We start from the raw sequence: 137,500 nt of genomic DNA on the forward strand, positions 1-137,500 counted from the left end.
ACATCCGGGACAATTAGTGGTGATGGCAGTAAGAGAACGCAACAGAACGCTGTCATCAATTTTGACTTCAATCCGCATGATTGGTAATCCTTCCGCTGACCCACTGTGGCCCGCGTCGGCCGGGTGGCTGGGTTCGAACCCTTAGAAAAAAAAAAAAATATCCGAACACCCAAAAAAAAAGAAAATGACAAGCGATAATTCCCGTAAACTTGTATCGTTCTAATTTGAACGCTGGTGATCAACGCTCGCGGGAGCTGTGCGTTCAACTCCCGACCCCTTGATGAAAAGAACCAGTTTGAGAAAAAAAGAAAAAGAAATTAATAAATATATTACCGTGAAGATATTTTTTTTTTGAGGTGAGTGGGTTAAGGCATTTATGGCTAGCATTACTGAGATTGGTTGGCTGGTCGTTGATAGATGATCTGATGGCTTATTCCCCTGTCCTGGGTTCGAACCCCGTTTTGCTGGAAGCCTCTATAGCCCTACGTAGAAGCCTACATGGGCCTATATAAGCCTATAGGTTGTCTGGGTTTGTGGGTTTGAACCCCTGCCGAAGTAGAGAGGCCTTCGTCTTACCGAGATGGTGGTTGTACAGGTGGGTGTTGTGAAGGGGTTGTGGTTGTGGAAGGGAGATGGTGTGTTATGAGCTGGGAGATGTAGTGGGGGTTCTCCAGTGTTGGGCCCCCAGGGGGATCAACACCCAGGCCAGCACACCAGGAAGCCGCTCTGCGAATTATCATAATTATCATTATCAACAACATTTTTATGATTACTAGTATTATTATTATTATTATTATTATCAATATTATTATTATTATTATTATTATTATTATTATTATTATTATTATTATTATTATTATTATTATTATTATTATTATTATTATCATTATTATTATTATTATTATTATTATTATTATTATTCTGATTAGAAAGAATACTTCCCACGTATTCCCTGCGTGTCGTAGAGGGCGACTAAAAGGGAAGGGAGCGGGGGGCTGGAAATCCTCCCCTCTCGTTTCTTTTTTTTTTTTTTTTTTTTAAATTTTCCAAAAGAAGGAACAGAGAAGAGGTCCAGGTGAGGATATTCCCTCAAAGGCCCAGTCCTCTGTTCTTAACGCTACCTCGCTATCGCGGGAAATAGCGAATAGTATGAAAAAAAAAAATTATTATTATTATTATCATTATAATATCATTTTTATTATTGCCATTATCATTATCATTATTATTATCATCATCATTATCATTTTCATTATTGTTATCATTATTTTCATTGTTAATGCTATTATCATTATCATTATTATTATCATTATTATTATTAGTAGTAGTATCATCATTATTATCATTATCATTATTATTCTCATTACTATGTTCGGTCAATTAACAACATACCACTGGAAATAGATAAAAATATATGAGATAATAAGATCATCCATTTTGATATATTCTCATGAGGAGATGAAAATGACATATCTTAAGATTGATATAATTTGCATATGAGGTAAGAGACGATCACTCTCCTCCTTCTTCCCTTATCAGACTAAATGATAACTGATATCAGAGTGAGTGACGTAGGTCCAGATGGCTCTGCCTGAGGCAGGGGTCCACCAGGGTCACCCCCCCTCCCCTTCCATTTTTATATATATATATATATATATATATATATATATATATATATATATATATATATATATATATATATATATATATATATATATGTAAATATATATATATATGCTCCATACTTTAAGATCAAGGACAGATACCCAGTTTCTTAATGATTATATCTTTGTGTATATATGCAAATTATTGAAAGGATAATGAGTATATAATGTAGATGTAGTTATCGATCATTTAGCGCTGTCCTCACAACATATATACATAACGACTCACACCTGCTGACATAGGTATCACTACTGGAATAATGATAATGATGATAATGATAATAATGATAATAATATTAATGATAATAATGATAATAATAATGATATAATAATGATAATAATAATAATAATAATAATAATAATAATAATAATAATAATAATAATAATAATAATGATGATGATAACGATGATAATGATAATAATGATAATAATAATCATAATGATAATGATATGATGATACTGAAAATTATATTGCGTATGATTATCTACAGGGACAGTAGTACGAGGGGGTGTGGGGGAGTTCTACATTCGTGGTAATCCATTTCCTGAACATTATCTACCGTCATACAACATTTATATGTTGCCACATACACTACTCCCTCTGGTTATTCCATTCATCCATCATTCTTATAACATTTATTTTTTCCATATCTTTCTATCGGGTTTCTTGCTTGGCATCGTGTTTTATCCTCTGATTGCTTTATTCCTACATCTTTCCATGACCCTCATCTTTCCATGACCCTCATCTTTCCATGACCCTCATCTTTCCATGACCCTCATCTTTCCATGATCCTCTTCATCGTTTGCGTCTTCATTTTCAGTTTCCAAAAACTTCGAGTTGTGATCAGATCACTGCTCACTTTTCTCTTTTCCATATTGGGCAAATCTAAGGCCTCCAGCCTTCCCCTGTAACTCATCTCTAATTCCGGCATCCATCTTTGTCGCCCTCCTCTGGACCTTCTCTATCAGCTCTTTGTGCTTCTTTACCTGCGGTGACCCAACCTGAGAAGCATAGTCTAGTTTGGGTCTTACGTACGATGTGACCAGCTGGCTGAATATTGCCTTATCCATGTACTTAAATGCAGTTCTAATATTTACCAGCAGACAGTTGGTCTCCTTAACTATTCTCCTGATGTGGGACTCTGGCCACAGGTTAGAGACGAGGTCGACTCCCAAGTCCCTCTTTCACACTCACACACACACACACACACACACACACACACACACACACACACACACACACACACACACACACACACACACAGGTTCCTGAAATTTATTTCCTGCTGGATTGATGATTATATAGGGCCATCTTTCACAATGACCCAGCCTCATTACTTTACATACACTGAGGTTAGACTTCATCAACCACGTATCAAGCCAACTTTGGTGTTTGACTTGGTCCCCTTGTGAGGCGATGCATTCCTTGCATTCCCTCTTGTCTTCTCACTTCCCTCATGCAGACATATTCAGGTGTGTCTGTATGTCTGTGGACAAGAATGTAGTGTTAGTAGTAATAATAGTAGTAGTAGTAGTAGTAGTAGTAGTAGCGGTAGTAGTAGTAGTAGTAAAAATGATAGTGATTATGATAGTAATTATCATAATGATGATGATAAGAGTAATAACAATTTTGGGGCATCATATCATATGTCTCCCTTGACCATAATTCCATGAATATTTCTTATGAATTATATTCTCAATGTTTTTCGTCAGGGCCACCAGCTGTGTGTGTGTGTGTGTGTGTGTGTGTCACTACAGTGCTATGCCTTCATCTTTCCCATTCACCAGCTGTTTTTGCCTACAACAGCTGGCTCCTGTGCGATCCTATGTTCGCATGTCCTTATCACCGACGCCCAGGGCACGTACACCACCTGGAGACGTACCCCTCACCACCACACCACCACCAGGACACGTACCCTACCCCACCACACCACCACCACTAGGACACGGACCCTACCATCACACCACCGCCACCAGGACACGTACCCCACCCCACCATACCACCGCCACCAGGACACGTACCCCACCCCACCACACCACCACTAGGACACGGACCCTACCATCACACCACCACCACCAGGACACGTACCCTACCACCATACCACCACCACCAGGACGTACGTACCAGGGCAGCAGTACCTGGACCTGGTTGGTTGGGTAGCAGCAGGTAGCGCCGCTAAGAACCAATACAACAACAAGAAGGGAGTCGAACTAGTAATCAGGAGATTCGTCATCAAAGCCAGGCGGGGGCTTTCATCCCCCCCCCACACCCCCACACCCCCACACACACCCCCACAGACACACACACACACACAATCCCCCGTCCAATACGCCGGGGCCCGCTAGAGAGATCGGCAGGAGGCGGGGGAGGGAGGGGGGGGGGGTGAGGAGGGGGGGTGGAGAAAATAGGGGGGAGTGGGAGGGGGGAGTGGGAGGGGGAGGGAGGGGAAGGGAAGGTGAGGCAAGATGGTGACAGATGGCTAGCGGGAGGGAGAGGAGAGGGAGGGAGAGGTGGAGGTATAAAGATGGACGGGACAGGAGGCTTTGCCTGTCCACACGAGCGACAGGTAGACAGGTTTGGGGGTGTGGGGGGGCTGGGGGGGTGATGGATGGTTGAAATAAAAAGGATCGTCATTTGGCAACAGTGGGAGAAAAATGAAAAGGGATCAACATCTGGCAACAGTGGGAGGAGGAGGAGGAGGAGGGACAAAAAAAAAAAAGAAAATAAAGAGATCATCATCTGGCAACAGTGGAAGGAAATGAGGGGACCGCTATCTGGCAACACTGCAAGAAAATACTGAATTTGTAGGAATTGGAAATTAATGAATATAAAAAAAAATGTTGAAATTACTCTATGTTTGGGAGACATGGGACGTGTAAAATGAATATATGGTAATACAGGATGGTCTGTACTTAAGAAAGTAAAAAAGAAAAAATGTTGATTTAGGAATGAATATGAAATTTTTTAAAATACTTAAGAGTGATAATGACTTAAGAACAAGAATGAAGGTGACGATGATATATATTCATTCATGAATGATAATGAGTAACGCCCTTATAAGTTCACATCTATCTATCTGATACGGTGAATCAAGTGGTACATTAGACGAAGAGTAAATATACTTTTGGTGTGTGCGAAAATGAATAGATATGCAAATCATATAGACAGGCTAATTAATCATCATATTCTCATAAGATATATGTACATCTAACATGAGCCAGCGAACGTGGTATGTCTGCTTCAACACTATCACTCACTTTCATCTTCACTATGGCCGGAGAACACCATTACAATCATCTTCACTATGGCCGGAGAACACCATTACAATCATCTTCACTATGGACGGAGAACACCACTACAATCATCTTCACTATCGACGGAGAACACCATTACAATCATCTTCACTATGGACAGAGAACACCATTACAATCATCTTCACTATGGCCGGAGAACACCATTACAATCATCTTTACTATGGACAGAGAACACCATTACAATCATCTTCACTATGGACGGAGAACACCATTACAATCATCTTCACTATGGACAGAGAACACCATTACAATCATCTTCACTACTTCCTTGAGATAGTTAAATCCGCCTACCGCAATAATATACCCTTGCGTGGTGTCCATAGTTCCACGTCGCAAATTCTCTATCGCGTTATTTCATAACGGAGACATACTGTATTCTTAGCGGCGTAAGAGCAAAACGAAGTATAGAAAACGGATAGCGGGGGAAGACCTGTATATGACTCCCAAATACGACCATTTCAGAAAGATCTTACATGGAAACATATACTTTGATGAGTATATTCAGGATATCTGAAATTCTGAACCATGTACTTTTATAAGTATCTGAATTTCAAACCTTCGATACACCAATACAATTGCTGTATTCTTTGCAGAACTATACTACATCAATATTGCTGTTTGAATACAATGATACATTAATGTCACTGTTGAAATACGTCGATATATCAATGTCTCTCTCAGATTACAGTGTTACAGCAAGGACGATGTTTGCATAAAATCATACAACAATATCTCCAGTTGGAATACAATAATACATCAACGTGGCTGCTAGGATACATTAATGCATAAATGTCGCTTTCAGAATACTTTATTACATCAATATCGCCATCAGAATATAATGACACATAAATACAGCAAATGGAATACAATAATACACCAATACCACTATCATAATACAATATGACATCAATACCGTTGACACAATACAATTATAATTCAACAACTGAAAATAATTTTCCTGTACGATATCATTACAGCAGACATATCTATAGCTCTTTGAATACAGCGTGTAGTGGTACAGCTTCGTCTTTCTGTATGTAGTGTATTCTATGTTACAGTAATGTTGCTGTATCAAAAGTAGGGTGGGTCTCGTAAGCTGGGTGGGTCTCGGGAACTGGGTGGGTCTCGTAAGCTGGGTGGGTTTCGGGAACTGGGTGGGTCTCGTAAGCTGGGTGGGTCTCGTGAGCTGGGTGGGTCTCGTAAGCTGGGTGGGTCTCGTTAGCTGGGTGGGTCTCGTTAGCTGGGTGGGTCTCGTGAGCTGGGTGGGTCTCGTAAGCTGGGTGGGTCTCGTAAGCTGGGTGGGTTTTGAAATCTGGGTGGGTGGGTGGGTGGGTGGGTCTCGTGGACATATATGCTACCCATGGATAATGACCACGTTGAGATTTTGGAGAGAGAGAGAGAGAGAGAGAGAGAGAGAGAGAGAGAGAGAGAGAGAGAGAGAGAGAGAGAGAGAGAGAGAGAGAGCACCTATAAAGGTGGTAATACGAGAGGTTGGTAATAACAAGAGCGATGGAGGAGGATGGTGAGGGAGGGAGGGGCAGCCCATGGAGGTGTCCCTGGGGGGAGGTGTGGGGGACGCTGAAGAGGAGAGAGAAGGGGGTTGGGGGGGGAGAGGGGGAGGGTGGGGGGTTAAGATGGCCTCCATGATCGCCATTTGGGTGTCCGGAGTTCCTGTAGGGAAAGAGATGATCTTCCTTCGATTCCTTGTGGGAGTTCCTGGACGGAAACGCCTCTGGCGGAGGCTATGTTCCTCTGTCGCCCCGGCCCCCGCGCTCTGGTCTCCCTGGCCAGGGCTGGAGCAGCACGCAACACTTGGCTAAGTCTATTGTCCCCAGTCGTAGGTTAGGTCCTCAGACATGCCATAGCATCGAAGGTCGTCCTTAGCCTGTGTGGGTCCATCGGTCCTGCTTTTGTCCATCCCCCTTTCCTCCTTTACCCCCCCTTTTTTTCCCTTTTCCCCCCCCAACCCCCTTCCCTTTTATCCCAGGTCCCTCACTCCTGACCCTCTCGGCAGGTCCGACCTGGGTAGCAAGTCGTGGCGACCACACAGGTCCAACACGTCCCTGACGAAGGTGTGTGTGTGTATATATACTGGCGGATCCGACACCTCCATCATCTCCTTTCGCCTCCCGCTTGATCTAAGCATGTCTCATGTCTTATGCCGTAGCCATCCCTGTGTCTACCTCGCAGTCATATGTCTGCCTCGCAGTCATATGTCTGCCTCGTAGTCATATGTCTGCCTCGTAGTCATATGTCTTTGGTCCACAGAGGGAGGAGAGGAGGAGGGGGGAAGGGAGCCCCGCTCTCTCTGGGGTACGTAACCCCGCTCGGGACAGCAGAGCGAGGTGCGACAGGCGGTAGCTGTTTGATGCCATTAACGACGTGTCTAGATTTACATACGTGTGCTCCCTAATCCTGGACGCGGCTGGGTTGTGGTGGCGGGCGTGAGGGAGGGGTGGAAGGGCGTCCAGATACTTGAACACGGACGCCTCCGCCCTGCGGTCTCTTGGTGGGGAGCGGAGCGAACGCAGCGTGAATCGCCCTTTTCACAGTGGAGAGGGGCCCAGCCCTGCTGCCTCCCCGCACCCTTTTTAGCCATCATGCTCCACTCCTTGTCTCTCCTGCCGCCATTTTTAGATAAAGAACCACCGAGCGGAGGCCTTATAGGGAGGGACGGCCACCCTCGCTGTTAATTTTCCCTCCCACAATGCCTCCACTGTTCCCTCAACCCCTCCACCACCACCACCCACTCCCACACCCGACCCTTCTTCCCTCCCCTTCCCGCCACACCACTGCAAGCGGCCTGACTGACTCAGTGCCTCTGCAGTGGTGATCACAGGACTTATTTACCACTTAGACGTAGTTCCCCCCTTCCTCCCCGCACCCCACACACGTTAACACACACACACACACACACACACACACACACACACTTTACCCACGATGCCGTACCGTGTGGATGGATGCCCCTCGCTCACCAGACGTGCCTCCCAGCGTGGCCTGCCACACGGGGGAGTAATTAGTCTGGAGGAGGGTAAGTTCAGCCGGGCGAGGACGCCAGGAGAGGACCACAGACGAGACGCCGAGAGGCGCTCAGGATGTGACGAGGGTCCTTCCTTGGCCCCTCCACGGCTTCCCCTTCCCCCACGGTGGAGGGGGTGAGGAAGGGTGAGGAGGAGGAGGAGGAGGAGGAGGAGGAGGAGGAGGAGGGAGAGGAGGGTGAAGTTGTTTAAACGAGAGGAGACGAGTGTCTCTCTTGCGAGGGGGGAGGAGGAGGAGGGGGTGTGACGATGGTGTTAGAGGGAGGGATTGACACAGTAATGGGAGGGAGGGGGGCGGACGACACTGGTGCCGTGGGAAGGAGGTGACACTGTTGTCGGGAAAGGGGGCAACGCTGGTGTCATGGGATGGGGCGACACTGATGTCAGGGGAAGGGAGAGACATTGGTGTCGGGTGGGGGAAAGGGGGAACTACTGGTGTCATAGTGAGGGGTAAACAGTGATGTTGTGGGAAGGGGAGAGGCACTGGTGTCAGGAGACGGGGGAGGCGCTGGTGTCGGGGAGGGGTGGCTGGTGTCAGGGGATGGGGGAGTGGGAAGAAGGCGCTGGTGTCTTGGGCAGGGGGAAGGAAGGAGGGGAGGGGGCGCACCACCACCATCTGTGTACCAGGACCAAAGTCTCGATCCGGAACCCACCAGTCAAAGACCAGAGGATGCACAGAACTCCCATGAGGTGGAGGCGGGCGGGGGAAAACCTATATTATCAATGGTTCTGAGGCAGCTCTGTGGCCCCGGGCAGAGCGGAGGTTTACCCCAGTCGGGGACGTCGGAGTCCAGGGAGGCTCTGGAGGTAGCCCAAGGTCCTCCTTCAGGAAGCCCGAGGCTCACACGAGTCGATGTTGATATTTGGAGTGACAGCGTCAGTCATGGCGCGAGGTGCCAGGCAGGCGGCCGGAGGGAGGTGGTGTGTGTGGCCTGGCTCGCGAGGGGGGTCCACAGGGGAAGGGTTCATGTGGGGGAGGTTCACAGGGGGAGGTTTACATGGGAGATTCATATGGGGAGGTTCACATGAGAGGCTCACTTGGGTCTACAGAGGGAGGTTTGTATGGGGGAGGTTCACAAGGGGAGGTTCATTTGGGGAGGCTCACAAGTAGGTTTATATGGGGAGGTTCACAGGGAGGTTCAAAATGAGAGGTTCACACAGGGGAGGTTCATATGGGAGGGGTTCACAGGGCGAGGCTCACAGGGAAAGTTCATAAGGGGGTGGTTCACAGGGGGTAGGTTTACATGGGGGGTTCACAAGGGGAGGTTCACAAGGGATGTTCTCAGGGGAGGCTCAGAAACCGGTTCCACTTCTGTCAGAAACCATTACACATACCTACCTGGTCTCTAGACAACAATGTACATACCACTTGACCACTAGAAACCATCACACATACAGAACAACTGGTTTTCAGAGAACATTACAATCGTGTTCTCTAGAAACCATTACACGTGCCAGTAATATCTAGAAACCATTGCGCATATTTAGTGTCTAGTGCTTCACTTAACCATCCAGATTATCTTTAATATAATCTTTAATCTTCAGATTAATATAATCATTAATCTTCAGACGAATATAATCTTTGATCTTCAGATGAATATGATCTTTAATCTTCAGATTAACATAGTCTTTAACATTCAGATTAATATAATCTTTAACATTCAGATTAATATAATCTTTAACATTCAGATTAATATAATCTTTAATCTTCAGATGAATATAATCTTTAACAATCAGATTAATATAATCTTTAATCTTCAGATGAATATAGTCTTTAACCTTCAGATTAATATAATCTTTAACATTCAGATTAATATAATCTTTAACATTCAGATGAATATAGGCTTTAACATTCAGATCAATATAATCTTTAATCTTCAGATGAATATAGGCTTTAACATTCAGATTAATATAATCTTTAACATTCAGATTAATATAATCTTTAACATTCAGATTAATATAATGCATATTTATCATTCATTTATCACATATTTGTTATTCATTTATTACGTATTCATTACATATTTATTACATATTTGTTTTATATTCATTATTCATTTATTACATATATCTTCCTCTCGTCTGACGTGAACTTTATTCAGTGCACGACACGTTCGTTAACGTCATCGTAAGTCGGTCAGCGTATCGTCCCAGGCGTCGCTAGGTGACCGACGTACTGTCCCAGGCGTCGCTAGGTGACCGACGTACCGTCCCAGGCGTCGCTAGGTGACCGACGTACCGTCCCAGGCGTCGGAAAGTGGCCCGACGTACCGTCCCAGGCGTCGCAAAGTGGCCCGACGTACCGCCCCAGGCGTCGCGAGGTGACCGACGTACCGTCCCAGGCGTCGCAAAGTGGCCCGACGTACCGTCCCAGGTGTCGCAAGGTGACCGACGTACGGCCCCAGGCGTCGCAAGGTGACCGACGTACCGTCCCAGGCGTCGCAAGGTGACCGACGTACCGTCCCAGGCGTCGCAAGGTGACCGACGTACCGTCCCAGGCGTCGCAAGGTGACCGACGTACCGTCCCAGGCGTCGCTAGGTGACCGACGTACCGTCCCAGGCGTCGCAAGGTGGCCCGACGTACCGTCCCAGGCGTCGCTAGGTGACCGACGTACCGTCCCAGGCGTCGCAAGGCGGCCCGACGTACCGTCCCAGGCGTCGCTAGGTGACCGACGCACCGTCCTAGGCGTCGCAAGGTGGCCCGACGTACCGCCATAGGCGTCGCAAAGTGGCCCGACGTACCGTCCCAGGCGTCGCAAGGTGACCGACGTACCGTCCCAGGCGTCGCAAGGTGGCCCGACGTACCGTCCCAGGCGTCGCTAGGTGACCGACGTACCGTCCCAGGCGTCGCAAGGCGGCCCGACGTACCGTCCCAGGCGTCGCTAGGTGACCGACGTACCGTCCTAGGCGTCGCAAGGTGGCCCGACGTACCGCCATAGGCGTCGCAAAGTGGCCCGACGTACCGTCCCAGGCGTCGCAAGGTGACCGACGTACCGTCCTAGGCGTTGCAAGGTGACCGACGTACCGTCCTAGGCGTCGCAAGGTGACCGACGTACCGTCCTAGGCATCGCAAGGTGGCCCGACGTGCCGCCATAGGCGTCGCAAGGTGGCCCGACGTACCGTCCCAGGCGTCGCAAGGTGGCCCGACGTACCGCCATAGGCGTCGCAAAGTGGCCCGACGTACCGTCCCAGGCGTCGCAAGGTGACCGACGTACCGTCCTAGGCGTCGCAAGGTGGCCCGACGTACCGCCATAGGCGTCGCAAGGTGGCCCAACGTACCGTCCCAGGCGTCGCAAGGTGGCCCGACGTACCGCCATAGGCGTCGCAAAGTGGCCCGACGTACCGTCCCAGGCGTCGCAAGGTGGCCCGACGTACCGTCCTAGGCGTCGCAAAGTGGCCCGACGTACCTATTGACGTAACACGTCCCATGCAATAATTTTTCACTTTTACGATAAATGTCACGTCATTTTTTTTTTCGTTTGTGATAATTTGCCAATAATAATTTGCCACAGTTGTAATAATTCGCAGATGTTATAATAATAATTCATCTCGTAATCGTTTGCGTGTGTTGTAATAATCCGTCCATTCGTAATAATTTGTCATTGATGTAACAACTTGTTACTTGCCGTAATTCATTATAATAATTCGTCAGATTTGTGATAATCGGTCAGTAATTTGACAGTTTGTTGTGACTTGTTAGTAATTTTGCCGGTGTTGTGATGACCACCAGAATAATAACTAACACAATAACAGAGATAAATGAAAGAAGAAGTGAATTGGAACACATTCCATAGTTGACTCCAATGTTGTGTTAGTATGGTGAAGAACTTTGAAGTGTGTGTGTGTGTGTGTGTGTGTGTGTGTGTGTGTGTGTGTGTGTGTGTGTGTTGAAGGGTTGTGACCTACAAGGGTTGTAATGATGGCGGAACCATCTTACAACCTCCAGAATTGCAGATCTTTTGTTCTGTCTCGCTTACTGAAACATAACTCCCCGGGTCAGACACATTAACATATCTCCTCTACAAACATCCAACACATATTCCATTTTCTATATTTACATTCCATTCTTAGTCATTTCTCTCTGGACGATTTCATAATGACTTTTTTTTTTTCCCCTTCGTCTTTTTCCATTGTCCCTCGGAGCTATGGAGGCCTAGCGGAAGCTTCGCCTTAAGAAAGGCATAGACGTCGAATAGCGAAGCTTTGATGAAGAAAAAAAAAAATTACAAAAAATATCGATGAATGTTTACCTTAGCTTTGTGGGTAATCGTCAAAGGCTTTCACAGGGAGGGAGGGAGGGAGGAGCCGGCCCGCTCCTCCATGTAATCAAAGAACGAGATGTTGCACAATATATTCGCTGCAACTTTGGGAGGATTTCATTCCGTCCGAAACACAATTACTTCATTATCTAACTTGTTTTATTATTTATTTATCAATTAATTGTCCTTTTAGATATTTGATTTTCATCTGGTTTGAGGAAGGCGTTTCGCTGGGATATAGAAATGACGATGTGGTTGACTTACAATGCAATACTCATTCTTTAAGTGAAGGGGGTGAGTGAAGTTAACTGATAAAGTGCTACTCATTCCTTAAGTGACGATGACGTATACTTATAAAGTGCCACCCGTTCTTCAAGTGTTGATGAGGTTTACTTATAGAAGGCAAGAGAGTGTAAGAAGCTGGGGGAATATCATACTAGAGAGAGCAAAGAGTTCTAGAGTACACAACACACACACACACACACACACACACACACACACACACACACACACACACACCCTTAATCGCTGCTTCCCGCATCAGCAAGGTAGCACCAGGAAACAGACAAATAATGGCCCATCCACACATATACACATATATATATATGCATAGACGCCCATACACGAACATATACATACATATACATATACATGTTAACATATACACGTATACATACATAAATATACATACATATACATACATATACACATGTATATATTCATACTTGCTTGCTTTCATCCATTCCTGGCGCTACCTCGCCTCACAGGAGGCACCATCGCTACCCACACCTTCAGCGTTAGCTTGGCGCTGTTAAGAACAGAGGACTGAGCCTTAGAGGGTATACCCTCACTTGGCCCCCGTCTCTGTTCCTTCTTTTGGAAAATTTTAAACTGGAGGGGAGGATTTCCAGCCCCCCGCTCCCTCCCCTTTTAGTCGCCTTCTACGACACGCAGGGAATACGTGGGAAGTATTCTTTCTCCCTTATCCCCAGGGATAATATATATATATATATATATATATATATATATATATATATATATATATATATATATATATATATATATATATATAGATAGATAGATAGATAGATAGATAGATAGAGAGAGAGAGAGAGAGATAAATAGATGCATGACAAATAGATAGACACCTGGCGCTGAACTAGGAGAGTTAAAGGTGGATTTCCATATGTGTGTAGTCTTTCACTATTAAGGAAATACGATATATACAAGCTAGGGGTCAGGGGGGAGGGCGGTTCTAAGACCCACCATGATGAATAATACCCATGATGAATGATACTCATTCACTCTCCCCCGGGCATGAGTAAGACGATCCCCAGTGTACTCACGTGTGACTCATTCCACCAAGCAACTGAATATAAAGATTATGAATAAAGTGATTCACATTCATCAGGTCATGAAGCGTGAGTACCTGTGGGTGATGCCATATTCATCATTCATTGCCTCTGACATCATCATTCATCATCATCATCATCATTATCATCATCATTCTGTGAGTGGATAAAGATGGTGCCATGACTGGACCATCTATGTGGATGAATGAAGCATCATCACACGTGAGGAAGGAAGTTCCCTTCATTCATTCATTCATTCATTCATTCAGTTATATAATAAAGTTATTTCCAGGTGTGTGGGGGGATGTGGGTGTGTGTGTGTGTGTTTGTGTATGTCAACATATCCACCGATGCCTCGATCCGGGGAGGGGAGGGGAGGGAGGGGGGGTGATTCGCCCCCCCTCTCTCTCTCTATCCTCTCTCTCTCTCTCTCTCTCTCTCTCTCTCTCTCTCTCTCTCTCTCTCTCTCTCTCTCTCTCTCTCTCTCTCTCACTGCTGCTGCTGCCTATAATCACATTTACACACCCCCTGCTGGCTGGCTGGCTGCCTCCCCCTCCCTTCCCTTCCTCCCCCCAACCACCTCACCGACCCACCGACCCACCGACCCCTCTGGTATGTACCCCACCTCCTCCTCCTCCTCCCGCCTGTGTGCGCCCGCCCCCAGCGGGAGGTCTGGGCGGGAGGGGGCGGTATTCACCTGGTCATTACGCCATTAGCGGGCGACAGGTGCGACTGACGGGTCGAGTGTCCCAGCCTGACTCGGCCGCACCTCAATTAAATCTGGAAATTGCTTGATTAGTGTTGGAAAGACTCGGGTAATGAAACTCAGGCTGGCTGAGGGAGGGTAGGTGGTGGAGGGAGGGTAGGTGGTGGAGGGAGGGTAGGTGGTGGAGGGAGGGTAGGTGGTGTGGTGGTGAGGGAGGGTAGGTGGTGGAGGGAGGGTAGGTGGTAGTGGTGGTGTTGATGGTGATGGTAAGGGAGGGTAGGTGGTAATGGTGGTGTTGATGATGGTGAGGGAAGGTGGGTGGTGTGGTGGTGTTGGAGGGTAGGTGGTGTTGGAGGGTTGGTGGTGGTGGTGTTGGAGGGTAGGTGGTGTTGGAGGGTTGGTGGTGGTGGTGTTGGGGTGGGTGATGTGGTGTTTGAGGGTGGATGGGTGACTGGTGTTGGAGGGAGGGTGGTGGTGGGTGGTGTTGGAGGGTGGATGGGTGGTGTTGTTAGCGGGTGGGTGAGTGTTGTTGTTGGAGGTTGGGTGGGTGTTGTTGTTGGAGGGTGGGTGGTTAATATTGTTGAAGGATGGGGGGGAGGGGGTAGTATTGTTGTTGAAAGTTAGTTGCTGCGTTGTTGGAGAGTGGGTGGGGCGTTGATGGAGTCTAGCGTGTTGGTGGAGAGAACGGATGTGTGTGTGTGTGTGTGTGTGTGTGTGTGTGTGTGTGTGTGTGTGTGTGTGTGTGTGTGTGTGTGTAGACTGGAGAGGTATGTTGGAGCAAGTGAGGGAGAGGGAGGCTTGTTGAAGTGTGGGAGGGAGGATAGTGTGTTGGAGACTCCCTGGAACGGTGATGTTATGGAGAACAGGGAGAAAATGAGGTTACAATGTTGGAGACTGAGGTGGAGAACTGTGGTGGAGGGTGAAAGGTACCTTGGGATGGTAGAATGTTGGAGAAAGAAGAAGAAGCTTTATTGATGGAGAGTGAGGGAGGGTGTTGTGAAAAGTTGATGGTGTTGGAGGAGGTGAAAGACGCCATCACCCCTATCACCTCCACCATCACCACCCATCACCCCTCTCCCCAACACCACCCTCATCTCCCTCCACCACCACCACCATCACCCCTTCCCCGTCACCATCACCACCACCATCACCGCCACCATCTCCCCCCCGTCACCACCACCACCACTAACCCCCAGGTCTCTCCCACAGGGTTCAGCTCGGACTCACTCCTGGGGAAACCCGGGGACCCCAGCTCCCTGGGTCTCTCTCGCAAGAAGAAGAAGAAGAGAAGACACAGGTAAGTCTCTCTGGGGTTCCTCTCGTCTTCCCTCCCCCCAGATCTCTGGGGGGCGGCACCTACACTTGACACTATCCATCTTCTCTGGGGATCCACCTGAGGCGTAGCTGGCGTCATGGTAGCAACAAATGTATATAGAAACACAAGACATCAACATCACAGAACCCTTGCTGAAAACATTATATACATTGATTTATATATATACATATTTTTTTTTTCATACGTATTCGCCATTTCCCGCGTCAGTGAGGTAGCGTCAAGAAGAGAGGACTGAGCCTTTGAGGAAAATCCTCACTCAAAGGTTCAGATCGCTGTTCTTAACATTTTACCAAACCTAACTTTTCAACGCGGAGGTATATTGGGCGATCAGCCTTGCGGTAGCGCTCCCGCCTATTGCACAGGGGTCCCGGGTTCGATCCTGGCTGTTGAAGGTTTGTATGTTCTATGAAGGTGCGCGTTCATATGAGCTTTGTTCGTATATATATATATATATATATACTTTACCTTCTGCCCCAGGAGTGCCCTTCTCTCGAGACCCCGCAGTTCTCGGGATATAAGCCACGTCCATCGGATGGAACCCCAGATCATACAGTGTTGTGCTGTGTGGATGTGAGGAACAAGGGTTTAGTACCATCAGTGTGTATACTGAATCTCGGACATGAAGGGATTCGTCATGTGTTACATCAGTGTTGGTGATATTGATGATATGAGTAGCGTCCCGAAAGCAGAAGAGAAAGTGTAACACGCATATGTCTGGGGAGTGTAGTTCCAGATGGGTGTATATCTCGTAATGTTGGTGTTTTAGACTGAGTTGGAAGGGCAGTTGTTTAAACGATTGTTAGGTAATTTCGGCAATTGTCAATTGGAGAAGTTATCTGCTGGTAAATATTCTTAAGATGTAAGATAAAGATAATTTTTCTATTTTCACTAAGGGGTTGGAAGTTGGCCATGTAGAGGTTTGGATAGGAAAGGTGTGATACTGAAGCAAATAACTGAATGCTAAGTATATTGAGGTAGGATTGTATTTACCTGTACGTTAACCTCATTATGGAAGTGTTCAACAATTGTGGTTGTTCAGTGGTTGTTGATTGTTCTGAGTGCTCTGTTTTGTGCAGTTGTCAGCTTTGTTACATTCGCCCCCTACCCCACCCTGTGACTCACTTCCGCTTCCATGGTTCCATCCGCTGCCAGATCCACTCCCAGATAACTAAAACACTTCTCTTCCTCCAGTCTTTTCTCCATTCAAACTCACCTCCCAATTGACTTGTCCCTCAACCCTACTGTACCTAATAACCTTGTTCTTAATCACATCTACTCGCAACTTTCTTTTTTCGCACACTTTACCAAACTCATTCACCAACTTTTGCTGTTTCTCACTCGAATCATTAACTAGAGCTGTATGATCGGCGAACAACAACTGACTCACTTCCCAAGCTCTCTCATCTTCAACAGACTGCATACTTACCCCTCTTTCCAAAACTCCTGTACTCATCCACCTAACCACCCCATCCACAAACATATTAAACATCCATAGAGACATCACACACCTCTGCCGCAGATCGAAATTCACTGGGAACCAATCACTCTCCCTTCCTCCTACTCGTACACACGCCTTACATCCTCGGTAAAAACTTTTGACTGCTTCTAGCAACTTGCCTCACACACCATATATTCTAATAATACCTTCCATCAACCCTATCATATGCATTTTCCAGATACATAAATGCCACATACAAATCCATCTGTTTTTCTAGGTATTTCTCACATACATTTTTCAAAGCAAACACCTGATCCACACATCCTCTACCACTTCTGAAACCACACTGCTCTTCCCCAGTCTGATGCTCTGTACATGCCTTCACCCTCATAATCAATACCCTCTCGTATAATTTCCCAGGAATACTCAGCAAACTTATACCTCTGTAATTTGGATACTCACTTTTATCCCCTTTGCCTTTGTACAATGGCACTATGCATGCATTCCGCCAATCTTCAGGTACTTATCATGATCTATACATACACTGAATATCCTTACCAACCAAAAAACAACACAGTCACTCCCTTTCCTAAGAAATTTACCAGCAATACCATCCAAACCCGCCGCCTTGCCAGATTTCATCTTCCGCAAAGCTTTCACTACCTCTTCTCTGTTTACCAAACGATTATGTACAATGTAATCATCTATGAATATCTGCGGTAGAGATTTTTGAGATCTCGTGTGTGTGTGTGTGTGTGTGTGTGTGTGTGTGTGTGTGTGTGTGACGACCTTGACACCTCTTCACCCACGACTTCGATAACGACCCCCCTCCCCCGTTACGACCCCCTTTGATCTCTACTTACGTTACGACCCCACCTTTCCGATCTCCCGGCACGACCCCCTGTGACGACTCTGTGGAAGACGACCCCGTAACGTACAGCAGACATCAATGACGACTCTTTGGTGTGTGACGCTCCGCTCCGTCACGTCACGAAGTGCAGCTCCTCCAGCGTCACAATACAGAGTTCTTCTAGTGTTGCGTTACATATCAAAACTCTGCCACTGTTATGTTACAAAAGGAGAGCTCACCCAGCGGTGTGTGACATAGTAGAACTAACTCAAGCGTCGTGTTACAAAGTCTAGAATTCTCCCGGCGTTACTTTACCGAATAGAACTCTACCAGCGTCGCGTTACAGAATAGAACTCTCCCAGTGCTACATTACATTGCAGAACTTTCTCAGCGTTATGTAACAAAATATAGCTGTACCGGCATTATGTTACGGAGTAGAACTCTACGAGGGTTAGGTTACAGAGTAGAACTCTACCAGCGTTATGTTACAGAGTAGAACTCTACCAGCGTTATGTTACAGAGTAGAACTCTAGCAGCGTTATGTTACAGAGTAGAATTCTACCAGCGTTATGTCACAGAGTAGAACTCTACCAGCCATATGTTACAGAGTAGAACTCGTTTAGCGTCGCGTTACAGAACAGAATTCTCACAACTTTACGTTACAGCACACACTAAGGAGTGTTCAGTACACTACCATGATTTTCAGAGGCGCTTAAGGGCGTTCAATACACTACCATGAATTTCAGAGTCGCTTAAGGGCGTTCAATACACTACCATGAATTTCAGAGGCGCTTAAGGGCGTTCAATACACTATCATGAATTTCAGAGGCGCTTACGGGCGTTCAGTACACAGCCACAATCATCAGAGGCGTTCAACTGAACACTTTGAACCCCGAGACTCCTTAAAAAGCGATTTTTAAAAACGCCTTAAATACAACACGTAATGGCTGAAGTATATAAGAATTTATTCATCATTTGCAATCTATTTCCAGACCCGTTGGCTGCTGCACAGACAGACAGAGAGAGACAGACACAGAAATGAAAAAAAAAAAACGCATTTATCTTTAACAAACATGAATCATTCCCCACAAAAAACGCAGTAAAAAACCTCTCACAAATGCACCGACGAAATATATATATATATATATATATATATATATATATATATATATATATATATATATATATATATATATATATATATATATATATATATATATTCGCCATATACATCATGTACGCCCATGTACGCGGTTAGTTTTTTTAAATATTAAAGTAAGTTCATAATGTGTCGAGGGCTGAGCCATTTACTGGGGGAAAAAAAGGTTGAAAATTACCATAGAAATACTGTTAAACCTTTTTTGTTCCCTCACTCTCCCGCTCTGAACATTACCCCGTTTGGCGGCAAATTATCCCTACCAGTGGAATGGTCACACGTGCAGTTTGCGGTAACCAATAATTGCAGTTACAATAATTGTATATATATGTATGTATGTATGTATATATATATATATATATATATATATATATATATATATATATATATATATATATATATATATATATGTATATATAGCTACGTCTCTTCGTTGTATATCAACTGACTGTTATATTTCTCTCTTGTGTCTCCACCGATGATGTGATTATGACGCGAAAGTGTACTTGGGAACTTATCGTGTTTCATTTTCCCCGTAGACTCAAGGGAATATATATATACATATATATATATATATATATATATATATATATATATATATATATATATATGCTCACACTGTGCGCTGTTTGGGAAGGAAAGGCTTGATGGAGACAAGGTGGCTTATGGTCAGAGGTGGATATGATGAAGAATTAGGAGGTGGCTGGCAATGGTTCCAGGGAAGGGGAGAAGACACTTCTCTGGAAAGTCAGTAAAGGGCCAGTTTGAGGTCCTGGAGTTCCAGGATTGAGATAGATGACTTGGACGGGTTGCGTGTCCACTCCAGCGGCCTGGAAATAGGTTAGCTAGGCGCAATGGTCAAGGGTCGTAACGTCGTGCTTAAGGGTCGTACCGTCGTGCACCACAGTAGTCGTACCATCGTACCCATGAACCGTACCGTCGTGTACCACAACAGTCTCACAGAAGTTTCGAAAGTCATCGAACGGATAAGAAAGATTCGAACCCTGACACGAAAATGTATTTCGTGGTGCAGCGGTTTCATGAACCACACGGTGAACGATCAAGACTACTCACTTGATCAATCCACAAATCAACTCAGGAGAAAAATAAGTTTACTATAAGATAGCCAAATATATATATATATATATATATATATATATATATATATATATATATATATATATATATATATATATATATATATATATATATATTTTTTTTTTTTTTAACTATTCGCCATTTCCCGCGTTAGCAAGGTAGCGTTAAGAACAGAGGACTGGGCCTTTGTGGAATATCCTCACCTGGCCCCCCTCTGTTCCTTCTTTTGGAAAATTAAAAAAAAAAAACGAGAGGGGAGGATTTCCAGCCTCCCGCTCCCTCCCCTTTTAGTCGCCTTCTACGACACGTAGGGAATACGTGGGAAGTACTCTTAATCCCCTATCCCCAACGCTCGTTGTATGTTTTGGACAATCGCATGTTTACCAAATGGCGTCCTAGCTTCGTCTCTTCGATGTATATCAACTGACTGTTATATTTCTCTCTTGTGTCTCCCCTGATGATGTGATTATAACACGAAAGTGCACTTGGGAACTTTTCGTGTTTCATTTTCCACGTGGACTCATAGGAATATCTTGATCACGTGCAAAATTGTGATCCTTTCCAATATATATATATATATATATATATATATATATATATATATATATATATATATATATATATATATATATATATTTATATATATATATATATATATATATATATATATATATATATATATATATATATATATATATATATATATATATATATATATATTCTGGAGAGGATCACAATTTTGCGTGAGATCAAGTATATTCCTATAAGTCCACTGGGAAATTAGAAATACAATAAGTTCCCATGTGCACCTTCGTGTAATAATTACATCATCAGGGGAGACACAAAAGAGAAAAATAACAGTCAGTTGATATACAACGAAGAGACGAAGCTAGGACGCCATTTGGTAAACATATGATTGTCCAAAACAGACGACACGCGTATCATAAACTTATTATGTGAACAAGAAGGTGCATTGTTTACAAATTTTATCAACAATAAAGTTATCCAATTTGTATAGACCTTCACTAATATGAAGATTATAATTCGTTGTGTATGTAATGATAGAAGATTCAATGATATTTCTTGTGGTACTGGAGTTGGAGTTAATTACTCCAGTCAATACAATGATCATAGTTTTTAACGTGATTAAACAAGGCATTTGATTCTTGTCCTGTGTTTATACTATATTTATGTTGCTTAAGTCTAACAGAAAGATCTGTACCAGTCTGCCCAACATGAAACTTATCACAATTTCTACATTGCACTTTATAGATGCACCCAGGAGAATTTTCTGGTGAGTTCCTGATTAAGCTATTCTTTATAGTATTATTGTTGCTGAAGGCAACATTTACATTAAAGGATTTAAGCAACATAGGAAGTAAAGTAAAATGAAAATTTACAAACATTTCTCCCCTTACTTAACAATCTAGTACCTTCCATCAAATTTACTGTAGAAAATGAAAATAATGGTATGTTACCATTTTTAGATTGCACGATCCATAGGCAAGGAAACAAGTTCAAGTTTAGTATATACAGAAAACCTACCAGTGTATGTTCATATATCCATTATTACTCATCTCAACATGACAGAGTTAAATTATCATCATTTCAGTCTATGTTCCTTAGGTCATTACTATTTGCAGTCCAGAGTGTATTGATGATGAGTTTGAGAAGATATATTCTATTGGATCTAAGTTAAAGTACCGTAGATCTTTCATTGATAAATCCCTTAAGTTAGTAAAGAAATCATTTTATAGAGTTGAGCCCAAACCTCCCATTGACACCAAGAATCTTTTAGTTCTCTCTTTTAATAATAATTTCACTTTGCTTCCCATATTGCTTAAATAGTTTAATGTAAATGTTGCCTTTAGCAACAATAATACTATATAGAATATCTTAATCAGGAATTCACCAGAAAATTCTCTTAGATGCATCTATAAAGTGCCTTGTGGAAACCGTGATAAACTTTATGTTGGTCAGACTGGTAAGGATCTTTCTGTTAGACTTAAGCAACATAAATATAGTATAAGAACAGGACAAGAATCAAATGCCTTGTTTAATCATGTTAAAAACTATGATCATTGTATTGTCTGGAGTAACGCAATCTCAGTTATTAACTCTGACTCTATTACCAAGAGAAATATCATTGAATCTTCTATTAGTGAATACACAAAGAATTATAATAATAATATCAGTGATGGTCTATACAAGTTAGATAAGTTTATTGTTGATAAGATTTGTAAATGATAAGTTTATGAACGCTCGTTGTATGTTTTGGACAATCACATGTTTACCACATGGCGTCCTAGCTTCGTCTCTTCGATGTATATCAACTGACTGTTATATTTCTCTCTTGTGTCTCCCCTGATGATGTGATTATTACACGAAAGTGCACTTGGGAACTTTTCGTGTTTCATTTTCCACGTGGACTCATAGGAATATCTTGATCACGTGCAAAATTGTGATCCTTTCCAATATATGTATATATATATATATATATATATATATATATATATATATATATATATATATATATATATATATATATATATATATATATATATATATATATATATATATATATATATATATATATTCTGGAGAGGATCACAATTTTGCGTGAGCTCAAGTATATTCCTATAAGTCCACTGGGAAATTAAAAATACAATAAGTTCCCATGTGCACCTTCGTGTAATAATTACATCATCAGGGGAGACACAAAAGAGAAAAATAACAGTCAGTTGATATACAACGAAGAGACGAAGCTAGGACGCCATTTGGTAAACATATGATTGTCCAAAACAGACGACACGCGTATCATAAACTTATTATGTGAACAAGAAGGTGCATTGTTTACAAATTTTATCAACAATAAAGTTATCCAATTTGTATAGACCTTCACTAATATGAAGATTATAATTCTTTGTGTATGTAATGATAGAAGATTCAATGATATTTCTTGTGGTACTGGAGTTGGAGTTAATTACTCCAGTCAATACAATAATCATAGTTTTTAACGTGATTAAACAAGGCATTTGATTCTTGTCCTGTGTTTATACTATATTTATGTTGCTTAAGTCTAACAGAAAGATCTGTACCAGTCTGCCCAACATGAAACTTATCACAATTTCTACATTGCACTTTATAGATGCATCCAGGAGAATTTTCTGGTGAGTTCCTGATTAAGCTATTTTTTATAGTATTATTGTTGCTGAAGGCAACATTTACATTAAAGGATTTAAGCAACATAGGAAGTAAAGTAAAATGAAAATTTACAAACATTTCTCCCCTTACTTAACAATTTAGTACCTTCCATCAAATTTACTGTAGAAAATGAAAATAATGGTATGTTACCATTTTTAGATTGCACGATCCATAGGCAAGGAAACAAGTTTAAGTTTAGTATATACAGAAAACCTACCAGTGTATGTTCATATATCCATTATTACTCATCTCAACATGACAGAGTTAAATTATCATCATTTCAGTCTATGTTCCTTAGGTCATTACTATTTGCAGTCCAGAGTATATTGATGATGAGTTTGAGAAGATATATTCTATTGGATCTAAGTTAAAGTACTGTAGATCTTTCATTGATAAATCCCTTAAGTTAGCAAAGAAATCATTTTATAGAGTTGAGCCCAATCCTCCCATTGACACCCAGAATCTTTTAGTTCTCCCCTTTTAATAATGATTTTAATTTACTTCCCATGTTGCTTAAATCCTTTAATGTAAATGTTACCTTCAGCAACAATAATACTATAAAGAATATCTTAATCAGAAACTCACCAGAAAATTCTCCTGGATGCATCTATAAAGTGCCATGTAGAAATTGTGATAAGTTTTATATTGGGCAGACTGGTAAGCATCTTTCTGTTAGACTTAAGCAAAATAGATATAGTATAAGAACAGGACAAGAATCAAATGCTCCGTTTAATCACGTTAAAAACTATGATCATTGTAATGACTAGAGTAATGCCATCTCAGTTATTAACTCAACTCCAGTACAACGAAAAATAATTGAATCTTCTATTATCAAATACACAAAGAATTATAATCTTGGTATTAGTGAACGTCTATACAAATTGGATAACTTTATTGTTGTTAAGATCTGTAAACAATGCACGTTCTTGTCTACATAATAAGTTTATGATACGCTCGTTGTCCTTCTTGGACAATCACATGTTTAAAAAATGGCGTCCTAGCTACGTCTCTTCGTTGTATATCAACTAACTGTTATATTTCTCTCTTGTGTCGCCCCTGATGATGTGATTATCATACGAAAGTGCACTCGGGAACTTATCGTGTTTCATTTTCCCCGCGGACTCATAGGAATATGTATGTATGTATGTATTCATTTATTTATTCATTATAATTTGTCGCTGTTTCCCGCGTTAGCGAGGTAGCGCAAGGAAACAGACAAAAAAGTGGTCCAACCCATCTACATACACATAAACATAGATATACATGAACGCCCACACACGCACATGTACATACCTAAACATTTCAACGTATATATACATATACATACACTGACATATACATATATACTCATGTACGTATTCATCCTTGCTGCCTTTATCCATCTTGTTGCCACCCCACCACAAATGAAATAGCTACTCCCCCTCACTCCCACGACGTAGCGCCAGGAAAACAGACAAAAAAAGGCCATATTCGTTCAACACTCAGTCTCTAGTTGTCGTGTATAATGCACCGAAACCACAAGTAGGATTCTCGAAGCTATAGGATTGGACACTTATCTTCGTCTTCAACACCATGTTTCAAGCGATTGAATTCCCTTTCCGATCTCTCCTATATTACTATCTCTCAACCTGACAGTTGATGTCCCCTATCTAATATTACTGATAAGACTTCAGTAAAGCAGTCTAGTGAAGATATGATAAGATCTCGCCCCCGCATGTAGGAACTACTATATTAAATCTAACAATAATTTACGATATGATTCTTGACCACGGAGCTCAGTTTGATCCAAGACACGAATGGATTTAGTGTCATTTCGTGTGAGAGTTTAGTGTCATTTCGTGTGAGAGTTTAGTGTCATTTCGTGTGAGAGTTTAGTGTCATTTCGCGTGAGAGTTTAGTGTCATTTCGTGTGAGAGTTTAGTGTCATTTCGTGTGAGAGTTTAGTGTCATTTCGTGTGAGAGTTTAGTGTCATTTCGTGTGAGAGTTTAGTGTCATTTCGTGTGAGAGTTTAGTGTCATTTCGTGTGAGAGTTTAGTGTCATTTCGTGTGAGAGTTTAGTGTCATTTCGTGTGAGAGTTTAGTGTCATTTCGTGTGAGAGATTAGCGTATATGTTATCTTTTTATTTATCTCTTATCTGTTATCTTTTGGCCATCACTTGTCCCGCTGGGTATCTCAGATCACCTGCGCCTGGTTGGCTGGAGGCGTTTTGTCTTCAAAGGTTTACTGGCAGGTCCATGGGAGAGGAGGGTGGGAGTGAGGGGTGTGAAGGGAGGGATGATGATGATGGACTCCTGCGGCGCCCGTGGGAGGCCTCGCCTCCTGTATTATCACCTTCGAAAGGATAGCTATCAGACGTTCCCCCGGCCGCCCACCCTCCCCCTCCACCATGTGTCAACTCCTGACCCCTTGGTGTGTGTTTATCTATCATTAGAGTATCGGATCTCTCTCTCTCTCTCTCTCTCTCTCTCTCTCTCTCTCTCTCTCTCTCTCTCTCTCTCTCTCTCTCTCTCTCTCTCTCTCTCTCACATATATATACGAGTGACCTTCCCACTTTAGCAAAGTAGCGCCGGAGAATCACTCTCTGAATCTTTGTGTCGAGAGGAAAAAATAAATCATAAAAATATTCTTGTGGAAAATCTATTACAATATCTCTTATCTCCATCACCGTAAAGGTTATATCTATCTCCCTCTCCCTCCCTCCTCTCCCTCCTCTCCAACAATCTCTCCCTCCCCTCCTGCCCTTGGGGGAGCAACCCTACCCACCCCTTCAACACCCTCGCCCCTGCCCCTCTCTCTCCCCATACTCCTCCCCATCCTTGGGGTTGTTGATGCTGCCTCTTCCTCCTCCTCCTCTCGGGGGGCGCGGCCCCTTCCTCCTTCCCTCCCTCCTCCTAGTCTTCCACCACCACCCCCACATCCCTCTCTTCCCTCCTCCTCCTCCCCGCGCCCGTGGCGAGGTACGCCCGCCTCCCTCCTCCTCCTCCTCCTGCCACACAAGAGGTAGCGAGAGCATGGGTGCTGGCGGACCATCTTATTACCAGCCTCAATATGCGCAATATCGGTAAAAGCTCGACTCTGTCAGCCGGCGGCGACTCAGGACCCGACGTCAATTTGACTAAAAGTGGCATTCATGAATATTGGAGGAGGAGGAGGAGGAGGAGGTAGAGGAGGCGGAGGGAGGGAGGGAGCCAGCCTGCCTGCCTGCGTCGGCCCTATGTTCCCTCCTGCTGTTACTACCTGCTCTTACCTGCTGCTGCTCCTACCTGCTTCTACCTCCTACTGCTTGTTGCTTCCACCTGCTACCTCCTGCTGCTGCCTGGAGCTGCCTCCTGCTACCTGCTGCTGCCTGGTGCTCCCTCCTGTTACTACCTGCTACCTGCTGTTACTACCTGCTCTTACCTGCTCCTCCTACCTGCTACCTGCTGCTTGCTGCTACTACTTCCTCTACTGCTGTCGTGGCCCTACCACTCCTGTTCCCGTTGCTCGTGAATGCTTTCATTACTGTTGCTCTCCACCCGCTCCTGTTCCTGCTGCTACTTGCCCTCCCACTGCTCCTGTTCCTGCTGCTACTTGTCCTCCCACTGCTCCTGCTCCTGCTGGTTAGCCTGCCGCTCCTGCTGCGTCTTTTCTGTACCTTGGTCGGCCGCTGGCGTAAGGGGGGCACAGGGCGCGGTAGGTCCCCTCTCTTACTGCCCCACTCTGTCGTCTGTCCCTCCCTCCCGCTCCTTTCATTGCCCATCTCTTATTTCCTCCCTCCTCTTCCACCTCCTTCTAGTCCTCCTTCTCCTCCTTCCTTCTTCTCCTTCCTCCTTCTGCCTCTCATCCTCCTCCTCTTCCTTCCTTCTTCTCCTTCCTCCTCTTCCTCCTCTCCCCTTCCTCCTTCTCCTTCCCTCTTCTCCTTCCTCCTCTTCCTCTTCTCCTCCTCCTTCCTTCACCTCCTCCTTCCTTCTTCCTCTCCTCCGGCATGTCCTCGTCACTCCCTCTACCTCCATACAACCGTCAACACCCAGGGCCACTCACCACTCACTTTGCTTACCCATGAACCAACCCTTACAACACCTGACTCCCTGACCAGCAGTCCACACACCTGACTCCCTGACCAGCAGTCCACACACCTGGCTCCCTGACCAACAGTCCACACACCTGACTCTCTGACCAGCAGCCCACACACCTGACTCCCTGATCAACAGTCCACACACCTGACTCAATGACCAACAGTCCACACACTTGACTCCCTGACCAACAGTCCACACACCTGACTCCCTGACCAGCAGTCCACACACCTGACTCCCTGACCAACAGTCCACACACCTGACTCCCTGACCAGCAGCCCACACACCTGACTCCCTGACCAGCAATCCACACACCTGACTCACTGACCAGCAGACGCTCACACTGATTCACAAACAGCTGATCTTGACATTTCTGTATCCAGACATATGTACGTCTCGAAAATCATCTCTGACCTCTGACTATTTGACCCCCTGACCCCTGTACAGCTGCTCACTGGTCTAGCTGACCCCGTACCTCTGCATACCTGTTCACTGCCCAGCTGAACCCTGATCACTGTTCACCAGTGACCCTTGTACAGATGGGAGAGGTCAGCAATGACCCTTGTACAGATGGGAGAGGTCAGCAATGACCCTTGTACAGATGGGAGAGGTCAGCAATGACCCTTGTTCAGATGGGAGAGGTCAGCAATGACACTTGTACAGATGGGAGAGGTCAGCAATGACCCTTGTACAGATGGGAGAGGTCAGCAATGACCCTTGTACAGATGGGAGAGGTCAGCAATGACCCTTGTACAGATGGGAGAGGTCAGCAATGACCCTTGTACAGATGGGAGAGGTCAGCAATGACCCTTGTACAGATGGGAGAGGTCAGCAATGACACTTGAACAGATGGGAGAGGTCAGCAATGACCCAGTGGAATATTCCCATTGTCTGATAATATTTGCGGGGGAAGAAGGTGGAGGAGGAGGGGAGGGTGGTGATATTTGTAGTCTGTATCTGGGAGTGGATTTGGCTGCGGAAGTGAGTCATAGGGTGGGGGAGGGGGCGAAAGTTCTGGGAGTGTTGAAAAATGTGTGGAAGGCGAGAACGTTACCTTGGAAAGCAAAAATGGATATGTTGGAAGGAATAGTGGTTCCAACAATGTTATATCGTTGGGAGGCGTGGGCTATAGATAGAGTTGTGCGGAGGAGGGTGGATGTGCTGGACATGAGGTGTTTGAGGACAATATGTTGTGTGAGGTGGTTTGATCGAGTAAGTAATGAAAGGATAAGAGAGATGTGTGGTAATAAAAAGAGTGTGGTTGAGAGAACAGATGAGGGTGTTTTGAAATGGTTTCGTCGCATGGAGAGAATGATTGAGGAAATATTGACAAAGAGGATATATGTGTCAGAGGTGGAGGGAACGAGAAGTGGAAGACCAAATTGGAGGTGGAAAGATGGAGTGAATAAGATATTGAGTGATCGGGGCCCGAACATGCAGGAGGGTGAAAGGCGTGCAAGGAATAGAGTGAATTGGAACGAAGTGGTATACCGGGGTCGACGTGCTGTCAATGGATTGAACTAGGGCATGTGAAGCGTCTGGGGTAAACCATTGAAAGTTTTGTGGGGCCTGGATATGGAAAGGGAGCTGTGGTTTCGGTGTATTATACATGACAGCTAGAGACTGAGTGTGAACGAATATGGCCTTTGTTGTCTTTTCTAGCGCTACCTCGCGCACATGCGGGGGGAGGGGGTTGTCATTTCATGTGTGGCGGGGTGGCGACGGGAATGAATAAGGGCAGACAGTATGAATTACGTACATGTGTATATATGTATATGTCTGCGTGTGTATATGTATGTATACGCTGAGATGTATAGGTATGTATATGTGCGAGTCTGGACGTGTATGTATATACATGTGTATGTGGGTGGGTTGGGCCATTCTTTCGTCTGTTTCCTTGCGCTACCTCGCTAACGCGGGAGACAGCGACAAAGTATGATAAATGAATTATAGATAACGGGATGGGGGGAGGTGTGTACAGTGTTAGGCCTCATCCCTTCAACATTTTCTACTATCATACAACTCTTTTAAAACGTCTGTATGTTGTCCATATTTACGACATCCGCCATTCCTATGTTATAGAAATGACTTCTTTATAACCTTTCTCAACAAGTTTGTTTCTGAAGTTCATGTTATGTTCTCTGGTTGTTCTATCCTCATATTATGTTCTCTGGTTGTTCTATCCTCATGTTATGTTCTCTGGTTGTTCTATCCTCATGTTATGTTCTCTGGTTGTTCTATCCTCATGTTATGTTCTCTGGTTGTTCTATCCTCATGTTATGTTCTCTGGTTGTTCTATCCTCATATTATGTTCTCTGGTTGTTCTATCCTCATGTTATGTTCTCTGGTTGTTCTATCCTCATGTTATGTTCTCTGGTTGTTCTATCCTCATGTTATGTTCTCTGGTTGTTCTATCCTCATGTTATGTTCTCTGGTTGTTCTATCCTCATGTTATGTTCACTGGTTGTTCTATCCTCATGTTATGTTCTCTGGTTGTTCTATCCTCATGTTATGTTCTCTGGTTGTTCTATCCTCACATTTCTCGAAGAACCGTTCATTGCCAGCGTCGTCATGCTGTATCAAAACCTTGAGGGCTGTGATCAGGTCGTCCCTTCTTTTCTCTCTTCCAGGATAGGCAAATTTAAGGCCGCCAACCTTTCTCCTTCAATAACTTCCCTTGATAATCCGGCATCCATCTTTGTCGCCCTCCTCTGGACCTTCTCTATCAGCTCTTTGTGCTTCTTTACCTGCGGTGACCCAACCTGAGAAGCATAGTCTAGTTTTGTTCTTATGTACGATGTGAACAGCTGGTTGTGTGTGTGTGTGTGTGTGTGTGTGTGGGTGTGTGTGTGTGTGTGTGTGTGTGTGCCACATTTACCCCCTCCGCCAGCGTCTCCCTCCACCGGCGTCACCCTCCAACGGCGTCACCCTCCAACAGCGTCACCCTCCAACAGCGTCACCCTCCACAAGCGTCACCCTCCAACAGCGTCACCCTCCAACAGCGTCACCCTCCAACAGCGTCACCCTCCAACAGCGTCACCCTCCAACAGCGTCACCCTCCAACAGCGTCACCCTCCAACAGCGTCACCCTCCAACAGCGTCACCCTCCACAAGCGTCACCCTCCAACAGCGTCACCCTCCAACAGCGTCACCCTCCAACAGCGTCACCCTCCACCCGTTACCCTCCATCAGCGTCACCCTCCACCCAGCGCGTCACAACGCACCTTCCACAAGGCTTAGTCCTGCGACCTACGCGCATCTACACGACCTGGACACGACCTGGTACGACCTGGGCACGACCTGGACACGACCTGGTACGACCTGGGCACGACCTGGAGACGACCTGGAGACGACTCACCTGAAAAAGGCTCAAATAACACAGTAACGCATGATGTATAACAATATAACAAATAACACAGTAACACATGATGTATAACAATATAACAAATAACACAGTAACACATGATGTATAACAATATAACGATATTAACAACAGTGTGAACGCAAGACACTTAGAGATAGAGTGAGAAAATCAGATCCCGGACGTAATTGGGTCTCACGACCCATTTGAACACCTCAGTGTCTCACGACCCATTTGAACACCTCAGTGTCTCACGACCCATTTGAACATCTCGGTGTCTCACGCCCCATTTGAACACCTCGTTGAACATCACGTTGCCCCGCAGGGCGAGGAGGTGCGTCACGTCCCCAGCAGGTCCTCACTGTACGGCACGTCCTGGGGATGCGACAGCTGAGGAGGGGGCGCGGGGGGCTGCGGCTGGGGTCCCCAGGCCACACGATGATGAGGCTCCCAACACCTGACGGGGTCTCACATCACCAGACGATGCCCCCGACGCCACCAGACGGTGCCCCCGACGCCACCAGACGGTGCCCCCGACGCCACCAGACGGTGCCCCCGACGCCACCAGACGGTGCCCACGACGCCACCAGACGATGCCCACGACGCCACCAGACGGTGCCCCGCACACACACACCCGTACGAACCCCAGACACACCTGACGGGGCCCACAAACCACCTGAAGAACCCTTCACACACACACACACACACACACACACACACACACACACACACACACACACACACACACACATACACACACACACACACACATATATGACCGTGTCTTTACATCACCGGACGCCCACCGCCGCCCCTCCCGACGCCCCGCCGCCCCCCAAACACCTGTCTGGGACACCTCCCTCCTTTACAACCACCAGACAGAGGCCCTCCCCGTCGTCACCCGGCGTGACAGATCGTCAAGAGACGTCTCCTCCATCACGGGAGGAAGTATTCATCGCAGTGATCTGGGCGGACGCACGCTGACGCGGGTGCGACAGCCAAGCTGTCTGTCTCCCTCACAAGGGGCAGGAGGAGGTGGAGAGGGAATGGGGGCCCTGGGGGCGCCTGCCCGGAGGACCCAGAACACACACGACACGAGACGACACGAGACGTACCCACACCGCCCTCCTCATCTCAGATCAAAACCCCGGGAAGACCTTTGAATCGAAACCCAGGGACACGTCCAACATCCCTCTGGGTCCCCCACCTGACAGCTGTATCCCTCACCTCCTGTGAAGGATCGAGAGAAGGATCGGCTCAAAGCAAAAGGAGAAGCAAAGGCGCTGTTTTCCACCTAGGGATATAGAGAAATTAAGAGTGTCCCTAAAACCCCATAATCTGGGGTCTACGGGCCAGGGCAGTGGAGACACACCCCCTTACAGACAGACAGACTGACTCATGGAAGGTGACAAGTGAGGCAGACATACATCACTAAGGGGGGATCTTGAGACATACGGTGAGACATAGACGATGCGAGACACAGATGGAAGTGTGTGGCACAGAGACGCGGGATATGAGAAGAGAGAGAGAGAGAGAGAGAGAGAGAGAGAGAGAGAGAGAGAGAGAGAGAGAGAGAGAGAGAGAGAGAGAGGGTGGCGCTTAATGAGACGTTGAGAAACATTCGATAGAGGAGGCGAGATGAGGAACAGCAAAATGATAGTAAGGAGAACGACGAATAAGAACCAGGAATTTACTCTCTGGCTGATTTCGTCAGCGCCTCCGTCAGGAGAAGAGTCGTTCATGGTTCTCCCGACGAAAACTAGATGCGGGTTGTGAGTTCTTCGCTATTGTGAGTTCCCCGCTCTGGTCATCCCTGAGGTAGAGGGTCGTGCTAGTGACGGGGGAGGTCGTAAATGTTGCGTCACATCGATAGTGACGGGGAAGGTCGTAAACGTTGCGTCACATGCTAGTGACGGGGAAGGTCGTAAATGTTGCGTCACATCGGTAGTGACGGGAGGGGTCGTAAATGTTGCGTCACATCGGTAGTGACGGGGAAGGTCGTAAATGTTGCGTCACATCGGTAGTGACGGGGAAGGTCGTAAATGTTGCGTCACATCGGTAGTGACGGGGAGGTCGTAAATGTTGCGTCACATCGGTAGTGACGGGGAAGGTCGTACATGTTGCGTCACATCGGTAGTGACGAGGAAGGTCGTACATGTTGCGTCACATCGGTAGTGACGGGGAGGTCGTAAATGTTGCGTCACATCGGTAGTGACGGGGAAGGTCGTAAATGTTGCGTCACCTCGGTTGTGACGGGGAAGGTCGTAAATGTTGCGTCACCTCGGTAGTGACGGGGGAGGTCGTAAATGTTGCGTCACCTCGGTAGTGACGGGGAAGGTCGTAAATGGTGCGTCACATCGCTAGTGACGGGGAAGGTCGTAAATATTGCGTCACATCGGTAGTGACGGAGAAGGTCGTAAATGTTGCGTCACATCGTTAGTGACGGGAAGGAAGGTCGTAAATGTTGCGTCACATCGGTAGTGACGGGAAGGAAGGTCGTAAATGTTGCGTCACATCGGTAGCAGGAACATACCGAGATGCCATGGAAGGAGAAGGAGGAGGGACAGAGCAGGTAAGGTTTGGCCCAGGGAGCGAGTATGTGGGAGTACCCGGGAGTACAGGAGAGTACATGAGAGTACCTGGGAGTACAGGAGAGTACATGAGAGTACCTGGTAGTACAGGAGAGTACATGAGAGTATCTGGGAGTACAGGAGAGTACATGAGAGTGCCTGGGAGTACAGGAGAGTACATGAGAGTACCTGGGAGTACAGGAGAGTACATGAGAGTACCTGGGAGTACAGGAGAGTACATGAGAGTACCTGGTAGTACAGGAGAGTACATGAGAGTACCTGGGAGTACAGGAGAGTACATGAGAGTATCTGGGAGTACTCGAGAGTACAGGAGAGTATATAGGAGTACCTGGGAGTACCTGGGAGTACAGGAGAGTACATGAGAGTACCGGAGAGTACCTGGGAGTACCTGGGAGTACATAGGAGTACCTGGGAGGAGAGCAAGAGTACCTTAAATCCAAATAGATACGAGAGATAAAGGATAGTACAGCAGGAGGACCAGGAGACCCGTGTGAGACAAGACTCACAGATAACAGATAAACGTACTCGATAAGGACACACACACACACACACACACACACACACACAGAGGGGTGATGATCAGCGAGGCCTTGCGGGACACAGGGGCCCCGACTTCCATTGTCCAACTTTTAGTAACAATTACGAGGTACAAGAGGCGGGCGTGGGGGGGTTAATAAGTCGCCCAACTCAGACTGGGGCCTTTCATCAGGCGCCTTGCCACGGTGATCAAGCCAGACCTGCAATTATGGCGCTGTTTCCCCTCCCACCCACCCTCCCCACCTCACCAACCCCCAACCACCAGCCACCACCTCCCCAACACACACAGAGGTTGGGGGGGAGGAGGTTGTGGTGGTGGTGGGGATAGGCAAGGAGGCAGGCCACGTCAGGTTGGAGCAAGCTGGGTCAAGCTGGAGGTTAAAGGCCATCTGGAGAAACGGCGTTATCTGCCATTGTGATCTTAATTCCTGGTAAACACAGGATGAGGGGGAGAGGGAGGGGGTAAAGTAGACAGCACTCCTTCACCCACCGCTCCCTCTGGCTCAATAGCCAGTCGAGAAAGATGAATAGAGACATCATATAGTGTAAACAAAGTATACTATTATGGTAGTTTTGTAGGGAAGTGTGAACTGGGGAAAGTCCCCTACATGTTCTATAGTGATTATCTCAGTGGCTGAACTCTGGAACTGAGAAAATCATTAGTTTATGAAAGATCCTTTTTTTTTCCTTTTCCTTCTATAACCAGGATAATTTACTGATAACAGACATGGCTGAAGCGTTTGTCTCGCCCTAATCTAAATGTAATGCTTTCCACACTACATCTTATGGCAGCTTATTCCCATGTTCTATATTACATCTTGTGACAACTCATTCCCATGTTCTATACTACATCTTATGGCAGCTTATTCCCATGTTCTATACTACATCTTGTGACAACTTATTCCCATGTTCTATACTACATCTTATGGCAGCTTATTCCCATGTTCTATACTACATCTTGTGGCAACTTATTCCCATGTTCTATACTACATCTTGAGGCAACTTATTCCCATATTCTATACTACATCTTGTGGCAACTTATTCCCATATTCTATACTACATCTTGTGGCAACTTATTCCCATGTTCTATACTACATCTTGTGGCAACTTATTCCCATCGTCTATACAACATCTTGTGGCAACTTATTCCCATGTTCTACAAATCTACAACTGAAAGAGATGAACAAAGTCGCCTCACAATGCTGTAACATCTCCTGACGTGTGTGTGTTCACACTATCATCTCCAGTTGTTCAGTTTTTTGTCTTTACGAAGAAAGTCGTACGTTGCGATGCCCTATGTTGAAAACCTCAGCCATGTCGCATCTCGGAGTCTGAGCATCATGTAGAGAGAACGATTTAAGGTCTTTGTCCATAAGGCTGAGTGACGGAATTACATTTATTGCTCTTCTTTGAACTCTTCTGGGTTTTTCTTTCTTCATTCCTGATCACAATCTGGTGACCAGAAGCGAACAGCTTGATGCGCATGAGGTCCAACTTATGGTGTTACGAAGTGTGAACTGTTCGAATCTTTCGTTCGAATTTCCAGCTGAGAAATCTTTCATCCTTGTGGTTTTACTCTTTCTAATTTGATATTGCTTCATATCGTAGGTTATTGTTGATAGATGCTCCAAAGCCTCGGCAAAATACATTAACTTTGCATCTCATTATCTCTAAGTCCATTTGTCATGTCTCTCTGGCTAATCTATCTGTTTGTATATCTCACTTGCAATCTATCTACAGTCGTTCTCTGAGTGAGTAATGTTTTCTAATTCCTGTGCCACTGACAACATTATGACGTCCTACTGTCTAAGGTTGTCTCCAGGTTAATAAATGGAGAAGTAGGTGTGGTCCCAGGACTGATCCCTGTGCTACCCCGCTTGTCACAGGCACGTAGTCAACCGCTTCACCATCACGACACCGCTCGTTGTATGCCCGTGTGTGTGTGTGTGTGTGTGTGTGTGTGTGAGGGACGAGCCAGCCAAGCTACCCACATGTACACACACGATTTCCCATTTGGTCAGAGTCTTATGGACGGTCTTGTGTGTTGTGCTTTGTGCAAGACTTTTGGGAAGTCTTTGTGTATATAGGATGTGCGTTAATGTTGGTGTCCCCTCATCATATATATATATATATATATATGTATATATATATATATATATATATATATATATATATATATATATATATATATATATATATATACCCTGGCCTGAGCCAGGTACCCATTTCATCAACCAAATCCTAAGGGAGGATTAACAGCTGGGTTGACTGTGGACAGACTGCCGCATCCAAGATTTCGAACCTATACACTCGACCCTGAGCAGCCCGTGACGTAGTCACGGGCAGGAACGCTAACCACTACACCACGCTAACCACTACCCCAACTGTTTCTGTTGGATTTGTTGAAGAAGAAAAAAAATAATTCTATTTTGAAAGTCTCTATTATAACGAATTATCCCTTTGTGATCTTCCGGGTAATTTGTGACAATTTTGTGTCTAATGATTTTGACAAGACTCTACCTACTAACAGTGTAATTTTGATATGACGGTAGTTCAAAATGCATTTTTATTCTTATCTCAATTTTCTTTTCTTTTTCAAATTCATGTTACATTAGCAAGTTTCTCATCTTTGGCCACATTCTCTTCCTATAACGAATCTATGATGATTTTGAGTGATAGAGAATGGTATTTACCTATTTACATCTTTCCATATCGAACGAAAAACATGGTTAGGTTAGGTTAGGTTAGGCTAGGTTAGATTAGGTTAGATTGTATGATTTATCTCTCTAGATAGTGTCTAGTATCCAGTATCTAGTTTGGCTAAATTTCTAATTATCCGGGATTTTGAAATGTTTGAGGAACTTCCAATCGTAAAACTGAATCAAAATGGAACTTAGGAAAGGAAACCCATTTCTTAGGAAAGGAAACCCATTTCTAAGGAAAGGAAACCCATTTCTTAGGAAAGGAAACCCATTTCTTAGGAAAGGAAACCCATTTCTTAGGAAAGGAAACCCATTTCTTTCCTGGTGTCGGATAAGATACCATTTATATGAGTGATGAAACTATAGTATTTTTCTATTTTCCTCGCGTCTTACCAATCAAAATATTTAGTTTATTTCTATATATTGTCAGGGATTTTATACCTAAAGTCATTTTTCCGTGACCTGACTGTCATTTTGAAATCTCTTTGTGGTCTTCGTCATGAGCGTGTTGTTAGCCACTTGGTCTGGTTTCCCTACATCTATTTCTTTCATGGTTTGTGAAGTGATTTATTTCTGTAATTATCTGAGTGGTTATATCCCTCCCATGACTCGGTTTTGACCTCTGTGTGACCCTGTCTTTCTCAAGGGGGAAGTCCTTACTTATTTTGAAAGGGAGGTTTTGAGGTTTGCTGGGGGGGGGGGGGGTTACGTCGAGGTCAGGTCACGGACAGGTCAAGTCAAGGACAGGTCAAGTCAAGGACAGGTCAGGTTACCGACAGTTCTGATTGTGGACTGGTCAGGTCACGGACAAATCAGGTCACGAACAGATCAGGTCAAATCAGGTTACACCAACAGGAATTCTAATTCGTAATCAGTATCACTTACGAATACGTCGCAATTACAGCTACGACACGAATGGTTACTGTCGTATGTCTCACAGTGTGGGTCACGTCATGTGGGAGGGGCGGGGGGGGGGGGGGGGGGGGGCGTGTCGGAGTGACGCATTCTGAGTGTGTTGGTGGAGTGTGTGTGTGATGTTGGGGGGGGGGGAAGTGCGTGGGCTTCGCTCTGTGTGTGTGTGTGTGTGTGTGTGTGTGTGTGTGTGTGTGTGTGTTGTATTCTTTGTAATCAAGTTAGTGTGAGCGAGTGAGTCAGGTGAGAGTCAGGACTTAGGGGGGCACAGAGTCAGGTCGGAGTCAGGTATAGAGTCAGGTCGGAGTCAGGTCGGAGTCAGGTATAGAGTCAGGCAGGCGGACATGACTCGGGGCCGCGTCAATGCAGGTGATGTTTGATGAAGCAGCTCGTCAACTTAATGAAAATATTGATTACTGATTTGCCGTATTACCTCAAGGAGCTGAGAGAGAGAGAGAGAGAGAGAGAGAGAGAGAGAGAGAGAGAGAGAGAGAGAGAGAGAGAGAGAGAGAGAGAGAGAGAGAGAGAGAGAGAGAGGGGGGGGGGGGGGGGGAGGGAAGTGGTTTAGGTATGTTTTGAGAGTAAAGTCAGGGGTTGGAGAGAGGACAAGAGCAAAGGAAAGAGTAGCACTACTCCTGAAACAGGAGTGGTGGGAGTATGTGATAAAATGTAAGAAAGTGAACTCTTGATTGAAATGGGTAAAACTGAAAGTGGATGGAGAGAGATGGATGATTATTGGTGCCTATGCACCTGGGCAGGAGAAGAAAGATCATGAGAGGCAAGTGTTTTGAGAGCAGCTGAGTGAGTGTGTTAGCAGTTCTGATGCACGAGATCGGGTTATAGTGATGGGTGATTTGAATGTAAAGGTGAGTAATGTGGCAGTTGAAGGAATAATTGGTATACATGGGGTGTTCAGTGTTGTAAATGGAAATGGTGAAGAGCTTGTAGATTTATGTGCTGAAAAAGGACTGGTGATTGGGAATACCTGGTTTAAAAAGCGAGATATACATAAGTATACATATGTAAGTAGGAGAGATGGCCAGAGAGCGTTATTGGATTACGTGTTTAATTGATAGGCGCGTGAAAGGGAGACTTCTGGATGTTAATGTGCTGAGAGGTGCAACTGGAGGGATGTCTGATCATTATCTTGTGGAGGCTAAGGTGAAGACTTGTAGAGGTTTTCAGAAAGAAGAGAGAATGTTGGGGTGAAGAGAGTGGTGAGAGTAAGTGAGCTTGGGAAGGAGACTTGTGTGAGGAAATACCAGGAGTGTATGAGTGCAGAATGGAAAAAGGTGAGAGCAAAAGACATAAGGGGAGTGGGGGAGGAATGGGATGTATTTAGGGAAGTAGTGATGGCTTGCGCAAAAGATGCTTGTGCCATGAGAAGCATGGAAGGTGGGCAGATTAGAAAGGGTAGTGAGTGGTGGCATGAAGAAGTAATATTATTAGTGAGAAGTAAGATTATTAGTGAAAGAGAAGCGAGAGGCATTTGGATGATTTTTGCAGTGAAATAGTGCTAATGACTGGGAGATGTATAAAAGAATGAGGCAGGAGGTCAAGAGAAAGGTGCAAGAGGTGAAAAAGAGGGCAAATGAGAATTGGGGTGAGAGAATATCATCAAATTTTAGGGAGAGTAAAAAGATGTTTTGGAAGGAGGTAAATAAAGTGCTTAAGACAAGAGAACAAATGGGAACATTTGTGAACGGGGCTAATGGGTAGGTAATAACAAGAAGGGTGATGTGAGAAGGAGATGGAGTGAGTATTTTGAAGATTTGTTGAATGTGTTAGATGATAGAGTGGCAGATATAGGGTGTTTAGGTCGAGGTGGTGTGCAAAGTGAGAGGGTCAGGGAGAATGATTTGGTAAACAGAGAAGAGGTAGTGAAAGCTTTGCGGAAGATGAAAGCCGGAAAGCCGGCGGGTTTGGATGGTATTGCAGTGGAATTTATTAAAAAAGTGGGTGACTGTATTGTTGACTGGTTGGTGAGGATATTCATTGTATGTTGGCTCATGGTGAAGTGCCTGAGGACTGGCGGAATGCGTGCATAGTGCCTTTGAACAAAGGCAAATGTGATAAAGGTGAGTGTTCAAATTACAGAAGTATATGTTTGTTGAATATTCCTGGGAAATTGTATGGGAGGGTATTGATAAAGAGGGTGAAGGCATGCACAGAACATCAGACTGGTGAAGAGCAGTGTGGTTTCAGAAGTAGTAGAGGATGTGTGGATCAGGTGTTTGCCTTGAAGAATGTGCGTGAGAAATACTTAGAAAAGCAAATGGATTTGTATGTAGCAGTTATGGTTCTGGAGAAGGCATATGATAAGAGTTGATAGAGATGCTCTGTGGAAGGTATTAAGAATATATGGTCTGGGAGGCAAGTTGCTAGAAGCAGTGAAAAGCTTTTATCGAGGATGTAAGGCATGTGTACGAGTAGGAAGAGAGGAAAGTGATTGGTTCTCAGTGAATGTAGGTTTGCGGCAGGGGTGCGTGATGTCTCCATGGTTGTTTATGGATTGGGTTGTTAGAGAGGTGAATGCAAGAGTTTGGAGAGAGGGGCAAGTATGCAGTCTGTTGTGGATGAGAGGGATTGGGAAGTGAGTCAGTTGTTCGCTGATGATACAGCGCTGGTGGCTGATTCGGGTGGGAAACTGCAGAAGCTGGTGACTGAGTTTGGTAAAGTGTGTGAAAGAAAAAAGCTGAGAGTAAATGTGAATAAGAGCAAGGTTATTAGGCGCAGTAGGATTGTGGGACAAATCAATGGGAAGGTAAGTTTGAATTGAGAAAAACTGGAGGAAGTGAAGTGTTTTAGATATCCGGGAGTGGATTTGGCAGCGGATGGAACCATGAAAGCGGAAGTGAGTCACAAGGTGGGGGAGGGGGCTAAAGTTCTGCGAGTGTTGAAAAATGTGTGGAAGGCGAGAACATTATCTGAGAAAGCAAAAATGGGTATGTTTGAAGGAATAGTGGTTCCAACAATGTTATATGGTTGCGAGGCGTGGGATATAGATAGGGTTGTGTGGAGGAGGGTGAATGTGTTGGAAATGAGATGTTTGAGGACAATATGTGGTGTGAGGTGGTTTGAACGAGTAAGTAATGAAAGGGTAAGAGAGATGTGTGGTAATAAAAAGTGTGTGGTTGAGAGAGCAGAAGAGGGTTATTGAAATGGTTTGGTCACATGGAGAGAATGAGTGAGGAAAGATTGACAAAGAGGATATATGTGTCAGAGGTGGAGGGAGCGAGAAGTAGGAGACCAAATTGGAGGTGGAAAGATGGAATGAAAAAGATTTTGAGCGATCGGGGCCTGAACATACAGGAGGATGAAAGGCGTGCAAGGAATAGAGTGAATTGGAACGATGTGGTATACCGGGGTGGACGTGCCGTCAGTGGATTGAACCAGGGCATGTGAAGCTTCTGGGGTAAACCATGGAAAGTTTTGTGGGGCCTGGATGTGGAAAGGGAGCTGTGATTTCGGTGCATTATACTTGACAGCTAGAGACTGAGTGTGAACGAATGTGGCCTTTGTTGTCTTTTCCTAGCTCTACCTCGCGCGCATGCGGGGGAGGTGGTTGTCATTTCATGTGCAGCCGGGTGGCGACGGGAACAAATAGAGGCAGCAAGTATGAATTATGTACATGTGTATATATGTATAAGTCTGTGTATGTATATATATGTATACGTTGAAATGTATAGGTATGTATATGTGCGTGTCTGGACGCGTATGTATATACATGTGTATGTGGATGGGTTGGGCCATTCTTTCGTCTGTTTCCTTGCGCTACCTCGCTAACGCGGGAGACAGCTACAAAGTATAATAAGAAAAATGATATATATATATATATATATATATATATATATATATATATATATATATATATATATATATTATTATCATTATCATTTCTATAATCGTTACTACTATAGTTAACCGCTGTCTCCCGCGTCAGCGAGGTAGCGCAAGGAAACAGACGAAGAATTGCCCAACCCACCCACATACACATATACACATATACATACCTATACATTTCAACGTATACATACCTATACATACACAGACACATACATATATACATATGTACATTTCACTGCCAGTCACTGCTGTGTCGTTAGAACAGTGACCTGGGAGCCAGTGATGACCCCCTCGTTAGCCAGGACCAACCAGGGAAGAGAGGCCAATTACGTCGTTTGCTCGTTATAACGTAGTTTACTGTACCGGTAGCAAACAAGGGGAACTACCTTGATGACAATGACTGAACTACCTTAATGGATGAACCATAATGGCTGAACTACCTTAATGACTGAACTACCTTAATGAACGAACTGCCCTCATGGCTGAACTACCTTAATGGCTGAATTATTAATGGCTGAATTACCTTAACGACTGAACTACCTTAATGACTGAACTACCTTAACTGTTGAATTACCTTAATGACTGAACAGCCTTAATGACTGAACTACATTAATGGATGAACCATAATGGCTGAACTACCTTAATGGCTGAATTACCTTAATGACTGAACTACCTTAATGACTGAACTACCTTAACTGTTGAATTACCTTAATGACTGAACAGCCTTAATGACTGAACTACCTTAATGACTGAACTACCTTAACTGTTGAATTACCTTAATGACTGAACTGCCTTAATGACTGAACTACCTTAACTGTTGAATTACCTTAATGACTGAACTGCCTTAATGACTGAACTACCCAAACTGTTGAATTACCTTAATGACTGAACAGCCCTGAAGGATGGGTGATTGTCTTGATAATGATGACTGTTGATAGGCCCCTTATCTCTCCTATCCTCTATCCAACTTGGGCTAGAACAGTCGTCCCTTTTCCTTATCCTCTATCCCACAGGGAGAGAGGATGAACTGCTTTCCTATCCTTTAGCGAAGCAGTGGTGGCCGGTGACCATAAGGCTCAGTTCCTTCGTTCAAAGTGTTCAGTGATCGCCTCTATGGTGTAGTCAACAATTCTGAGTGTGTCAGAAACGATCGTCTTTGGCGTCAAATTTATCGCACTTTCGGCGACGTTTGACGCTAAGGTGTCATATCAAGGTGTCATACGTGGTCGCCCTTGGTGTCAAATGTGTCAGAAATGATGATGAAGTCCAGATCAAAGTGTCAGAATGCATCGTTCGTCCTAACACGCCATCTACGTGTCTCTAGCAATCGCGAGGTGAGGTGTCACAATGTATCGTTCCCCCCCTTCCCCCTTTGAACACAGGCAAACAGCAAACACAGCGTGTGCCAGTCAACCTAGCCTATCAGAGCACAAGAGAACACAGCTGCTGTGTTAGATGGATCTGGTGATATAATGGGGGGTGAGAATGGCAGACCGCACTCTGGTGGTACATATTATATATACATAGTTTGCAACGCTCCCCAAATTCTTGTTTGCCTGCACCAAACAGCTGCAAACAACAAAGAGTCTTAGACAAACAGACTTCCCCCCCCCACACCCTAGATGTACAGACACGTGTCTGCACAACAGACATACGAACAGCGACACAAAAGCAGCCGACAGAATGAAACAGCGAAACGAAACTGTTTCGCTGTGGAAATGAAATGTTTCACACCGAACGCTGTTTCATAAGGTCCAGCGACTCCCTCCCACACCTTACATGTACAACCTTAGCTACAGTTACCTCCTAGTGAGACAGATCAATTGTTGCCCCCGTACAAAATACATGTTCTCTATTTTGATATTTTGTCTCTAAATGTGAACAAATTGTTTGTTCTCGCTGTTATGTTATCTTCATATTGAATGTTCTCCATGTTATCCTGATTGATATCTTTGTTCACTATGACTGTTCCTCCTTCTCTTGTATTTCCATCTCTCCTTCTCCATCACTGCTGCTTTGTTCCTCCCTTCCTCTCCATTACCAGCACTCCATCTCTCCCTACTTCTACATCACCAGCACACCATCTCTCCCTCCTTCTCCATCACCAGCACTCCATTTCTCCCTCCCTCTCCATCACCACCACTGTATCTCTCCCTCCCTCTCCATCACAGGCTCTCCATCTCTCCCTCTCTCTCCATCACCACCACTGTATCTCTCCCTCCCTCTCCTTCACTATAAACTCCATCTCTTCCTCCCTCCCCACGGTCCTCTCTCCCTCTACACCATCATTACCCCATTACTCCCTCTCTTACTCTACCCTCCCTTTCCCGACGCTACCCCACCATTTCTCTCTTTACCACCATCTCTCTTCCATCTTTCTCATCCTCCCTCCCTTCTACGCCTCCGTTTCCCTCACTACACTGATAGCGTCCTCCTCCACAGGACTATCTTCACCTCGTACCAGCTGGAGGAGCTGGAGAAGGCCTTCAAGGACGCCCACTACCCAGACGTGTACGCCAGGGAGATGCTCTCCCTCAAGCTGGACCTCCCTGAGGACAGGATACAGGTATGTGAGGTCAGGGTGAGGGAGGATGAAGCGGGGATGGGAAGGCAGAGAAGAAAGGGGGATTGGGTGGTGAAAGAAATAGGTGATGGCGGTGAAAGAAGAGGGACATGTAATCGTGAAATCATATGTGAGAATTACCCCCCCCCCCCTGTCTGAGAGACAGTACATAAAACACACACACACACACACACACACACACACACACAACCTGTCACACTCATTCGCAAAGGTCTGAAAGGGATCGACAGATCAGAGCAAGAGAGAGAGAGAGAGAGAGAGAGAGAGAGAGAGAGAGAGAGAGAGAGAGAGGAACCATAAACATCAGGTGTGTATATAACTCCCAACGCCCAACCAACTCCAGCGACCATTCCTGTTGACCAACAACACACACACACACACACACACACACACACACACACACACACACACACACACACACACACCAGCAAAAGGCCCACCCCTCCCCCTCTCTGTTTATGACAGACGAACAAGAGGGAAAAGGCGAGACAATAAAGAATGAAGAGCTCACACGATACGAGTAACTACGAGCGAGAGAGTGAGACAGGGAGAGAGAGAGAGAGAGAAACAGAGACACTCACACACACACACTCTCTCTCTCTCTCTCACCCCAAAGGCTATAGAGCTTGAGGGTCAAGCTATAAAGCTACCCTCTAGCTGTCATTACAGCCCACCATATTCTGACGCCAATAGCCTCAAGTATGTGTTGCAAATAGTGTCATATGTGCGGGCCAAGTTAAAAGCGGCGTGGAGCATTGGGGGGGTGGGTGCGTATTGCACCTTTGTCTTGTCTCGCGCTGCTGATATTAGAGGCGGCGGGAGGCCGTAACAGTGGCACGAAATATGGCAGAGGTCCGTGTGGTGGTGGTGGTAGTGGTAGCAGGCACACGCAGCACCCCGTCTGGCCCTCGTCGTCCTCCTCCTCCTCCTCCAGCGTCATCGTGGGGGCCCTGATCGGTGCTGGCTCAGATGAGCAACTTCCATGCTAGTTGGGTGATCTGAATTCGCCATTTCAGCGAGGTGAAGTTGCAAATGTGCTTATGTACGTGGCTGCAGCCTGGATATTGGCAATAATGGCTGTATATGAAAGGGACGCAGGGCAATGCAGTAGCAATATTGACCATTCGCTAGACGGGTCGCAGGTTGCGCTCTCCCCCCCCGACGGGATGGGAGACACGGTGGATATACACGTTGTATCTTCTGTTTGAAAGAACTCGTATTGGAATTTAGTGAGGGCGGGGAGAGGCTGGATGCGAATAGGTATTTAGCCGGCAATGTTGCACTTTATTAAAGCCGTTGTTTAGTTGTGTGGAGAAAGACACAGCATCTGTGTCAATATTGGGCGGGAGTTTATTACGGGAGCTGTGGCTCCCTGGCCGCTATAGGGGAAGGGAGGGAGGGAGGAAGAGCGCTCTCTGCCGCGCACCGATGATGGAAATGTTTTGGGTAAATGAAAACTGGGACACACATACACACACACACACACACACACACACACACACACACACACACACACACACACACACACACACAAGGTTCCTGGGGGTGTGGTCTGGGGTGACGACGGAGATGGGTTTCTTTTTTTTTATATTCTGGGGTGACCACGGTGTAGGGGTGGCTATGGGTGGCCCTGGGGGAGGGAAGGCTGCTGTCCTGGGGTGTGGCAGAGACTGGTGCTGTCCTGGGGTGTGGCAGAGACTGGTGCTTTCCTGGGGTAACTGTAGTGTAGGGATGGACAGGAGTGCTTCTAGGGGAGATCCTGGTTCCTGTGCTGGGGGAAACTGTGATGCAGGGGTGTTGCTGGGGAGGAATGGTCGCTGGTGTGACTAGTGTCCAGGGTTGGCCCAGGGTGGTGCTGGGGGAGGGATGGTCACGCCCCTGGGGTAACGGTTGCCTGGGGAGATCAGGCCTCACTGCTCCCCCAGCCTCCCCCTGACGCAATGATACCTCCGCCACAGTTACCAACCCAGAGCTCAGTGTGACCTTCACCAGTGGACACCTCTCTATAGCGGTGACCCGTGCTATAAAGACCACCAGTGGACACCTCCATATAGCGATTACCTCCACTATAAAGACCACCAATGAGACGCCTCGTTATAACGGCATCCCGGCTATAAGAACCAACCACTTGTTAGATAGAGCATATGTTCCCTCCAGACTTGTGGTCGATAGACTGCTTCCCTCCAGACTTGTGGTCGATAGACTGCTTCCCTCCAGACCTGTGGTCGATAGACTGCTACCCTCCAGACCTGTGGTCGATAGACTGCTTCCCTCCAGACCTATGGTCGATAGACTGCTTCCCTCCTGACCTGTGGTCGATAGACTCCTTCCCTCCAGACCTATGGTCGATAGACTCCTTCCTTCCTGACCTGTGGTCGATAGACTCCTTCCCTCCTGACCTGTGGTCGATAGACTCCTTCCCTCCAGACCTGTCGCTGATCGAAGCCAATAGATCAAAAATCGACAAGTTTAGTCTCCAATTTTCGAAAAGAAAACGCGAAAAATGTTTGAATCAGAAATCCATTTTGAGGTCATTTCAGACAAAGATGATTGTATCTAAAGACTTAAATTCGCGAGATTTTGATTTAGATTTTGATAGGAAAGTATAGAAGACGTATATACATATATATATATATGTGTTGTTGACTGGTTGGTAAGGTTATTTAATGTATGTATGACTCATGGTGAGGTGCCTGAGGATTGGCGGAATGCGTGCATAGTGCCATTGTACAAAGGCAAAGGGGATAAGAGTGAGTGCTCAAATTACAGAGGGATAAGTTTGTTGAGTATTCCTGGTAAATTATATGGGAGGGTATTGATTGAGAGGGTGAAGGCATGTACAGAGCATCAGATTGGGGAAGAGCAGTGTGGTTTCAGAAGTGGTAGAGGATGTGTGGATCAGGTGTTTGCTTTGAAGAATGTATGTGAGAAATACTTAGAAAAGCAAATGGATTTGTATGTAGCATTTATGGATCTGGAGAAGGCATATGATAGAGTTGATAGAGATGCTCTGTGGAAGGTATTAAGAATATGTGGTGTGGGAGGCAAGTTGTTGGAAGCAGTGAAAAGTTTTTATCGAGGATGTAAGGCATGTGTACGTGTAGGAAGAGAGGAAAGTGATTGGTTCTCAGTGAATGTAGGTTTCCGGCAGGGGTGTGTGATGTCTCCATGGTTGTTTAATTTGTTTATGGATAGGGTTGTTAGGGAGGTGAATGCAAGAGTTTTGGAAAGAGGGGCAAGTATGAAGTCTGTTGTGGATGAGAGAGCTTGGGAAGTGAGTCAGTTGCTGTTCGCTGATGATACAGCGCTGGTGGCTGATTCATGTGAGAAACTGCAGAAGCTGGTGACTGAGTTTGGTAAAGTGTGTGAAAGAAGAAAGTTAAGAGTAAATGTGAATAAGAGCAAGGTTATTAGGTACAGTAGGGTTGAGGGTCAAGTCAATTGGGAGGTGAGTTTGAATGGAGAAAAACTGGAGGAAGTGAAGTGTTTTAGATATCTGGGAGTGGATCTGTCAGCGGATGGAACCATGGAAGCGGAAGTGGATCATAGGGTGGGGGAGGGGGCGAAAATTCTGGGAGCCTTGAAGAATGTGTGGAAGTCGAGAACATTGTCTCGGAAAGCAAATAGGGTATGTTTGAAGGAATAGTGGTTCCAACAATGTTGTATGGTTGCGAGGCGTGGGCTATGGATAGAGTTGTGCGCAGGAGGATGGATGTGCTGGAAATGAGATGTTTGAGGACAATGTGTGGTGTGAGGTGGTTTGATCGAGTAAGTAACGTAAGGGTAAGAGAGATGTGTGGAAATAAAAAGAGCATGGTTGAGAGAGCAGAAGAGGGTGTTTTGAAGTGGTTTGGGCACATGGAGAGAATGAGTGAGGAAAGATTGACCAAGAGGATATATGTGTCGGAGGTGGAGGGAACGAGGAGAAGAGGGAGACCAAATTGGAGGTGGAAAGATGGAGTGAAAAAGATTTTGTGTGATCGGGGCCTGAACATGCAGGAGGGTGAAAGGAGGGCAAGGAATAGAGTGAATTGGAGCGATGTGGTATACCGGGGTTGACGTGCTGCCAGTGGATTGAATCAAGGCATTTGAAGCGTCTGGGTAAACCATGGAAAGCTGTGTAGGTATGTATATTTGCGTGTGTGGACGTATGTATATACATGTGTATGGGGGTGGGTTGGGCCATTTCTTTCGTCTGTTTCCTTACGCTACCTCGCAAACGCGGGAGACAGCCACAAAGCAAAAAAAAAAAAAAAAAAAAAAAATCTATATATATATATATATATATATATATATATATATATATATATATATATATATATATACATATATATATATATATATATATATATATATATATATATATATATATATATATATATATATATATATATACATATATATATATATATATATATATATATATATATATATATATATATATATATATATATATATATATACATATATATATATATATATATATATATATATATATATATATATATATATATATATATATATATATATATATATTTCATTCATTTCAAGCTAAAAGTTTGTTTCTAAATTGTTCTTACATTTTTCATATGTATATATATGTATGTGTGTGTGTGTGTGTGTATGTGCATATGTGTGTGTGTGTGTGTGTGTGTGTATATGTATATATATATGTATATAATCCCTGGGGATAGGGGTGAAAGAATACTTCCCACGTATTCCTCGCGTGTCGTAGAAAGCGACTAGAGGGGACGGGAGCGGGGGGCCGGAAATCCTCCCCTCCTTGTATTAACTTTCTAAAATGGGAAACAGAAGAAGGAGTCACGCGGGGAGTGATCATCCTCCTCGAAGGCTCAGAGTGGGGTGCCTAAATGTGTGTGGATGTAACCAAGATGTGAAAAAAGGAGAGATAGGTAGTATGTTTGAGGAAAGGAACCTGGATGTTTTGGCTCTGAGTGAAACGAAGCTCAAGGGTAAAGGGGAAGAGTGGTTTGGAAATGTCTGGGGAGTGAAGTCAGGGGTTAGTGAGAGGACAAGAGCAAGGGAAGGAGTAGCAATACTCCTGAAACAGGAGTTGTGGGAGTATGTGATAGAATGTAAGAAAGTAAATTCTCGATTAATATGGGTAAAATTGAAAGTGGATGGAGAGAGGTGGGTGATTATTGGTGCATATGCACCTGGGCATGAGAAGAAAGATCATGAGAGGCAAGTGTTTTGGGAGCAGCTAAATGAGTGTGTTAGCGGTTTTGATGCACGAGACCGGGTTATAGTGATGGGTGATTTGAATGCAAAGGTGAGTAATGTGGCAGTTGAGGGAATAATTGGTATGCATGGGGTGTTCAGTGTTGTAAATGGAAATGGTGAAGAGCTTGTAGATTTATGTGCTGAAAAAGGACTGATGATTGGGAATACCTGGTTTAAAAAGCGAGATATACATAAGTATACTTATGTAAGTAGGAGAGATGGCCAGAGAGCGTTATTGGATTACGTGTTAATTGACAGGCGTGCGAAAGAGAGACTTTTGGATGTTAATGTGCTGAGAGGTGCAACTGGAGGGATGTCTGATCATTATCTTGTGGAGGCTAAGGTGAAGATTAGTATGGGTTTTCAGAAAAGAGGAGTGAATGTTGGGGTGAAGAAGGTGGTGAGAGTAAGTGAGCTTGGGAAGGAGACCTGTGTGGGGAAGTACCAGGAGAGACTGTGTACAGAATGGAAAAAGGTGAGAACAATGGAAGTAAGGGGAGTCGGGGAGGAATGGGATGTATTTAGGGAATCAGTGATGGATTGCGCAAAAGATGCTTGTGGCATGAGAAGAGTGGGAGGTGGGCTGTTTAGAAAGGGTAGTGAGTGGTGGGATGAAGAAGTAAGAGTATTAGTGAAAGAGAAGAGAGAGGCATTTGGACGATTTTTGCAGGGAAAAAATGCAATTGAGTGGGAGAAGTATAAAAGAAAGAGACAGGAGGTCAAGAGAAAGGTGCAAGAGGTGAAAAAAAGGGCAAATGAGAGTTGGGGTGAGAGACTATCAGTAAATTTTAGGGAGAATAAAAAGATGTTCTGGAAGGAGGTAAATAGGGTGCGTAAGACAAGGGAGCAAATGGGAACTTCAGTGAAGGGCGTAAATGGGGAGGTGATAACAAGTAGCGGTGATGTGAGAAGGAGATGGAATGAGTATTTTGAAGGTTTGTTGAATGTGTCTGATGACAGAGTGGCAGATATAGGGTGTTTTGGTCGAGGTGGTGTGCAAAGTGAGAGGGTTAGGGAAAATGATTTGGTAAACAGAGAAGAGGTAGTAAAAGCTTTGCGGAAGATGAAAGCCGGCAAGGCAGCAGGTTTTGGATGGTATTGCAGTGGAATTTATTAAGAAAGGGGGTGACTGTATTGTTGACTGGTTGGTAAGGTTATTTAGTGTATGTATGACTCATGGTGAGGTGCCTGAGGATTGGCGGAATGCGTGCATAGTGCCATTGTACAAAGGCAAAGGGGATAAGAGTGAGTGCTCAAATTACAGAGGTATAAGTTTGTTGAGTATTCCTGGTAAATTATATGGGAGGGTATTGATTGAGAGGGTGAAGGCATGTACAGAGCATCAGATTGGGGAAGAGCAGTGCGGTTTCAGTCAGAAGTGGTAGAGGATGTGTGGATCAGGTGTTTGCTTTGAAGAATGTATGTGAGAAATACTTAGAAAAGCAAATGGATTTGTATGTAGCATTTATGGATCTGGAGAAGGCATATGATAGAGTTGATAGAGATGCTCTGTGGAAGGTATTAAGAATATATGGTGTGGGAGGCAAGTTGTTAGAAGCAGTGAAAAGTTTTTATCGAGGATGTAAGGCATGTGTACGTGTAGGAAGAGAGGAAAGTGATTGGTTCTCAGTGAATGTAGGTTTGCGGCAGGGGTGTGTGATGTCTCCATGGTTGTTTAATTTGTTTATGGATGGGGTTGTAAAGGAGGTAAATGCAAGAGTCCTGGAAAGAGGGGCAAGTATGAAGTCTGGTGGGGATGAGAGAGCTTGGGAAGTGAGTCAATTGTTGTTCGCTGACGATACAGCGCTGGTGGCTGATTCATGTGAGAAACTGCAGAAGCTGGTGACTGAGTTTGGTAAAGTGTGTGGAAGAAGAAAGTTGAGAGTAAATGTGAATAAGAGCAAGGTTATTAGGTACAGTAGGGGTGAGGGTCAAGTCAATTGGGAGGTGAGTTTGAATGGAGAAAAACTGGAGGAAGTGAAGTGTTTTAGATATCTGGGAGTGGATCTGTCAGCGGATGGAACCATGGAAGCGGAAGTGGATCATAGGGTGGGGGAGGGGGCGAAAATTTTGGGAGCCTTGAAAAATGTGTGGAAGTCGAGAACATTATCTCGGAAAGCAAAAATGGGTATGTTTGAGGGAATAGTGGTTCCAACAATGCTGTATGGTTGCGAGGCGTGGGCTATGGATAGAGATGTGCGCAGGAGGATGGATGTGCTGGAAATGAGATGTTTGAGGACAATGTGTGGTGTGAGGTGGTTTGATCGAGTAAGTAACGTAAGGGTAAGAGAGATGTGTGGAAATAAAAAGAGCGTGGTCGAGAGAGCAGAAGAGGGTGTTTTGAAATGGTTTGGGCACATGGAGAGAATGAGTGAGGAGAGATTGACCAAGAGGATATATGTGTCGGAGGTGGAGGGAACGAGGAGAAGAGGGAGACCAAATTGGAGGTGGAAAGATGGAGTGAAAAAGATTTTGTGTGATCGGGGCCTGAACATGCAGGAGGGTGAAAGGAGGGCAAGAAATAGAGTGAATTGGAGTCATGTGGTATACAGGGGTTGACGTGCTGTCAGTGGATTGAAGCAAGGCATGTGAAGCGTCTGGGGTAAACCATGGAAAGCTGTGTAGGTATGTATATTTGCGTGTGTGGACGTGTGTATGTACATGTGTATGGGGGGGGGGGGGGTTGGGCCATTTCTTTCGTCTGTTTCCTTGCGCTACCTCGCAAACGCGGGAGACAGCGACAAAGTATAAAAAAAAAAAAAAAAAAAAAAAAAAAATATATATATATATATATATATATATATATATATATATATATATATATATATATATATATATATACATATATATATATATATATATATATATATATATATATATATATATATATATATATATATATATGTGTGTGTGTGTGTGTGTGTGTGTGTGTGTGTGTGTATTGTATGTAGCATTTGTGGATCTGGAGAAGGCATATGATAGAGTTGATAGAGATGCTCTGTGGAGGGTACTAAGAATATATGGTGTGGGAGGCAAGTTGTTAGAAGCAGTGAAAAGTTTTTATCGAGGATGTATGAGAGGGCTTGGGAAGTGAGTCAGTTGTTGTTCGCTGATGATACAGCGCTGGTGGCTGATTCGGGTGAGAAAATGCAGAAGCTCGTGACTGAGTTTGGTAAAATGTGTGAAAGAAGAAAGCTGAGAGTAAATGTGAATAAGAGCGAGGTTATTAGGTACAGTAGGGTTGAGGGACAAGTCACTGGGAGGTAAGTTTGAATGGAGAAAAACTGGAGGAAGAGAAGTGTTTTATAATCTGGGAGTGGATTTGGCAGCGAATGGAACCATGGAAGCAGAAGTGAGTCATAGCGTGGGGGAGTGGGTGGGTGAAAGTTCTGGGAGCGTTGAAAAATGTGTGGAAGGCGAGAACATTATCTCGGAAAGCAAAAATGGATATATTTGAAGGAATAGTGGTTCTTACAATGTTATATGGTTGCGAGGCGTGGGCTATAGATGGAGTTGTGTGGAGGAGGGTGGATGTGTTGGAAATGAGGTGTTTGAGGACAGTATGTGGTGTGAGGTGGTTTGATCGAGTGAGTAATGAAAGGGTAAGAGAGATGTGTGGTAATATAAAGTGTGGTTGAGAGAGCAGAAGAGGGTGTTTTGAAATGGTTTGGTCACATGGAGAGAATGAGTGAGGAAAGATTGACCAAGAGGATATATGTGTCAGAGGTGGAAGGAGCGAGGAGAAGTGGGAGACCAAACTGGAGGTGGAAAGATGGAGTGAAAAAGATTTTGAGCGATCTGTGCCTGAACATGCAGGAGGGTGAAAGGCGTGCGAGGAATAGAGTGAATTGGAACCATGTAGTATACCGGGGTCGACGTGCTGTCAGTAGATTGAACCAGGGCATGTGAAGCGTCTGGGGTAAGCCATGGAAAGTTCTGTGGGGCCTGGATGTGGAAAGGGAGCTGTGGTTTCGGTGCATTATTACATGACAGCTAGAGACGGAGTGTGAACGAATGGGGATTTGTTGTCTTTTCCTTCGCGCGCGTGTGGGGGGAGGGGATCGTCATTTCATGTGTGGAAGGGTGGCGACGTGAATGAATAAAGGCAGCAAGTATGAATTATGTACATGTGTATGTATGTATATGCTTGTGTATGTATAAATGTGTATACGTTGAAATGTATAGGTATGTATATTTGCGTGTGTGGGTGGGTTGGGCTATTCTTTCGTCAGTTTCCTTGTGCTACCTCGCTAACGCGGGAGATAGAGACAAAGTATAATATATATATATATATATATATATATATATATATATATATATATATATATATATATATACATGTGTGTGTGTGTGTGTGTGTGTGTGTGTGTGTGTGTGTGTGAATCGATCTACACACGTGAAACCTCGGCTATATTCCCCTATATCAACTTGGGTTGTGGGTTCTGACTGTTGTTGTTGCAGTGTAAGTGTTGTAGAAGTCAGTGGGGAGAGAGAGGAAATGGGTTGTGAAAGTCAAGGGGAGAGAAAGAGAGAGAGAGAAAACTGGAAGTTGTGACACACACACAACTTCATGGCTAACACTGAGCCTGACAGCCATGATGGTGGTTGATATGTGCCATCCACAGTCCACCTGGTCAGTCCCAGACGATCCATTTCAACATTATGAACTCTGGACTCTCCAAAGACTGTAGTGTTTGCTGGGTTATATATTTGACAGCATATTTAACAAACAGCTTATATATCGTGACACTGGCTAAACAGAGGTGGATTAACGACTCCTTCTGGAGCCAAGTGTACACTTCGCTCCCCCGCACACTCACTGTAGATGTAGCTTTCGAACTACCTTGCGTTCTCCCAGGCTCCCCGGTGTTGTATATACCCCCGGGTCATGTAGCAATACATGACGTGTCATACGAGCTGAATACATCAACCCATTTCGTTCAGCTGGCTGGCGTCTGGCGTGGCTAGGGAGTCGTACCATCGCCCGTACCCCGCGGGCGGGCGTACGTCCAATGTTATGGTGGTATAAAGATAATCTTCGCTGGCTCGGCGGCGATAAGAACGATAGGGATGTAAGATTGTCTTACCACTTGATCATACAAGATACGTGAAGACCCAGGGTATGACAGAGGGTGTTGTTTGATGTATGATGACCGTGTTTTATTATTATTATCATTATTACTATTATTATTATCATTATTATCATTATCACTATTATTATTGTTATCATTATCATTATTATTATTATTATTATTATTATTATTATTATTATTATTATTATTATTATTACTATTATTATCATTATCATTATAATTATTATCATTCTTCTTCTTATCATTATCATCATTATCATCATTATCATCATTATCATCATTATTGTCATTATTATCATTATCATTATTATCATTATCATTATTATCATTACTATTATCATTATCATTATTATGATTATCATTATTATCAGATAACCCCAGGACCCCGTTTTCTGAAGGGGATCCTGAAGCGTCACGGTAGCGCTACTTCAAGTAGCAGGGGAATGATGGACTCTTTGAGCAGAGAGAAGTTCCTCGATTTCTCTTTCGTCAACAAGATGACTTTTCACTCGCGGCGTAATCAGGTGGAGTCCGGTAACACCCACGATGATCGTGTGGGAACATAGAACATTATTGTGAAAAGATGTTCATCGTAGAACCATGTTAAGTGGGGTTAAGATGACCCCAGGGCGACTGGGGTTGATGTGGGAGGGGTTGATGTGGGCCAGTACACGGGAGGGGTTGATGTGGGCCAGTACACGGGAGGGGTTGATGTGGGCCAGTACACGGAAGGGGTTGATGTGGGCCAGTACACGGGAGGGGTTGATGTGGGCCAGTACACGGGAGGGGTTGATGTGGGCCAGTACACGGGAGGGGCTGATGTGGGCCAGTACACGGGAGGGGTTGATGTGGGCCAGTACACGGGAGGGGTTGATGTGGGCCAGTACACGGGAGGGGTTGATGTGGGCCAGTACACGGGAGGGGTTGATGTGGGCCAGTACACGGGAGGGGCTGATGTGGGCCAGTACACGGGAGGGGCTGATGTGGGCCAGTACACGGGAGGGGTTGATGTGGGCCAGTACACGGGAGGGGTTGATGTGGGCCAGTACACGGGAGGGGTTGATGTGGGCCAGTACACGGGAGGGGTTGATGTGAGCCAGTACACGGGAGGGGTTGATGTGGGCCAGTACACGGGAGGGGTTGATGTGGGCCAGTACACGGGAGGGGTTGATGTGGGCCAGTACACGGGAGGGGTTGATGTGAGCCAGTACACGGGAGGGGTTGATGTGGGCCAGTACACGGGAGGGGTTCATGTGAGCCAGTACACGGGAGGGGTTGATGTGGGCCAGTACACGGGAGGGGTTGATGTGGGCCAGTACACGGGAGGGGTTGATGTGGGCCAGTACACGGCAGGGGTTGATGTGGAAATGGAATGTAGGAATGAGAGAGAAATCAGGAGGCCAGAGGGAGAGTGGATGATTAATGTGTGTGAGAGGGGAGAGGGGGAACAGCGTCTGGTGATGCGGAGGAAGGGAAGGGAGAGGATGGGAAGGGAGAGGATGGGAAGGGAGAGGACGGGAAGGGAGAGGATGGGAAGGGAGAGGATGGGAAGGGAGAGGATGGGAAGGGAGAGGATGGGAAGGGAGAGGACGGGAAGGGAGAGGACGGGAAGGGAGAGGATGGGAAGGGAGAGGATGAGAAGGGAGAGGATGGGAAGGGAGAGGTTGGGAAGGGAAAGGATGGGATGGGAGAGGTTGGGAAGGGAGAGGATGGGAAGGGAGAGAATGGGAAAGGAGAGGATGGGAAGGGAGAGGATGGGAAGGGAGAGGTGAAAGTAGATAAAGATGGGATAGGAGGATTGAAGGTAGATGAAGATGGGGAGAGGAAGAGGGAAGGAGATATTAGAAGATGCATTTCAGTGACACTGACCCTAACCCCTGCAGTGCCAACCCTTCAGTGACACTAGCCCTGACCCCTGCAGTGCCAACCCTTCAGTGCCTACTCCCCTTGACCCTCAAAGTGCCACAATTCTCGCCTCTATGAACGACATTCATTTCGTTTTACACAATATGTAAAACATTAAATTCTTGGTCGCTCGGAGGGAATACAGTGCTAGGCCATGACCCGGGCCTGCTATTGACGGGGGTCATCGCGATGGGAAAACATACGTATGGAATGAGGTAAATTGGCCCTCATAGCCAGGACAACGCTGGACAGAGATGGCCAATATCATGGCCGTGGCTCCATTAGTGTTGGGAAGATCCTAATTTTCTCGCCACTTTTTCCCTGCATCTAGTGTGACCAGGTCCCACCACCACGACGCTAAGACCGACGCTAACCAACGAAGACCAATTCTATGTCTTTTTTTTTTTCAACACTTTGGTCTACCAGGACGACTCGTGGGTCACAACACCATTGTTGGAACCTTGCTTTATACTGCATTCCAGTTGTGTTATTATGTGGGAGATGAAGGCGTCTTCAACCATCTTAGAAGATCTCTATGTCCACCATCCCATCTCCTTCCTTTTGGTCTCTGCAATCTCAGGAGGTTTCTATGTCCACCATCCATCTCCTTCCTTCTGTTCTCCACCATCTCAGGAGGTTTCTATGTCCACCATCCATCCCCTTCCTTCTGGTCTCCAGCATCTCAGGAGGTTTCTATGTCCACCATCCATCTCCTTCCTTCTGTTCTCCACCATCTCAGAAGGTCTCTATTTCCATCCCATCTCCTTCCTTCTGGTCTCCAACCATCTCAGAAGGTCTCTATGTCCACCATCCATCTCCTTCCTTCTGGCCTCCAACCATCTCACAAGGGCCCCATATCCATCCAGCCTCTCCCCCCAGTTCGCCACAGAGGACGCCCCCAGCACTTCGCATCGTCACAGAAGACGTGCCATCCTCCACTCCTGTATAATCCAGAGACAATCTTTCAGCACCGCCATACTTGATCTGTCTCTCCCTCAGTTGATGCCATTCCCACTCAAGCTGACCTCACGAGCTTCTATTCCCTTTCAGGCTGACCTCATCAGCTTCTATTCCCACTCAAGCTGACCTCATGAGCTTCTATTCCCACTCACCTTTGCTCAGTGGTTCCTCAGTGGACGGAGTTTTCCCTACTCAAGCTTGCCCCATAGAGTTCTCTCCCACTCCAATATATCCTGACAGACACTACTCCCACTCCAGCTTCCTTACTACAGACAGCACCCACTCCAGTCATCCCCAGACATCATAGTTCCCATCCCACTAACCAATCCCCATCCCCATCCCACTAACCAATCCCCATCCCCATCCCACTAACCAATCCCCATCCCCATCCCACTAACCAATCCCCATCCCCATCCCACAAAAGACCCCATACCCCACTTCAGGTGACCCAACCATACCCATTCCATCGTAACCCCATAAATAAAGGTATTCTATTCCATCTTTTCCATTTTGTCTTTTAGGCCATAAAAAAACCCCCGCTCATAACCTTATCTGGAGAAGTTTTGATAATTAACTCTGCTCAAAAGAAACGCATCCTACTGTATCTAACCCCAGAGAAAATATATTTCCACTTACATATGTGTCACATGAAATAGATTTTCTGCTATATCGCATCCAAGAAAATTTATATCCATTTACCCCCGTAGAAAACCCACTCCAAAATTCACCCCGGAAGATATGAATGCTAATTGATCAACCACAGAGAAGATAGTCTCTTCCTTAGTTCGCCCCAGAAGATAAAGATCTCATTTTATCAACCCCTGGAGAGGACAGGTCCCCCGCCCCCTGAGAATATATAGTTCCGAGTCTATCAACCCCCGAGAAAACAACCCCCTCTCTACTTCACCCCAGGAGATCTATCTCTCAATCTATCTACCCCAGATAACCCAAGAATCCAGTGGGGCTTTCTCCCCCCCAACCCCAGAGATACAGTCCTCCCCCCTCACCCCAACCCCCAGACTACACACAGACCCCCACTTCGGGGCGCCGCCTGCGGTAGCCCCTCATCCCCGCATGACGTCACCCACCGTCCCCGTATGACGTCACATACCATCCCCGCATGACGTCACATACCATCCCCGGATGACATCACCCACCATCCCCGCATGACGTCACCCACCGTCCACGCATGACGTCACATACCATGCCGCATGACGTCACATACCATCCCCGCATGACGTCACCCACCCTCTCCGCATGACGTCACCCACCATCCCAGCATGACGTCACCCACCATCCCAGCATGACATCACCCATCATCCCAGCATGACATCACATACCATCCCCGCATGACATCACATACCATCCCCACATGACATCACCCACCATCCCCGCATGACATCACTCACCATCCCAGCATGACATCACCCACCATCCCAGCATGACATCACCCACCATCCCAGCATGACGTCACCCACCATCCCCGCATGACGTCATCCACAACACGTATGGTCTTCTCTTCATTTCAGTCAATTACCGCCATTCTGCCTCTGGAGTACCAGCCACTACGACCTTACTTTTATTATTCTAGTTTTCCAGCCAGTTACTAGCTTTTGGAAGGGGGGGGAGGGGGGGAGTATTGCATGGGGAGGTAATGGGGGGGAGGTATATGCCAGGCCCACACCCCCGGGGGGGGGGGGGGGGGGGCGGGTCGGGGCAGGCACTGACGATAATTGGCAGTTAGCCTGGATCAGCCAACACCTCGGCTAATAATGAAGCCAATTGGGTCACGTGATCAGCCCCGGGCCTGGAAACGGATAGACTTTGGATTCCAAAGCCTGGAAATAGTGTGTGTGTGTGTGTGTGTGTGTGTGTGTGTGTGTGTGTGTGTGTGTGTGTGTAGCCGCTGGGGAAGTGTGCAGGATATTCCCAAATATTGGGTATCTAATACGTAAGTTCTTCAGCTTATTATTGTCTCTGGAATCTTCAATATTCCCTCAAGAACTGAGGGTAAAGACGCCTCTCTCTGGTCCTGGAAGGAGGAGGTGTTCCAGGAGAAGGTGTTCCAGGAGGAGGTGTTCCAGGAGGAGGTGTTCCAGGAGGAAGTGCTCCAGGAGGTGGTGTTCCAGGAGGAGGTGTTCCAGGAGGAGGTGTTCCAGGAGGAGGTGTTCCAGGAGGAAGTGCTCCAGGAGGTGGTGTTCCAGGAGGAGGTGTTCCAGGAGAAGGTGTTCCAGGAGGAGGTGTTCCAGGAGGAGGTGTTCCAGGAGGAGGTGTTCCAGGAGAAGGTGTTCCAGGAGGAGGTGTTCCAGGAGGAGGTGTTCCAGGAGGAGGTGTTCCAGGAGGAAGTGCTCCAGGAGGTGGTGTTCCAGGAGGAGGTGTTCCAGGAGGAGGTGTTCCAGGAGGAGGTGTTCCAGGAGGAAGTGCTCCAGGAGGTGGTGTTCCAGGAGGAGGTGTTCCAGGAGAAGGTGTTCCAGGAGGAGGTGTTCCAGGAGGAGGTGTTCCAGGAGGTGTTACAGGAGGAGGTGTTCCAGGAGGTGGTGTTCCAGGAGGAGGTGTTCCAGGAGGAGGAGTTCCAGGAGGAGGTATTCCAGGAACCCTACGCGTGGAGCGGGGAATAAATACATTTTTGGGAATACATTTAGAATTGGTTGGTCCACCTTTGTCTCAAGGTGACTAGCGCCTCACAACCCCCCCTCATGAATGAGGGGGTTTTAGTGAGGAGGTGCTGGAATGAATGACCGTCATGAGTATGAGGGCCTCATGGATTGTGAGGTGACTCGCTGGTCAGTGTTTGTCTGTGAGAGGTGTCTGTGTCTGTGAGAGGTGTCTGTGTCTGTGAGAGGTGTCTGTGTCTGTGAGAGGTGTCTGTGTCTAATGAGGGTTGGGGTATATGGTGGGCACTGCTGACCCCTGGTGCCTGGCACTGTTGACCCCTGGTGCCTGGCACTGTTGACCCCTGGTGTCTGGCACTGTTGACCCCTGGTGCCTGGCACAGTTGACCCCTGGTGCCTGGCACTGTTGACCCCTGGTGTCTGGCACTGTTGACCCCTGGTGTCTGGCACTGTTGACCCCTGGTGCCTGGCACTGCTGACCCCTGGTGCCTGGCACTGTTGACCCCTGGTGCCTGGCACTGTTGACCCCTGGTGCCTGGCACTGTTGACCCCTGGTGCCTTGCACTGTTGACCCCTGGTGCCTGGCACTGTTGACCCCTGGTGCCTGGCACTGTTGACCCCTGGTGCCTGGCACTGTTGACCCCTGGTGCCTGGCACTGTTGACCCCTGGTGTCTGGCACCCTCGGAAGTGCCTGGAGCAAGAGAAACATATAACGCGATGACCATAATCATCAAAATCCTTTAAATCATTGAGGATAATCTGCTCTATCGTCATACTTAACACACACACACACACACACACACACACACACACACACACACAGAACTCCCAGCGCCACAACAACCTACTGTTGTTGTATCAAAACTACAACAGGCAAGGTCCTTATTCTTCATCAACACAGACACTCACGTCAACAGCTTCGCACCAAACAAATACACCGCTCACAACGACCACCTGACAAACACACGAACAACGACACATCATCAGCAAACAAGTACAGTAACCCCGCGAGCGAAAGGGGGACCCCCGCTGTCATACAAATAACTTAATTCACAATTTAAATTAACGTTTTAAACGGCCGCCAGAGGCGACAAAGGGCGGCGTGGAGTCAGGCGGCCGCCCCCAGGGCCACCACGCTGCACGTGGTACGCCTCCACGTGCCGCGTGCCACGTGCCGCCGCCGGGGACGTGATGTGGTGTGCCACCACGCGCGTTAAGGGGGTGGGTTGAGGAGGGGGGGGGGGACGTGGAGACGTGGCCCTGATGTATGCGTCGTCACGACGTGTTCATTCCCCCTCCCCCCTTCCCCCCTCTTCCTCCTCCTCCCCTGTGGGAGGGGGTGGGTCCTAACGAGCGAACGTGACATGATGGGTAGTTGTGTCGTTAAGCAATCATCATCCATTGTTGTGAGGGGGAGGGGTTTATTGGTCTCGTGAGGCGGTGTCAGTGAGCTGGTCTGGTCTGGTCTGGTATGGTCTGGTCTGGTCTGGTCTGGTCGTAAGAGTAGACTGCTTTGGCCTGGTCGTTAACAGATGAGTGTTTGGCCTGGTCGTTAGCTGGAGTTGGTCTGCTTTGGTCCGGTCTGATCTGGTCTTTAGCTATAAGTGGGGGGTTGGGGGGTGGGGGGGCTGGTCTCGCTGCTGGAGAGAGCTGGTCCCTGGTCTGGTCTGATATGGTCTGTTCGTTAACGGCAGCTAGTGCCTTGGTCTGGTCTTTCCTGGTTTGGTCTGGTTGTATCTGGTGGCCTGGTCAGGTCTGGTGTGGTCTGGTCGTCAGCGGTGGTCGGTGGTCTGGTGTGGTCTGGTCGTCAGCGGTGGTCGGTGGTCTGGTGTGGTCTGGTTGTCAGCGGTGGCTGGTGGTCTGGTCTGGTTTGGTCTGGTTGTATCTGGTGGCCTGGTCAGGTCTGGTGTGGTTTGGTCGTCAGCGGTGGTCGGTGGTCTGGTGTGGTCTGGTTGTCAGCGGTGGCCGGTGGTCTGGTCTGGTTTGGTCTGGTCTCTCACAGTAGGTCTGACAATGGTCACCACACATTTTGTGTTTAAAGGAATCATTATTTTCTTTTCTTGTAAATCATCCTTATTACCTAAGGTTCAAGGGTGTATTAACCCCAGGTTCAGGGGTGTATTAACCCCAGGTTCAGGGACATATCAACCCCAGGTTCAGGGGTGTATTAACTCCAGGTTCAGGGGTGTATTAACCCCAGGTTCAGGGGTGTATTAACCCCAGGTTCAGGGACATATCAACCCCAGGTTCAGGGGTGTATTAACTCCAGGTTCAGGGGTGTATTAACCCCAGGTTCAGGGACATATCAACCCCAGGTTCAGGGGTGTATTAACTCCAGGTTCAGGGGTGTATTAACCCCAGGTTCAGGGACATATCAACCCCAGGTTCAGGGGTGTATTAACTCCAGGTTCAGGGGTGTATTAACCCCAGGTTCAGGGACATATCAACCCCAGGTTCAGGGGTGTATTAACCCCAGGTTCAGGGGTGTATTAACCCCAGGTTCAGGGACATATCAACCCCAGGTTCAGGGGTGTATTAACTCCAGGTTCAGGGGTGTATTAACTCCAGGTTCAGGGGTGTATTAACCCCAGGTTCAGGAGCGTATTAACTCCAGGTTCAGGGGTGTATTAACCCCTGGTTCAGGGACATATCAACCCCAGGTTCAGGGGTGTATTAACTCCAGGTTCAGGGGTGTATTAACTCCAGGTTCAGGGGTGTATTAACCCCAGGTTCAGGAGCGTATTAACTCCAGGTTCAGGGGTGTATTAACCCCAGGTTCAGGGGTGTATTAACTCCAGGTTCAGGGGTGTATTAACTCCAGGTTCAGGGGTGTATTAACCCCAGGTTCAGGAGCGTATTAACTCCAGGTTCAGGGGTGTATTAACCCCAGGTTCAGGGACATATCAACCCCAGGTTCAGGGGTGTATTAACTCCAGGTTCAGGGGTGTATTAACCCCAGGTTCAGGGGTGTATTAACCCCAGGTTCAGGGGTGTATTAACTCCAGGTTCAGGGGTGTATTAACTCCAAGTTCAGGGGTGTATTAACCCCAGGTTCAGGAGCGTATTAACTCCAGGTTCAGGGGTGTATTAACCCCAGGTTCAGGGGTGTATTAGCCCCAGGTTCAGGAGCGTATTAACCCCAGGTTCAGAGGCGTATTAACCCCAGGTTCAGGGACACATTAACCCCAGGTTCAGGGCGTATTAACCCCAGGTTCAGAGGCGTATTAACCCCAGGTTCAGGGGTGTATTATCCCCAGGTTCAGAGGTTTAAAGAAAACTTCGTTTATTTTTCCCAAACTACCACAAACTTGGAGTTCAGGTCTCCCTGGAATTTTCAAAAGAATCGGAATATTTTTCCCCGGAGAGGCATTTACCTAAGGCCATTCCGTTGTTGCCGCCACCTGACACACAAAAAAAGTCCGACAGAGAAAAAGGCTCAATTTTTGTATATTTCTGTGCCGCAGATTGCAACACGAGGGAGGGAAAAAAGATAAAAGGAATCCCAGATATATCAAAGAACTACACCATTTCTCTCTCTCTCTCTCTCTCTCTCTCTCTCTCTCTCTCTCTCTCTCTCTCTCTCTCCCTCTCTCTCTCTCTCTCTCTCTCTCTCTCTCTCTCTCATCTCACATTATTTCGTAGTCGTCTCTTTGTTCACAAAATTTTTTCTCTCTCATTGTCTGTTCTTTGTTGCGCCATCATGTCATTATTTCCCGTTGCTTAAACATCATTTTACAAGTGGAGAGAGACGCCAGCGAGTGGGGTCTGTCTGCCTCCACCCTGCCACTCACTGCCACTAGTTTGAAGATGGATGGAGACGCCACAAGACGCATCTTCACTACGGATGGAGGTGCCGCAAGACGCATCCTCACTGCGGATGGAGACGCCACGAGACGCATCTTCACTACGGATGGAGACGCCACAAGACACATCTTCACTACATCCGTGGAGCTAATGCCCTGTGACATGACCAGTCTTTGTCATCAGAGGTCAAATTTCATCTTCACTGCATCTTCTTCGGCATCTTCGCCACGCCCTCATCTTCATAGTACAACATTAAACAAGGATATATGTTCACCATGCCCTCATCTTTGCTACACCCATATGGGTCAGGTTATACAAGCATCTTCACTACAGCAAGTTAATGGGATGAGACTTTGGAAAAAGAAAAAGATGACATGAAAACAAGAAATAGAGAAAAGGTAATATGTTCCTCACATATTTTTAGAGTGATACAGGAGAAAGGAAACTATGTTTCCATGTTTCCTACGCACGGAGGAATGCGTAATGAGGAGATAAGAGATGTGATAAGAGTGATAATGTGAGAGTGTAATGACGAAATAAAAGATTCATGACAGACTTCGTGGGGGAAGGACATTATTCCTTTGACAAAAAAAAAAAAAAGAAAATAATGAGCAAAGATTTGTTTACCAGAACTATGGCCGAAAGACAACAAGGACATTTAGACCTTGAAATGCTCTTCTTAATTATTCTGAATGAAATAAAAAAAAGAAACTATCTTTTTAAGAATTAAAGTGCACCTTCTTGCTTCACAGGAGTTCATCATTTCCCTGCTCCTGCGTGGAGCGCAGCCTTGAAGCTGGGGTAATATAACAAATATAAGAAATCCAGTAGCATATATGAGCACGTCGTGCATAGGTTGTAGGGGAGGAGGGTGGGAAGGCTCGGGGCTCTTGGGCACAGTTCCAGCGTCGGCATCTGAAGATGGACTGGAAGGTTGAGGGCTTGACTGGAGCGGAGGAGCGAGCTTGTCGTGGGTGGCGGTACTGGAAAAGTGAACCTTGTGGCTGGAGGATGATGTGTCCAGGCGGCCTTCCAGAGAATGTTGACCTGGACGCTTCGGACGCAAGAGAGGCGCCGCTTGTGATAAAAAAAAAAAAAAAAAAAAACCACCTTCGCCATTGATACCTATGTTACCGTTTCCTTGTTCACCATAGGATCTTGCTCGCTGGCATATCCTGGACGCTGGAAGAAAAGGCGCAATCGAGGGAGCTCCGGCCTGTTTTACGTCCCTTAAGTTCGTAGGTCACAGGGCGGTTCTCTGTGGCTCCAGCACTGACGGATTTTGGAACGAGACTCACCCACCACATACGCAAGAAGCTAGTTGGAAGGGCACTTCGATTTCGAATGGAACCGACATTGTGGATCCTCACGTTCCAGGGATGAAGGGAATGAAATCTTCCAAGGGGACAACGGACAAGGCGTGCTATGGTCCTCCCTCACTGGAACGCTGGAAGGCGAGAGCATGGATTCCCACGAAGGGCACTGCTGCCACCGGCGAGATGCTAAGGAGACAGAGGGAAGGACTGTTGGCGTTCCAGTATAGAGAGAACCAGGTGGTCCTAACACCGACCTGGATTATTCTTATGAAGACACATCTTTGATGAGGTCGGAAGGCTAGCAGGAGGAGATCCATGACAGCCCTGCAGGAGGTTGGAAATGGCCTCGTCCACCCCCCCACCAGGAGCTGGGTTAGGTACAAATGGGTCAGGATGGATGAATTGACTGCAGATGTTTGATCCATTGTCTTGTATTAGTCCTTCGGCTTCCAATGAGAGTTCACAAACTTGTCTGGAAAGTTCAACTGTGGGGCTGGAGACTTTCTGGGCAACGTGATCAGTTCGTTGTCCCCTCTAGACAGCAGGAGCTTTCCAGATTATATATATATATATATATATATATATATATATATATATATATATATATATATATATATATAGAATTTTGAAATATTTTCACCTTTTGTGAAAGACACACAGGTAGAGACGATCCTGGTCAGCAGCGACTCTATACACGAAAGGTCCATAAAAGTCTTTGATTTTAAGCCGCGAAACTAGAAAAAAAGATATAATATATATATATATATATATATATATATATATATATATATATATATATATATATATATATATATATCAGGTGACGTTTGGAGATATTTTGGATTCCCTGTGAAGTCAAGTCAAGACAGCTGGAGGGAGGTTTTGCATGACCGTCATGCCACACAGGGGAAAAGTCTATCATGAAGTGGATCATCATCTTCGCTGGCCCTACGTACTGTACGCTGGGTGAGTGTGACTCCATATTGCTACCTCTGTTGGTACACGACACCCAGATCTCTGCCAATACGAGTCTATATCTCATCACTGATTCATTGTTATTCTTCGGGAAGCCGATGTTCTATTTCAATGAGGCTTTAGAATTAGAGATATGGCGATGCAGATATCAAAATCCATGTGATAGAAGAACACAACACATGAACAATGTGAAATGTCGTTCAACATTTACATCTATGTAACGATTGATATCAAAAATCTAATCAACAATTTCTTTTTTTGAAGTACCTGTTTGTACCAAAAAATCTGGGAGTTGATTTTATATATCAAATACACATTTAAATTTCATCATTGCAAACCCGAGCGTCGAACCCAAGACACCGAGAATAGCTGTCGAACTGCGTACCAGTTTAGCGAAGCATGAAACTAGGGAAAATGGATAATGCATTGTGCCCTCATAACGATGAGTGACGCTCAGATGTACTCTCATAAGAATGAGTGGTGGTGGATCCCTCATGAAAATGAGTGATGGACCCTCATCTACCTCAAAATGAGTGATGGACCCTCATCTACCTCAAAATGAGTGATGGACCCTCATCTACCTCAAAATGAGTGATGGACCCTCATCTACCTCAAAATGAGTGATGGACCCTCATCTACCTCAAAATGAGTGATGGACCCTCATCTACCTCAAAAACTTACTAATTTTTTTTAATATTTTATTGATGTCACAATTATAGGAATTGGTGAGGCGAAATGGAACAAGGATGTTTGAGTTGATGTATGGTAGAGGAGGGGGGGAGAGGAATTATATATGGTAGGGGGAGGGAATTGTATATTGTAGGGGAAGATATCATATATTGTAGGGGAAGATATCATATATGGAAGGGGGACGCATTATATATGGAAGGGGGACGCATTATATATGGTAGGGGGACACATGATATATGGTGGGGGACACATTACATATGGAAGGGTAGACATTACATATGGAAGGGTAGACAATACATATGGAAGGGTAGACATTACATATGGAAGGGGAGACATTACATATGGAAGGGTAGACATTACATATGGAAGGGGACACATTACATATGGAAGGGTAGACAATACATATGGAAGGGGAGACATTACATATGGAAGAGGGAAACATTACAACATTTACTCATGATTTCTGACCATTCCATGTCGTCTCTGACCATAATCTCTTCTTCATATTCCCACTTCACCCTCCCACTGTGATGATCCCAGTGGTGTAGGTGGTGGATGAGTAATTGGCAATTAATTTCAGTGGGAGGCGAGCGCGTAGGGGTTTAGCGGCCCCTAATTAGCGGGCCAGGGTAGTTAAGGAGGGATGGAGGGAATGAGGAAGGAGAATGAGGCCGTTCGTATTACCATAAACATATTTATAATGACGTAATTACTTACGCAATTTACGCCTGTTGGCGTAACAGGCAGACGCCCCTGTCCCACACCGGCGGGAGGCTCCACTTCCGTTATCGGGTGTATATCGGCGGCCGATGGACGCTCAGGGGTCAAAGGTCATAAAAGGTCAGACCATTTGCCATTTTACCAGATGGCCTTCCTCTACCCTGTGACGCTATGTGACGCGCGCGCGCGCATGTGACGCATACAATTTACGGATAAGACTTACGAACATATATGTCTTATATGGGATTTGATAACCGAACCGCTCATGTTTATAACTCGTTTTCTTTTTCATTATCATTTATCATTATTGATTATCATTATCATTATCATTATCATTATCATTATCATTATCATCCTCAGCTGGTGTTGTGATCGTATGTACGACCAGTGAGTAGTTGGACGAGACGACTATGAACTCCCCCTCGAACACGACAACTTAAACCCATTGAGTACGACGAGGTGAATTATCGTACGCAAGGTGGGTTCAAGGCGTCGTACGCAAGGTGGGTTTAAGGCGTCGTACGTAAGGTGGGTTTAAGGCGTCGTACGCAAGGCGGGTTTAAGGCGTCGTACGCAAGGTGGGTTTAAGGCGTCATACGCAAGGTGGGTTCAAAGCGTCGTACGCAAGGTGGGTTTAAGGCGTCGTACGCAAGGTGGGTTTAAGGCGTCATACGCAAGGTGGGTTCAAAGCGTCGTACGCAAGGTGGGTTTAAGGCGTCGTACGCAAGGTGGGTTTAAGGCGTCATACGCAAGGTGGGTTCAAAGCGTCGTACGCAAGGTGGGTTCAAGGCGTCGTACGCAAGGTGGGTTTAAGGCGTCGTACGCAAGGTGGGTTTAAGGCGTCATACGCAAGGTGGGTTCAAAGCGTCGTACGCAAGGTGGGTTTAAGGCGTCGTACGCAAGGTGGGTTTAAGGCGTCATACGCAAGGCGGGTTCAAGGCGTCGTATGCAAGGTGGGTTTAAGGCGTCGTGCGCAAGGTGGGTTTAAGGCGTCATACGCAAGGCGGGTTCAAGGCGTCGTACGCAAGGTGGGTTTAAGGCGTCGTGCGCAAGGCGGGTTCAAGGCGTCGTACGCAAGGCGGGTTCAAGGCGTCGTACGCAAGGCGGGTTTAAGTCATCGTACGCAAGGCGGGTTTAAGGCGTCGTGCGCAAGGCGGGTTTAAGTCATCGTACGCAAGGCGGGTTCAAGGCGTTGTACGCAAGGCGGGTTTAAGTCATCGTACGCAAGGCGGGTTTAAGGCGTCGTACGCAAGGCGGGTTTAAGGCGTCGTACGCAAGGCGGGTTTAAGCCATCGTGCGCAAGGCGGGTTTAAGTCATCGTACGCAAGGCGGGTTTAAGGCGTCGTACGCAAGGCGGGTTTAAGGCGTCGTGCGCTAGGCGGGTTTAAGGCGTCGTACGCAAGGCGGGTTTAAGACGTCGTACGCAAGGCGGGTTCAAGGCGTTGTACGCAAGGCGGGTTTAAGGCGTCGTACGCAAGCGGGTTTAAGTCATCGTACGCAAGGCGGGTTTAAGTCATCGTACGCAAGGCGGGTTCAAGGCGTTGTACGCAAGGCGGGTTTAAGTCATCGTACGCAAGGCGGGTTTAAGTCATCGTACGCAAGGCGGGTTCAAGGCGTCGTACGCAAGCGGGTTTAAGTCATCGTACGCAAGGCGGGTTTAAGTCATCGTACGCAAGGCGGGTTCAAGGCGTCGTACGCAAGCGGGTTTAAGTCATCGTACGCAAGGCGGGTTTAAGTCATCGTACGCAAGGCGGGTTTAAGGCGTCGTACGCAAGGCGGGTTTAAGTCATCGTACGCAAGGCGGGTTTAAGTCATCGTACGCAAGGCGGGTTCAAGGCGTCGTACGCAAGCGGGTTTAAGTCATCGTACGCAAGGCGGGTTTAAGTCATCGTACGCAAGGCGGGTTTAAGGCGTCGTACGCGTGGGCTTAGATTGTCGTGCTTAAAATGTCACAATTCCTGCGGACGGTACAGAGGACCGGGACGTCCGCTTGCGGCACTGCTCTTCACTGTCGATGATAATCTGCCGCAGTGAAATAGTAGATAATCTCCGCTTGAATTATCCGCTTCTTTCTCTCCATAAAGAGGAAGAAGCGTCATGGTGCCATGCGCCGAGGTATGGTGGGTCATGGTGCATGGTGGGCGAGGCAGAATTATCATGGGCGCAGGGGGGGGGATTATCATGGGCGCAGGGGGGGGGGAATTATCATGGGCGCAGGGGGGGGGGAATTATCATGGGCGCAGGGGGGATAATCACTGGGGGAAGGGGGGAATTATCGGCGATAGATGGATGATCAGGAAGGGCCTGGGGTATGTGTGTGGTTACCCAAGCACTGGAGGAATTATCAGGGGAAATTATCAGGGATTCATAGATGATACGAGACTGTAGGGAAATTATCAGAGATTGTGTTGGAAATGTTAGAGGCTATAGGAGAATTATCAGAGTCTTTAAGGGAATTATTAGGGCCTGTAGGGGAATTATCTTAAGTCTACAGGAGAGTTATCAGTGCCTGTAGAAAGATTATCAGGGCCTGTAGAGAGATTATCAAAGCCTATAGAGAAATTATCGGGGCCTGTAGAGAGATTATCAGAGCCTGTAGAGAGATTATCGGGGCCTGTAGAGAGATTATCAGGGCCTATAATAGGTAATCAGTAGAGCCAGTTAGGTAATGATGGGAGCCTGCAGGGATAATTACCAGAGCCTGCGAGGGGAATTATCAGAGCCTGGAAGGGATTATCAGGTTTTGTACAGGAATTATCAGAACCTATCGGGGGAATTATAAGATATGTAGGGGGATTTCCGAGGCCTTTGGGATAATTATCAGACAATTTAGGGAAATTACCAGAGCTTGTAGGGGAATTATAAGAACCTAAAGGGAATTATCAGAACCTATGGGGGAATTATCAGAACCTATAGGGATATTATTAGAACCTATAGGGAAATTACCAGAACCTATAGGGAAATTACCAGAACCTATAGGGGAATTATCAGAACCTATAGGGGAATTATCAGAACCTATAGGGGAATTATCAGAACCTATAGGGAAATTATCAGAACCTATAGGGAAATTATCAGAACCTATAGGGGAATTATCAGAACCCATAGGGAAATTATCAGAACCTATAGGGAAATTATCAGAAGCTATAGGGGAATTATCAGAACCTATAGGGAAATTATCAGAACCTATAGGGGAATTATCAGAACCCATAGGGAAATTATCAGAAGCTATAGGGAAATTATCAGAACCTATAGGGAAATTATCAGAACCTATAGGGGAATTATCAGAACCTATAGGGAAATTATCAGAAGCTATAGGGAAATTATCAGAACCTATAGGGGAATTATCAGAACCTATAGGGAAATTATCAGAAGCTATAGGGGAATTATCAGAACCTATAGGGAAATTATCAGAACCTATAGGGGAATTATCAGAACCCATAGGGAAATTATCAGAACCTATAGGGAAATTATCAGAAGCTATAGGGAAATTATCAGAACCTATAGGGAAATTATCAGAACCTATAGGGAAATTATCAGAAGCTATAGGGAAATTATCAGAACCTATAGGGAAATTATCAGAACCTATAGGGGAATTATCAGAACCTATAGGGAAATTATCAGAAGCTATAGGGAAATTATCAGAACCTATAGGGGAATTATCAGAACCTATAGGGAAATTATCAGAAGCTATAGGGGAATTATCAGAACCTATAGGGAAATTATCAGAACCTATAGGGGAATTATCAGAACCCATAGGGAAATTATCAGAACCTATAGGGAAATTATCAGAACCTATAGGGAAATTATCAGAACCTATAGGGAAATTATCAGAACCTATAGGGAAATTATCAGAAGCTATAGGGAAATTATCGGAACTTATAGTCGAATTATCAGAAGCTATAGGGGAATTATCAGAAGCTATAGGGGAATTATCAGAAGCTATAGGGGAATTATCAGAACCTATAGGGGAATTATCAGAACCTATAGGGGAATTATCAGCTCCTGTAGGGAGAATTACCAGGGCAGTAGGGGAGAGAAAGGGTTATGGCCCCCAGGCTCACCCCTTCAGGGTTGTTTATTGGGCTTTTAGGGGAAGTTATATAAACACTAAACCAGAGTGACTAGGGCAGGGGGAGGGGAGGGAAGTGGCTAGGGGTGGGGGGGGGAGGAAGAGAGGGAGGGGGGCATGCATGCTTCCCCCTCCCTCCCTCCCTCCCTCCCGCATCCTCTCTCTCTTTCTCCCTGTAAGATAATACGAATGAAGAACAGGTGAATGAAGGGAATGAAGGGAATGAGAGAATGAAATGAGTGAATGCAATGAGCGAGATCGAGTGATGAACGAGTGAGCGAGTGAATTACTTGATAACTGAATGACCAAAGGCAACAGATAACAACCGGATTATTATAACGAATTTATATATATATATATATATATATATATATATATATATATATATATATATATATATATATATATATGTGTGTGTGTGTGTGTGTGTGTGTGTGTGTGTATTTCAGCAGTGGGTCTGAACAGTGGTGGAACATGGAACGAAACGTCTCTTACTGGAACCTGGAATGAAGAACATTCCCATATGAATCATGAACACAAATTATCATTTGTTCAACACTTGGAGTGATGATGAACATCACCAACACATCCTATATTTTTTCGTATGGGTGATTGAATTAGTCATTAAACCTTGTATTCAAAGCTCGTTTCATTCCGTTAATGACTCGTTCATCATCATCATCATCATTCCGCCACCCTCTATCTGTTCATGTCATTTGTGTTGTTGCCTTTTTTGTGTTGTGTTTGTTGTCCTACGCTAAAGTGTTGCCTGTTGAAAGCCATGATTTCATTTGACCTTGTTATACCATTTGGCTGGAGGCAATGTGTTCGTGTGTGTGTGTGTGTGTGTGTGTGTGTGTGTGTGTGTGTAAGCTGAAAGCAGATTGTCTCCAATGCAATAGAATTGACTACCACAGCATATTTACAGTTATTAATCTTCTTTCTTATGTTTTCTCATTTTCTCAGTATCATTCTACCATGAGGTGGATGTTCAAACACCAGTTGTCCAAAAGTTATCCATTTGATTTCAGTCCAGCTTTCGCCCTCACAGAGGCATCATCAGGAATCTACAAAAAAAAAAAAAAAAAAAAATTACGTCCCAACACTTGGATATGATATGTGAAACGCAAACACATTGTGAATATGTAAGACACTCAGAAGGAACACAGTACACAGCACATAAAAGTAAGGGAAAACATAAAGGCGAAGTGAATTAACAAGCCTATGTAGGGAAGTACGAGTTATAATCAAAATATAAACTATAGACACAGATATATAGAATATCTTACAGTTGAATTAAAACACAGAAGAACAATATTAAACGAGGTAGGAATATAGAAAGACCATCACTAAATACACTAAGTTGGGCCAAGTGACACCGTTATGGTCTTGATGTGGAGCTGAGGTCACGTTGGCCTCGTCTGATTCTCTCTGACCTTCGTCACCCAGGACCGAGTTGGTCAGCGCCGCGTTCCTGTTGTCCAGAAATGGCACACTCAGTAGCTTGTGGTGGCGGGTCAGTGACGTGTCCCATCCGTCCTGAGACAGCATTAGGTCAACGTCATATTGTCCCATCCGTCCTGAGACAGCATTAGGTCTACGTCATATTGGCGGGCCACAAAGAGCTGTGTGGCGGTGGTCATGTTGATGGCAGATGTTTGTTCTCGAATGCTTATGGCTTCTAATATCTGTTGTCTCCTCCGATCACTGCAACTAGTAATGATTCTGGTGTTATTCTTATTCACTATAATCTCCCTGGTTAGTCTCGTCCCATGTTTTTGTTCATAGAGTTTGATTCCACCTTCTTGTAAGTGGAGCGAGAGGCGGCGGCTCGAGGTACAGGTTGTATGTCCAATGTAGTGTGTGTGGTGGGGATGACAGTCACCTAAGCATCACATCGGTACTCATATACCACATCGGAACCATTCAAACTTCCAGAGCAAATTACCATATTGGTTGTTCATGACGGGAGAACATGTTCTCGCTCGTGATGAAGAACAATATGGTGGGTCGCTTTGGAAATTTGAATGGCACAGATGTGGTATATATATATATATATATATATATATATATATATATATATATATATATATATATATATATATATATATATTATATTTATATATATATATATATATATATATATATATATATATATATATATATATAATATATATATATATATATATATATATATATATATGTATATTATATTATATATATAATATATATATATATATATATATATATATATATATATATATTATATATATATATATATACACGTACCGTCTTGCTCAAAAAAAGAGAAAAGGAAAAAAAAACCCACCTTATTCCCGAAAAGCCCCCAACACAGACCTCCAAAAGACCACTCCTCTGGTCTTCCACCCTGAAACCAACCCCCCCTCCCTCTAACAGACCACCTCCAAGCGACAACCCCTACCCTCCAACAGACCCCCTCAAGCGACGACCCCCCATCCCCCCCACACATGTACCCCATCACCCTCCCTTGCTTTGTGGCTAAACTTGTGTGTTGCTGGGCCCCCCCCCACCCCCATCAGGGGAGGGGAGGGGGGTGGGGGTGGGTCCAGCTTGTAGGAGTGTTGTAAATTCGCTGTGTGTGTGTGGGGGGGGGTTTGGGGGGGGTGTTGTTATGCTCGTTGCCAGACGGCACTTGTTGTGCAAAACCGAGATTTTAAAAGTCTTTTTTTTATGGGAGTCACTTCAGGCTATACCAGCCCAGGTCTGTGTCACTACACCGACGGTACGACGGGTGAACACGACGGTACGACGGGTGAACATGACGGTACGATGGGTGAACACGACGGTACAATGGGTGAACACGACGGTACGATGGGTGAACACGACGGTACGGTGGGTGAACACGACGGTACGACGGATGAGCACGACGGTACGATGCGTGAACACGACGGTACGATGAACACGACGGTGCGACGAGAGAGCACGACGGTACGATGAACACGACGGTACGACGGGAGAGCACGACGGTACGATCTTTGAGCAAGACGGTACAATCTTTGAAGACGACGGTACGACCTCTTAGTATGAGAATACGATCTTTGAGCACGACGGTACGACACATCGCGCACACGGCCCCTCACCGTCTTGGCCGGGTCCCGACGCCGCCCTAACCCACTTCACACCCCACCACCTTCATCCGCCTCCTCCTGCGCCTTCGTCAGGCCCTGACCCATGCCTCCCCCACTCCGTCAGAGAAATATTGGAGACATTACCCTTGATGGCCGATGGCCGAAGACCCCGCCTCGGCCAATCCCTCAGAGCCTGACCACACCCCTGCCTTTCACCCGTAATCCAATTGGCAATAAGGGCCATATTGGCCCCCCTCCGGACGTACAGGAGGGGGTTAGGGCCCCTCTGGCCTTCCTTCCTTCCCCCCGGATCCCGACGCGTTGCATGATGAACGCATCGTCGTCAGATATCGCCTCTCGGGCCCTGGTATTAAGCGCTCGTCCGCGCGGGGCCCCGCCCACCTCACGCAGTGATCCGCTGCGCCCGGACGGAGCGTTACTGAAGGATAAATCGAATTACGAGAGCCAGAGGGGCTTCTTCCCTGCACGCATGGGAATTATGCTTCTGTATGGGCCCCAACCACACAACCCACCTCCTCCTCCTCCTCCTCTCTAACCCGAAGAATGTGAATTATGCTCCCTGACTGGCCCCGGGAATATTGTGAGTTATGCTCGATGATGGGCCTTCCTGACCCCACCCCCCCACCCCCCTTTTTCCTTTGTGAGGTATCACGTGACCACAATTTTTCGGTCCAGATTCAGTTAAGGTGAATATCCAAGGATCCGCGTGGCTGACCCAAGGCCGCTATGGTGCCATAGTTATGATGTCGGGGTTATGGTGCTGTGGTGTCGGGGTTATGGTGCTGTGGTGTCGGGTTATGGTGCTGTGGTGTCGGGGTTATGGTATTGTGGTGTCGGGGTTATGGTGCTGTGGTGTCGGGGTTATGGTGCTGTGGTGTCGGGTTATGGTGCTGTGGTGTCGGGGTTATGGTATTGTGGTGTCGGGGTTATGGTGCTGTGGTGTCGGGGTTATGGTATTGTGGTGTCGGGGTTATGGTGCTGTGGTGTCGGGTTATGGTGTTGTGGTGTCGGGGTTATGGTGTTGTGGTGTCGGGGTTATGGTGCTGTGGTGTCGGGTTATGGTGTTGTGGTGTCGGGGTTATGATGCTGTGGTGTCGGGTTATGGTGCTGTGGTGTCGTGGTTATGGTGCTGTGGTGTCGGGGTTATGGTATTGTGGTGTCGGGGTTATGGTATTGTGGTGTCGGGTTATGGTGCTGTGGTGTCGGGTTATGATGCTGTGGTGTCGGGGTTATGGTGCTGTGGTGTCGGGGTTATGGTGCTGTGGTGTCGGGGTTATGGTGCTGTGGTGTCGGGTTATGGTGCTGTGGTGTCGGGTTATGGTGTTGTGGTGTCGGGGTTATGGTGCTGTGGTGTCGGGGTTATGGTGCTGTGGTGTCGGGTTATGGTGCTGTGGTGTCGGGTTATGGTGCTGTGGTGTCGGTGTTATGGTGCTGTGGTGTCGGGGTTATGGTGTTGTGGTGTCGGGGTAATGGTGCTGTGGTGTCGGGTTATGGTGCTGTGGTGTCGGGGTTATGGTATTGTGGTGTCGGGGTAATGGTGCTGTGGTGTCGGGGTTATGGTGCTGTGGTATCGGGGTTATGGTATTGTGGTGTCGGGGTTATGGTGTTGTGGTGTCGGGGTTATGGTATTGTGGTGTCGGGGTTATGGTGCTGTGGTGTCGGGGTAATGGTGCTGTGGTGTCGGGTTATGGTGCTGTGGTGTCGGGTTATGGTGCTGTGGTGTCGGGGTTATGGTATTGTGGTGTCGGGGTTATGGTGCTGTGGTGTCGGAGTTATGGTGCTGTGGTGTCGGGTTATGGTGCTGTGGTGTCGGGGTTATGGTGCTGTGGTGTCGGGGTTATGGTGCTGTGGTGTCGGGGTTATGGTGCTGTGGTGTCGGGGTTATGGTGCTGTGGTGTCGGGTTATGGTGCTGTGGTGTCGGGTATGGTGTGGTGTCGGGGTTATGGTGCTGTGGTGTCGGGGTTATGGTGCTGTGGTGTCGGGTTATGGTGCTGTGGTGTCGGGTTATGGTGCTGTGGTGTCGGGGTTATGGTGCTGTGGTGTCGGGTTATGGTGCTGTGGTGTCGGGGTTATGGTATTGTGGTGTCGGGGCTATGGTGCTGTGGTGTCGGGGTTATGGTGCTGTGGTGTCGGGTTATGGTGCTGTGGTGTCGGGTTATGGTGCTGTGGTGTCGGGGTTATGGTGCTGTGGTGTCGGAGTTATGATGCTGTGGTGTCGGGGTTATGGTGCCGGGTTGGTGGATGATGCTGTGGTTATGGTGCCATAGTTATGATGCAGAGGTGGGAATGGTGCCATAGTTATGATGCAGAGGTGGGAATGGTGCCATAGTTATTTTGCAGAGGTGGGAATGGTGCCATAGTTATGATGCAGAGGTGGGAATGGTGCCATAGTTATGATGCAGAGGTGGGAATGGTGCCATAGTTATGGTGCAGAGGTGGGAATGGTGCCATAGTTATGGTGCAGAGGTGGGAATGGTGCCATAGTTATGATGCAGAGGTGGGAATGGTGCCATAGTTATGGTGCAGAGGTGGGAATGGTGCCATAGTTATGATGCAGAGGTGGGAATGGTGCCATAGTTATGATGCAGATGTGGGAATGGTGCCATAGTTATGATGCAGATGTGGGAATGGTGCCATAGTTATGATGTAGAGGTGGGAATGGTGCCATAGTTATGATGCAGATGTGGGAATGGTGCCATAGTTATGATGCAGATGTGGGAATGGTGCCATAGTTATGATGTAGAGGTGGGAATGGTGCCATAGTTATGATGCAGAGGTGGGAATGGTGCCATAGTTATGGTGCAGATGTGGGAATGGTGCCATAGTTATGATGCAGAGGTGGGAATGGTGCCATAGTTATGATGCAGATGTGGGAATGGTGCCATAGTTATGGTGCAGAGGTGGGAATGGTGCCATAGTTATGATGCAGAGGTGGGAATGGTGCCATAGGTATGGTGCCAGCAGGGTTGTACAGTGGAGCCGCCCCTCCCGCTTCTGACCATCATCTTCGTACAATTACTTCTCTTTGTTCTAGTCTCTTATTATCTCCCAGTATGCTAATCTCTCTCTCTCTCTCTCTCTCTCTCTCTCTCTCCCCCCAAGAGATCAGATATCAAACACCAAATAGAATCTTTTTTTTTCCGTGAGAGAAAAGTCTTCGATTTTCCAATGTTGTGTGTGTGTGTGGGGGGGGGGGGGGGAAAGACCATTCGTCAGTCAGTCAACTGGTCCTTATGGGCAAGTGTGATAAGGCTGAAGGGTAAGGCTCAGTGGGGGACTTGTATATATCCCCCTCCCCTGAGTCTGGGGGAAGGGGACTCTGGGGGGGACTTGTGTTTCTCCCCTCCTCCTTCCCCCGTCACCCGGGGACTTACAACTGAAGTGGAGTTTGATCCGATTACCTGTATGTAAATCTGCTGTGATTCTGTGGCGATTCTTCAGCGATTTTGCGGTGATTCTGAGGTGATTCTCTGGTGACTTTCCGGTGATTCTGTGGTGATTCTCCGGTGAAGATTCTTTGGTGATTCTATGGTGATTCTGTGGTGAAGATTCTGTGTTCATTCTCTGGTGATTTTGTGGTGATTCTCTGGTGATTCTGTGGTGATTCTCTGGTGAAGATTCTGTGTTCATTCTGTGGTGATTCTGTTGTGATTCTCTGGTGATTCTCTGGTGAATATTCTGTGTTCATTCTGTGGTGATTCTGTGTTCATTCTGTGGTGATTCTGTTGTGATTCTCTGGTGATTCTCTGGTGAATATTCTGTGTTCATTCTGTGGTGATTCTGTGTTCATTCTGTGGTGATTCTGTAGTGATTCTCTGGTGTTTCTGTGGTGATTCTCTGGTGATTCTCTGGTGATTCTCTGGTGAGATTCTGTGGTGATTCTCTGGTGATTCTGTGGTGATTCTGTGGGGACATAAATGTTTATATTAGAGATGGTGGTGAGGATGCCGCTGGTCGTGGTGGAGGTCGTGGTGGAGGTCGTGGTGGAGGTCGTGGTGGAGGTCGTGGTAGTGGTGATGGGGATCGTCGAGGCTCGTGTTGGAGATGGTGGTGAAGATGATGGTGATTGCCTCACCACCAGTCATAGCCAATCACCTACTGGAGGAGAAGGAGGAGGAGGATGAGAAGGTGAAGAGGTGGGGGAAGAGGAGGGGGAAGAGGAGGGGGAAGAGGAGTGGGGAAGAGGTGGGGAAGAGGAGTGGGGAAGCTAAAAGTCGTTAACCTCTTAAGCACACGACCTTTGACCTCGAAGGTACGGTACTTAAGCATATGAGAGAGAGTACGACCCTGGCCATGAGTACGACCCTGGCCATGAGTCGTACGAACCTGGCCATGAGTACGACCCTGGTCATGAGTACGACCCTGACCATGAGTACGACCCTGGTCATGAGTACGACCCTGACCATGAGTACGACCCTGGTCATGAGTACGACCCTGACCATGAGTACGACCTTGGTCATGAGTACGACCCTGACCATGAGTACGACCCTGGCCATGAGTACGACCCTGACCATGAGTACGACCCTGGCCATGAGTACGACCCTCGCTCTATAAGGGACGACCTGGCCTTTGACCTGATCCTTACGGGTCAGGTCACTGATAATAAAAGGCCAGGTCGTCATATGCCAATGTCGTACCGTCGTGGTCAAGAGTAGTCGTACCGTCGTGGCTAAAGGAGGTCGTACCATCCTAGTCCAGGGGGGGGGGGGTTGTACCGTCGTGGTTAAAGGGGATCGTACCATCCTGGTCCAGGGGGGGGGGTAGTCGTACCGTCGTGTTCCAGGGGGTGGGTAGACGTACCGTCGTGGTCGGGGGGGGGGGGGTAGGTAGTCGTACCGTCGTGTGGCACGACCGTGGTCGTGGCCAGTCATCGCCGTCATGATGGATGGTCGTGGCTGGGGTGGGGAGTGTCAGTGGGGAGGGGACAGGCCGCCCGCCCTCTGGTCCCCTCGTTGGCCAAAATCTTCGCACTTTATGACGTGCTCTTGGTGGAAACCCTCGACGCTCTGGCCTCTTATTGAATTACCCCCAAACTTGATTCCCGACCGCTTCGGTGCCCCGTAGGAACCTCAGAATACTGGTTAAGTGTGGGAGAGGCTTGGGAGAGGAGGAGGGGGGAGGAATAGTGAGGGAGAGTGAGTGAGTGAGGGAGGGAGGGAAGGAGCGAGCGAGGGGGGGGGGGGGTAATAATGAGGGTTCATGTGAGGAGTTCTGTGGTGCGCTGCGCCCTCTCTCTCTCTCTCTCTCATCTCTCCCTCACGTTGCTGAGATGGCGACAGGCGTACACGCTGAGTGATGGATTCCCAACAAGGGAAAGGGGGAGGGACGCATGGGGTAAGGGGGAGGGGAGAAGGGGATATGGTCGTGGGTAGCCAGGGGGATGCAGTAGTGAGGGGAGGGAGGGGAATGCATGGGAAGACATGGGGAGGAAAGATAACGGAAGGGGAGCTGATGGTCCATGATGAGGTTATCTTGTGGTTATAATCTTATTTGTAGTGGGGTAAATAGGATAGCAAAGTAGAGGGCATCATCTCCCCATCCACCTCTCCCTCCGGCTCAACATCCACCAGGGGGAATATAAAGATAAATGTGATTTAGAAGGAAAACACCATGGTAGTATGGAGGGAGACACTGCCGTCGAAATTATATGGGAAAGTGTGAACGGGAAAACCTCCTTCCTTTTATTTGCATTGTGCTGGCCATTCAAACAGAAAAATTGGATGTAGATATTCTTTTCTATGGACTGTCTTTCATATTTCTCCCATCTTGATCGAGGCTTATCTTATAACAACATATATAAATTCTTTGTTTAGCCTTGAGGTGAGAATAATGAGACTCTTCGTGTTTATACATTTTTTGGAATATTTTTTCTCTGATATTCTGCTATTCTACTGCTGAAGAAACCTTTGCTAACGTAATTAGTACATCTCCATCCATTTAACTATAGACCGCTAGATCTGGTTAGTGAATATCTGACTATTCAGAAGAAAGTATCATATGTTATGACGTCGAAATCATTAAGTAGTTTCAAAACCTTTATCCTGGAAATTTTTGTTGTTATAGAGAATCTAATCGTAGATCTTTGAGTGTTCCATCCCATGGCCTATTCCTGCTTGACGGAATTTACTTTATTGCTCTTCTTTGAATGCTTTCTAGTTTCTGTTCATCCTTGAACACGGTTGGTGACCCGAACTGAACGGCTTACTGGACGTGAGGTTCGACCAGGGCTTTAGAAAGAGTGATAATTGTCCCCTTCGTTGTATAGTTAATGTTCCCAGCTATGAGACCTAACATTCCAGTGGCTCTGTCCATGTACAACTAGGCATTACGATTCATATCTTAGATTATTACTCATATAGTCACTCAAACGTCCCATTAGTCTTTTTCTTCTTGAAGTGGTTCCTCAAGTGTCTGATAATCATGGAGTATTTATCGCCAGAATATATCATTTTGCATTTATTTAAACTGAAGGTCATTTGTCGTGTTTTTAAAACCAGTCTATCAGTTTCACTACATTACTCCGTGTCCTTTGGATGTCATTTTGCCCTGGGTTATATATATATATATATATATATATATATATATATATATATGTGTGTATATATATATATATATATATATATATATATATATATATATATATATATATATATATATATATATATATATATGTGTATATATATATATATATATATATATATATATATATATATATATATATATATATATATATATATATATATCTTGATTCTGTGTCGCTGGAAAATGTTGAAATTCTCTCGGTGAGTCTGGTCTCCAGGTCGGTGGAGCAAAACAGACAGCCTGGGTCCCAGAACTGATCCTTGTGGCACGCCACTTGTCACGAGTAGTCAGCTGGACACTTCCCTATCTAATACCACACGTTCTTTTCTCGTCTGTGAGCCACTGCACAATCCGCTATTTTGTGAGTCTTTCATTTTGCTTGGCAATATTTTCCATGGTATTTTGTCCAAGACTGGACGAAAATCTAAGTTTATAACTTGAATGTTGGTCTTAATTCTTTTTTTTCTGGAGTCCCAGTTATCATAAATATAAGACTGGAAAAAATTTATCAGTTCTGATAATTATGATCTTGTATTTCGGAACCCATGTTGATGAATCAGTTATCAATTTATAATCTTTTAAAAATCTTAGGCTTTTCTCTCTAAGTATTGTTTCTAGGAATTTCCAACGACCCGATGTACGGCTGATGCGAAGGCAGTTTGGGTACGTTTTTTTTTACCACATTTTATTGTGTAAATTGATTTTATATTTACTCTCGTGCTCTGTCACTTTCCCTTCTTGTGGCAAATTTTTGAGAATTTCTACTCGTGGGAAATGCAATTTTGCGACTCACTTCTTTGACTATTTCACTTATCTTTCTAAGCGTCTACATATCTCATTTGCATTCAATGTATATTTTTTTGTGTTTAGAAATATGTTTGTTTGTGGTGTGTTTACGATATGCTAAGTCGGTGGTACCCGATCTATCGCAGCCCAGTACGATATCTTAGCTCAGTGGCTCCCGATCTATCGCAGCCCAGCGCCTTCTTCCAAGATAACTACGATGGTTAAATGCATTCCCCCTTCCCTTAGTAGCAGCTCAAACTGACCTTACATCAATAATACAGTCGACCGAAAACCCTTTTACATAACCTTCCTATGACGAGCAGTTCACCTTTTTAACTCCTCACCCCTTAACCACATCCCTCAAGAATCGCTCCTGTCGCCGCTACCACGCAAGAATAGGCAACTGGGTCACGCTTACTCATCTGAGAGGGACATATTCACCCCAGGGGCAGCCAGCGCTGGACCAGCACCTCATGTGTCCAGAGCTGTGCCGGGTGTTGCCAAACATTACCATGACTGAACAACCTTGTTGGCTCTTCCTCACCTCAGCTATTGAGGGCTGGGTGTGAGGTTGAAGGCTAGTGAGGGCTGTTGAGGGCTGGGTGTCAGGTAGAGGGCTGGTGAGGGCTGGGTGTGAGGTTGAAGGCTAGTGAGGGCTGTTGAGGGCTGGGTGTGAGGTAGAAGGCTAGTGAGGGCTGGTGAGAGCTGAATGTGTGGTTGAGGGCTGGAGATGGCTGAGTGTCAGGTAGAGGGCTGGTGAGGGTTTGGTGTGAGGTTGAAGGCTAGTGAGGGCTGGTAAGGGCTGGATGTGGGGTTGAGGGCTGGAGATGGCTGGGTGTCTGGTAGAGGGCTAGTGAGGGCTGGTAAGGGCTGGATGTGGGGTTGAGGGCTGGAGATGGCTGAGTGTCAGGTAGAGGGCTGGTGAGGGTTTGGTGTGAGGTTGAAGGCTAGTGAGGGCTGTTGAGGGCTGGGTGTCAGGTAGAGGGCTAGTGAGGCTGGGTGTGAGGTTGAGGGCTAGTGAGGGCTGTTGAGGGCTGGGTGTGAGGTTGAAGGCTAGTGAGGGCTGTTGAGGGCTGGGTGTGAGGTTGAAGGCTAGTGAGGGCTGGGTGTGAGGTTGAAGGCTAGTGAGGGCTGGGTGTGAGGTAGAAGGCTAGTGAGGGCTGTTGAGGGCTGGGTGTCAGGTAGAGGGCTAGTGAGGGCTGGTAAGGGCTGGATGTGGGGTTGAGGGCTATTGAGGGCTGGGTGTGAGGTTGAAGGCTAGTGAGGGCTGTTGAGGGCTGGGTGTGAGGTTGAGGGCTGGAGATGGCTGAGTGTCAGGTAGAGGGCTAGTGAGGGCTGGTAAGGGCTGGATGTGGGGTTGAGGGCTAGTGAAGGCTGGGTGTCAGGTAGAGGGCTAGTGAGGCTGGGTGTGAGGGCTGGGTGTGAGGTTGAGGGCTAGTGAGGGCTTGTAAGGGCTGGGTGTCAGGTAGAGGGCTAGTGAGGGCTTGTAAGGGCTGGGTGTCAGGTAGAGGGCTAGTGAGGGCTTGTAAGGGCTGGGTGTCAGGTAGAGGGCTAGTGAGGCTGGGTGTGAGGTTGAGGGCTGGAGATGGCTGAGTGTCAGGTAGAGGGCTAGTGAGGGCTTGTAAGGGCTGGGTGTCAGGTAGAGGGCTAGTGAGGCTGGGTGTGAGGTTGAAGGCTAGTGAGGGCTGGTAAGGGCTGGATGTGGGGTTGAGGGCTGGAGATGGCTGGGTGTGTGGTAGAGGGCTGGTGAGGGCTGGTGTGAGGTTGAGGGCTAGTGAAGGCTGGGTGTCAGGTAGAGGGCTAGTGAGGCTGGGTGTGAGGTTGAAGGCTAGTGAGGGCTGGGTGTCAGGTAGAGGGCTAGTGAGGGCTGTTGAGGGCTGGGTGTGAGGTTGAAGGCTAGTGAGGGCTGGGTGTGAGGTTGAAGGCTAGTGAGGGCTGGTAAGGGCTGGGTGTCAGGTAGAGGGCTGGTGAGAGCTGAGTGTGGGGTTGAGGGCTATTGAGGGCTGGGTGTGAGGTTGAGGGCTGGAGATGGCTGAGTGTCAGGTAGAGGGCTAGTGAGGCTGGGTGTGAGGTTGAAGGCTAGTGAGGGCTGGGTGTGAGGTTGAGGGCTGGAGATGGCTGAGTGTCAGGTAGAGGGCTAGTGAGGGCTTGTAAGGGCTGGGTGTCAGGTAGAGGGCTGGTGAGAGCTGAGTGTGGGGTTGAGGGCTGGAGATGGCTGGGTGTGGGGTTGAGGGCTGGAGATGGCTGGGTGTTGGGTTGAGGGCCGGAGATGGCTGGGTGTGTGGTAGAGGGCTGGTGAGGGTTTGGTGTGAGGTTGAAGGCTAGTGAGGGCTGTTGAGGGCTGGGTGTGGGGTTGAGGGCTGGAGATGGCTGAGTGTCAGGTAGAGGGCTAGTGAGGGCTGGTAAGGGCTGGATGTGGGGTTGAGGGCTGGAGATGGCTGAGTGTCAGGTAGAGGGCTGGTGAGGGTTTGGTGTGAGGTTGAAGGCTAGTGAGGGCTGTTGAGGGCTGGGTGTGAGGTTGAAGGCTAGTGAGGGCTGGTAAGGGCTGGGTGTCAGGTAGAGGGCTAGTGAGGGCTGGTAAGGGCTGGGTGTCAGGTAGAGGGCTAGTGAGGCTGGGTGTGAGGGCTGGAGATGGCTGAGTGTCAGGTAGAGGGCTAGTGAGGGCTTGTAAGGGCTGGGTGTCAGGTAGAGGGCTAGTGAGGGCTGTTGAGGGCTGGGTGTGAGGTTGAGGGCTGGAGATGGCTGAGTGTCAGGTAGAGGGCTAGTGAGGGCTGGTAAGGGCTGGGTGTCAGGTAGAGGGCTAGTGAGGCTGGGTGTGAGGTAGAGGGCTGGTGAGAGCTGAGTGTGGGGTTGAGGGCTAGTGAGGGCTGGGTGTGAGGTTGAGGGCTGGAGATGGCTGGGTGTCAGGTAGAGGGCTAGTGAGGGCTGGGTGTGAGGTTGAAGGCTAGTGAGGGCTGGGTGTGAGGTTGAGGGCTGGAGATGGCTGGGTGTCTGGTAGAGGGCTAGTGAGGGCTGGGTGTCAGGTAGAGGGCTAGTGAGGGCTGGTAAGGGCTGGGTGTCAGGTAGAGGGCTAGTGAGGGCTGTTGAGGGCTGGGTGTCAGGTAGAGGGCTGGTGAGAGCTGAGTGTGGGGTTGAGGGCTATTGAGGGCTGGGTGTGAGGTTGAGGGCTAGTGAAGGCTGGGTGTCAGGTAGAGGGCTGGTGAGGGTTTGGTGTGAGGTTGAAGGCTAGTGAGGGCTGGGTGTGAGGTTGAAGGCTAGTGAGGGCTGGTAAGGGCTGGATGTGGGGTTGAGGGCTATTGAGGGCTGGGTGTGGGGTTAAGAGCTGGAGATGGCCGGATGCGAGGTAGAGAGCTGGTGAGGGCTGGGTGTGAGGTTGAAGGCTAGTGAGGGCTGGTAAGGGCTGGGTGTCAGGTAGAGGGCTAGTGAGGCTGGGTGTGAGGGCTGGAGATGGCTGAGTGTCAGGTAGAGGGCTGGTGAGGGCTGGTGTGAGGTTGAGGGCTGGAGATGGCTGAGTGTCAGGTAGAGGGCTAGTGAGGCTGGGTGTGAGGTTGAAGGCTAGTGAGGGCTGGGTGTGAGGTTGAGGGCTGGAGATGGCTGAGTGTCAGGTAGAGGGCTAGTGAGGGCTTGTAAGGGCTGGGTGTCAGGTAGAGGGCTAGTGAGGCTGGGTGTGAGGTTGAGGGCTAGTGAGGCTGGGTGTGAGGGCTGGGTGTGAGGTTGAAGGCTAGTGAGGGCTGGGTGTGAGGTTGAAGGCTAGTGAGGGCTGGTAAGGGCTGGATGTGGGGTTGAGGGCTGGAGATGGCTGGGTGTCTGGTAGAGGGCTAGTGAGGGCTGTTGAGGGCTGGGTGTGGGGTTGAGGGCTATTGAGGGCTGGGTGTGGGGTTAAGAGCTGGAGATGGCCGGATGCGAGGTAGAGAGCTGGTGAGGGCTGGGTGTGAGGGCTGGGTGTGAGGGCTGGGTGTGAGGGCTGGGTGTGTGGTAGAGGGCTGGTGAGAGCTGAGTGTGGGGTTGAGGGCTGGAGATGGCTGAGTGTCAGGTAGAGGGCTAGTGAGGGCTGGGTGTGGGGTTAAGAGCTGGAGATGGCCGGATGCGAGGTAGAGAGCTGGTGAGGGCTGGGTGTCAGGTAGAGGGCTAGTGAGGGCTTGTAAGGGCTGGGTGTCAGGTAGAGGGCTAGTGAGGGCTGTTGAGGGCTGGGTGTGAGGGCTGGAGATGGCTGGGTGTCTGGTAGAGGGCTAGTGAGGGCTGTTGAGGGCTGGGTGTCAGGTAGAGGGCTGGTGAGGGCTGGTGAGGGCTGGGTGTGAGGTAGAGGGCTGGTGAGAGCTGAGTGTGGGGTTGAGGGCTGGAGATGGCTGAGTGTCAGGTAGAGGGCTAGTGAGGCTGGGTGTGAGGTTGAAGGCTAGTGAGGGCTGGTGAGGGCTGGTGAGGGCTGGGTGTGAGGTTGAGGGCTGGAGATGGCTGGGTGTGGGGTTGAGGGCTGGTGACTATGATAAAGTGTTGGTGGCTGGGTGTACATGGGTAGGATTGAGGGCTGGAGAGGGCTGGGTGTGTGGTTTAGGGCTGGTGAGGGCTGAGTGTGGGGTTGAAGGCTGGTGAGGACTGGGTGTGAGGGCTGGAGAGGGCTGGGTGTGGGGTTGAGGGCTGGAGATGGCTGGGTGTGGGGTTGAAGGCTGGTGAGGACTGAGTGTGAGGGCTGGAGATGGCTGGGTGTTGGGTTGAGGGCCGGAGATGGCTGGGTGTGTGGTAGAGGGCTAGTGAGGGTTGATGAGGGTTGGGTGTGAGGTTGAAGGCTAGTGAGGGCTGTTGAGGGCTGGGTGTGGGGTTGAGGGCTAGTGAGGGCTGGGTGTGGAGTTGAGAGCTGGAGATGGCCGGATGCGAGGTAGAGAGCTGGTGAGGGCTGGGTGTGAGGTAGAGGGTTGGAGATGGCTGGGTGTCAGGTAGAGGGCTAGTGAGGGCTTGTAAGGGCTGGGTGTCAGGTAGAGGGCTGGTAAGGGCTGGGAGAGCTGAGTGTGGGGTTGAGGGCTGGAGATGGCTGAGTGTCAGGTAGAGGGCTAGTGAGGGTTGGTAAGGGCTGGGTGTCAGGTAGAGGGCTGGTGAGGGCTGGTGAGAGCTGAGTGTGGGGTTGAGGGCTGGAGATGGCCGGGTGTGAGGTAGAGGGCTGGTGAGGGCTGGGTGTGAGGTTGAGGGCTGGTGAGGGCTGGGTGTCAGGTAGAGGGCTAGTGAGGGCTGGTGAGGGCTGGGCGTGAGGTAGAGGGCTGGTGAGGGCTGGGTGTGAGGTTGAGGGCTGGAGATGGCTGGGTGTCAGGTAGAGGGCTAGTGAGGGCTGGGTGTGAGGTTGAGGGCTAGTGAGGGCTGGGTGTGAGGTAGAAGGCTAGTGAGGGCTGGGTGTGAGGGCTGGGTGTGAGGGGTGAGGGCTGGGTGTGAGGGCTGGGTGCGAGGTTGAGGGCTGGAGATGGCTGGGTGTCAGGTAGAGGGCTAGTGAGGGCTGGGTGTGAGGGGTGAGGGCTGGGTGTGAGGGGTGAGGGGTGGGGTATGTGTGAGTATCACCCTAGTAAAACCTCGTCATTAACCCCTCAGCTTACGTCACTTAACCTCCTGACGCCTTATTGTACGACCTCTCCTTGTTACGGCCCAATTCCCGGCCGCCCCTTAACAGCCGTATTGGTCATTAGTCATCACCCTGCCCACCAGGAATGCCAGGAATGGCCTGGAATGGCCTGGAATGACCCAACTTCCCAGGGCCGGCCAGTTTTCATTACAGAGATGGCGCGAGGAGCGTGGCTGGAGGAGGACCTGGTTATGAAGTCGAATGGTTCTGGACTCCTATATTACGAGTTACATACCCTCCCCTTCCCCTCCCCTTCCCCTCCCCTCTCCCCTCCCATTCCCCTCCCCTTCCCCTCCCCTTCCCCTCCCCTTCCCCTCCCCCTTCCCTCCCCCCCAGGCCCATTAAAACGCACCTTCTCCCCCAGTCAAATTGAGTTGGCGGCTAAATAACGGCCCTTAATATACACGCCAAGGATGGCCCAGTGTAATTGACTTATTGTTGGAGTGTTGGAGTGTTGGTGGTGGTGGTGGTGGTGGTGGGTGGAGATGCATAGTGAGGTTGTTGTTGTTGTTGTTCTTGTTGTTGTTGGAGGCTGCTGTGATACACTGGGTGTTGAGTGTTGTTGGAGGAGGTGTTGGTGTAGAGTAGGGTCGGTGTTGGAGGAGGTGGTGGTGGTGTGGAGGAGATGTATGTTGTGGTGGTGGTGGAGATGGGGTGGTGTTTTGTGGAGTAGGTGGTGGAGGTGTTGGTGGCGGAGAGGCAAAATAGGGTGAGTGTTGAAGGAGGTGTATTGTGGAGTAGGTGTTGGAGATTGTAGTGGAGGAGGAGGAAGTGTGGATGTTGAAGGAGGAGATGCATAATGGGAGTGACTGGTGGAGAAGATAATGGTGGAGATGCATCCTGGGGTGGGTATCGTGGGAGGTAGAGCATAATTGGGTGTGTGGTGGAGAATGTGATGGAGATGCATAACAGGGTAAGTGTTGGAGAACCGGTGGATATGTATGATAGGGTGAGTGTTGGAGAACGTGGTGAAGATGCATAATAGGGTGAGTGTTGGAGAACGTGGTGGAGATGCTTAATCAGGTGAGTGTTGGAGAATGTGGTGGAGATGCATAATAGGGTGAGTGTTGGAGAACGTGGTGGAGATGCATAATCGGGTCAGTGTTGGAGAATGTGGTGGAGAAGGTACGTCTTTAATCAAACCATATGATCAAGGGAAGACGAGGCTAACAATCCAATAACCAATTAACAGCTCAAAATGATTAACCAGATCACCCCAATTTATATACATACAGTCTATCCTCATAAATTTATATATACAGTCTCTCCTCATGAATTTATATATACGGTCTCTCCTCATAAATTTATATATACAGTCTCTCCTCATAAATTTATATATACAGTCTCTCCTCATAAATTTCTATATACAGTCTCTCCTCATAAATTTCTATATACAGTCTCTCCTCATAAATTTCTATATACAGTCTCTCCTCATAAATTTCTATATACAGTCTCTCCTCATAAATTTATATATACAGTCTCTCCTCATAAATTTCTATATACAGTCTCTCCTCATAAATTTATATATACAGTCTCTCTTCATAAATTTATATATACAGTCTCTCCTCATGAATTTATATATATAGTCTATCCTCATAAATTTATATATACAGTCTCTCCTCATGAATTTATATATACGGTCTCTCCTCATAAATTTATATATACAGTCTCTCCTCATGAATTTATATATACGGTCTCTCCTCATAAATTACTATATACAGTCTCTCCTCATAAATTTATATATACAGTCTCTCCTCATAAATTTCTATATACAGTCTCTCCTCATAAATTTCTATATACAGTCTCTCCTCATAAATTTCTATATACAGTCTCTCCTCATAAATTTCTATATACAGTCTCTCCTCATAAATTTCTATATACAGTCTCTCCTCATAAATTTATATATACAGTCTCTCCTCATAAATTTATACATACAGTCTCTCCTCATAAATTTCTATATACAGTCTCTCCTCATAAATTTCTATATACAGTCTCTCCTCATAAATTTCTATATACAGTCTCTCCTCATAAATTTATATATACAGTCTCTCCTCATAAATTTCTATATACAGTCTCTCCTCATAAATTTATATATACAGTCTCTCTTCATAAATTTATATATACAGTCTCTCCTCATGAATTTATATATATAGTCTATCCTCATAAATTTATATATACAGTCTCTCCTCATGAATATATATATACGGTCTCTCCTCATAAATTTATATATACAGTCTCTCCTCATAAATTTATACATACAGTCTCTCCTCATAAATTTCAATATACAGTCTCTCCTCATAAATTTATATATACAGTCTCTCCTCATATATCCGTTGTGTTGTTAATCCGACCAAGAACCTAAAATCCGTAAAAGATGACTGTGAATATAAACCTATGTCCCAGCAGGAATATTCCCACTAGGAATATTCCTAGCAGGAATATTCCCACTAGGAATATTCCTAGCAGGAATATTCCCACTAGGAATATTCCTAGCAGGAATATTACCAGATTGATTTAATTATGTGTTGATAATTCATTAGATACTTTTGATGATATAGAATGTAATTAGAGGTTTAGTATGGCTATGGGTATTCCTTTATCTCCTGTAATTACCAAGTGGTACATGAAATGCTTTTTGAAATTACATTGTTATGTGATATAGAACCAGATAATTACATTGTTATGTGATATAGAACCAGATAATTACATTGTTATGTGATATAGAACCAGATAATTACATTGTTATGTGATATAGATCCAGATAATTACATTGTTATGTGATATAGAACCAGATAATTACATTGTTATGTGATATAGAACCAGATAATTACATTGTTATGTGATATAGAACCAGATAATTACATTGTTATGTGATATAGAACCAGATAATTACATTGTTATGTGATATAGAACCAGATAATTACATTGTTATGTGATATAGAACCAGATAATTACATTGTTATGTGATATAGAACCAGATGATTACATTGTTATGTGATATAGAACCAGATGATTACATTGTTATGTGATATAGAACCAGATGATTACATTGTTATGTGATATAGAACCAGATAATTACATTGTTATGTGATATAGAACCAGATGATTACATTGTTATGTGATATAGAACCAGATGATTACATTGTTATGTGATATAGAACCAGATAATTACATTGTTATGTGATATAGAACCAGATAATTACATTGTTATGTGATATAGAACCAGATAATTACATTGTTATGTGATATAGAACCAGATAATTACATTGTTATGTGATATAGAACCAGATAATTACATTGTTATGTGATATAGAACCAGATGATTACATTGTTATGTGATATAGAACCAGATGATTACATTGTTATGTGATGTAGAACCAGATAATGTTGAACAGTTCATAAACGTTCATGATATAATGTGGCTTTGGCCACAGAACTGAACAAATTGTCCCAGTCAGTAATGTTCAATGTGGAAGTAGACTAACGATAGTTTACCCTTGTTAGATGTTGAGGTAATTATAAAGTAAGTTAGACATGAAAAAATGTATCGTAAAACAGCGAAAATCCTCTCTGGGGTCCAATCTTATCTCTCGTTATCTGATTAATCTTAAGATATCTGTAGTCATATCTACGTTTCTATTAGCTCGTAAGATAGTAGATTCTTATCTGTTAGAGCGATGATATGAAGATTATCTCAGAGATAAGAAATGAATTGTAGTACCCATTCCTAACCTGTTATCAGCCCTTCCCTCACACCCATTCCTAACCTGTTATCAGCCCTTCCCTCACACCCATTCCTAACCTGTTATCAGCCCTTCCCTCACACCCATTTCTAGCCTGTGTTATCAACCCTTCCCTCACACCCATTCCAAGCCTTTATTCCCTATCTGCTCCGTCCTCACACCTGTTCCTAACTAGCCCTTTATAAAGGTATATCGCCAGTATATCATATAATATATAGACAATTTATATTTCAAAATACAATGTAACTAAATTCCATCCATAGAAAATAACTCATTCGCCGCCAAAGACTCGTTTTATCCGTCTCTATCCTCCGTATACGTCTCCTATCCCCATCTCCTCCGTATACGTCTCCTATCCCCATCTCCTCCGTTTACGTCTCCTATCCCCATCTCCTCCGTTTACGTCTCCTATCCCCATCTCCTCCGTATACGTCTCATATCCCCATCTCCTCCGTATACGTCTCCTATCCCCATCTCCTCCGTTTACGTCTCCTAACCCCATCTCCTCCGTATACGTCTCATATCCCCATCTCCTCCGTATACGTCTCCTATCCCCATCTCCTCCGTATACGTCTCCTATCCCCATCTCCTCCGTATACGTCTCCTATCCCCATCTCCTCAGCCAGCAGTACGCCTAACACCATACAGACTGGGTCCTTCCCTCAACACCAGCGTCTCTCAATGCCAACGTCTCTCAACACCAACGTCTCTCAACGCCAACGTCTCTCAACGCCAACGTCTCTCAACACCAACGTCTCTCAATACCAACGTCTCTCAACGCCAATGTCTCTCAACGCCAACGTCTCTCAACACCAACGTCTCTCAACACCAACGTCTCTCAACGCCAACGTCTCTCAACGCTAACGTCTCTCAACACCAACGTCTCTCAACACCAACGTCTCTCAACACCAACGTCTCTCAACACCAGCGTCTCTCAACACCAACGTCTCTCAACGCCAACGTCTCTCAACACCAACGTCTCTCAACACCAACGTCTCTCAACACCAACGTCTCTCAACGCCAACGTCTCTCAACACCAGTGTATCTCAACACCAACGTCTCTCAACACCAACGTCTCTCACCACCAACGTCTCTCAACACCAACGTCTCTCAACACCAACGTCTCTCACCACCAACGTCTCTCAACACCAACGTCTCTCAACACCAACGTCTCTCAACACCAGCGTCTCTCAACACCAACGTCTCTCAACACCAGCGTCTCTCACCACCAACGTCTCTCAACACCAACGTCTCTCAACACCAACGTCTCTCAACACCAGCGTCTCTCAACACCAACGTCTCTCACCACCAACGTCTCTCAACACCAACGTCTCTCAACACCAACGTCTCTCAACACCAACGTCTCTCAACACCAGCGTCTCTCAACACCAGCGTCTCTCAACACCAGCGTCTCTCAACACCAACGTCTCTCAACACCAACGTCTCTCAACGCCAACGTCTCTCAACACCAACGTCTCTCAACGCCAACGTCTCTCAACGCCAACGTCTCTCAACGCCAACGTCTCTCAACACCAACGTCTCTCAACGCCAACGTCTCTCAACACCAACGTCTCTCAACACCAACGTCTCTCAACACCAACGTCTCTCAACGCCAACGTCTCTCAACGCCAACGTCTCTCAACACCAACGTCTCTCAACACCAACGTCTCTCAACACCAACGTCTCTCAACGCCAACGTCTCTCAACACCAACGTCTCTCAACACCAACGTCTCTCAACACCAACGTCTCTCAACACCAACGTCTCTCAACGCCAACGTCTCTCAACACCAACGTCTCTCAACACCAACGTCTCTCAACACCAACGTCTCTCAACGCCAACGTCTCTCAACACCAACGTCTCTCAACGCCAACGTCTCTCAACGCCAACGTCTCTCAACGCCAACGTCTCTCAAGTGTGTGACCACATGAACCCTCACTACACAGTGTACCCCTGGATTGCACGTATCTGGGGGGGGGGGGTTCTTTTTACCCCCCACGACCCTGGCAACTCACTCGACCCCTGACCTCCTCCCTCTCTATCCACTAAGGCATGTCGGACGTGGTCGACGAGATGTCTCTTTTATACCAACTGACGCGGCTACTGCAGGTCCAAGGGCGCCCCTCGTGGGCGTGGGCATATGGTTCGTCTAGATTCACCCACATGACCTCTAATGGACGCCCATGTGTGTGTGTGTGTGTGTGTGTGTGTGTGTGTGTGTGTGTGTGTGAGTGTGTGTGTCGTCATGAGGCCATGTGTGAGGCTGGAGTCATGTTGGAGAGTGAGGTACCCTTATCTCCTCTTCGTCCACTGGCGGCGGCAGACAGGCAGCACCACCGCCAGCAGCCCCTCCTCCAGCAGGAGGTTCCTGCCCCCCCAGCACCGCCGCCGGCCTGACAAACTACCGACGTCCACGTGGAAGCAGAGGGTGTAAACATGACGGAGGGGCGGGCGTGTGGGCGGCGGGGGGCGCTGCCTCTCTCCTCTCGCTGGCACATTTACCTCCACACACTCCATTGGGCTCAGTCCGGGCAATGACTGTCCACTTGCATCATCCCGGGGCGCAAACCTCCACCCACCCCCGCCCCGCCTCCGGGGCCGGGAGCCGGGACGGAACTGGGGGGAGAGGAACAGACGGCGCAGGAGGAGGATGAGGAGAAGAGGAAGAGGAGGAGGGAGTGGAAGAGGAGGAGAGAGAGGAAGAGGAGGAGGAGGAGGAGGAGGAATAGACGAGGGTGAGGAGGGATCGTACGAGGAAGGAGGAAGAAGGCCAGAAGGGAAGAGACGCAGGACTTCCATGAACCCGGGGACCGTGCACTCTAGATGGAGGTTTGGACGGGAGGAAGGAATGTGGACGACTCACCGTCCCTCATCTACCGTCTTAGAGGTCGTGTGGCGGCCCGTCGCTCATAACAATCGACTCCGCCTCAGACAAACTGATAGTTAGGGTAGTTGGAGAGGTCAAACTGTGGATCCTGTGCTGGCGCGAAAGACCAGACGGGGAGGTTATGGACAGATGGAGGCTTAGACAGGTGTAGACACGTGTAGATGTAGATGTGAGACAGTCAAGAGTGTGATCTAAGACGTGATGCGCCACAGAGTTACCTAAAGGTGGACGTGGGGCTTCAAAGAGGTGGTGGACCTTGGCTTACAGCAATGTGGGACCCCTGGTGGTTGAATGTGGAACCACATCTCACTCTAATGAGACGGTGGCGTGACTGTCTATCTATCTCTCTATCTGGCCGAAGTCTATCAATGCGAAAAGGTATTAATGACAGGGTTGAAACTTGGTAACATATGTTGGGTACGATTGAAGAACTCATTTCGATATTCCTGTGGAGAACTTCTGGGAAAACGATACACACATCGCCTATGTATGATGGAGCAGGTGTTTGCGTGGCCTGTTCGGCACAGGCCACTAAGGACAGAGACCATACAAACCTCCTTACTCGTTGTGGCTGGATAGACCATCACTGAGTAGGGGGGGTCTGGGGAGGGGAGGGCCGTGTGAGGGGTAAGGACTTGCAGTAGGGGAAGGCGGGTCTGTGGTTGGGGTAAGGACTTGCAGTAGGGGAAGGCGGGTCTGTGGTTTGGAATCAGCGAGTGGAGGGAGGGTCCGTGCGTGGGTAATGGTCCGGTGTTTGGAAGACCGTGCAGGGGGCTGGGGGCCGCGGTGGAGGGGAGGGCTACCGTAATGGGTAAGGGTCCGAGAATGGAAGGGCCGTGCAAGAGGTGGGAGTAAGGGGAGGGATAGCCCAGGGAGGGAGTGGGGGAAAGGATAGGAGGATAGTGTATAGGGGGGAGGATCGCAAGGGGGATGGGGAGGGATGGGGCCGGGTAAGGGTTGGGGGGGTCAGAGGTGGGTAGACCCGTGCAGTTGGTGAGGGTCGGAGGAGGAGGAGGAGGAGGAGGGGAGGAGGAGGAGGGGAGGAGGAGGGGAGGAGGAGGAGGAGGAGTAGGAGGAGGAGGAGGGGAGGAGGATGGACTCGTTCAGTGGCTGGGAGTCATATAATGAAGTGTTTGTGTGGACTATGTCAAGCTCCTAAAAGACTCAAAATGACCGAAGCTTCAAAGCCCAAAGTGATCGAAGCTTCGAAGCCCAGAGTGATGGAAGCTTTGAAGTTCAAAGTGATCGAAGCTTCGAAGCCCAGAGTGATGGAAGCTTCGAAGCCCAAAGTGATCGAAGCTTCGAAGTCCTAAATGATCGAAGCTTCGAAGCTGGCTGTATTCGAAGCCGGCCGTAGGTCGGCCGAAGAAGCTAGTGCACAACACAGTGGGAAGGTCAACGGTTTAATGTCGAAGTGATGTTGTGAAATCTTATATACATAACTCAAGTTGTGTCGAGTTACGTTATGTCGGTGTATCTGTATATTTCCCATCCGTTATTCACCTCTATTGCCCATTGCCTTACACTCCCAAGCTGGTTCTCACTAATGACTTCTCTCTCTCTCTCTCTCTCTCTCTCTCTCTCTCTCTCTCTCTCTCTCTCTCTCTCTGGTTCACAGACCAGCCGAAAATAAACACCCTTTTTTTTAAGTGTCACATCTCAACTACCCTCGCCAATTGTCTTTGATCATTGGACAACATTTTTTTACGTCTCATGCGAACACCAGAAGCGTCATTTCTGAGGTGTTTCCGTGCGATCATAGAGCGTAATAAAGTAAACAATTGAGGCTTTGTGTATGGTAAACAGGCACGAAACGAGAGGATGATATGTTGACCAGAGAAAAGCCATGCCACTTTGTACCTCTGAACACACACACACACACACACACACACACACACAGTTAACTACCCACACTCCCCCATACGCTGCAGGGAAAGGACATCTCCTTGAGAATGAGTGAGTGGGACAAGGCAGTTTGCGCAGGCTATTATACCTGGCACTTACAACAACCTAACGACCTCGTCCACGCTCGTTAGCTACCCAGAAGAGGCTAATTATACATTAACTCTAAGCAACGCACGACCTGGTGGCTCCTCCAGTTTTTAATTTCAAGGACACGAGTCCAAATATGGCATTCTTACGTAGGAAATAAAAGCTCCCTGACCTGTCCTGACCTGACTTGACCTGACCTCTACGTAGGTGTCTGTGCGTCTGGTCTGTACGTTATAACTCGTGTCTTGTGTGTGTGTGTGTGTGTGTGTGTGTGTGTGTGTGTGTGTATTCGCATGCGTCTGTATTGATGATGCGTTCATGCTTCTAATGGTCACCGTGTTTAGCTGGGTCAATAGAGGAATTATTCATATACGTATGCCAAGGACTGGCGGACCACCCCCCCCTGGTGTTGACACTTCGCAGACCACAGCTGACGCGGGCGGGTGATGTGCAGGAGAGAGTGGTGTCCTGATTCCCCGAGAGAGAGAGAGAGAGAGAGAGAGAGAGAGAGAGAGAGAGAGAGAGAGGGAGAGACAGGACTGGTGGAGGCCACCAAACCACACAGCGCTGGTGGCAGGCGTCATCATCAAGGGAACCTACTGGGTAAGTCGTCAGGTAGAGAGGTAGACAGACAGGTAGAGAGGCAAGTAGACAGGTAGAGAGGTAGATAGACAGGTAGAGAGACAGCCAGACAGGTAGAGAAGCAGACAGACAGGTAGAGAGGCAAGTAGACAGGTAGAGAGGTAGACAGACAGGTAGAGAGGCATGCAGACAGGTAGAGAGGCAGGCAGACAGGTAGAGAGACAGGCAGACTGTGAGAGAGGCAGGTGAAGAAGCAGTTAGAGAGGTAGAGAGACAGGTAGAGAGGCAGGCAGACAGGTAGAGAGGCAGGCAGACAGGTAGAGAGGCAGGTGAAGAGGCAGTTAGAGAGGCAGCTCATCATTCGTGAAAACCTCCACCATCCTGCCTGTCCACCTGGCTGGACGGAGCTCAGGGGTAAACAAACAATTTAAGGCCCTCGACAAATAAGGTTGTTTACACTGACTTAAGACCCAATCACAGACTGTGGCTGTCAGTCGGGAACGATGGCGTTATGTCCTTAACCAATCATTACATCGCTGGCATTCGCTTTATACAGATGGCTGTGAGGGGGCGGGCGAGATATATCCACCATCTGTTGTAGTGTCTACATATGGTGTGTAAGATGTAGTGTCTACATATGGTTTGTAAGGTGAAGTGTTCATCTGTAAGTTGTAAGTGACATTAAGATGTGTTGTCATGGCGTGTTGGCATACGAGAGTTTCTTGAAACCAAGAGATGTTACACATGTTACTCATTCTGGTGTTACAGACGTGACACGGAACACCTCCTCCTGGTGTTACACACACATGACTCATTCTATTGTTACAGACGTGGCATGTAACACCTCCTCCAGGTGTTACACATGTGACTCATTCTAGTGTTACAGACGTGGCACGTAACACCTCCTCCAGGTGTACCGCGCGTGGGTGATGACTCACTCTCCCCCCTCCGTTCCTGCAGGTGTGGTTCCAGAACCGGCGGGCGAAGTGGCGGAAGACGGAGAAGACGTGGGGCAAGAGCACCATCATGGCGGAGTATGGCCTGTACGGGGCCATGGTTCGCCACTCCCTCCCGCTGCCAGAAGCCATCGTCAAGTCAGTGGAGTCCGGCGAGGACTGCCCCGCCCCATGGCTCCTAGGTATGGGTCAGAGCCCAGGTGAGTCCACGAAGGCGCCCGATCCCCGTCGCTACCAGCACACGCGCCTCTACACCGGACTTGCGTCCTCGTCCGTAGGGTGCAGCCCTTCCCCTGACCTCGTCACGGGGAGGTTTCTTATATCAGTGGCGGTCTCTACCCGCCGGGGAGCTGAGCTGGGGTGGCAAAGGGGGGGATCTCATTAACCGTGGCCAGGTGCTGTGTGTTGGGGGCGCTCGTGAGGGCGCGGCGGAGCGGGCGCCTCAGTGGGAGTTGGGCGCAAGCAGGATGTGGGGCATCCAACGGGGACCTGTCGGAGTATAGGGCATATACCAGGGACCTGTCACAATGTAGGGCATCCCCAGGGACATGTCACTATGTGAGGGTATCCCAAGGGACATGTCACTATGTAGGGCATCTTTAGGGACATGTCAAAACGTGGAGCATTCCTGAGGACCTGTGGACGCTTGTCGCAATGTGGCTCATTTCTGAGGATGTCACAATGCGGGGCTTCTCCCACGACTTGTCGCAATGTGAGGTATCCCTTGGGACCTCTCACAATATGGGGCATTCACAGGGACCTGCCGTAATATGGGGCACCCATGAGAACCTGTCGCAATGTGGGGCATCCTTTGGGGACCTCTCACAATGTGCGCTTCATCCCTGGGGACCTGCGACAATGTGAGACATCCTTGGTGTTCTGTCGCTACGTCGACGAAGGGGCATGTTGTGGGTTCCTATTGTACTTATTGTCATTATGATACGTTTAGTAATGTGATACACCTTTTCCTATATCTAGTGCATGACCCGAGGTTTGACCCTGCATGACTCCTACTGACTTCATGGCCTCCGCAGGGATGCATCGGAAGAGCCTGGAGGCGGCGCAGCAGCTGCAGAAGGCGGAGGAAGGGGAGAAGGAACAAGATGGGGAGAGTAAAACAGCCGAGGAGTCCAGAGAAATCCACCCGGGAGATGTGGATACAGGAGGGGGCGGTGGAGGAGGCGCTGGCGGAGGTGGTGGAGGCTCTGGAGGTGGAGGTGTTGGAGTCAACGTTGGAGGAGGTGGAGGCGGTGCAGGAGGCGTGAGCGACGTGGACGATGGTGGCGGTGAGTCAAGCGAGGACGAAGGAGGAAGCGAGGCCGAGACCCCAGACGAAAAACACCTGGCCCAACCCGAGGACTTCAGGTGAGCACTCACCACCAAGGGCGCCACACACCACCAAGGGCGCCACACACCACTGAGTGCGCCACACACCACCAAGGGCACCACACACAACCAAGGGCACCATAATCCGCCAAGGACACCACACAAGGGCGCCACACACCACCAGGGGCGCCACACACCACCAAGGGCGCCACACACCACCAAGGGCACCACACACCACCAAGGGCGCCACACACTACCAAGGGCACCACACACTACCAAGGACGCTACACACCACCAAGGGCGCTGCAAACCACTAAGGGCACCACACACCACCAAGGGCGCCACACACTACCAAGGGGGCCACACACCGCCACACACCACCAAGGGCACCACACACCACCAAGGGCACCACACACCACCAAGGGCGCCACGAACTACCAAGGGGGCCACACACCACCAAGGGCGCAACACACCACCAAGGGCACCACACACCACCAAGGGCGCCACACACCACCAAGGGCACTACACACTACCAAGGGCACCACACACCACCAAAGGGGCCACACACCACTAAGGGCACCACACACCACCACGGGCGCCACACACCACTAAGGGCACCACACACCACCAAGGGCGCCACGAACTACCAAGGGGGCCACACACCACCAAGGGCGCCACACACCGCCATGGGCACCACACACCACCAAGGGCACTGCACACCCTCAAGAGCACCACACACCATCAAGGGCACCACACACCACCAAGGGCGCCACACACCACCACACACCACCAAGGCCACCACACACCACCAAGGGCGCCACACATCACTACTAGTTCTTACCAGTATACTGGGGTCATGTAACAACCGGAAGGTATATTCAGGAATCATATACCAATCAAAAGGTAGTCTTAGAAATCGTGTAGCAGTCGAAAGAAATTCTGTGGGGTCATATAGCAACCCAAAGGTGTATTTTGGGGTCATACAGGAGCCACAAGTATATTATGGGGTTATACAACAGCCACAAGTATATATACAAGTATATGACCCTGGTATAGTCTGGGGTTATATCGTCTCCGCAGAGGGAGAATTGTAACACATTTCTGTACCTTAATCACATTGACCTTAATTCAGGGAGAGAGAGAGAGAGAGAGATCATAATGGTATTTATTCTTTTGATATATATATATATATATATATATATATATATATATATATATATATATCATACTAACCTCCGACAGCCAGGATCGAACCCGGGTCCCCTGTGCCACAGGCAGGAGCGCTACCGCTAGGCTATGATCATAGCCTAGAGGTAGCGCTCCCGCCTGTTGCACGGGGGTCCCGGGTTCGATCCTGGCTGTTAGAGGTTTGTATGTTTTCTTCGTATATATATATATATATATATATATATATATATATATATATATATATATATATATATATATACATATATATATATATATATATATATATATATATATATATATATATATATATATATATATATATATATATATATATATTTTTTTTTTTTTTTTTTATACTTTGTCGCTGTCTCCCGCGTCTGCGAGGTAGCGCAAGGAAACAGACGAAAGAAATGGCCCAACCCCCCCCCCCCATACACATGTACATACACACGTCCACACACGCAAATATACATACCTACACAGCTTTCCATTGTTTACCCCAGACGCTTCACATGCCTTGCTTCAATCCACTGACAGCACGTCAACCCCTGTATACCACATGACTCCAATTCACTCTATTTCCTTGCCCTCCTTTCACCCTCCTGCATGTTCAGGCCCCGATCACACAAAATCTTTTTCACTCCATCTTTCCACCTCCAATTTGGTCTCCCTCTTCTCCTCGTTCCCTCCACCTCCGACACATATATCCTCTTGGTCAATCTCTCCTCACTCATTCTCTCCATGTGCCCAAACCATTTCAAAACACCCTCTTCTGCTCTCTCAACCACGCTCTTTTTATTTCCACACATCTCTCTTACCCTTACGTTACTTACTCGATCAAACCACCTCACACCACACATTGTCCTCAAACATCTCATTTCCAGCACATCCATCCTCCTGCGCACATCTCTATCCATAGCCCACGCCTCGCAACCATACAACATTGTTGGAACCACTATTCCCTCAAACATACCCATTTTTGCTTTCCGAGATAATGTTCTCGACTTCCACACATTTTTCAAGGCTCCCAAAATTTTCGCCCCCTCCCCCACCCTATGATCCACTTCCGCTTCCATGGTTCCATCCGCTGACAGATCCACTCCCAGATATCTAAAACACTTCACTTCCTCCAGTTTTTCTCCATTCAAACTCACCTCCCAATTGACTTGACCCTCACCCCTACTGTACCTAATAACCTTGCTCTTATTCACATTTACTCTCAACTTTCTTCTTCCACACACTTTACCAAACTCAGTCACCAGCTTCTGCAGTTTCTCATATATATATATATATATATATATATATATATATATATATATATATATATATATATATATATGGAAAGTTCTGTGGGGCCTGGATGTGGAAAGGGAGCTGTGGTTTCGGGCATTATTGCATGACAGCTAGAGACAGTGTGAACGAATGGGGCCTTTGTTGTCTTTTCCTTGCGCTATCTTGCACACATGAGGGGGGAGGGGGATGTTATTCCATGTGTGGCGAGGTGGCGGTGGGAATGAATAAAGGCAGACAGTGTGAATTGTGTGTATGGGTATATATGTATATGTCTGTGTGTGTATATATATGTGTACATTGAGATGTATGGGTATGTATATTTGCGTGTGTGGACGTGTATGTATATACATGTGTAGGGGGGTGGGTTGGGCCATTTCTTTCGTCTGTTTCCTTGCGCTACCTCGCAAACGCGGGAGACAGTGACAAAGCAAAATAATAGATAAATATATAATTTTCTAAGATCCATTGTTATACCAGCGAGGTTTAAGGGATAGATGAGTCATGGGTGTAGATAGATGAGGTTTGCGTACACAAACCTCATCGACCCCGACCGATCTACACTAACCTCAGCCCCCTCCCCCCCCTTCCTCCCTCCCCATTTCACTTACGATTACCTCAGCCTCCACCAGTTTACATACACTAACCTCAGCCTCCCCAGTTTACCTACATTAACCTCAGCCTCCTCAGTTTACCTACATTAACCTTAGCCTTCCCCAGTTTACCTACATTAACCTCAGCCTCACCCAGTTTACTTACATTAACCTCAGCCTCCCCCAGTTTACTTACATTAACCTCAGCCTCCTCAGTTTACCTACATTAACCTTAGCCTTCCCCAGTTTACCTACACTAACCTCAGCCTCACCCAGTTTACTTACATTAACCTCAGCCTCCCCCAGTTTACCTTACATTAACCTCAGCTTCCCCCAGTTTACTTACACTACCCTTAGCCTCACCCAGCCTATCTGCACCAGCCCTTGCCTCCCCCAGCTCAACTACACTAACCCCACCTTCCCCAGCTTGAGCCATCTCACCCTAGTAGTCTATATCCTGTTTATAAACCCCCTTCCCTTCCTTCTCTCCCCCTGCAAGTCACTCTATCTTCTGCCTCCCCCAGTCTTTCTAGATTGTAATCTACCCCAGCTTGTGCACGCAAACCCTCACTTCTCCAGGATTTTGTAGGTTCACCTCAGCGTCGTCCGTGCACTTTACACTTCTTTCTCCCCCAGTTTATATATATCAAGCCCATTATCCCCAGATAATGTTTATCTCCCCATCTCCCCAAGGTTTTATGTATCAACGCTCTTCTCCCCAGCTTTGTGTACGTTAAACTTATCTCCCCCAGTTAGTGCATGATAATCCTATCTCTCCAGCTGGGGTATATCAACCCCAGTCCTCCAGCTGGGGGTGTATTAACTCCAGCTAGCTGGGAGCTGGGGGTATTCTAACCCCAGCTCCCATGCTTGTGTCTACTAACCCCCATCTCCCCCAGCTTGCATGTATCATTTCTCTTCTCTCGTTCACGTGTTTGGTAAACCCTAACTTCCCCATCAAACCCCCGCCAACCCCAGCCTTTATAGTGCCCCGCAAGCTCCCCAGTCCGTATGGATTTATCCTACCTCCCCCAGGCTATTCACACTAACTCCGTCTCCCCCAGGCTGTTCACACTAACCCCGTCTCCCCCAGCCAGTTTACACTAACCCCGCCTCCCCAGCCAGTTTACACTATCGCCAACCTAATTACACTAACCCCAACCCGTGTCCGCTAACCCCAACCCGTGCACACCAACCCTATACTGTGTGCATTAACCCACCCGTGTACACTAACCTCAGTTCGTATCCACTAACCTCAGGCCATGTACATTCATCCCATACCGAGTACACTAACCCCAACCCGTGTACACAAACCCCAGACCATGTACACTAACCTCACCCCATGTCTACTAATCCCATCTCATGTACACTAACCCCACCCCATGTCCACTAATCCCTGACCGTGTACACTTACCCCAGCTTATGTCTACTAACCCCATCCCGTGTCCACTAACCCCAGCCTTTGTACAGTAACCCCCAGACCACGTATACTAACGCCAAACCATGTAGATTAACCCAACCCATGTAAACTAACCCCAGCACGTGTCCACTAACCCCAGCCCGTGTCCACTAACCCCAGCCCGTGTCCACTAACCCCAGCTAACCCCATCCCGTGTCCACTAACCCCAGCCCGTGTCCACTAACCCCAGCACGTGTTCACTAACCCCAGCCCGTGTCCACTAACCCCAGCCCGTGTCCACTAACCCCAGCCCGTGTTCACTAACCCCAGCCCGTGTCCACTAACCCCAGCCCGTGTCCACTAACCCCAGCACGTGTTCACTAACCCCAGCCCGTGTCCACTAACCCCAGCCCGTGTCCACTAACCCCAGCCCGTGTTCACTAACCCCAGCTAACCCCGGCAGGTCGAGCAGCATCGCAGCCTTGAGACAGAAGGCCCAGGAGCATAGCGCTCGCCTCCTGCAGGACGTCTCCCCACACGACCCCCTAGGGCACCACACGCCCACGCCCACGCCCGCCGAGGTCAGCCACCCGTACCTCCACGCCCAGAGCCTCCTGCACCAGCACCAGCAGCAGCACCAACACCAACACCAGCAACAACAACAACAACAGCAGCAGCAACAACAACAGCAGGCCCTTGGCGGCCCTCCTCCACCTCCTGCTCCACCACCGGTGCCACCAAGACCACACCACCTCCACCAGCCGCTCTACTGAAGGTAATGCTATACCACATCTACCGCCTCCTACTCCCTCCCTCCTCCTTGCTCCCTCATTCTTCCTTCTTTCTTCTTCCTCCTTCTTCTTCCTCCTTCCCCCTTCTCCTTACTCCTTACTCCATCTTCCTCCTTTCTCCTTTTTCCTCCTCCTCCTTCTTCCTTCTTCTTCTTCCTCCTTCTTCCTTCCTCCTATTTCCTCCTCCTCCTCCTTCTCGGTCCTTTCCCCTCCTCCTTACACCTTACTCCTTCCTCCATCTTCCTCCTTCCTCCTTTTTCCTCCTCCTCCTTCTTCTTCCTCCTCCTTCTTCCTTTTTCTTCCTCCTTCTTCCTTCTTCCTCCTCCTTCTTCCTCCTTCCCCCTCCTCCTTGCTCCTTACTCCTTCCTCCATCTTCCTCCTTCCTCCTCCTTCTTCCTCCTTCCCTCTCCTTCCTCCAGCACTACCTTCTCCGGCACATCACAAGGGCAACACATCATAGGCTACACCACATCACACACACAGCACGTCATGACTGCACATCACAAGTACAGCACATCACAGATACTGAATATCACAGATATAGTGCGTCACAGGTGCGTCACATCATAGATATAGCATGTTACGGGTGCGTCACATCACAGGGACAGCATGTTAAGGGTGCGTCACATCAAAGGTACTATTACGGGTGCGTCACATCACAGGTACAGCATGTTATGGGTGGATCACATCACAGGTACAGCATGTCACGGGTGCGTCACATCACAGGTACAGCATGTTAAGGGTACGTCACAACACAGGTACAGCATGTCACAGGTGCGTCACATCACAGGTACAGCATGTCACGGGTGCGTCACATCACAGGTACAGCATGACACAGGTGCGTCACATCACAGGCACAGTATATTATGGGTGCGTCACATCACAGGTACAGCATGTCACAGTTGCGTCACATCACAGGTACAGCATGTTACGGGTGCGTCACATCACAGGTACAGCATGTCACGGGTGCGTCACATCACAGGTACAGCATGTCACGGGTGTGTCACATCACAGGTACAGCATGTTACGGGTACAGCACATCACAGGTACAGCACATCACAGCTAAAGGATATTACGGGTACAGCACATCACGGGCACATCACATCATGGGTACAGCATGTCACAGCTACACATGACACATGTACGGCATATTGTCATTAAAGCACATCACAAGTACATCACACCATCATCACGCCACACCACAGATAAAGACCATCACAAATACAGCACATCACACGAACATCACATGTATACCCCATCACACGAACATCACATGTACGCCACATCACACGAACATCACATATACAGCACATCACGCGAACATCACATGTACATCACATCACATGAACATCACATGTACAGCACATCACACGAGCATCACAGGTACAGCACATCACACGAACATCACATGTACAGCACATCACACGAACATTACATGTACAGCACATCACACAAACATCACATGTACAACACATCACACAAACATCACATGTACATCACATCACACAAACATCACATGTACAGCACATCACACGAACATCACATGTACAGCACATCACACGAACATTACATGTACAGCACATCACACGAACATCACATGTACAGCACATCACACAAACATCACATGTACAACACATCACACAAAATCACATGTGCAGCACATCACACGAACATCACATGTACATCACATCACATGAACATCACATGTACAGCACATCACACGAGCATCACAGGTACAGCACATCACACGAACATCACATATACAGCACATCACACAACCATCACATGTACAGCACATCACACGAACGTCACATGTACAGCACATCACACGAACATTACATGTACAGCACATCACACGAACATCACATGTACAGCACATCACACGAACATCACATATACAGCACATCACACGAACATCACATGTACAGCACATCACACGAACATCACATGTACAGCACATCACAGCACGTCAGAAGTAAAGTACATCACAGCTTCATCACTTTAGATGTACAGCACATCATAGAGCACATCTCTGTTCCAGTAGATCACAGGTACAATGCATTACGGACACAGCACATGAGATGTGCAGCACATCATCAATACAGCACATCACAGGTGCAGCATATCTATCACGTCACATCACAGTGACATCACATGACAAATACGGCACATCACAGGTGCAACATATTTATCACGTCACATCACAGTAACATCACATGACAAATACGGCACATCACAGGTATAGCACATCATCATTACAGCACATTAAGGGTGTAACGTATTACACGAAGAACACATCACAGTTACGTCACATCAGAGCACATCACAAGTACGGTACATCACCGGTACAACACATCAGTCACATCCCCATTACAGTATATGACAGATACAGTACAGCACATCACAGGTAGCGCACATCATGAGGTAAGGCACATCATCGGTACAGTGCACAGGAGGTACAATAAATCACAGGTACAGCACATCATAGATACAGCACATCATAGATACAGCAGATCACAAGTACAGCACATCACAGGCATCTTACATTGTACAGTGTACTACAGGTGCCACACATGAACAATGTTACAGCAGAATACAGTTCTTGACTTAGCACATCATGGGTACAGCAGCTCAGTACACATGATAGATACATTACATGACAGTTACAGAACATCACAGGTACAGCACATCATCTCAGCACATCACAGGTACAGCACTTCATCATTACATTGCTATTGCAGCACTTAAGTACGGCACATCACAGTTACACCGCATCACAGCACATCAAAGGGTACAGCCCAAGACAAGCACAGCACATCACAGGTATAGCACATCACAAGTGACGTCACAGTTACGGCACATCAAAGATATAGCCACCTCACACAGTCATAACACATTACAGGCACAGCACATCATCATCCCAGCACATCATAACTTCAACACATCACATATTTAGCACATCAGTGGCATAGCACATCATCAGTATAACACAATGGGGTGACAGCACATCACATGTACAAAACATTACATGTATGGCACACCAAAGTCGCTTCACATCACACCACAGATACAGCACAGTGTAGCTACAGCACATCACAGCACGTCACAGATCAAGCACATCATAGGTACAGAAAATTACAGGTATAGCACATCAGTAGTACAATGCAGCATATCACATCACAGTTACATCACATAACAATTTCAGGACATCAGAGTTACAGCACATCATTGTTACAACTCATTAAAAGTACAGCACATCATGGTTACAGCATATCACAGGTACAGCAAACCATCGCTACGGAACATCACTGTGATTCACACACATCACAGTTGCAGCACTTCATGGCTACAGCATATCGTAGGTTACAGCACATCATAGGTTACAGTACATCATAGGTACAGCACGTCACAGGTACAGCACATCATAGGTTACAAAAATCATAGTTTACAACACATCATAGGTCACAGCACATCATAGGTACAGCACATCATAGGTACAGCACATCGAACCTTAAACATGCCACAGTTACAGAACTCCATACATACAGCACATCATAGTTAGAGCACATCACAATTACAGCACATGATTACTACTACTACTACTACTACTACTACTACTACTACTACTACTACTACTACGACTACCACTACTACTACTACTACTACTACTACTACTACTATCACCACTACTACCTCTACCATTACTACTACTGCTACTACTACTACCACTACTACTACTACTACCACTACTACTATTACTACTACTACTACTACTACTACTACTACTACTACTACAGCTACTGCTACTACCACCCCTACTGTTACTGCTACTAGTACTTCTACTACTACTACTACCCCCACCACCCCTACCATTGCTACTAGTACTACTACTACTACTACCACCACTACGACTACTACTACTACTAATACCTCGTTATCTACCACTAACCTCTACTCAAGTGTGATTCTACTATCTACTGAACACCGTCCAACACATCACAGTATCAGCTGTAGAACAATATCGTCATATCAATCAATACAGATAATATAAATCCATTTAACATTCGTCTACCTTCATCTTAGCATGTCACTCATTACACTTCTCATGTCCTCATGATCCACCTCAGCAACCCTGTCGTAAATAAAGTAACTTCTAGACGTGAGTAGATAAGAAATAATTAATTATATTTACATCATCAGCCCCATTAATGATATCTATAATGTCCTCCCATTTCAGGCCCCCATTTTTGACCATGTCCCTGTTCTCTCCTCGTTTTAGATCGGCTTCGAACCAGTGCAATGAACTTCAACAACGCTGTTTTTTTTATTCTTCTTCTTCTTCTCCTGTGAGCCATCCCTCGTACCAGCTCGTGAAGCCTCACAACACACTCTCGGATCCTCATCATCAAACCCGAGACTGATTGTGAGTCTCCTCTCGACCCCAGCCCTGTGATGAAGACGACCCACCCACCTCCCTCAGTGAACCCCAGTAGTGTTGGTTGAAATGAGTCGAATCCCCGGTCTTGATCCGGTGGTTCACTCTCCCCTCTCCCTCACTCCCATGCGACAGCCACATCAAGTCTCACTCGAGACAGTGACCATTCCGAAGCAGTGTGGTCCCCGGTACGTCGATACAGTCATCCACTCCACACTCACCTCACTCTCCACCACTTCAGTCTCCGACGAGGCTCATCATCTCAGCCCACAGAGACAAGTTTGGAGATGATGGACGGTGCTCAGGATCGAACCGAGGTCTGTGTCTCCCCACCTCACGACCAATCCTGCCTCACTGGTCATGAGATATTCCACGGAGGGACCCCACTGGCCCTGTAGTGACTTACAGGCCATGAAAAAAAAGTGGACATCTAAGTACCCTGTAAGGGTATAAGGCACAGAAGACGTTATTTATAAACCTGTGTGTGTACGTACAGTCACTTATCCACGTAATTTCAGAAGCAACGCACTTTACTCCTCTCTCTCTCTCTCTCTCTCTCTCTCTCTCTCTCTCTCTCTCTCTCTCTCTCTCTCTCTCTCTCTCTCTCTCTCTCTCTAAAAGACCGAGACCTCATTATATTCTGTCCTACCACCACAAGGAGGCTGACATGAAGCCAAGACACAGGGGAGGAACACGTCCTCCCCGGCCAGGTGTTGGCCATCACACACACCTCCTCTTGCCTCTCTAGTCATAAGATTATGTTATTATCACACCCACAGCCATTACAATCGCTCCTTTCCTCCCTCATAAGACTTAATCATACACAGCTCCGCTTGGGATACGCTATCCTGTACCTTAAGACCTGTCAGGTCTGCTTCAGATCCAGTCCCAGGTTGGGTAAGACCCCGTCAGGTCCTCATGCAATACAGCCTCCTCCACAAGAAGACCTGAGATGCTCACTCACTGGACACTGAGGACAGTGGCTCTCGTAGTATCAAGCTGAGGGTGGCAGACGAGGACACCCCCTGTAACGGGTGGGCAGGTGTGTGTGTGTGTGTGTGTGTGTGTGTGTGTGTGTGTGTGTGTGTGTGTCCACCGTAGGGAGTCCCTCCCTGAGCAACATGACCATCAGGGTTCACATTTCAACCCCAAAATCAATTTACGGAAATCATACAGATTGGCCGTCGCCAGAACCCACATGCTCCTTCCTCTGTGGTATATAGAGATGTTCAAGTCTCTGCAAATATTCATTTTTGAGTAATCTTTATCCCCAATATTCCTTAAATAGCGAGGGGAATATTATATGGATTCATGAGAGGGTTGGAGGAGGTCGCGAAAAAGCATTCAGCTGTCAGTGAATCTCAAACTCAAATGGACACCAAACCTTTACGGTAATCGCCTCACTTTGAATCAACATAAGAGGATTCAAAACACAAAGACATCACGAGGCAAATCTACCTCCTCCTCCTCCTCCTCCTCCTCCTCCTCCTCCTCCTCTTCCTCCTCCTCCTCCTCCTCCTCCTCCTCTTCTCTCCTCCTACCTGACCCGTGTGGCTGACGGCTCCTTCCTCCAGACCAAAACCCGACTCGCAGCCTCACAGATGGTCAGACTTCAGTGAGACTCCAGCTCCCTCACAGCTGGTCGACGATCGCTGGTAAGTACAACTGCAGCTGGTCACCCTTTTTTCTTTCTATCAACACACGGGACATCATGGCGTGTCAGCCTTCATCGACAACCCCGAGAGGACACAGCTGGTTAGGGGACGACTCAGTTTATAATCACCGTGATAGGATCCCCCTTTTCTCCACCCACCTCCACACAGCAGTTCACTTCAGTGGTGTATATTATACCGTCACTAGTACTATGTGCTCCCTGTGTTCACACACCCACCAAAACCCCCCCAGATTAAGACAACTGTGCATCTCAGTGATAACCTCTTCCCCCTTAAACCATCCCCCAAGATAACCCCAACCCACAACCCCCCCTGAGAAGAACGTGTCTGTTCAAACATTTCAGTGGACGTCTCCATGCCTGGTCCTTTGCTATATTTTATGTATATGTATTGTATATGTCTGCGTCACTTGTATGTAGAGCTTTGCAAAGATGTGTCTAGGGTGTACATATTTAGATTTCTTGTAGATCACCGACCAAATATTGAGAAAAAAATAAACTAGAATATATATAAGCAAGTGGTTTCTCTCACCCCAGATGTTATATATCGAGCATTTCTTGTTTTTAAGAGAAGGAGGATGGGTAGGGGGTATTCAAGAACTCCCAGCTCACACACACACACACACACACACACACACACACACTCACACACACACACATCTCCTCCCCCTCACGACTTCCCACGGTACTGGCCCATGTGTCTCGACATACCACAAGTCATCCCTGGAACTTGGAAGGCTCCTGCAGGATACAAAACTGGAATCCATGGAAGGGGAGGTTCCAGACTGTACCTCATATAAATCCTGTCAATTGGTAATCTCTTACTAGTACAGTTAGAACCCTGAATTCTTTTTATAGGAACGTATGTGAGTACACGGTTACTCATGAAGGAAAGACATGTATGAAGAACACATCTCTGGAAGGATAGAACACAGTGGGGTGTCAGTGTGGACGCCAGATCATGACAGTAATTCATCACTAATGAGTTAACAACCTCTCACACAGATCTAGTGAAGTTCAGAGCCATCTCATTGTTGTCTGGCAACACAACTTTTGTTGTTCCTGGACCATCACAGACCATAGGTGGTCCTCTTGTCACCCTGGACCACTGTGAACCAGAGATGTGTTCCCCTGTCAACCTATGGACCAGAAATGACCTTCCAGTCGCCCTCGACACAGATTCAGAAACTGGAATATTACTACTGTCCTCCAGTGGATAACCTGGTCATAGACCATCAGGTCCTCTGTTACCTGTCCTTCCCATGGACTGTCCTCCAGTAGATAACCTGGTCATAGACCATCAGGTCTTCTGTCATCTATCCTTCCCGTGGACTGTCCTCCAATAGATAACCTGGCCATAGACCATCAGGTCTTCTGTCATCTGTCCTTCCCATGTCTCACCATACCGGTGTCCACCAGGCCCCGCTCCTTACATTACAGTTGTGGGAAAGTCGGGAGGCCTGTTAGGAAAGGCCGGGAGAGGTGAGGGTCAAGTTCGATGTTCATTAGGACAAAGGGAGAGACAAGGAGACGGTGTGGGAGGTGGGAGGGGTTGAGGGGGAAGGTGGGAGATACAGAGAAAACAAGGCGTCAAAACTAGGAGATAAGATGGATGAAAACCAGACCACTCTTGACTGATAGTAAATAGATAGATGAAGATAAGAGATAGATGAAGATAAGACTAACTCTAAGAAAAACACTAAAGATAAGAATATCGAGAATTGAAAACCCAGTGACAAATATGGCAAACTTTAATCCCAGACCGTCCCAAGCGTATGTCCCCACCGTGTCAATCCCAGCGATAGATGGATCTAGGGGCTGAACCATTGGCCTCAGAGGGTCACAATGCGCCAACAATGACGGCTGACCGATGCAGTAACGTGACCCAGACCAGGGTCACGTGAGACGCCACCACCGACACGTACACTACAATTTGCTGATCAAAACAAGACACTTGATCGAGGGGTCGGGGTTGGGTGGGTGGCTACCCCCGAGGTGATGGGTGGTGATAGGCAGCCCCCGAGCTGTGCGGGTGAGGAGGAGGAGGAGGAGGGGGGATGCAGGCTTGATGGAGATGGTGATGGGGGAGGATAATGATGGTGATGGTGAGGGGGGAGGATAATGATGGTGATGGTGTCGTGTGCTCCTAATGAGAGCAGTGCGTCTTAATGATGAATAAATCACCTGTAGTAAATGAGTAGTTTGCACGCTGGCCATGTAAACGTACAATGTAAGTAAAAGGAAAATGAAACACGCTAAGTTCCCAAGTGCACTTTCGTGTAATAATCACATCATCAGGGTAGATACAAGAAAGAAATATAACAGTCAGTTGATATACATCGAAGAGACGTAGCTAGGACGCCATTTGGTAAACAAGTAACTACCCGAATGGTGGTTGGGCGCTTTCGAGACAGACAACAAGCGTATCATAAACTTATAATGTGGACCAGAAGGGGAACTGTTTACAAATTCTATTAACAATAAAGCTATCCAATTTGTACAGACCTTCACTAATATTAAAGTTATAATTCTTTGTGTATTTAATGATAGAAAATTCAATGATATTTCTTGTGGTACTGGAGTTAAGGGTTAATAACTGAGATGGCATTACTCCAGTCAATACAACGATCATAGTTTTTAACGTGATTCAACAAGGCATTTGATTCTTGTCCCGTTCTTATACTATATTTATGTTGCTTAAGTCTAGGAGAAAGATCTCTCCCGGCCTACCCTAATTCCCTTCACCCCAACCCTAATTCCTCATTCTCCCCTCCCTGCTTACTCCCTCCCTAACCCGAGTTACTCATCTCCCCTCCACCCCTCCTATTCTCCCCCTTTCCCTCCCCTGCCCTAGCCACTCATCCTGCCCTTTCTGTTTGTTCCCTCCATTATCAACGCCTCTCCTCCTGTCTACTCTCACCTGTTCCATCCTATTGCAATCTTTCCCCTCCCACCCCCAACCTGTTCCATTCTATTACCATTTTCCTCTCCCTCCCCCTCAACCTGGTCCTATCAAAACCTTGCTTCCCTCTCCCACACTTCCCTCACCTCTTCCCTCTTCCTTAAGGCGAACCCCCTCCCACAATCGCCTCCTGTCTCATATACTCCCCCCCCCACACACACACAGCCCTGGACCCCCACCCCTTGCCTCCACCACCACACAGTTCTGGACCCCCCTTCCCTCTACCACCACACACCCCTTCACCCCCTCCCTCTACCTCCACCACCACACGCACACAGCCTTGACCACCCCTCCCCTTCCCCTCCCCTCCCACCCTTGCCCTGGGTGACCTGGAGGCGCGCGAGTCCCCCACAGTACAGTACCCTCCCCCAGTAGGCGTGTCGCTGCTGTGGCTTCTGCCTCCACGTAGCCTTGTGAAGTGTTTCCACTTCTCAGTGATCGTAGCAGGATTCCAACCTGTGCTTTGTGATATGTGATCGTCCACCAACCCCACACGTCACCACAGGTATGTGATTGTAGGGCGTTACTCTGTAACACCTGGGCTGTGACTGACGTAGTGTTAGGTTCCTGTGTTGCTGTGTTGCTGTGTGTTAGGTTCCTGTGTTGCTGTACGTATGTGTGTGTGTTATGTTTCTGTGTTGCTGTGTTGCTATGTGTGTGTCAGGTTCCTGTGTTGCTGTGTGTGTTAGGTTTCTGTGTTGTATGTATGTGTGTGTGTTAGGTTCCTGTGTTGCTGTGTGTGTGTCAGGTTCCTGTGTTGCTGTGTTGCTGTGTGTGTTACGTTCCTGTGTTGCTGTGTGTCGTCTGTCAGATTTGCATAGGAGGTTTTTTGATTGTTGTTCACTTTATCTTTGTCATTGGTAGTATTATTTTGATATCAGTAACGCCACATGTCTTCACCAACAGCTGGAGTCTGTTTTAATCAAGCTTGTTTCTAAAACGAGTTTATTCTGTGCCTGATACGTGCGGCTAGCTAGGGGTTGTCATGTTTACATACACGCTCGAGGAATTCATGTCAGTCAGCGAACGAGTCACATACGACCCGAACAACCAGTATACCACTATTAGCACCACTGCCCTAGGTGCTGTCATGACCCTTATGCACGAGGGTGGAGAGGAGGTGCCTTCTGCTGCTCTACGGCCACGTATACGACGGCGGAGGCGAAGAAAACGACGACCCACCACAGTAGCGATCCCCCTGGAGGGAGGGAAGCAGCCCTCCTCCTCCTCCTCCGGCGACACCAGACGCCCGCCGCCGCTGCTGGTGCCGACCTCAAGTGAAGGACCAGGTCGACCAGGAAGGCTACCGGGAGTGTGTATGACGTCAGACGTTAACGCGATGCGCACCGACACCAAACACTTGATGAACCTCAGGTCTTCCTCTCACAACAGAGGGTGGACATCGCAACTGTGAGGGAGGCTAGACTGCACGGCCTGATACCCGATGGGAGGGAGGACTGGCCACCAAGACTTCGATGTCCCTCGTCGGGATCGAAGCTTCGCAGCGACTGAAGGAGGGAGAGTGGAGGTGAGGAGGTCTTCCACACACGAAGGATCATCACTGGTGTGTGTGTGTTCCCCCGTGTGTTCCCCAGGAGACTCCAGTGGCTAGTGAGTCGGGGGTACACTCACGTCTCCTTGACACACGCCCACGCATGTTGTGCGCTCGTGGTAGGTGTTTGTACATTGCTCCTGACGACGGCGCTGCCGGGAGGCAGATGGTCTGAGAACATGTTGTGGACACACTTGGACCTGACACACCACCATAGACCCAACGACCCCGTGTTTGCCTGACTGTGGTTCGCTACGTAGGAACATCTTTTTCACAACTTGTGGATCACTCTCCTGGGGCGCCATGCCATACTGGATGAGTACGTAAGAGACATGTCCTGCCACACGACACTTCAGGTACTCCCCTCCTGTGGCACTCTGGGTGACGTGGCACCCTGGGGCGTCCCTCACTACTCACACGCCACGACCAGAGCGAGGGTCGTCCTCCGATCACCACACGACTCCTCCATCCGGGAGTCCGGTCGCTGGATCGCTGGACAAGACTGGATGTCCAGGGTGCGACCTACTCTCACTGACACTGATGAAAGCTGCTCTGAGCTTGTAGGTGAAGCTTAGCGAAGCTGCTCTGAGCTTGTAGGTGAAGCTTAGCGAAGCTGCTCAGAGCTTGTAGGTGAAGCTTAGCGAAGCTGCTCAGAGCTTGTAGGTGAAGCTTAGCGAAGCTGCTCACAGCTTGTAGGTGAAGCTTAGCGAAGCTGCTCAGAGCTTGTTGGTGAAGCTTAGCGAAGCTGCTCAGAGCTTGTAGGTGAAGCTTAGCGAAGCTGCTCACAGCTTGTAGATGAAGGTTAGCGAAGCTGCTCACAGCTTGTTGGTGAAGCTTAGCGAAGCTGCTCAGAGCTTGTAGGTGAAGCTTAGCGAAGCTGCTCACAGCTTGTTGGTGAAGCTTAGCGAAGCTGCTCAGAGCTTGTAGGTGAAGCTTAGCGAAGCTGCTCACAGCTTGTAGATGAAGGTTAGCGAAGCTGCTCACAGCTTGTTGGTGAAGCTTAGCGAAGCTGCTCAGAGCTTGTAGGTGAAGCTTAGAGTTGCTTTCGAGAGACGCTCCCCCCCCACCCCCCGTGACCTCCTCCATTGGTGACGGTGACCCGGGCAGTAACAGGACATACACACACACACACACACACACACACACACAAGGTCACCACCATCGCCTGCTGGAAGTAAGGTCACAAGTCAGGAGCGAGATTAAGAAAGCAAAAGAGAGTTGTACTGGACGCTGGGTTACGAACCTGTGTACCAATGGTTCCGGCTCTTGGTCCAGGGAAGTGTCGGCCATTGTAAAAGTCGTAAACCAAAACCCAGGAAATGAATCAGTCAAGACGCTCGATGATGAAGCGTTAGCAGGACACAGCACAACACACTCCTCTGATGTGTGTGTGTGTGTGTAGTCACATTACCCCGTTCGATACCGCGTCTCTGCCCACGCACCACCTACCTGCAGAAGCGAACACTGCTCCTCCAACCTTGAGACCTCGTCAAACCTCTGGCCCGAACTCAGGCCAGGTATGTCAACGACCCCTTTGTGAGTCACACATCCGACATATCAGAGAGAAAGAGAGAGTTTTGGGCCACTGCCCTGGGTCTTCCTCTTACAGAACTGAGCAACAGATTCACCAGAGGTGCCTTTCCTCTCACCATCTGGCAACAATAGTTCCAATACCATAGTAAAACCCAGAGTGTTTCTTCAGTTGATCATCTCAGACGAGACGATGTCTGACATCACGCCTCATATTTGACCGTGGAGAACATGGGGACATGAATGCCTTCACGACCCCACCATCTTGTATGCCTCGTTGATGACATGTTGCCTGATCTTAGCCAACCAGCGGGGGGAATATTCTCGTCCGTTAGGCAAAATTATAACAAAGGATTCGACCCAATTGATCACGCCAGCTTCGTGCGTCACCTCTTGGAGCGCTAGGATCAAGGGCCTCCCTTGAGCTAGAGGGTTCGCTGGATTTCTTCGTAGCTGGTGACACACAGAATACATCGCCCCTCTGGACGCCTGAGTAGGAGGAGCCGTACCTCCTGAGTGACCCATTAAGGAACTCGCTGTGGGCCTATTGCCCACAACGCATCGCCTGCAGTACGTTGATAACCCCACCGTCTTGTGCTCAATGTACCTTCCAAGGCCACAACGCAGGAGCCGGACGCACGGGCGTCAGCAAGCAACGCGTCACTAAACATAGGCAAGTACCAAGTGATACCACGTGACCACAACCAGAGAACCACTCGTTTGACCCAGTGGTGGACCACAGGGCACACTAGCATCCTAGTGGTAAACAGGTGTAAACTGTTGGGGGCTTATCGCGATCACAGCAACGTCTCTCCATGCATGCAACATCTGCTGAGGATAATACAGCGGCCCCATCCCATCCCCTCGCCACAACATACGAAACTCACACACAACATGTCTTAGGGGCACGGCTGCTCCTCTGGTTCATACCGGGCTGGTGCTCCGCCCGCCACCCTTCCGCGACCGAGAGGGCGTGGAGGAGAGCCATGAAACCCTTCGTGGATGTGAGGAAAAAAAGGTACCACGAAGTCCTCTCAGACTCCTTCTGATAGACGTCGTCATAAAGGAGGGAGGAGCTGACCTCGAAGTCCGCGAAGGGACGACGCATTGACGATAGGGCGCCCCAGACGTCGACCTCCTGCTTCCTGGACGTAGTGAGGTGAACACAAGACCATCCAACACTCGGCAGTGGCTGACCCCAGCCGTTCATATGTAGAGGACGTTTACAATGGTCATGTTACCCAGATGTGACAAGACTTGTTACTCCTGGCGGTCTGTGACGTTGTGACGACGATGAAGGAACTGTTGGATATGTAGTGTGAATCATAATGATTTTTCTTTGTTCTCTACAAACCATCTTGTGCTTTGTTACGTCAAACGATCCTTTTGATTCTTTTATTAGTCATTGTAAACATATGCCTTATGGATCATGCGCCCTCAACCATGTCATTTCATACTGAATTAAACTGAATTTTCTGTCTGTCTGTCTGTCTGTCTGTCTGTCTGTCTGTCTCATGTGTCTGGGGCGCCTTTCAGACGACCCCTTCTGATTGTGACTGTCATTTTCTGATTGGGTAACATTATTTACCTCTGTAATGAATTCAGTAACTGACTCTAACACATGGAATTTACCTTATTTTTGTTGTTGAGAATTTCATGATCGCTTATCCGTTCAAATTTACAGAGGTATAAGTTTGTTGAGTATTCCTGGTAAATTATATGGGAGGGTATTGATTGAGAGGGTGAAGGCATGTACAGAGCATCAGATTGGGGAAGAGCAGTGTGGTTTCAGAAGTGGTAGAGGATGTGTGGATCAGGTGTTTGCTTTGAAGAATGTATGTGAGAAATACTTAGAAAAACAGAAGGATGTGCAGAGGTGTGCAAGGGATAAAGAGAACTGGAGCAATGTGGTATGCAGGGGACGAAGTGCTGCCAATGGATTGAACTAGGGCATGTGAAGCGTCTGGGGTAAACAATGGAAAGTTCTGTGGGGCCTGGATGTGGAAAGGGAGCTGTGGTTTCGGTGCATTATACATGACAGCTAGAGACGGAGCGTGAACGAATGTGGCCTTTGGTGGTCTATTCTTAGCGCTACTGTGTTAAGACGGAAAATGGTGACCATGTGAGAGGAAGAAATTAATCATATATATATATATATATATATATATATATATATATATATATATATATATATATATATCTTTCAAACTATTCGCCATTTCCCGCATTAGCGAGGTAGCGTTAACAGAGGACTGGGCCTTTGAGGGAATATCCTCACCTGGCCCCCTTCTCTGTCCCTTCTTTTGGAAAATTAAAAAGAAAGATCGTTATAGGAAATGGCGCAATGAACTACTTAATTTAGATGAACAATGTGTATGATTACGATATCATTGGTCAATATTCAAGAATCTCTTAACTTGCTCATTATCAGCATATCTTTATTCACCTCTGAACCCCAGGTGGAACCAGGTCAAAGATGACCCTTCCAGGCGTGAACTCTGGAAGGCTTTTCCAGAACACGAGTCCTGGAATATATATTAGAGTTGTGATAGACTGGAAGACTGGAGACATTAGGAGAGTGACCCTGCCATAGAAAATGGGTGTTGTGTATGGAGGACGTGCCTGGGATAAGACACACAACCCCCTGACGAAGTGGAGGATGAAGACCGAGAAGAAAATGTAGGTTCCAGAGGAAAGAAAACGGGGAGGAATATGGCGTCTCTTGCGTCGGGGTGGGGGGGGGGGGGGGTCGGTCTGGAAGCGGTGGTGGTGGAGGTGGCGTCCCGTCCCCTCCCCCTCCCCCTCCTCCTGCTCTCTCTCTCCCTCCGCCACGCACGCACGCACGCACGCACGCACGCACGCACGTTAACCCTCCATTTAAAAACGGTAATAAGGAAGCTTTTTAAGTGCAGCATTGTTTGGACAAGAGCAGAGGTGTGAAGGCCCATTCTGAGGGCACGAACGCCGCCTCGTGCGCCTTGTTTCTCTTTAAGCGAGACGTCAAAGTTACCCCCATTTAGGGACCCCCCTTTATAAAGCGGACCCGGTGAAAGCGGGCGAGGAAAGCGAAACAAAAGATGAACGTTGACTTGGTACATTCTATTTATTCTTTTTTTCTCTTCTCTTGGGATATATAAATGCATATATATAAGTGATTTGCAGTGGTGTATTTTGGGTGCAGGAGGAGGGAGGGGTGGGTGAGTGGGTGGGTGGGTGGTGGGGTGGGGGTGTGGGTGGGTGGGTGGTGGTGGGATGGGTGGTGGTGGGTGGGTGGTGGTGGGTGTGGGGTGGGTGGTGGTGGGGGTGGGGTGGGGTGGGTGGGTGGGTGTTGGATGGGAGGTCGTCGTAGTCAGGAGGTGTAGGGGAGGGTGGGAGGCTGTCATAAATAAGGTGGGGGGAGGGGAGGGGAGGAGAGGGGGGAAGGGGAGGGGGGGTTGGTAGTAGGCGGTAAGTAGAGAGGCTGTCAGAAATGCAGGGGGGGAGTAGGGGGGGAGGGGGGGAGAGAGGGAAGGGGAAGGGGGGGAAGGGGGGGAAAGAGGGAAGGGGAAGGGGGGGAGGTTGGTGGGGGAAGGCTGTTACATATGAGGAGAGGGAGGGGATCACGTAGGGGGGGGAGAGGGGAAGGGGCAAGATATTGCAATGGGGAGGAGGAGGAGGGGAGGGGGAGGGGGGTTCGTCCCCACCCCCCACCTTGTTCAAAGTCAGTATGTCCACAATGTTTCATATCTATCAATGACGGGGTTAATATCTACCCTGTTGTGGGCTCTCTCTCTCTCTCTCTCTCTCTCTCTCTCTCTCTCTCTCTCTCTCTACTACTACTACTACTACTAATACTACTACTACTACTACTAATACTACTACCACTAATACTTCTACTTCTACTTCTACAACTACTACCACTATTACTACTACTACTACTACTACTACTACTACTACTATTACTACTATTACTACTACTACTACTACCACTATTACTACTACTACCACTACTACTACTTGCGACCTCTTTCTATAAGTGGGCCAAACACACCTGTACATTTGATAGCAGATTTAGCTATATATTCTATATCTGGCGATGAACTAACACTATAGATGACCCAGGTGCTCATCCATCACTAGGGCTGTGTTGCTCTGTTGTGTTATCTAGCTCAGCAGTCGTGCTAGTTAACCTAGGACCATCCTAGCTAACACGCGACCATCCTGGCTAACACGCGACCATCCTAGCTAACACGCGACCATCCTGACTAACACGCGACCATCCTAGTTAACACGCGATCATCCTAGCTAACACACGACCATCCTAGCTAACACGCGACCATCCTAGTTAACACGCGATCATCCTAGCTAACACACGACCATCCTAGCTAACACACGATCATCCTAGCTAACACACGACCATCCTAGCTAACACACGATCATCCTAGCTAACACACGACCATCCTAGCTAACACGCGATCATCCTAGCTAACACGCGACCATCCTAGTTAACACGCGATCATCCTAGCTAACACACGACCATCCTAGCTAACACGCGATCATCCTAGTTAACACGCGACCATCCTAGTTAACACACGACCATTCTAGTTAACACACGACCATCCTAGCTAACACGCGATCATCCTAGTTAACACGCGACCATCCTAGTTAACACACGACCATTCTAGTTAACACACGACCATCCTAGCTAACACGCGATCATCCTAGTTAACACGCGACCATCCTAGTTAACACACGACCATTCTAGTTAACACACGACCATTCTAGTTAACACGCGACCATCCTAGTTAACACACGACCATCCTAGCTAACACGCGACCATCCTAGCTAACACATGACCATCCTAGTTAACACACGACCATTCTAGTTAACACACGACCATCCTAGTTAACAAGCGACCATCCTAGTTAACACACGACCATCCTAGCTAACACATGACCATCCTAGTTAACACACGACCATCCTAGTTAACATACGACCATCCTAGCTAACACACGACCATCCTTCTCCCTCCTCCTCCTCCTCCTCCTCCCTGGGTCCCTCCTCCTCCTCCTCCTCCTCCCTGGGTCACACCTCCTCCTCCTCCTCCTCCTCCTCCCTGGGTCACACCTCCTCCTCCTCCTCCTCCCTGGGTCACACCTCCTCCTCCTCCTCCCTGGGTCACACCTCCTACTCCTCCTCTTCCCTGGGTCACACCTCCTACTCCTCCTCCTCCCTGGGTCACACCTCCTCCTCCTCCTCCCTGGGTCACACCTCCTCCTCCTCCCTGGGTCACACCTCCTCCTCCTCCCTGGGTCACACCTCCTCCTCCTCCCTGGGTCACACCTCCTCCTCCTCCTCCTCCCTGGGTCACACCTCCTCCTCCTCCTCCCTGGGTCACACCTCCTCCTCCTCCCTGGGTCACACCTCCTCCTCCTCCTCCCTGGGTCACACCTCCTCCTCCTCCTCCCTGGGTCACACCTCCTCCTCCTCCCTGGGTCACACCTGGGTCCGGCCCTCCAGCTCCCGTCCCCTCACTTAACCCTTTGCCTCTAGGGAGCACTTGGCACGCGCCACGCGCGCTCTCGTGGCTCAGGTGCGGCCCCAGGTCACCCACAGAGGGTCATCCTGGCCTCTCATGACCTCTCCACCCTCCTCCAACCTCTTGCCTCCCTCCTCCCCTCCCACAACACACACACACACAACCTCCTGTTGCTTCACCTTGCCTTTTAAACACTGGGATTCGATGCCGTGAACCCCACCCAGCATCACGAAACGAAACTCACTCCATCAAGGATGCTGAATAACCGTGATTAATCGTTATTAATCATGATTAATCGTTATTAATCATGATTAATCGTTATTAATCATGATTAATCGTTATTAATCATGAGTAATCGTTATTAATCATGATTAATCGTTATTAATCATGAGTAATCGTTATTAATCATGATTAATCGTTGTTAATCATGATTAATCGTTATTAATCGTGATTAATCGTTATTAATCATGATTAATCGTTATTAATCATGATTAATCGTTATTAATCATGATTAATCGTTGTTAATCATGATTAATCGTTATTAATCATGATTAATCATTGTTAATCATGATTAATCGTTATTAATCATGATTAATCATTCTGGTCATGATTAATCATTATTAATCGTTATCAATCATGATTAGTCGTGATTAATCGTTATCACTCATGATTGATCATGATTAACAACGATTAATCATGATTAATCATATCTAATCAACATATTCCTTCATCTGATTAACATGGAGATTAATCAGATTATACAGACACTCGTCCTTAACAGGTAGATGATAACGTAGACTTGGACCAGGTCAGACACGGGAATGAGCGCCACCCTCTGACCTCAATTGTGACAAGCAGTTAGAGGATGGTCTTAAGCCTGGTCTGATGACCTGGTTATGGTCAGGTCAGTGGTCGGATGACCTGGTTGTGGTCAGGTCAGTGGTCTGATGACCTGGTTGTGGTCAGGTCAGTGGTCGGATGACCTGGTTGTGGTCAGGTCAGTGGTCGGATGACCTGGTTGTGGTCAAGTCAGTGGTTTGAGGACCTGGTTGTGGTCAGGTCAGTGGTCTGATGACCTGGTTGTGGTCAAGTCAGTGGTTTGAGGACCTGGTTGTGGTCAGGTCAGTGGTCTGATGACCTGGTTGTGGTCAGGTCAGTGGTCTGATGACCTGGTTGAGGTCAGGTCAGTGGTCTGATGACCTGGTTGTGGTCAGGTCAGTGGTTTGAGGACCTGGTTATGGTCAAGTCAGTGGTCTGATGACCTGGTTGTGGTCAGGTCAGTGGTCTGAGGACCTGGTTGTGGTCAAGTCAGTGGTCAGAAGACCAGACCGTGCCCAGGTCAATGGTCCAGCGAGCCACAGCGACGCAGAAGACCTGATTGTTTTCGATCCAACAGCAACTCACACCTGGGTCCTCCTCCATATTGCCCTACACAGACCTCACAACTTACAACCCACTACACATCATTATTGACTGACGCTGTCAACTACCCAGTTGACCCATACTGTCAGGTGGGGATTCACACTGTCAATTACCTCGTCCATGTCTTCTCTACCTAACCAGTGAGGTCGTCCGAACCAAATGCTTCATATCTCACAAGAAAATTAATTTCACACAATCATATCTTAAAGCAATCGTCTTCCATCACATTTCATCAGTACTTAAATTTCCCGTTTGGTAAAGATTATATAACTAAACGGAAATTAACGAGCATGGGATATTCAGACAAGTAATTGAAGTGATTTGTATTTAGTTCACTTCTTGTCTCGAATGCTTCACATCGCCAGTGAAACTGGTTCACTGCAGAAGCTCGAGATGTGTGTGTGTGTGTGTGTGTGTGTGTGTGTGTGTGTGTGTAATATCCAAGTTCACAATGAATATTCGGTGAACTTCTAAGAAAAAAATGTAACATTCATCTTATTTTCTTTATTGCTATTCTTTACTTTGTGTCTCAGTGTTTACGAGTAATGTTATATTCTCACAGGCATCAGAGTCCGGCATCATAAGAGGTGTGGAGATCTCACATGAACCTGGCACCTCTACGGTACTGGAATGTTTTAATTAATACCTTTTAGATTTCCCATACATTTTTTTTCCAGTGTTCTTGAACTATAAAAAATAATATAAATGGATTACAAATGTGTGATATCTCTTCGTCTTCATAGTATGTTAAGGTTAAGGAATAATTAATAAAATATCTGGTAAGGTTACAGTTTAAGGGCACCACAGAAGTGTCACAGAGGAAGAGCATATCATTGGACGCCCTATAGTCAGTAGAAGTAACATAGACCAGGGAAACACATGATGTAAAGTATCATTCATTTGTTCTTCATCATTAGATAATATTATAGTAAGCAGGGCTATGTTTATTAAGAGAAAATGTGGGTCCAAAGTGTAACAAACACTTCAAGAAATCAATAAAACTATTTGAAAACCTCGTTTAGTTTCTTTTTATTGACTTACAGATGATTTTAGCTGAGATGGTTTAAAGAGAGAGAGAGAGAGAGAGAGAGAGAGAGAGAGAGAGAGAGAGAGAGAGAGAGAGAGAGAGAGAGAGAATGTTATGCTATGTCTGGCATTCAGTCGCTGGGAGGTTTGTTCGCTGAGTGTGTTCGCCGTGTTCGCTGAGTGTGTTCGCCGTGTTCGCTGAGTGTGTTCGCCGTGTTCGCTGGGTGTGTTCGTCGTGTTCGCTGAGTATGTTCGCCGTGTTCGCTGAGTGTGTTCACCGTGTTCGCTGGGTGTGTTCGTCGTGTTCGTTGAGTGTGTTCGCCGTGTTCGCTGAGTATGTTCGCCGTGTTCGCTGGGTGTGTTTCCCTCATTCCGACAGTGTGCAACAAACATGGTTGAAGGTGGTTTATATCAGTGTTGTTAGTGGATTTCGTCTCTAAGATGGAAGATTAAGGTGAGTCTGGGTTCCAGGCTGAAGTTTACAAAGGTTTTTGTTCATATTTACCAGCGTTTCACCTTCAGTTATACTCAACATTGTCCCTGATCACCACTTACCAGTGTATAACTAGTAGACGTAGTAGTTAGAGTTCTCGTGTTGTTGTGTCATCGTTAATGAGACAATTATCCTTATCATTGCTGTTATTATCATTATTATTATCATTATTATTATTATCATTATTAGTAGTAGTGGTAGTGGTAGTAGAAGTAGTAGTAATAGTAATAGTAGTTACAGGATCGTTGTTGTACTCGTTATTGTAGTTAGGGTGACTGTAATTAACAATGGTAATTAGTTACCAGTAGTTACCAGCAGCTGCTGTAGTTGTAGCGGCAGTGTTGCCATCAACACCCGGTAATTATAACTACGAACTTAACCACCACAACACTGCTGTCAGTTACGTCACGTAGCTTCACTAAAGATGGGACTCACATTCTTCTACACTCTCTCTATTTTCTCTTCCTTTCGTGTTTTCATATCTCTTCCTCCTCTCCCTCAGTGAGAGGTGGGCTCTCCCCGGGCCTCAGTGAGAGGTGGGCTCTCCCTGGGCCTCAAAGTGAGAGGTGGGCTCTCCCTGGGCCTCATAGTGAGAGGTGGGCTCTCCCTGGGCCTCAGTGAGAGGTGGGCTCTCCCTGGGCCTCAGTGGGCTCTCCCTGGGCCTCAAAGTGAGAGGTGGGCTCTCCCTGGGCCTCAAAGTGAGAGGTGGGCTCTCCCTGGGCCACAGTTTTCCCAGGGTAATAAGCCAGCATTACAGTCTGGTCCAGTAAACAGACGTAGAAGACCCGTATTGTTGATGGTCTGTGCGTCTCGCTGTGGACGACATTTGATGCGCACTTGTTTCTCCCTGTCGCCCTTCCTTGTGCGCTTCCCAGGACGCCTGTCCTTTGGTGTCTGTGTCTGTCTATGTCTGTGTTTGTTTGTCTGTGTCTGTGTTTTTGTGTGTCTGTATCTGCGTGTGTCTTTGTCTATGTGTCTCTGTGTGTCTTTGTGTCTGTCTGTGTGTGTCTGTGTGTGTGTGTGTGTCTGTGTGTCTGTGTCTGTGTAAGGGAGTTACCCCGTCTATAGCCAGAGGGATTTATATAGAATGTCTATTTCCTTAGGATTATTTTCACCACCTGACGAAGGTGTTGAAAAATTACTTTTTCAATGGGTCGTTATAATTAACGGGCCTTAATGACCTCCCTCCCTCGGGTCGTTCAAGAGTCTAAACTCAAATGACCAGTTAGCAATTGGGATTGATCCTAACTCCCAAAAGCAGCAGTGTGGGATTTATATAAACCTTACAAGAGCCTGGAGTATATGGGGTCGGGCCGTACCTATGTCTTTCAGAAGGTAAGGTCGCCCCCATAGACCATGGTCCGCCCCAGACCCGATTTCAACGGACCACAATACTAAGGAAGGTGGACCATTGTCCACCTGACAATATATGACTTAAGTGTTTGTAGCCAGTGGCCCGGGGGACGTCGGAGGACGAGCTGTCCCCTCCGAGGTGTCCCGTACCAAGACGACTTAAATGAGATTAATAGATATCAGGTTCCCCTCCCCCCCCCCCCCCTCCGTCGTGGGACGGGGGGAGGGAGGTGGGGGGGTCTTCTTCCCCATTTCTTCGTACCATCTGTCCATCTCCTGTCCATCTCCTTTTGGGGTGTTATGACGAGTCCGGTCCTGGGAGACAGTGGGAGGAGACAAGGGTCTGGGAGACAGTGGGAGACAATGGTGGATATTGTAATGGGGTCAATATGGAAGGAGGGAGGAGGTTTGATGGTGGGGTGTTTAGGGGCCAGCGGTGAATGGGGAGGTGATCCAGTTTCTCCCCTAGATCTGATGCCTTGACCTGGGTGGGGGAGGAGAGATGTTGGAGGGTCACCCTCATGGGGAGATGAGGGAGAGGAAGGGAGGGAGAGAGGGAGGGAGGGAGGGAGGGAGAGAGGGAGGGAGGGAGGAAGGGAGGGAGAGAGGGAGGGAGGAAGGGAGAGAGAAGGGAAGTAGATATATCTACATACATGTCTACCTGTGTTGGGAGGTAGAGTGAGGGCGATGAATTGTAGATTTAGGATTTGTTTATCTCGTGAATCATCGAAATGTAGATGATGTTTGTAGATGTAGATGAGTACAGTAGGTGTCTTGTGGTGCCTCTGCAGCGCCCAGGAACCCAACCACGTCCACTGGAAGGAACCATAGCTCACTATACATACTATATATACATACTATACATACTATACATACATACCAAATGGCGTCCTAGCTTCGTCCATTCGATGTAGATCAACTGACTTTTATTTCTCTCTTGTGTCTCCCCTGATGATGTGATTATTACACGAAAGTGCACTTGGGAACTTATCGTGTTTCATTATTTTCCTCGTGGACTCATAGGAATATATATATATATATATATATATATATATATATATATATATATATATATATATATATATATATATATATATATATATATATTGCCGTAACGACTAGGTTAGGTGTAATATACACCGTCTTTACAATCTCAAATGTATTTGAGCATAATGAACGCTTCTCACAGACCTTCTGCCCGTGACGCCATTCACAGCGGCCGGCCAGCCCGGGCCATTCTCCCTCCGCCAGTAGGCCTACTGCAGGCGGACGAACCCCCCACCCAGGCCTGCAACAGGCCCTCGACGTCCTATTTTTTTTTGCACTCCGTGGTTTGAATGGGTCTCTCTCTCTCTCTCTCTCTCTCTCTCTCTCTCTCTCTCTCTCTCTCTCTCTCTCTCTCTCTCTCTCTCTCTCTCTCTCTCTCTCTCTCTCTATCATCTATCTATCTATCACTATCTCTCTCATTTCATTGGTAATGAATTGTAAGTCTATTTTTACAGTACAGAGTACTGGACTGTGGTGTTGGTCTCTGTGCCTGTACAGACCAGACTATAAGACCATCAGTCTAGCCTCACAGACCACAGACACGCAGCTCACACTAGCCTTAGAAAGTAGGGGGATGGGGGGGCGGGGGGGGGGGGGTAGAAGACCCACCAATAGACTGGTCTATTGGTTTATTTCAACTCATTAGATTGTGGAAGGGAAATGGGTAGAGGGGAGTGGGGTCTGTTTTCTGTTATCCCGCACAACCCCAGAGACCCTAAACTCACCCCAGAGGTGGGTCTGTCTTCTGCCATCCCCGAAAGACCCCAGAGACCCTTCCCTCACCCCTGAAGTGGGTCTGACTTCTGCCATCCCCAAAGACCCCAGAGCCCCCTCCCTTACCCCAGAGCCCCCAAAGACCCCAGAGACCCTTCCCTCACCCCAGAGGTGAGAGCCTACCACCTCCCATTCCTTACAACCCCAGACACCCTCAATTCCACCCTCTATAAACCCCAGAGATCCTCCCTCCCCCTGACTCTAACCCCAGAAAACCCCCTTCCCCTCCTCCGCTGACCACCCCTCCACAACCCGACCCCACAACCCATGTTGAAGACCCGAATCAGGACACTGATATATGACCACCTCGTCCTCCGAATATCGACAAAGTCTGGGGTTGAATATTTGAATATTTTACCCCCTTCCCCCCTTCCAGGAGAGAGAGAGAGAGAGAGAGAGAGAGAGAGAGAGAGAGAGAGAGAGAGAGAGAGAGAGGTAAGTCATGCAAATGGGCTCCTAATGGTCTAATACTCATGCATTAATGGTATGGTGCGTTACGACCCTTGGTCACGGAGGGGACGACCCTTAATGTGCTCTGGTACGACCCGTGGTCACGGAGTTACGACCCTTGAACACGACGTTACGACCCTTGAACACGACATTACGACCCTTGAAGACTACGTTACGACCCTTGAACACGACGGTACGACCCTTGAACACGATGTTACGACCCTTGAACACGACGTTACGACCCTTGAACACGACGGTACGACCCTTGAACACGACGTTATGGCCCTTGAGCACGACGTTAGGCCCCTGAACACGACGGTACGACCCTTGAACATGTCGTTACGACCCTTGAACACGACGTTACGCCCTTTGAACACGACGTTACGACCCTTGAACACGACGGTACGACCCATGAACACGACGGTACGACCCTTGAGCACGACGTTACGACCCTTGAACACGACGGTACGACCCTTGAACACGTCGTTACGACCCTTGAACACGATGTTACGCCCTTTGAACACGACGTTACGACCCTTGAACACGACGGTACGACCCTTGAACACGACGGTACGACCCTTGAGCACGACGTTACGACCCTTGAACACGACGGTACGACCCTTGAACACGTCGTTACGACCCTTGAACACGACGTTACGCCCTTTGAACACGACGTTACGACCCTTGAACACGACGGTACGACCCTTGAACACGACGGTACGACCCTTGAGCACGACGTTACGACCCTTGAACACGACGGTACGACCTTTGAACACGATGGTACGACCCTTGAACACGACGGTACGACCCTTGAACACGACGGTGCGACCCTTGAATACGACGGTACGACCCTTGAACACGACGGTACAACGACCCTTGAACACGACGGTACACCGACCCAAGATCAGGCCTGTACGACCGTAAGGTACGTTGGTGTGACCTTTGACCTGACCTTTGTGTGAACAGGTCAGGCCTTCATAGGCCAAGGGTCGTAGTACCGATGATGCTCAGGGGTCGTACCACCGTCGACCCCTTCCTGCAGCTATATCAACCCTTACCTTAGCTTCCCTAGCATCCCATTTACCTTTCCCTAGCACTCTCTTAACCCCCTCCCCTAGCTCTCTTAACCCCCTCCCCTAGCTCTCTTAACCCCCTTCCCTAGCTCTCTTAACCCCCTTCCCTAGCTCTCTTAACCCCCTTCCCTAGCTCTCTTAACCCCCTCCCCTAGCTCTCTTAACCCCCTTCCTTAGCTCTCTTAACCCCCTTCCTTAGCTCTCTTAACCCCCTTCCCTAGCTCTCTTAACCCCCCTTCCCTAGCTCTCTTAACCCCCTTCCCTAGCTCTCTTAACCCCCTCCCCTAGCTCTCTTAACCCCCTCCCCTAGCTCTCTTAACCCCCTTCCCTAGCTCTCTTAACCCCCTTCCCTAGCTCTCTTAACCCCCTCCCCTAGCTCTCTTAACCCCCTTCCCTAGCTCTCTTAACCCCCTCCCCTAGCTCTCTTAACCCCCTTCCCTAGCTCTCTTAACCCCCTCCCCTAGCTCTCTTAACCCCCTTCCCTAGCTCTCTTAACCCCCTTCCCTAGCTCTCTTAACCCCCTCCCCTAGCTCTCTTAACCCCCTTCCCTAGCTCTCTTAAACCCCCTTCCCTAGCTCTCTTAACCCCCTCCCCTAGCTCTCTTAACCCCCTCCCCTAGCTCTCTTAACCCCCTCCCCTAGCTCTCTTAACCCCCTTCCCTAGCTCTCTTAACCCCCTCCCCTAGCTCTCTTAACCCCCTCCCCTAGCTCTCTTAACCCCCTTCCCTAGCTCTCTTAACCCCCTTCCCTAGCTCTCTTAACCCCCTTCCCTAGCTCTCTTAACCCCCTCCCCTAGCTCTCTTAACCCCCTCCCCTAGCTCTCTTAACCCCCTTCCCTAGCTCTCTTAACCCCCTTCCCTAGCTCTCTTAACCCCCTCCCCTAGCTCTCTTAACCCCCTCCCCTAGCTCTCTTAACCCCCTCCCCTAGCTCTCTTAACCCCCTTCCCTAGCTCTCTTAACCCCCTCCCCTAGCTCTCTTAACCCCCTTCCCTAGCTCTCTTAACCCCCTCCCCTAGCTCTCTTAACCCCCTTCCCTAGCTCTCTTAACCCCCTTCCCTAGCTCTCTTAACCCCCTCCCCTAGCTCTCTTAACCCCCTCCCCTAGCTCTCTTAACCCCCTCCCCTAGCTCTCTTAACCCCCTTCCCTAGCTCTCTTAACCCCCTCCCCTAGCTCTCTTAACCCCCTTCCCTAGCTCTCTTAACCCCCTTCCCTAGCTCTCTTAACCCCCTTCCCTAGCTCTCTTAACCCCCTTCCCTAGCTCTCTTAACCCCCTTCCCTAGCTCTCTTAACCCCCTTCCCTAGCTCTCTTAACCCCCTTCCCTAGCTCTCTTAACCCCCTTCCCTAGCTCTCTTAACCCCTTCCCTAGCTCTCTTAACCCCCTTCCCTAGCTCTCTTACCCCCTTCCCTAGCTCTCTTAACCCCCTTCCCTAGCTATCATCAAATCTCCCCCTACCTCTTTCAACCCCTGCCCCAAGTCACATTCGCCCCCTCCCCTTAGCTCTCTCTTTCCCCTCCTCCCCTTCCCTCTCAACCCCTTTCCTACCCCTCTCACCTCTTCCCCTAGCTTTCTCACTCCCTTCCTTAGCCCTCTGAACCTCTCCCCCTGGCTCAGTAACCCCATCAGCTCTCTCCACCCCATCCTCTGGCTCTCCCAACCCCCTGCCCCTAAGCCCTGTCAACCCCCTCCCCTAGTTCCCCTCAACCCACCCCCTCCCTATTCCTCTCATCCCCCCTCCCCCCATCCCCCATAGTCCTCTCAACCCCCCCTTACCCCAACTCCAAACAACCCCTCCCCCCTCTCTCTCTCTCTCTCTCTCTCTCTCTCTCTCTCTCTCTCTCTCTCTCTCTCTCTCTCAACCCTTCCCCCTCCTCTCTCTCTCTCTCCCTCCCTCCCCCTCCCTCCCCTACCCTATCCATTATCCCCCCCTCCCCCCCCCCCCCCCCCCCCCCCCCACTATACATTCTTTCACCCGGACGCGTCATCACTGATGATGACGTAGGGCCCGGGGGCGACAGGGGCATATCTACCAGGTTCCTGGTCGAGCAACATTAGCACGAAAGGTTGGTTGATGAAGGGGGGGGGATAAGGGGGGTGGGGGTGGGGGGAGGGAGGGGGGAGTAGGGGAGGACTGGTATGGCTAAGAAAGAAAACGGACGTCCTAAAGAAAATGTTTTACATATGATATATATATATATATATATATAGATAGATAGATAGATAGATAGATAGTCAGATAGATAAATAGATAGATAGATTGATAGATATTCCCCAGGATATACTAGACTAGTTCACTTCAGTAAACTAGTAAACTAAAAATCGTGTGGCAGAAACGACTGTAAACTGAGGTTTTAATTTGCTGTATTTAATCACCACTTCACGTTTTCTGTAAAACTATGTTTTCCCTCATAAAGATACCTCACTTACCTATCCAGATATATCTAATATTATCTTTTTTATTAGATTTATTCATAGTATTTTCATTCCATAACAGAACGACTCATAAATGATTTATTTTGTGGATGATAACCATTGTTATTTATTTCTCCACAATTAACAGAATCTATTTTGTTGAATATTCTGAAGATATTTGATACAGAAAATGTTACAGCAATATTTGGTACAGAAATATTGGAGATTCATTTGAAGTTCATAGCATTATATGTCTGGTACCTCCTCATATTTCAGAGCCTCAAAACCCCTCATAACCCCTCATAACCCCCTCATAGTCCTTCAGTATACAGAGTACATGAGACACACACACACACACACACACACACACACACACACACACACACACACACACACATACACACACACACACGCACACACAGACACACATACACGCACGCACCGAAATTCACATTTTTCGTTTTCTTTATTTTGCAGTGAAATGATGCTTGCAAGTGAGGACACTGTAGTGCAGTCACTGTAGCCCTGGAAGACACCACAGTGCAGTGATTGCTGCAGATGAGGACACTGTAGTACAGTGATTTTTGCAGGTGAGGGGGATTGCAGTGAAGTTACTGTAGCTGTTGGAGACACTGTAGTGCAGTGAAGTAATTGTTGCAGGTGAGGGGAACTGTAGTGAAGTCACTGTAGCTGTTGAAGACACTGTAGTACAGTGATTGTAGTAGGTGAGGGGACTGCAGTGAAGTCACTGTAGCTGTTGGAGACACTGTAGTGAATAACAAATGAAATCACCCATTCAGTGAACAGTAGACAGTGACAATCAGGAAAATGATCACTGTATTTTTTCCTGGCTAATATGCACTACCACACACACACACACACACACACACACACACACACGATCAGGAAAATAACCCCAGAGATAAGATAGAACATCACAACATAAGAAAATAACCCCAGAGATAAGATAGAACATCACAACATAAGAAAATAACCCCAGAGATAAGATAGAACATCACAACATAAGAAAATAACCCCCAGAGATAAGATAGAACATCACAACATAAGAAAATAACCCCAGAGATAAGATAGAACATCACAACATAAGAAAATAACCCCCAGAGATAAGATAGAACATCACAACATAAGAAAATAACCCCCAGAGATAAGATAGAACATCACAACATAAGAAAATAACCCCCAGAGATAAGATAGAACATCACAACATAAGAAAATAACCCCCAGAGATAAGATAGAACATCACAACATAAGAAAATAACCCCCAGAGATAAGATAGAACATCACAACATAAGAAAATAACCCCCAGAGATTAGATAGAACATCACAACATAAGAAAATAACCCCCAGAGATTAGATAGAACATCACAACATAAGAAAATAACCCCCAGAGATAAGATAGAACATCACAACATAAGAAAATAACCCCCAGAGATTAGATAGAACATCACAACATAAGAAAATAACCCCCAGAGATTAGATAGAACATCACAACATAAGAAAATAACCCCCAGAGATTAGATAGAACATCACAACATAAGAAAATAACCCCAGAGATAAGATAGAACATCACAACATAAGAAAATAACCCCCAGAGATTAGATAGAACATCACAACATAAGAAAATAACCCCCAGAGATAAGATAGAACATCACAACATAAGAAAATAACCCCCAGAGATAAGATAGAACATCACAACATAAGAAAATAACCCCCAGAGATAAGATAGAACATCACAACATAAGAAAATAACCCCCAGAGATAAGATAGAACATCACAACATAAGAAAATAACCCCCAGAGATAAGATAGAACATCACAACATAAGAAAATAACCCCCAGAGATTAGATAGAACATCACAACATAAGAAAATAACCCCCAGAGATTAGATAGAACATCACAACATAAGAAAATAACCCCCAGAGATAAGATAGAACATCACAACATAAGAAAATAACCCCCAGAGATTAGATAGAACATCACAACATAAGAAAATAACCCCCAGAGATTAGATAGAACATCACAACATAAGAAAATAACCCCCAGAGATTAGATAGAACATCACAACATAAGAAAATAACCCCCAGAGATAAGATAGAACATCACAACATAAGAAAATAACCCCCAGAGATTAGATAGAACATCACAACATAAGAAAATAACCCCCAGAGATAAGATAGAACATCACAACATAAGAAAATAACCCCCAGAGATAAGATAGAACATCACAACATAAGAAAATAACCCCCAGAGATGAAATAGAACATCACAACAAAAGAAAATAACCCCCAGAGATAAGATAGAACATCACAACATAAGAAAATAACCCCCAGAGATAAGATAGAACACCACAACATAAGAAAATAACCCCCAGAGATAAGATAGAACATCACAACATAAGAAAATAACCCCCAGAGATAAGATAGAACATCACAACATAAGAAAATAACCCCCAGAGATGAAATAGAACATCATTTTGATCATCAATCACCAAAATAACCCCTTATCTTAGCTATCTTAGGCGTAGATATCAGATAAGAAACTTAAAATGTTAAATATTTACCCTAATCATCTTCTGGTGTATGCAAATGAGCTCTTCCGGTACAGCATTTTAAGAAGGGGGGAAAAAGGTAAAAAGGTTGTTCTTCAGAAAGCCACAAAGATGTTCTTCGAGAACACCTGTGGTGTTCTTCAGAAAGCCACAAAGATGTTCTTCGAGAACACTTGTGGGTCTTATTATGAAGGTGGTCTGTGTAAAAGGTTGGGTGGGTCTGCGGGGCTATACAGACCCCGCCCTTATTTCGTCCCCTTAGTCCTGGCCACAGGCTGATAGATAGATAATTTGATAGATATAGACAACCAGATAGATAGAGATAGATAGAGACATAGATAGAAAGACATGCTAAATTACACAATATATGATATAGAATATTTCTATGGTACTTTCTAATTAGAATATTAAGACTTTTGTACATGTAATTTAGATGAATAGTTTCCTGATCTTATTTAATTAACATATATAAATAATTTGAATAATGTAAATCTACTTTTGGCCTAAAACAGTTCAGAGAATGTATGTCAATTTCATATGAATTCTGTATGTTTCCCACTGTATATGCGATGATATATTTGTCTTTCAAAAAGATTGATAATAATTGATAGATAATTGATAAATAATGATTATTATAAAGGTTATTTATCTATAATATTGATGATAATTGATAGATAATAGATAAATAATGATTATTATAAAGGTTGTTTATCTATAATATTGATAATAATTGATAGATAATTGATAAATAATTATTATTATAAAGGTTATTTATCTATAATATTGATAATAATTGATAGATAATAGATAAATAATGATTATTATAAAGGTTATTTATCTATGATATTGATAATAATTGATAGATAATTGATAAATAATGATTATCATAAAGGTTATGTATCTATAATATTGATAATAATTGATAGATAATTGATAAATAGTGATTATTATAAAGGTTATTTATCTATAATGATAACAGATGGGAAAGAAGGAGGTGGTTAGGGAAGACGTGGAAGAGGTAATAATTATCTTCCCCTTCCATATTAATTATCTTAATAAGTCTTATATATATATATATAAAAAAAATAAGGAGTCGGTCCTGATTTTTGTGAGGGTGGTCAGCTTATGGAGACAAATAAGCTGTGTTGTTGCATTCAACAGACCTTATTAACAGTATCTCTGATCCTTATTTAACTTTACTGTTATATTCTAAATCTACGATGATATACTGTCCTCTGCAGTATATGTAAAATTATAGTTAAAAAAAATTTTACACTTAAAAGAAAATTTAAATTTTACACTTAGGAAAAAAAAATTAAATTTGGATATTAATTTTGATGTTTTCCAAACACAAGAATCAGATATTTCTTTTCAGGGGGGACCCCGCAACTCATAAATAAATGTGATATCCATTTTCTAACAGTGTGAATGACATTTTCTAACCGAATTTGGAGATTTGTAGAATATATAAAATGTTTGTGCCATTTTCATCCTATATAGGACTATAGTAATTTAGTATTTAAACCTACAAGTTCCTATAATTTATCATTTATGTTCAAATCATGTCCACTATATTTAAAAAAAAATTAACTATATCTCTTTCTAGTTTCTAAAACCTGAAAATGTTTCATAGATAAGAAATCAATTAAGAAAATTATCATTCAGTTATGAACAGTAGATAAAGACATTACCAACAATGGATTAATACATTATAATCAATTTGAATATTAATAATCTAATTATTATATAGCCATAAAGGATTATCGTCATCTTCACATAATTATCAAAGTTCATTAACTGTTCCTAATCATCTTTAATGGTCATTTATTGCTAATTTATGACACCAGAGACGAAATTTGATTTCATAGATAAATCAGTTCAAAATAAACGTCTCAACGTATGTATACAGTCAGTCTCATATACAGGTATACACTGTAGACATGACACATACCACTATACAGGTATACAGTAATGATACATACCAACATACTGGTATACAGTAATGGTACTTACCTATATACAGGTATACAGTAATGATACATACCAACACACAGTTATACAGTAATGATACATACCAACACACAGTTATACAGTAATGATACATACCAACATACAGGTATACAGAAATGATACATACCAACATACAGGTATACAGTAATGATACATACCACCATACAGGTATACAGTAACAAGTGGTACAAACCAACAAACTGTATACATATCATACATACTAACATACAGTTATAAAGTATGCAAATGATACATACCTACGTACAGTATACATATGATAAATACTAACATACAGTTATAAAGTATTCAGATGATGCATACCTCCATACAGTATACATATGATACATACCTACATACAGTATACATATGATACATGCCTACGTACAGTATACATATGACACATACTAACATACAATTATAAAGTATACAAATGATACATGCCAACATACAGTATACATATACTACGTATCAACATACAATCATAGGTTACAGAAATAAAAGGTACCAATGCGAAGTCATACATTATATAAATGATACATGCTATAATACAGTTATACAGTAGCAAATAATGCATAAGAACATACAGGTACACATTACAGAAAACGATACAGACCAACAATTAGTTATACAGTAATACATTATACATACCGACGTACAGTTATACAGTAACCAGTGATACATGCGAATACACAGGTATACATTATACACATTATACATTCCAAGATACGGTTATACAGTAAAAATGATACATACTAACATACAAGCACACAGTAAGAAATTATGCATATCAATATACATTATACAATAACATATGATACACAGTAACATACAGTATACATCATACAAACAAGATACAACATCATACAATGTACCATATACATACGATACATAGAATACATAAGAAATATGTGAGTGGGTTGTCCCCTGTATACTTCACAATGACCGTAGTATCCTGTATACCACA

The 137,500-nt window shown here is 46.9% G+C and overlaps 1 protein-coding gene across 1 annotated transcript; it reads left to right on the forward strand.

The window, feature by feature from the left end:
- The first annotated feature begins 12,616 nt into the window (after positions 1-12,616).
- Positions 12,617-110,861, forward strand: LOC139764962 (visual system homeobox 2-like). Its single transcript, XM_071692019.1, has 7 exons — positions 12,617-12,688; positions 15,531-15,631; positions 43,862-43,985; positions 97,658-97,853; positions 98,688-99,018; positions 103,913-104,224; positions 108,520-110,861. The coding sequence occupies exons 1-6, from the start codon at positions 12,617-12,619 to the stop codon at positions 104,220-104,222; spliced, it is 1,134 nt and encodes a 377-aa protein (XP_071548120.1). The 3' UTR covers positions 104,223-104,224; positions 108,520-110,861.
- The last annotated feature ends 26,639 nt before the right edge of the window (positions 110,862-137,500 follow it).

Source organism: Panulirus ornatus, chromosome 52 (assembly GCF_036320965.1).
Source record: "Panulirus ornatus isolate Po-2019 chromosome 52, ASM3632096v1, whole genome shotgun sequence".
NCBI lineage: Eukaryota > Metazoa > Arthropoda > Malacostraca > Decapoda > Palinuridae > Panulirus > Panulirus ornatus.

Excerpts from the sequence above, each read along its gene's own strand:
- LOC139764962 (XM_071692019.1), top strand. The coding sequence starts at position 12,617 with ATGACGTATACTTATAAAGTGCCACCCGTTCTTCAAGTGTTGATGAGG. Across the intron at positions 43,986-97,657 it reads TCCCTGAGGACAGGATACAG|GTGTGGTTCCAGAACCGGCG; the intron begins GTATGTGAGGTC and ends CCGTTCCTGCAG. Across the intron at positions 99,019-103,912 it reads GCCCAACCCGAGGACTTCAG|GTCGAGCAGCATCGCAGCCT; the intron begins GTGAGCACTCAC and ends TAACCCCGGCAG.